The following is a 126,101-nucleotide window of genomic DNA, read 5'->3' as shown; positions in this document are numbered from 1 at the left end:
CCATCTTCTTCAACATTTTTTCATCAATTTGTAAAGTATGTTATACTAATGGCTTTTGTTAAGATACAAATTATGGATTTAGATGATTCTATTGCACAGTATCAGAGTTGGATTTGTAGAGGTACGCTCAAGTTTGCTCTTGCTTCTAGTCTATGGGTTGTGTACCTTCCATTTGACAATCAAAATCGTGAATAAACCTTTGTGCTTGCTATTGCAGGCAGGTGAAGTGTGGAGAGATTTTGCTCTTAGATTGCACTTTGTTGCTAAAGGTATAGGGTAACTCCACATTTCCACTTGATCCATGTCATTTGTTAATTAAATGTGATTACAATTGTACTTGATCTACTTGAATTGTGTGCTCGAATGAACAAGTGTGTGAATGATTATTTCACTTTGAAAATTATATTGCAATTATGCAATTTATTGGTTTGATAGTTAAGTGACTGAGATGTTGTGTGTGAATAGAAATTGCTATTTGAATAGATAAGTGGCTATATTTACATGCTCTATTATTTTTGTACTGAATTTCATATACTTAATAATTGTTTGATGCAAGTTAGTGTTGTAATGAGGAAAATTAATTTCCTCTCTAATTATTTGTAGATGCATGTATTAATCAAAATAGTGGTATTTAGTTGTAGTAGTTAAGCAAACAAATGGTGTATATAAATTTTATATGTTCAAGTTTAAGGCCTGTAGGTTGAAATTTAGGATGGATCAAACAAACAATATCGATAATTTTAATGCGAAGAAGCAACTTTGATATCAAAAGGCAAGACAAAGATATACATTGTTATCAATAGAAGAAAAAATAAAGTATGACAAAAACAATGGGAAATAAGCATAAAGCACAGAAAATACATGTTCGTTCTATTGAAACTACTGAACAAAACAATGGTGAGTGTTTCTGATTGAACAATCCTACTTTATTTGAAAGGAACAACCCAACTTTATTTGAAAGATTAAATATATGGGAAAATGATACATATGATAACATCATGAGTTTCTGTTTGTAGTAGACATTGAAAGGAAAGTAAGGGATCATACCAACAACCTTTAGTCATTACTCAAGAAAAAGGTTCCAGCCAAGCACCAGAAAAATGTAATGCAAATTATGGCAATAGAAAACTTAAGGAACATATAAGTGTGTTCCACTTGATATCAAACTCTCCAACACTTCCAAGTTATTTAACTACATCATAGGTATCGATCCCCACGTTTTGCATGGGACTTCCCTAGTAATAAAGATAAAAACGTATTAGGAGATGAAAATTATGAAAGGCTCTTTCAATTTGTTTGGCACATTATACCTCATTATTAGCTTGTCGGAATTGGATGGCAGTAATAGATATCAATCTTTCAACTTCTTCTCCCAAAGTCATGATATTTAGATTACCAGTTATATCAGTTATCTTCATAGCAATACATGCTCTGGAAGTTGAACTTAATGAATCAATTTTTATGATGGAAAATATTCTAAAGCAGTAAAATCTAATATTTAAGCTATATCTGGTACTTTTTTTATCCTATTGAAAGTTTCATATTCTTTATTTTGGGATGTCCCAAAATGTTTGTCATCTTACTAAAGCCAAAATTATTGTTATCTCTTTCCCAATCTTATCCCCACCTTTATCTATATTCCCTACTAAATTCAAATTTAAAATTTAAATGTTTTAGAGTAATTTTGGAAATAAATCCACTAACATAACTATCAATCCACTATTTTTAAAAAGTGGGAATCTCAAAAAGCAATAAGCATTTCAAGATAGAGGTAGTATTTTATTACATGCATGTTTAATTACTTTGGTATGAGATTATTTAGATTTGGCATGATTGGCATGTTATTCCCAAATTCTTATAAAGTCATTAGTTTCATAGCAATTAGGACAAGTTGAATACCAAATTTATATCTATGGATAGTTAATTTGAACTATTTCTTTAATCCAAGTTGTTTTCTTCTGTTAATATGAGGATAATGAGTATAAAATTATTATTTAAAGAATCATAGTCAAGAGTTTATTATAATTTTAAATTATGAAATTCTTACAAATCCTACAAGTTCAATAGCTCTTCGAATTTGGGTTATTGCATTGCCATTGACTACTGGAAGGAGAGCTCATGGATTGACAATGTAACCAACTCTGTTATATTATTGTGAAACTTGCAAATATTTAATTGTATAGGTTATTAATTATAAGTGTTGTATTTTTTATGATTTTAATGTCAAAGATGAGTAGTTTTGCATATATACTAGTGATTAAATTCTATTACCTTACTAATACGGGGATTAACCATAATAATAGAAAATATTTATGTTGCCAAAGAGAGATCTAAGCAAGAAACAATAGTTAAAATTGAATCTTTTTTTATCGAATTTATATTTTACAGTTAAGAACAGATATTAAAATTCTCACAATTTTAGTGCTAGCTTTTAACCTAACAACTAAGGCGATTGCTGGCTCTTCATTTGTTGTAATGAGTGCCTCCTCACTCATCTAAATTCGTTGTATAGTATGAGAAGAACTGATTTTTTCCTAATAAAGTAAAAAATATTATAGTTAATAGTGGATAAACACGTGCTTGAGTGAAGTGCTAAGTTTTCTAATCTAATTTTAGTTATTTTTTGTTGATGATGTCATACTCTTCACTAGGATTCTCTATTGTTGAACTTGTATATCTCTTACCAGCAAAGAGAAAATGATTATCCCTAGTATGACTATGATAAAAGGATGTTAGGCTGAGTTGATAGTTAAGGTAATATTGTGTTTAATAAATAAATTATAGTTAGAATACTTATATATCTTTCGGTATCAAATTTGCATATGAGAAAAGCTATCGTCCAAAGGAAAATGAGGTGGAATGGTTGAATCCGTAAACTCATTGATTTCTTGATTGTGAGTTGTGTTGGTGAGAATCTAGTCGTAAGGTTAGTATTATGCTATAGATACTTGATGGTTCACACGACATATTGCATTTGTGATATAGTACTTCTTAAATGGTAGCAAGAGACCATCCACACGTGGAATATCATTTCCAAAGACGAGTGGTTGCATTTTAACTTCCTGTATAAGCTTATTTGTTCAAGTCTAATTTCATGAATATAAGCATATCACATATAGAAGATACGAAAGAACATAGTTGTTTCTATTTGAAATTTTACCTCTAAATTATTTAGTATGAACCTACAATATCTTCTTCCATTTGGTTCTCTAATTTGTGTTAGGATATGTCACTTCTATTACTCGACAAATTGTAACAACAATTGATATTAGTTAAGTCAAAATTTCTGGTTGTCATTGGTATTTGTTAAGATATTAATAAAAAAATATAAAGCTAATAAAGAAACCAAGATTCAAGATATTACTGTGAAGAATAGATTGAGAGAAACCCTTTTTTTTTTAATAAACTTAGGAGGAAGAGTTGTGGAGACTGAGGAAGAGTCATACAAAATGAGACAAATATCTTATAAATATATATATAGGCAGAAGAAAGATCCTACATGGTAAGAGGGAGTGGCCAAAAAATGATAGTGTTATTGCCTTGTGATATAAATTTAAAGATATAGCAATTAGAATAATATATGTGTCAAAAAATCTAATGCTATCATTATGCATAAGATTTCTCTATGAAACTATGATCGGTTGTTATTGAAAGCATTAATGTCAAGGAACTTTGAGATTGAACTTGTATGACTTTTGGCTAATTTTTGACTGCCATGTTTATTGAAGAGAAATGATATTTCAATTCATAATGACAATATATGTTAGATTTTTTTGTCAAATCATATCAAAATAGCATGTTTGATTTTTTATATGACCTTGTGCTAATAGTGTATGAATATTTCATAATAAAAATTTTAGTTATTAAAGTTGATGAGAATGTTGAAATAGAAACTAAATAAGTGTTTTGTAATTCGATTTCAGCATATAGAGACCTGAAAGTCTTGTTTATATTTAGTAAATATGGTCATTTAGTTGACTTATAAAAATTAAAAGAATACGCATACTATATTGATAGTAATGAAATAAGTATATCAATGGATAGGGTTTGGATTGGATACCTTTGATTCAGATCCAAATCTATTAAATTTAATTAAATTCAAATCCAGACCCACACCTTTATGGCTATGAAAAAGTAGGTCCAAACTCAGACTTTCATAGATCTAGGTATCTAATAAGTATCCATTATATTTTTCCGAGCATACTAAAGTAAAAATATATTAAAAATATATAGATTTAAAAAATAATTTAAACACCATCCAATTTTTATTTTCAAATATAAAATCCGTATTCAAGAATTTGAATTAATATTATGAACTCAAAAGAAGACTACTATTTATTTCAAAATTTCAACTATATTCACACTCAATCTTTCATTTGTTTGCCCTTACTTTTTATCCTTTTCCTAAAAAAGTTTGTACCACTTATAATGATAACTAGAGTTAGTTTGAAAAAAAAACAATTATGAAGTCTTACTGTATTCCATACAATGGCCATAGAATATTAGATTATCTTATAAATTTACTAATATATATACATACATATACATATATATTATTATATATACATGGGCCTAGATAGGGTTTAGTATGGATCTAAATTTGTATATAAATCATAACCTCTAAATCCATGACTCTCTTACAGGGTCTGGATTTAGGTAGAATCAGGGTTTGAAAAATTAAATCCAAACCTACTCAAATATATTTGGTCTAAATTGGATATAGGTAAGATCTAACCCATTGACAAGCCTAGATGTAATAAATGCATCTAATTTGATGCTAACAAAATTTATTATCTAAAATAATGGAACTACTAGTTTTTTATGCATTTTTCTTACAATTTTCTGTTATATATATATATATATATATATATATATATATATATATATATATATATATATGTATGTGTGTATTTTGTTAATTATGGTATGAAAGTTTATTTTTTCTAGTATGAATAATAGAATACCTAGTAGCGTTCTTAGCTATTTGCTTTTTTTTTGTTGACTATTTTGCATAGGTTTGCTCATGTGAAACTTCTTATTGAAGAAAGGCATGTCTTTGAAGTTGGAAGTTAACGTGACAATATAGAACGACATTTTATTGACATAAAAGAAGAAAAAAAATAGTAGGTAAGAGAAGATACGTGTTATTGTTCTTAACTTTTTTCTTCTAAGAAGTTCCTTTAATGGTTGACTTGTCCAAAAAATAGAGAAAAGATTTTTTTGTAGAAAATTTATGTCTTTGCTGCAGAGATTTGGTAAGATCTAGTGGTTAAAGATGGATTCAATTTCATCAAATAGTGATAAAGTGTACAACAAAAAAGTATCATCTTGATTTTGTTGAGAAAGATATAATGAGATATATGTACTTGTTCTCAAATTTAGTTGTTCAAATCTTATTTGACTGATATAATAGATATGTACATGAGATATTGGAGTAATATTTTCTTTATTTTTAGTTTAGTTGCAGGCTATGAAAAGGAATAGCATAAGATACAGTTTTAACTATTCTTATAAGAGCTATATAGACAACTGATTGTAATAATTATGAGAAGAAGTATAAGGTAATAAAAATACTCCATAAATCATAGATAATTAGAATAGAATTATATAGATCTTATAGTGCATATTGCTGAAATGGATAGTAGAAATTTAAAGACTATATTTCATGCATTTTTAATAGCAAACATACTTCATAGCTTGAGTGCTCAAATGATTCATGGAATATATTCTGCTAAACAAAGGTAGCAATATGCATTTTAGCATTCTAGTATATGGATGCACATAGAAAAAGTGCTAGAATTTTATTCTCTCCAAAACTGTTACTCCCTCCGTGCCATTGAAACTGTTTTGTTTTCTATTTTGGTTTCTTCCAAAATGAATGTCACTTACCATAATTAGTAATGTAATTTTTCACTTGTTTCCAACTTATACTCTTCCTGTAAAATGGACCCAAGAATAATCATTGTAAGCATATTACACGCAAGTATTGGAGCATGGGAAACACAGCATGTATCATATCCAACAATAACAAAGCTAAAACCCTAAATTGTTAGTGCGGGCCCAAATATTTTTGTTAATATCATTTTGGCAACATAATAGAAATATGCTTTTAAAGTGGGCCAATTAGGTAGGGATATTTTTGGAAATAAAGGTCATATCTCCTAAATATCAATAAAAAGTTGCATTTTCGAAAAGCAATAAACTTTTTGGGACGAAGGGAAATTTTTTTTGTAGACTCCATAATATTATTGATATGCCGCAAAACTTTGCATCTCACTTGTTCATTGATAATCCCACAATTCTTTGAAAATCTTTAGACATAGAAGATTTAAATTTTTACCATAATTATTTTGCATTGAATGGTGAAAAAAAACACTAGTAGTATAATAAATAGTTTAAGCAAGCCATGTGAGATACCATAAATAGATGCTTATTCAAGACATTTTTCTTGTAGATTATTAGTCTCAAATAATCATCTGAGCATTACTATTTTACAAAATGTCCTAGCATAAATAATATTAACTGTTTTGAGATTATCAAAAGACTTGAGAACTCTTACATTCTGAAGTAATAATTGCAAAAAGGATTTTTTGCCTTCACTCAAATTTGTTGAGACTATTCTGCCTATACCATCTTTTTGGACTCTTTTTCCATATTCGATGTTTTGCAATCCAAACATAATGTTCTAGAAGTTCTTTGTAAAGATAATTTATATCCTTAACTTTATTATCAATGGCATTCATTTGCAAGAATTCTAAAAGCATCATGCCCTTTTTAGCCCCATTTTGAAAGATATTTTTCAAATTAGCATTCTTATTAAAAATTGGAAGTTTTTAAGATGAAGCAGTAGTTGGATGATAGATAGGTTCATTTTATATAGTGAGAATCTGTATATTCTCCATATTACTTTAACTGTTGATATCCATCTCACTGATTCAAACTATTTTATTTTGTCTACACCTATGGAAGTGTCATCTAAACTCAATTAAAATTGATTCTATAATATCCTTTATACATGTACTTAAACAAATATTTGACAACCTTTATGGTCGACCATATTTTCACATTTATATGGCAATTGAGTTTAGTTAACAAATAGGCATCACTGAAACAACCTCTCTATTATCTAATTTACTACCACGAATGACCACATACTTGCCATCATTTCTTCTCCTATATCTTAGATAACCATTTATTATATGAGTTGCTTCTTACGTAAATTTCTTTGGGTACTTATTCTTACATTTTTCATTCGCATGCATTTATCAGACTTCTTATCGCCACAAGGGCCATGCATCATGTGCATTCGAATCACTGTGAACAAATGAGAGTATTTGCCTTTTTCTAGTAACTCAGCAGATACAATCTGATCTTTCTAGATAGGCTGATATTTCTAATGTCAAAGGGAAAGGAGGACTTGGGTTCCGGGACGTTCAATGCTTTAACACCGCCTTACTAGCCAAACAAGTTTGGAGAATGCTTACTGATCCAAACTTGTTGGTTAGTAAGGTGGTAAAAGGAAGGTATTTCCCTAAATCCTCTATTCTTGATGCACAGGTCAAAAATGGAGCTTCATGGATCTGGCAAAGTTTGCATAGTTCAATTGGGATGTTGAATAGTGGACTAAGGAAGCAGGTTGGGGATGGCACCACTATTGCAATCTGGAAGGATGGTTGGCTCAAAACTAGCTTAGGTAAAATCTCCACACCAAAGCCACACAACTGTCCAGTTGACAAAGTCTCGGAATTGATTTATGACCACAAGTGGAATTTGGGCTTCATAAACTACCTTTTCTCTCTTGAAGAGACCAAACTAATCACACAACCCCACTGAGCTTATTTGGAGGGAAGGACAAGTACACTTGGTGTAGCAGTGCCAATGGTGAATACACTACCAAATCTGGGTATGTAAAAGCCAAGGAAAGGATTGAAAGGAACAACAACAGGTCCCTGCAACAAGATAGCACCAGCAGAAATAAGCAGAATTCCAAAATTTGGCATCAAGTTTGGGACCTCAACATTAAGCACAAGATTAAACACTGCCTGTGGAAATGCCTACATGACATCCTTCTCACCCAAGAAAGCATATTCCGACGAACAGGGAAAGGAGAACCTTGGTACAGAGGCTCTGGAGAAAATGCAGAAACATTAGAACACCTCTTTTTCTTTTGCAGGACAACTGAGCAAATTTGGAAAACCTTCCCTATCAAATGGGATGGTTTAGAGCATTTGAAAGGGAGCTTTTGGTCATGGTGGGAGAGCCTGTTGCAAGCTAGAGAAAGGGCAGATGGAAAAGCTCACATTGAAATGACAGCCAATCTACTCTGGCATATCTAGAAGGCGAGAAATAATTTGAACTTTAACCTGTGCAACTAGGAAGGGTATCGGATCTCCCAATATGCCATCGCGGATTGGCTTGAGTTTAAAGAGGCAAACCTCCTAAACACATGTGACAAGCAAGAAAACAGTGCTAAGCTTGATAGCAATGACAATATTGTTGTTGTACTCCAACAACAGCACTCGACTATCATGTACGTTGATGCAGCAGTGGACCAGCGAAGAGATAAGTTTGGCATTGGTATAGCAGCTAAGGATAATGAGGGAAATCTAATCTCTACATGATCAATCCCAACCGTAGCTAAAGGAGAGGCTGCAATCATGGAAGCTCATGCTATCAGAACTGCCCTGCTCAAAGCATTGAAGGAAAATTGGACGTCCATCTTGGTACTTTTTGATTGCAAAGTGTGTTGACAAATTGAATCTTAGGAATGAGGACCTATCTAACATAAACATTATCCTGAGAGATATCAGGACATTGAGTTGGTCTTTTTGGCATTGTACTTTCTCTTTTGTTAAGCGAGAATGCAACACTTGTAGTCATGGTATGGCGAAATTCGCCACTAACCTTTTAAACGAAACTAGGTGGAAGAGTATCTTCCCTGTGTGGACCTCTATGGCTGCACAAAGTGATCATCTGGCAGTTGCCAGCTAAAATGTACATGTACTTGTAGGTGTCAAACGTCTAATGATATAAACGAATGACTTTTGACCACAAAAAAAAAAAAGCGGATACAATCTGATCATATGAATCTATAGAGTACAATATTAAATTTGGCTTTAATATGATCTGACAATATGTGTGTGGGAGGCTTGATTTCTGAAATCAACGACATATGAGTAGATAGCTATTTCTCCAAAAAGTTTTTTTTTTTTAACAATTCATCTTTCAAAGCATTCAGTTTTGCATGAAAGAATCAAGCATGTAAATCATATCTATTAACTATCAAATCATTTGGAAAAAAATTCTCTTTTATTTCTTTACATGAGCTATTACATGTCATTGTTAAAGAATGATTTGGTTTTCCAAATCTTTATACCAAGGCCATAACATCCATGTATCTTCTTTTCATGTTACAAAGCCCTTCAATGAATATTATAGGAAGCACGACTCTTTGGCCAACCTATGAATCTCTATATTTACCTTGAACAACACAGTCCATTATATCCCATAAATATTCGACCCCAATCATTTTTCAATTACTTCCAAAAAATTATAATCTCTATCTCTCAATTTTTACATACATGTCAATCGCATATTATAAAAATTCTCGACTAGTATTAAGCATGTGTAGCATATTATCAAGGTACACTTAGTATTCCCATATAAAAATGAATTTTTTCGAATGCTTTGATTAGTGTATAACTGCAAGGGAAAAATAGTAGATTAATAAATAAAATAAAATGCCATAATAACTAACCTATTATACATAATGGAGTATCAACTAAATACATCTTCAAAGTAGGTGGCCCAAAAAAATACCTTGTTGAACATTGTCAATAATCTACTGAGATGATTTTAGTTTTCTGAGATTTACACTAATGCAATTGTTTACTGAATTTCTTTTTTTCTTTTTGGATTTCCTTTTTTAGATTTTCTAGGTCTAGTATGCTAGTCAATTTTGCTGAATGCACACAATAATGGATACTAGAATGAATTATAATAGCTATAATAATACTAAAAGCGCTTGCTATGACCCTGCTTAGGATAAACTTTGAGTAGCCTTGCTAAATATTATCCCTTTTGATCCACAGAGTTACAATTTGTGAGTTGATTTAATGAATAATCTTTGATCACTCGAACAATTAGTTCTCAAATCTCAACACAATCAAGTGGAAGTTTAAATTAAGGGTTAATAATAAAAAAGCCCCCTGTGGCATACCTAATACACAGAAAAGTCTCTCGTGGTTTCAAAACATACAAAATGACACCTCATGTTTTGAACTAAATTGTAAGCTAATAGAATTCGTTAAACTTAACGGAATTCGGTAAATTTAACGGAAAACTTAACGGAATTCGGTAAATTTAACGGTAAATATAACGGAATCCAGTTAATTTAACGGCCAAAACCATCATTTTCGTTAAGGTTAACGAATTTTGTTACTTTACAATTTAGTTCAAAATATAAGGTGTTGTTTTGTATGTTTTGAAATTACGGGGAGCTTTTCTGTGTATTAGGTAAACCATGGGGGATTTTTTGGTTTTTAACCCTAAAATTAAAAAAAATCCTCAAGCTTTTGTGAAAAAAAAAAAGATGTATGAATTATCTTGCATCACTTTTATCAACTTCAAAACAATTGACTCAGCCAATTTGTTTGAGAAAAACCATTCTATTATATAGTTCATGTTCAGTATCTTGGAAATATAGTTGTAGATATAATCTATTGTGTTTATAGAAGATTAATTCATTAATAAAATGATATGTCTGACCCTGAACTTTGAAAGTATATATTCCTTTGTTTCTCTTGCATAGATTCTTATCATATGCAAAATCAAAAAAGGTAAAAGCAAATATGCTATTGTACATCCTTACATACATTTCAAAAGAGATAGATTTCTTAGTATTCCCAATAAATAACTGAACTAATATATCAAGTAATTAATTTACTTTTGGCAAAACCTCTCCATCAGACTAGCAAAAGTTGGATACTCAATGGAATTCTTAGAGTGACAAAAACGACAGCTTGGTACTTTTGGCAGTTCATCTTTGTAAACAAAGAAATTTTATTTAATTTATTTAGTCAAGATTTAATAAATTGAGTTGATCTTGATTAAATTAAATTAAATTAAATTATGGAAGTCCATTATGTTTTAGGCTAGCGAATTGGGTCAGTATTATATGGGTTGTTAAATCAAATCAAATTCATAATGTCCATTTAAACTGAAGTAGGTTAATTGATTTATTAATTCACAACGGACTATTTGGACTGACCTACTATAAAATTTCAAATTAAATGGGTTTCTTGAGTTACAAGTCATCCAAATGCAAGAAGATTATGGAGGATTTTCTTGAACATCTAACATACATATTTTGGATATAAATAGAGGTATTTCTTCAAAGCAAAGATACATTGAAATTCCTAAATTTCGAAGAAACTCTGTCAAATACTCTCAAGATATTTTTTTTTTCAAAACCAAATCAAGTCAAACAAATCCTCCTTCCCTTCGTGTTGACAGATTGAAGGTTCAAGTATTCAACGTCACCATCAAGTCAATCGTTTTCCCCATGCAAATTGTAGAAAGCATCCCTTTGATAAGAGAACAAGTCTTTTTGACCCTTCGATTGAAGTCATTTGAAAAGAAGAATTAGGCAATTAATTTCTTTGATTCAAAAATTTTCAAAGATTGTAACCCTTTTGTTTTCTAATTTAATGTATTTGATATTCATACAAGTTTTCTTGTCTTTTGTTTCAGACAACAAAACTTATGCTGCAATCTTCTTGTTCACTTATACATGAAAATAAATTCAGGCATTTTGTTTATACACGCACCTAACAAGAATGTTGCATAACGAAAGAGATAATTACCCTACTTGTTATTCTATATATTTTGAACTGTGTAGAAGAAAATATTAAAAGATCATCTTGTTTCTTTAAATGTTCTCAATTGGGTCTTTTGTTATACCATCGGTGTGAAGAACTTTTAGTTGACACATGTGGTTGATAATTAATAGTGAGCATATTCTACTTTTTTGTAATTTCTTTTAAAACGAAAATGGGTTCATGTAAATTAAATTTGTGTACCCTCTTCTTGTTTTAGATGCCTAAGAAAGAGAGCACGATTCAGGTTATTTGAAAATTCATAATAATAATCTAGTTGAAAAAGTATAACGTGGTCACCTTGTTTGTTCTAAAAATTGAATAATAATATGGTATCAAATTAATTAAAATTTGTGTTTTAACTTAAGCTTGCCACATCTTCCAAACTCTTGATAAGAAATTTTTAACACTAAACATAGATTGGAAGTTGATTTATATGAAAAAGGTAATTAGTGAATCATAAAGACATGGCTGTGAAAATAAGTATAGCCTAAAACATCTTAATATATTTATTTCACTAAAACCTCAATTCAAAGGCTTATCTTACTGGTTATAATGGTTAACATAGTTGGTCTTCAAAGAATAACCTACAGAAAAACATAACCATTCTAATAAGTAGACAAATAGAAAAATCATATCCGAAAAAAGAGTAGAAAAGGAAAACTTGCAAATCCTTAAACCTTTTTCATAAATAGAGAGTTTAGAAATTATTTTTTCGAGTTTTGCTTCATTGACTATAGGCTGATAAATCATTGATAAAATTAGAATACCTTTGTTAATAGCCACATTACATTCAAAAAAAATTATCAATGGTGGTTGTGATCAACCTTGATTTTTTTTTCTTATGATAAGCTTTTGTTCTTCTTACTAACATCAGTTTTTTTTTCTCAGTAAACATGCTTGCATATCTCTCCCTATCTCTTTGATATGACTAATTCTTATTGGATCCTCGTTGTCAACATTTTCAATAGTTGACAAAGTATATGTTTAAAAGCACGCAAATAATCTAAACTACATCTATACATAGTTTAACAAGCGTACAATAAAAATTATTTGCATTACATATGAAAAGATTAAACTAATGATAAAAAACATAGCGAACATGTGAGAACCCGTATTTTTCCCTTAATGTTTTTCCTAGGGTTTTCCCCCTTTAATTGCATGTTTGCTGCATTTTCTGGCGTAGGAAAATTTTCTTGGTGGATTTTATGAGTAAGTATAGTTTTTAGATGATTTTTCTAGCATTGGGTAGTTTTTAAAAAATTACGGATATATATTGGACGTGGGACCCACTAGTGCGAAAAGTTCGAAAAAATTTGGCCGATAAGGTTAAGTTTTGGATACTGGTTGAAATTTATCGGGTGTTAAGAGATAAGTAGAGGATGTGAAGTGATTGATGTGAGAGGAAAAAGAAAAGATAGGATTGCATTAATGGAGGTGACAAGTGTCACCATTGTATTGGAAATAGCTTATGACTTACTATTCATTTTCTTGACTTTTTGACCAATTACTTAAATATCTCAAAAATCACACAAAATTCATTCTTGTCTTCAACCTCTTGGCCGATTCTCTCTCTAGCAAAGAAGGAAGAAAAATCCCTTCAAAGTTTGGCAATTATCTAGCTCAAATCCTCCAAAACACTTGCTTGATCTAGTTTCTACTCCATAAAATCCCTCCATTTGGTGCTAGTGAGTGATTTGGTGAAGTTTTTTGGAAAAGCTAAGGTGTCCTACAACTCTCCCTCTCTTGTTTACTAGGTGAGTGGTATATGAACTTTCCCCTACACTTAATGAAGCTTGAGTTGTGCTTAGTGGAAGCTAAAGTGTTGAATTTTGTGATTTAATTCTTGTTTTTGGATGAAATGGTGAAGTTTACAATTTATTGGTGATTTTTCTGGTTTAATATGATCATGATGTTGTGGCCTTGTATGATGATTGGCAATGGCCTATAATGACTCTAGTAGGTGTGAATTATTGATAATTGCAACCAATTTTGGGTTTGGATTGAAATGTGAAAAGTTATGGTTTCATAACCCCTTTTCTGTCCGGTTTTGTATCAGATGGTTAGAGGTCGAATTTGCCTTTGTTTAAAACATGAAAGTTGTAGGTATTGATGTGTTTGAGGAGCCTATAAAATTTCAGGTCATTTGGAGTAGCGTAGAGTGAGAAATGTCGATTTTACTGTTGCTGTTCTGGGTTGATCAGAATGTGCGATCTGAGTCCGAAATGGGTTGTTTTGGCTGGGATTGTTTTAGATTTTGTTGTTAGTGTCTTCTGATGAAATGTAGCTTGATGTCCTATCTATCGTATGCCTTTCGAATTTCTGCATTTGGACCTGTATAGACTCAGTTGTGCTGATTACAGCATAGTGTGATTTGTAAACCTGTAATTACGGTTCTGGTTTGGTATTCTGCATATTTGACCTAGTTGTGCTAGGATTTGGACTGAGTGGCCTTCTACATTGTTGTAGCCCTGTCTTTTAGCTTCGAGATGGTGGGTCTTACACCCTCATCCGATAAGCGTAGTGCAATTTGTGCCATTACCGCATAAGGAGGCCAAACTGTTTTGTTGTTAGGGCTAATATAGTTACATTTCCTGATTTTCTGGTTTGCTATCATGCTTATATATGCATATGAAACCCTATTGGGGTTGTGATTGGCATTGCTTTATGACTCGTTATCGAGTCTCATTGTACTTGTTTACGTGTTCTAGCGCGTGACGGTGGTTCACGACATTCTCTTGACGGAAGTGCATGAAACAGCACTTAATTGATAAGTGAGTATACTACTCACTTAAATGTTACAATGTGGTTTTGTTATTTGTGAATTTGATGCCTTGAAGGCTTATTTGGCTAATGGAAGTGATTGAGTTGAGGGTGTACTTGACCGCCCTCACCCCTTTGTGATTCCATTCATGACTGTTTACCGTTTTACTGAGATACTGCACTTGCTATATGAGATATTGAATTGCAATCATGGAAAACTGATTTGGTGTCATTTGGACGAATATCCAACGACCTTACTGTATTGCTGAGCTCAACCCCGTAGGTAGTCAATTGAATCGAGCCGGCGAGGGCTTGGTCGTGAAAATTGACATACCACGGGGATTGTACTGGGAATTTTGTAGTAATGAGACTCTTGGTTCCGGTATACTCGAGTATTACCAAAAGCTACTGATTGGAGTGCGGGCCCGGTTGGGGTATGTTTGGTGGAAGGGATGGGAGTGAAGTGGGTTCTACGGTTGGTACTCATAAACGTTGACGGAGAGTCAATGAAATTGGATCAAGAATGTAAGCGTGGAAATGGGCTCTTGAGAGCCGTCCGTATCCTTTTACCGACTTGTTTTATTCTTTAATTGTGTACTTGAAATGAAAGGTTATGCTATATGCTCTTTGTTGCTTATGTGGTAGTAACTCACTGGGCTTAAACTCATTCCGTTCCATTTGTTTTCCTTACAGGAAAATGATCACTTTTGGAAAGGTTGTACTAGCAAGTTGAGCTCATGTAAATGTATCTTTTGAATAGCTCTTTGAATGAAACCCTAATGTGTATTGGGTTCACTTTCTTTTGATTGGCAAACCGAACATGTATATTCGTAGTGAATGATTTTTGATATGCCGCTTTGGCTTGAAAATATTACATTTCAATGTATGTATGTTTGGTTGATACTTGGTTGAATTTCGGAGCAATTCGTATTTCAAACGGCAAAAGAAAAATTTTGGCTACTCTCGGCCTAGTATCTGGATTCTGACGTGGCCGGTACTGTTCATCATCGGATTTGATTTTCGTATATTTTTTTTTATTTTGTGATTTTGACTTGTTTACGCTCGTGGGTATGTTCCGGAACGTGTTAGATCGACGTGAACTGATCCGTAGTCCTGGCGAGAGCTGGGCAGGCAGTCCGCTAACCCCTTTGGTTCGCCTTAGGGGAAAGTGGGGCTGTTACAAGTGGTATCAGAGCCACTTCGCATGGTCTCTGCGCGGAGTGAGATTGGGCCAAGTGGTGTTGTGGTCCTAATTTCATGAATATGTCTAAGTGCTCGTTTGAGCTTAAGTTATGAACCGGGCATGTGATAAGTGTACTAATCATTATCATGGGACTCGAGGAAGTTAGGTATGTATGTCGGGTAGGAATTTTTAATAAGGATAGTTTACTCTTGAGACCGGCCGGTTCGAGATGTGAATTATCTTAGACGAGATTCTTGCGCCCGGATACGAAAGATATGAGGGCCTAGGTTAGAAAGGATTTGGTGAACTAGAAAGGCGATTCTATGGAACTTCGTGTGGTTTGTTCGGGTGTGGTTAAGCGTGATCGACCTTGATTAAGATATAAATATTTGGACGAAACCCTAGAAGGGCAAAAGCTTTTCGTGAGTTCTTTGCACTTGTGACCTAGGTGTCTATAGTACTTTTGGAGGACCCTTTGTTTCATGGAATGACTTCATATGTACTTGACTGACTGTTCCGTATAATTGCTTAACCTGGTTATGTGATCTATGTATACGTGTTATGTGTTTAAATGCTCTTCGTGGTAATTGTTTGAGTTACTTATTCTTGTTTCATTGTTCCTGTCTGGTGCTACGGAAAGGAGGGTTAGGTGCCCTTTAACAGTATATTTATTTGGTGACGTAGATTGAATTAGATTGATGGAAGGCACTCGGAATGGTCGAGGCCGTGGACGCAGAACTAGACAACCCACACCGGTTAGGGATACGGGGGAAACCTCTACTGGACCCAATCTGGAACCGCAAGTAAACCCTAATGTGCAAATAGCTGCTGCTATGCAGCAAATGACAGACTTGCTAGCACAAGTGGTGCAGCAACAGGGCCAAAACCCAAACCCTAACCCTGGAAACCCTGGTAACCATATCGAGAGCGAAGACAGAGCTCTCGAACGATTCCAAAAGTTCGCTCCGCCAAAGTTTGTTGGGGGACCTTCTACATTGTTGTAACCCTGTCTTTTAGCTTCGAGATGGTGGGTCCTACACCCTCATCCGATAAGCGTAGTGCAATTTGTGCCATTACCGCATAAGGAGGCCAAAACTGTTTTGTTGTTAGGGCTAATATAGTTACATTTCCTGATTTTCTGGTTTGCTATCATGCTTATATATGCATATGAAACCCTATTGGGGTTGTGATTGGCATTGCTTTATGACTCGTTATCGAGTCTCATTGTACTTGTTTACGTGTTCTAGCGCGTGACGGTGGTTCACGACATTCTCTTGACGGAAGTGCATGAAACAGCACTTAATTGATAAGTGAGTATACTACTCACTTAAATGTTACAATGTGGTTTTGTTATTTGTGAATTTGATGCCTTGAAGGCTTATTTGGCTAATGGAAGTGATTGAGTTGAGGGTGTACTTGACCGCCCTCACCCCTTTGTGATTCCATTCATGACTGTTTACCGTTTTACTGAGATACTGCACTTGCTATATGAGATATTGAATTGCAATCATGGAAAACTGATTTGGTGTCATTTGGACGAATATCCAACGACCTTACTGTATTGCTGAGCTCAACCCCGTAGGTAGTCAATTGAATCGAGCCGGCGAGGGCTTGGTCGTGAAAATTGACATACCACGGGGATTGTACTGGGAATTTTGTAGTAATGAGACTCTTGGTTCCGGTATACTCGAGTATTACCAAAAGCTACTGATTGGAGTGCGGGCCCGGTTGGGGTATGTTTGGTGGAAGGGATGGGAGTGAAGTGGGTTCTACGGTTGGTACTCATAAACGTTGACGGAGAGTCAATGAAATTGGATCAAGAATGTAAGCGTGGAAATGGGCTCTTGAGAGCCGTCCGTATCCTTTTACCGACTTGTTTTATTCTTTAATTGTGTACTTGAAATGAAAGGTTATGCTATATGCTCTTTGTTGCTTATGTGGTAGTAACTCACTGGGCTTAAACTCATTCCGTTCCATTTGTTTTCCTTACAGGAAAATGATCACTTTTGGAAAGGTTGTACTAGCAAGTTGAGCTCATGTAAATGTATCTTTTGAATAGCTCTTTGAATGAAACCCTAATGTGTATTGGGTTCACTTTCTTTTGATTGGCAAACCGAACATGTATATTCGTAGTGAATGATTTTTGATATGCCGCTTTGGCTTGAAAATATTACATTTCAATGTATGTATGTTTGGTTGATACTTGGTTGAATTTCGGAGCAATTCGTATTTCAAACGGCAAAAGAAAAATTTTGGCTACTCTCGGCCTAGTATCTGGATTCTGACGTGGCCGGTACTGTTCATCATCGGATTTGATTTTCGTATATTTTTTTTTATTTTGTGATTTTGACTTGTTTACGCTCGTGGGTATGTTCCGGAACGTGTTAGATCGACGTGAACTGATCCGTAGTCCTGGCGAGAGCTGGGCAGGCAGTCCGCTAACCCCTTTGGTTCGCCTTAGGGGAAAGTGGGGCTGTTACAAGTGGTATCAGAGCCACTTCGCATGGTCTCTGCGCGGAGTGAGATTGGGCCAAGTGGTGTTGTGGTCCTAATTTCATGAATATGTCTAAGTGCTCGTTTGAGCTTAAGTTATGAACCGGGCATGTGATAAGTGTACTAATCATTATCATGGGACTCGAGGAAGTTAGGTATGTATGTCGGGTAGGAATTTTTAATAAGGATAGTTTACTCTTGAGACCGGCCGGTTCGAGATGTGAATTATCTTAGACGAGATTCTTGCGCCCGGATACGAAAGATATGAGGGCCTAGGTTAGAAAGGATTTGGTGAACTAGAAAGGCGATTCTATGGAACTTCGTGTGGTTTGTTCGGGTGTGGTTAAGCGTGATCGACCTTGATTAAGATATAAATATTTGGACGAAACCCTAGAAGGGCAAAAGCTTTTCGTGAGTTCTTTGCACTTGTGACCTAGGTGTCTATAGTACTTTTGGAGGACCCTTTTGTTTCATGGAATGACTTCATATGTACTTGACTGACTGTTCCGTATAATTGCTTAACCTGGTTATGTGATCTATGTATACGTGTTATGTGTTTAAATGCTCTTCGTGGTAATTGTTTGAGTTACTTATTCTTGTTTCATTGTTCCTGCCTGGTGCTACGGAAAGGAGGGTTAGGTGCCCTTTAACAGTATATTTATTTGGTGACCTAAATTGAATTAGATTGATGGAAGGCACTCGGAATGGTCGAGGCCGTGGACGCAGAACTAGACAACCCACACCGGTTAGGGATACGGGGGAAACCTCTACTGGACCCAATCTGGAACCGCAAGTAAACCCTAATGTGCAAATAGCTGCTGCTATGCAGCAAATGACAGACTTGCTAGCACAAGTGGTGCAGCAACAGGGCCAAAACCCAAACCCTAACCCTGGAAACCCTGGTAACCATATCGAGAGCGAAGACAGAGCTCTCGAACGATTCCAAAAGTTCGCTCCGCCAAAGTTTGTTGGGGGACCTTCTACATTGTTGTAACCCTGTCTTTTAGCTTCGAGATGGTGGGTCCTACACCCTCATCCGATAAGCGTAGTGCAATTTGTGCCATTACCGCATAAGGAGGCCAAAACTGTTTTGTTGTTAGGGCTAATATAGTTACATTTCCTGATTTTCTGGTTTGCTATCATGCTTATATATGCATATGAAACCCTATTGGGGTTGTGATTGGCATTACTTTATGACTCGTTATCGAGTCTCATTGTACTTGTTTACGTATTTTAAACTAATGATAAAAAACATAGCGAACATGTGAGAACCCGTATTTTTCCCTTAAAGTTTTTCCTAGGGTTTTCCCCCTTTAATTGCATGTTTGCTGCATTTTCTGGCGTAGGAAAATTTTCTTGGTGGATTTTATGAGTAAGTATAGTTTTTAGATGATTTTTCTAGCATTGGGTAGTTTTTGAAAAATTACGGATATATATTGGACGTGGGACCCACTAGTGCGAAAAGTTCGGAAAAATTTGGCCGATAAGGTTAAGTTTTGGATACTGGTTGAAATTTATCGGGTGTTAAGAGATAAGTAGAGGATGTGAAGTGATTGATGTGAGAGGAAAAAGAAAAGATAGGATTGCATTAATGGAGGTGACAAGTGTCACCATTGTATTGGAAATAGCTTATGACTTACTATTCATTTTCTTGACTTTTTGACCAATTGCTTAAATATCTCAAAAATCACACAAAATTCATTCTTGTCTTCTAACTCTTGGCCGATTCTCTCTCTAGCAAAGAAGGAAGAAAAATTCCTTCAAAGTTTGGCAATTATCTAGCTCAAATCCTCCAAAACACTTGCTTGATCTAGTTTCTACTCCATAAAATCCCTCCATTTGGTGCTAGTGAGTGATTTGGTGAAGTTTTTTGGAAAAGCTAAGGTGTCCTACAACTCTCCCTCTCTTGTTTACTAGGTGAGTGGTATATGAACTTTCCCCTACACTTAATGAAGCTTGAGTTGTGCTTAGTGGAAGCTAAAGTGTTGAATTTTGTGATTTAATTCTTGTTTTTGGATGAAATGGTGAAGTTTACAATTTATTGGTGATTTTTCTGGTTTAATATGATCATGATGTTGTGGCCTTGTATGATGATTGGCAATGGCCTATAATGACTCTAGTAGGTGTGAATTATTGATAATTGCAACCAATTTTGGGTTTGGATTGAAATGTGAAAAGTTAGGGTTTCATAACCCCTTTTCTGTCCGGTTTTGTATCAGATGGTTAGATGTCGAATTGGCCTTTGCTTAAAACATGAAAGTTGTAGGTATTGATGTGTTTGAGGTGCCTGTAAAATTTCAGGTCATTTAGAGTAGTGTAGAGTGAGAAATGTCGATTTTACTGTTGCTGTTCTGGGTTGATCAGAATGTGCGATCTGCGTCTGAAATGGGTTGTTTTGGCTGGGATTGTTTTAGATTTTGTTGTTAGTGTCTTCTGATGAAATGTAGCTTGATGTCCTAGCTATCGTATGCCTTTCGAATTTCTGCATTTGGACCTGTATAGACTCAGTTGTGCTGATTACAGCATAGTGTGATTTGTAAACCTGCAATTACGGTTCTGGTTTGGTATTCTGCATATTTGACCTAGTTGTGCTAGGATTTGGACTGAGTGGCCTTCTACATTGTTGTAGCCCTGTCTTTTAGCTTCGAGATGGTGGGTCTTACACCCTCATCCGATAAGCGTAGTGCAATTTGTGCCATTACCGCATAAGGAGGCCAAACTGTTTTGTTGTTAGGACTAATATAGTTATATTTCCTGATTTTCTGGTTTGCTATCATGCTTATATATGCATATGAAACCCTATTGGGGTTGTGATTGGCATTGCTTTATGACTCGTTATCGAGTCTCATTGTACTTGTTTACGTGTTCTAGGGCGTGACGGTGGTTCACGACATTCTCTTGACGGAAGTGCATGAAACAACACTTAATTGATAAGTGAGTATACTTCTCACTTAAATGTTACAATGTGGCTTTGTTATTTGTGAATTTGATGCCTTGAAAGCTTATTTGGCTAATGGAAGTGATTGAGTTGAGGGTGTACTTGACCGCCCTCACCCCCTTGTGATTCCATTCATGACTGTTTACCGTTTTACTGAGATACTGCACTTGCTATATGAGATATTGAATTGCAATCATGGAAAACTGATTTGGTGTCGTTTGGACGAATATCCAACGGCCTTACTGTATTGCTGAGCTCAACCCCGTAGGTAGTCAATTGAATCGAGCCGGCGAGAGATTGGTCGTGAAAATTGTCATACCACGGGGACTGTACTGGGGAATCTTGTAGTAATGAGACTTTTGGTTCCGGTATACTCGAGTATTACCAAAAGCTACTGATTGGAATGCGGGCCCGGTTGGGGTATGTTTGGTGGAAGGGATGTGAGTGAAGTGGGTTCTACGGTTGGTACTCATAAACGTTGACGGAGAGTCAATGAGATTGGATCAAGAATGTAAGCGTGGAAATGGGCTCTTGAGAGCCGTCCGTATCCTTTTACCGACTTGTTTTATTCTTTAATTGTGTACTTGAAATGAAAGGTTATGCTATATGCTCTTTGTTGCTTATGTGGTAGTAACTCACTGGGTTTAAGCTCATTCCGTTCCATTTGTTTTCCTTACAGGAAAATGATCACTTTTGGAAAGGTTGTACTAGCAAGTTGAGCTCATGTAAATGTATCTTTTGAATAGCTCTTTGAATGAAACCCTAATGTGTATTGGGTTCACTTTTTTTTTATTGGCAAACCGAACATGTATATTCGTAGTGAATGATTTTTGATATGCCGCTTTGGCTTGAAAATGTTACATTTCAATGTATGTATGTTTGGTTGATATTTGGTTGAATTTCGGAGCAACTCGTATTTCAAACGGCAAAAGAAAAATTTTGGCTACTCTCGGCCTAGTATCTGGATTCTGACGTGGCCGGTACTGTTCATCATCGGCTTTGATTTTCGTATATTTTTTTTATTTTGTGATTTTGACATGTTTACGCGCGTGGGTATGTTCCGGAACGTGTTAGATCGACGTGAACTGATCCGTAGTCCTGGCGAGAGTTGGGCAGGCAGTCCGCTAACCCCTTTGGTTCGCCTTAGGGGAAAGTGGGGCTGTTACAAGAACACCACGTACAACTAAAAATTCTCCAAATTGAAACCATAGATTCTCCATTATATATAATGTAAATAAAGCATGTAGATGATAAAAAGTTATAGATTAGATAGAAGGAAACTAACCTAGAAAAAGAGAGCCAATTGCAACAAATAACTATCAAAACAACCAACAATAATCTAAATGGCAAAGGCAAAACCACAAGTTAAAACTTCATACAATTTAAATAAGAAGTAATTATATATATATATATATATATATATATATATATATATATATATATATATATATATTGATAATGTGTACACTATCACGGTTGGATGCATGACACGTATATAAAATTTGAATTTCAAATTCAAATTTAGATTATGTATTATACATTCAATAGTGAAAATTTTTACATTATTAGTGTATAGAATATTGATCCTTTAAATTCAAATAAGGTTATAAAGTAGCATTAAAAAAACAGAGAAAAAGAGAAAAGTTGTCTTCTTACTAGCAATAAGAGTAACAGACAATAGAGAGATTAGAATGAAAAGAGCAAAAATGATACTAATAAAAAGAAAAAGGAACAAAAACATAAAGCATATAAATGAATCATAGAATAATAGACAGCATCATGAACGAAAGTAAAAATGTAGAAAAAACAAGCAAAAAATCAAGCTTGTAATTTCTTCGTTCAATGGCTACAAATTTTCATTGAAAACAATTTAGACAGTTCTATCCCTACTATTTGAAATGAAAATAATATTTGTACACTTTCTTATAGAAAATAAATAAGAAGTAAGTAATATCAATCTACTCGATGCTTAAAAAAGGAGTCAATATCCTTTTTAAATAGATAGAAACACATATTTAACCTGTGATAAAAAAATAGTACACCTTTTGTGGATGTTTTAAAAAAGGAGTCAATATTTACTATATATAGGTAAAATAAGCAACCATCAAATCATCTATACCTCTAAGCCAACACGTTAATTGAGAATGAAATTGATTTAATCACAGCACAGTCAAATGAGTGCTACGACTTATGAATGGACCAAACCATCATAGCTCAAACCAAATTCCCAATAATCCAGATAGGCCCTATCACTTGGAAAGGCAAAAAGGTAAAACAATGCAAGACATGCCTGAATCTGATGAGCATGTCTTATGAAGATGAAAACGCCCATCGTTTGTGCCCTCTATTGTGCACATGGAGATGTTTTTGTTTGACATAATGACTTATATTGATGAAAAGTTAGAATTATATGTTTTAATTATTTGGATGGTTAAAACTTATCAGTTATTAATTGAAGAGCCAAAAGTTGAATTTGTAATAGTTTGGGAGCCATTGGAGAATCACGAATCCTATAGCTCAAGTTGACATAATGACTCAAGTTGACAAAAGGACTAGAATTATACATTTGAACTAATTGGAGGGTTAAAACTTATCAGTTGAAAATTTGAACTTCATTATAGTTTAAGGGTCACTAGTGAAATTGTCCTTAAATTTAAGTACTGAATTAGGTTATCAAATCGTCCTAAATTCGATGTCGGATGGAGTATTAGATTCACCCCGTTATAACTTTTGTCTCATCGTAAAGCCTAGTAATAATCTGGACAGTGGCCACTTTTACATTACATCATAATCCAGACACTAGCCCAAATTCTCATCATAAAGCTTGATAAAAATTAGGACACTAGCCTAAATTTATGGTACCTCATAATCTAGACACTGGCCCAAATTCATTGTGGTACCATAATGTCACGTTTTGATCCCATAAGCCAACAACCAAGTCAAATTATTTAGTCTCTGTTGTCCCTACCCAATAATAGATATCCGTAAAATAGATATTTCAAGTTCTACTTGAGTGTTAAAATTATTATTTAAATCGTAATCCTACAACTCTTAACTTTTCGATGTGAGGTTGGGGTGTAATATACTTCCATAGGATAAAATTCAAGGTCATCCATTTAGAATTTTTGTATGGTGGATTAGGATTTAGATAAGTTTAAAAAATATGATGGTGCGTAAAACCTACTATAATGTCTACAATTATTATCTTAATCGATATTGTTTTTCATAATCGTTACCGGCAAATTTTGGGATCTAAATTTTTTAAGTTAAAACATAAACGCACATAAGATGATTCATAAACCAAAAAATTGCTGGTGAACCTTACATAAGTAGACCAAAAAATTGCTAGTAACGTTATGCAAGACAATGAAAGTTCTGGCAATGATGAAGACACACCTTTGTGGGGATCCGTAGAGATGGCAGTTGGGACCGATGCCTGCAAGGGACTAATAGAGCTAAGGTTAGGGTTGGGTGGGGAGCGAGGGAGCATACCTTTGCTCATTCCTTGCCCTGACACTCGTTAAAAAATTATATATATAATGTTTAATTTAATTCGTTACAAACTTATATAATAATATAATTAGTTACAAACTTATAATAATGATATTATAAGTATTATATAATGTATAATAGTACATATAATATAATTAATATTATTAATTATACTGATAATTATACATGTTTATTAATAGAAATTATTAATTAGCTATGCTAAATTTATTAATACATTTATACTAAATTTCTAATTACGCTTAACACAATAATGCTTTTTTTCTAAAAAAAAAAAGAACAATAATGACTTGATGAATATATTTGTCTTAAAATTGAAAACTTGACTACTTTAATTGTATTTGTCTCGTCATATTGGATTATATTCACATAACTTTTGTTTAATTATTTTTATGGATTTCAAATGTGAAATTATAATAAATAATGATTTAATGATGTGTTGATATTTAAAATTACTTGATTCTTGGCTAAAATTTAGTTATAATATAATTATAGGACAAATTTTTATTATCCCGGAGAAAGCAGGCCAGGCAGGGCTCCCTGCCCCACCCCGCCCCCCTTTTGCCATTCCTAAGGATCTGGTCTGGGCTCATTGCCCAACTATTGGGGAGGTAATCCCAATATCAGCAAACGTTAGTGGAGGCCATTGTCATTTGCCTGAACAAAAAAATATCCGTATAGCCTAGGCAACAGAGTACAGACTCTGTATAATGGCCAAAGAAAACCCTCTAGAGGGTTTTAGCTTTAGTCTTTCCGCTGTCTCACCTCACACACTCACCTAAGAAAACCCCCACCACCGCAGCCTCCGCCGTGATGGGCGGCGCTTCGAGGTTGATAATGCTTCTTACCACTCCATTCCCTCCTTTCCTCCACCAACCCTCCCTTATTTTCCTCCGCCCCATCACCCGCTGCCTCTCCACCTCCACCACCAGTCGCCGCCTCACTCTTTCTACTCCCTACAGCCACACACAGCGCCGCCTTCTCCTCCCCACAACAAAATCCTGCAGCCGGCAGCTCCACGCCCAACGCCTCAATGCCCCCTCCATTTCGCCTTATAAAGCTGCCTCTGCCGCCTCCAACCACCCGTGGCCGGAGTGGTCCAATTTAATTAATAAACTCTTTTTCTCCCAGGAGAAGCTATCCCCTGGAGCTGATGACCAGAAAGTACACCCTGAAGACGCCTTCGTGGTTTATGAACTGAAGGAATTATCCGAATAATTTATTCGTTGTGCTTCTCTTTGCTTAGCTTTCTCCCGGGCACACCCCAATCTTCTAGGGTTTGTTATTATTTCATTTTCCATTTTTGGTAAATTTTAATTGTTCGTTTTCCTCGTATTATCAGTTTTAGTGATAAGAACAAGATTTGCAGGTTGTTGTCCAGGAAGGATATTGAAGTGATTGTATCAAATGGGACACCATTTCTATTTAAATCTGCTCTCGATACTGCCAGGAAAATGAGGGTATATTTGGGTATCGAAGGAAGCAATGTGAGTTGATTCTGTTGTCATTGATTCTAAAATTTGTGCAATATGATAAACTTGGTGTTGATGTTTAAGTTCCTCTTGTTCCTTATGAAAATGTGTAATATATGAGCCGGTTAAATGTTCTCGTAAGTGGTCCAAGTATATACACCACCATGAACATGCATTGCCCCGGTTATGGAACTGCGTTTGAACTGGAATTGCCCCGTATGGGGACTTTCCAGTTTTGGAACTTCCTCTTACGGTGTGGTAGGGATTAATATAGAAGTCGTAGGGATTAATCTCTGTTGGCTTTTTTGAACAATAGGGCTCTGCTGGATTGTATTTTTTGGGAGAGTTTTTGGATAAATTTTACTATAAGGGGATTAGAGAACGTGTTAAAAGAATCTCTTCAAAATTTGTTTCCAAAAACTCAATCCAATCTGAGAATAAACTTCCAGGCAACTGAGTATTTGGTTTTCGGGAGTTAAATAGTATACTGTACAATGAATAGTTATTCTTACTTGCAGGAATAAATGGTTAGCGTAGCTATCATTTGGCATTTGGTGGTTAGATTAATATTGCTCCTTATTCTGTTGCTCTTTTCCCCCTGTTAGAGTTATTTGTTGAATCCTCAGTGCATATGATTTTTCAGGTGTTGGAGTCTGATAAGCCAAACATGGTTGACATTATGAAATATATATTGAGTTATGCAAGCAATCCCTCTGTTTCGTCAGAAGAGAACAATCTCTACAGCAGAGAACTAACTGAATCATCTGTTAGGAATCTGCTTTCCCAGATGACTGAATTGAGTTTTGCGGACCCCGCAATTGAAGTTCCTGCTTCAGAACAATACCAATTGCATGGTGGAAATGAACAAACTGCAAGGCCTCTGAGACAAAATGTTGAAATGAAGAGGGGTGACTGGATATGCCCAAAGTAAAATAAGTTAATTTTGCTCTTATTTCTTTACTTCTATCTGCATAGTCGATTGCTCTGTTCCTTTGACCCATTAATTGTGATTTATCCATGTGGAGAACTGAATAATGTGATTGGATATTCTGCTTTAACCCTAGTTTTTGTTGACTAGTTTGTGGATCTAGCGTTGTTAAAAGTAATGGAAGTGAAATGAGTTTCCTTGTATTTTCTTTCTAACAAAGACAGAACACTGCCTTGAGATATCTCATTTTAGTGTAACTGAGTAAATGTTAGGAGAAAATATTCCGTAACTTCTAGATTTTCTCTTCACTCTATGTGTTCGTTTCTTTCTTCAGTAGTTCTTTTTTTTTTCCTCCAGCTAATTTCCTGATCGATGTGTGTATGGGTATTTTGTCTTTTCAAGACCCTTTCTCTATGAAATTTTGAATGCATGTCTAAACTAATCGTACTTACCTAGTATTCATCATAAGATTCCTTCATGAGGTAATATTATCCTGGTACTGTATGCTTTGCAGGTGCAGTTTCATGAACTTTGCAAGAAACTTTGAATGCCTTGAATGCGAGGAACCTAGGCCAAAGAAGCAATTGACTGGCAAGGAATGGCAATGTCCTCAGTGAGCATTCATTCCTATAACTTGAATGTATGGATGTTATTGCACTGTGCTCATTGAGAACATCACTATGTATTTTTCTATTTCAGGTGCAATTTCTTTAATTACGGAAGGAATTTGGTTTGCTTGAGATGCGACTGCAGAAGACCTAGGATAGCTGCAGCTAATAACGTACATTCCATGTCTGAGTTGGGATACACGGACATCAGATTAGAAGAGAGTGAAGAGAAGGCAAAACTCTGGTTTAATAAGGTTTCTGAGCTGGAAAATGCCTCTGATTTGAGCAATTCGGCTGTTGATGAAGATTTTCCAGAAATCATGCCCCCTAGAAAAGGAGAAAATAGATTTGTTGTAAGCACAAGGAAGACTCCTTTAGAGAGAAGACAGGCCAACTCTCAACGTCAAAACCTTTTGGGTAATCATGGGATTGCAGAAGGTAATGCTTCTCAATCTCCTGGCAGTAACATGGCCCTGGACTCATCAATCAGGAAGAGTTTGGACCAGATTCTTGGTCACTCATCCCCTGTTTCTAGAATGGCTGACCAGAGTATTGCGACTGAAGAGAATCTTGAAACTAATTCTTCTGCCTCCCGTCCTTTGTCTAGTCCTATGGAATACCGTCAGCAGAACAATTCCGGTTATGTTCCTTCTACGTCATTATCACGAGACACGTTTTCTGAACAAGATCAGAAGTTGAAGTCACAAGTTGGCCAACATGTAGACATTTCTGATATTGTCTCAGCAGGGGATAGTCCTCAAAGTGATGCAGTTGCTGGGAAGTCAGGTGACGATAAAATCTTTAGCAAACCAGAAATCCCAAATGATAGCCAAAACAAAGAGCAAGCTGAAAAGTCAGAAAAATGGTTTCAGAGAGTGGCGGAGCTGCATAATGTTAGAGACTTGCCAAGTGCAATTTCAGATGAAGACTTCCCAGAGCTAATGCCAATGCGTAAAGGAGAAAATCGTTTTGTGGTTAGCAAGAAGAAAGATCGTTCTTTAACTTCTCCAGCATACAAGAGACAGGTGGCTGCAGAGCAGGCAGGCAATCCACAGTTTGTTCCATTTGTTCCATTCCCTCCTGGATACTTTGCAAGAAAGGATACGCCAACATCAGATGAGATAAACTCATCGACAAAACCGTTGACTGAAACTTCATCAAGTTCCAGAATAGCGAAGAATTCTCCTCAGAAATTGGAAGAAGTAGGACCTAAGTTTTCTGAGGAGAATGCTGTACAAGAAACAGGGAGTCAAGTAAGAACTTCTGGAGGCTGGAGTCCAAAAGTCTCAGGGGACCAGGGGGCTGTTCTGGTTGGGAACTCAAGTCAAAACCCCAATGCCCGCAGTTCTGAGATAACAACAAATGAAAATCAGGGCAGTGGATATTCTAGAGAAGAAAATACATTGCACAGAACAAATTTGGCTCGAGGTTCATCACAGTTGTCTAATCAGAATGCTAGAGCTGGCTGGACTGGGAAAAGCTTGGAGGGATCAGCTGTGAAGGAACCAGATCCTTTAGATATGTCGGAAGAGGCCAAAACAGAAAGATGGTTTCGGCGTGTCGCTCAGATAAAGGACATTTCTGAGCTGAGCCAGATACCTGATGAAGACTTCCCATCAATAATGCCCATGAGGAAAGGGGTAAACAGGTTTGTAGTGAGCAAGAGGAAGACACCATTAGAGAGGAGGCTGACATCTCCTCAATATAGAAGAAACCTTCCAACTGTGAGCTCGGACCCTGTAAAAAAGGATAATGACACTAAATGAACGAAATTAAGCACACTGTTCGTCCTTAGTTGAAGCATTTACCCTGTTCATTATGGCATGCTTGCTTGCTTGATCCTTGCAAAAAGAGGAAATTGCAAGTTCTACCGATAGTTACCCAATTTTGCCTTTTGGGATTGGCTAGTTTTCCTTTCTGCCCATATGAGCTTGTTGCGGCTCTCAGGAAACACCAATATATATGTGGAATTTAGAAATTAGAAATCTTGAATTAGCATGTACTTCCAGTTGTAACGTTGATCTAAGAATTAGAATATATGTGAAAGTTATGACGAACATTTTTCTTTTATTAAAGAGGAAATTAATACAAGATAAGATAGTATACACTATTTTCTGTCTTTTTTAACTATACATGAGAGATATATTTCCAGAGAATTGGCTCTTCGCTAGTCCAATGACCTTTTTCATAAGATGTCTGCCTGGTTATAGAGGGTGCGGACTTTAATCTTGGACTTTAAGTGATGTTTTTCAAAGACTTTATTTTGCTTGAATTCTACAGACTTAAATTAAGAGACGAGCAGATATTCATTATTTATATTATCGAATATGGGTATTTTTTGAGATGTCTGTTTCCATCTAAAATCTGATTTTAAGGATATTCCATTATTGAGAAAATTTAAAACCTGAAATGCATGAAAATTCAAATATAAATAACATTGCCCAAACTACATACACCTGATAAAGACCCGGTTGAGAGGAAATTCATTTATCTCTTCATTAATGAATATAGCTAAACAAGATGGGATCCATATTCTGAATTCACTCGTATGTTCCAGTGCTGAGAACCGTTGCATCGATATTTGTCGCTATTTCCTAAAATTTAGCATCTGATTCAACTAATTATTATGGTAGGAAAAGACAACTATCTACTTTGTCATGCATGATAGTGTGTTTATGGAGTATAAGACTATACCCCATAAAGTTGGATGAGAGAAACAGTTATACAATGACCAGTACGATGCAGTATTTTCTTGAAATTTCACCTTTACTTCAAAAGGCAGCACAAATTTATGCTTATTTTTTTTCCCTTGAAAGATGATTTCTTGATTGTCAAGATTAGAAAAGGACATTTGGAACACTCTTTCCTTATGTTGGCAAAAACATTTAATCTCACCTGTATAACATTTAAACAGATACACAAAGGAAAAGAAAAAGGAAAAAGGACAAACATAACGGCTCTTTTATCTTTTTTTTCGAATTTATGTTGTAAATTTTGACACCAACGAAAAATTCGCAGTATTAAGCATTGCAACGTGGTCTACCATGAATCTGCTTTCCTGATTCCAGGAGTTCAACTCCTACTTTTCCTCTGACCGAACGCCAACTCTCCCTCCTCCTCCCAAAAAGCCAAAAACCTCAACCCCTTCCCTCCCTTTTATCACACACACTCACACGCAGTGAGAGGAGGAGAATGGCCACCCTAGTTCAATCTGGAAAATGGATTCAAAAGGGTCTAGAAATCATTATAGCAGCAATAAGTTGGATGGTATTTTTGTTCCTGGATTTTCTTGAAGTTTTCATGTGCATTTTCTATAGATTGTTGGATGAATTCCTGGAAGGAAAAGCCTATTCTTCATGTTACTGCATGGAATTAATGGAGGAAAAGGAGAAGACAGGTGATTGTCATCAAGTTGCTCAAGTGGAAGTTGATGGAGAGAGTGAGCTGTCTGAAACGCTTCATCGAAGGAGAAATTTCTTTAGGGGCTTATTGGGGTCACTTGGGATTTCTTTGGTTCCAAAAGGATGGAGAAATGGTGAATCATTCTTGCAGATGAGGCATGGCACCAGGTGGTCTGATTGTGGGTGTGATTCTTGTGTTGAGTGGATGAAAAATGCTGATGATCCAAAGCTTCACGTTGTGGTCCAAGAACCACAGACAGAAAGAGGTAAAACTGTATGTGTTGCATTTGTGATATTATAGATTTAGTCCCTCATGTTTTAACCTTTATACTACAACAATTTCACATTAATTTCTAAGGATTAACTTTTTGTGCATTACCAGTATAGTGATTTTTTTACTCTAATAGCTATGGATATACGCCACATGTCCTTAATTTGAATTCATAGTACGTGGTATAATCTAAATTTGTTAGCATAAATATAATTATATATTGAGAGTAAATAAAAGTTATCCAATTTCTAATGCAAAATTGTAAACCATGGGATTTTGCTGAATTTGCAATCCATGTCATTTTTGGAGTTTTAGTATCGAATGTGAGCTCCCTCGTCTCGTTCTAGTTTATCTGCTTTAGAACTAGAAGTGGTAAATGAAATTGCTAATTTTGTGTCATTTCAGTCCCGAGGATGGTAGATATTTGGTCCCTGTAGTCCTTTTGGATGGAATTTTATGGATCAGCTGTCACGGTTTTGCATGTAAAATTTGCAGCAAGAGAGATTAATATGTAATCGCATTAATGTACGTAGAGATTAAATTTGCCAATATTATAAAAATTTTTCTTCTAGAATAGTATAATCTTGAACTTAACCAAACAGTTTCATTCAAAAACTTCTTTCTCTTTAGAGTTCAATTGGCTTTGCAAAATGCAGTAAATGATGCTAATAGGTTATAAAATGACAAACTGCAGGCAGACTCTTGGAATAGTGTGAGGCTGTGAGCTAATGTAATGTGGAATCTGTTCTTGTCCTTTGTGTTTTGTGGCTAGATAAGGAGCTGCAGCCGGATAAGATAAAAATGCCCATAACACTTTTAGAAAGAGTATGCCCAGCAGAACAATTTTAGGATAGTTTTGGGACCATTATGATGAGTGGCTATTTCTGCCTTTGTTAGGTGTGGCTGAGTATCCAGTTCCAATGATTCTCCAGTTTCTGGAACCTTAGCGACTACTCCATCTCTGAAGGTAATGCAGCAACTAGCTCCCCTGGTTAACCTGCCCTTTGTATTTTGTCAGCTAGATAAGGAGCCCTTGCTGGATTAAATTAGAAGTGGCATAATACTTTTAGGAAGAGTATATCCAACAGAAGAATTGGGATTTAGCAAGGATTGTTCTTGCCTTTTTGGACCATTATAACTAGTGGAATTTTTTGGCTTTGTTAGGTGTGCCTCAACATCTAGTAACACTACTGATAATTCAGTTTCTTGAACCTTATTGACAAGTCAATCTCTCGAAGTATTGCAGCAACTAGTTTCCCTGCTCACCCTGTTCTTTGTATTTCAAGCAATTCTATTACGTAGATTGGGCCCCCTAAAGATGATTTCAACAGTGTATGCCTGCACAGACAAAGCTGCTTTCTTTATACTTTAACAAACAACAATTTCAGCAGCATAACTTGTGGATGATATAAACAATTTAAAGATGTTCAATCATTAAACTGGCATTGTATTAGGGTATTTTCTAAGAAAACTCTGACAATAACAAGGGCACTCAAAGAAGCTACTGAAATTATTGGACTGAGGCCTAAGCAGAAAAGACATTATCTCAAATGCTTAAAGCAGTAAAATTCAAAATTGATGATTAATTTTTCTGTTTTGAAAACTTTCCAGTCACATTTTTTAATCAAAAGTCCAAATTTGATGGTTGTTCTGGCCATTTCAATTAATAATACTCAAAGAAACATGCATATCAGTTGGCAAAATAGACATAATCCATGTAGATTTCTATGATAAATCGACAGAAATGTTTCTTCTATCTGTATTTCTTATTTCCACTAGCATTATTCTCTCACTACCTTGCCTGGAAGAATCAAAAGCTATGCTTTTTGGGAGCAAACCATTAAAGAAGAATTTTCACATGTTAGATAAGGAACTTGCATTTGAATATTTTCGGTACAAGATTTGCTGCATCACTAAAAACATGTTGCATCAGCATTCCAAAAGCTCATCTGACTTTTTTGTGCAAGAGTTGGTAATGACAGACATTGTGTGTTTGGCAGCTAGCTGGGTGGGCAGCAAAGAAAGGGAAGCCGAAAATGTGATATTTTTGCATGGTTTTCTCTCATCCTCCTCATTCTGGACAGAAACTGTATTTCCTAATTTATCTGAATCTGCAAAGCAAAATTGCAGATTGTTTGCTGTAGATCTATTGGGATTTGGGAGAAGTCCAAAACCAAGGGACTGTTTTTACACCCTCAAGGATCACCTAGAAATGATTGAGTACTCAGTGATCGGTCCATATCAGCTGAATTCATTTCATCTAGTTGCACACTCCATGGGGTGTATCATTGCTTTGGCATTAGCTGCAAAACATTCTAAATCTGTGAAATCAATAACCCTCATAGCACCGGTGAGTGCACGATATGTTAAACAGTAAAATGCTGTTTGAAGCTATAAAGTGAGAAGCGTCATGGGATGATCAAATTTTGTCCCAGAATCCTTTTACGATACAATTCTGTTATTTTTCCTTCTTGTTTTTCATTTCTGTTGTGTCTATATGACAATGTGATCTCATGCTATTTCAGCCTTACTTCTCTTCTTTGAGAGAGGATGCTAGTATGGTAGCACTTGAAAGACTTGCAGCGAAAAGACTGTGGCCACCTCTTTTATTTGGTTCATCATTTATGTCTTGGTATGAACACTTAGGCAGATGTGTGTGCTTCATTATTTGCCGAAATCATAAAATGTGGGAATCACTCTTGAAATTCATCACCAGGAGAAGGTAAATTATACAATAAGCATCAATCTTGATTTTATTTTATTTATTTATTTTTTTGTGTGGATGCATTTCAACAATCCTTGAAAATTTTCAAAGTAGAACTGAATTGTACCTCTTTCTGCTTCAGGAATCTACATTTTACGTTTATAGACTTGACTCGGCATACTCATCATTCTGCTTGGCACACAATGCATAATGTCATATGTGGAGGGGCTAAATTAGCTGATAAGTACTTGGAGACTTTGAGATTGGCCAAAGTGAAAATCAATGTTATCCAAGGCACTAGAGATCAAGTAGTCCCAATTGAATGCAGCATCAACATTCAAAAGCAAGTTCAAGAAGCAGAGATTGACAAGATTGCCAATGCCAACCACGGCAGTGTAGTTTTAGGTAGAGAAAAAGATTTTACAAGGGACTTGGAACGTATATGGTCTTCTGTTGCTGATCTGCATTAGACGAAAACGTGGAATTAATCCACCACTAACCCCCATTTGTGAACTACTTTCTCCAGCAGATGATTTGATTTTTAAGGATTTACTTTCATCAGTGTAGGGAAATTTGTTTCAAATAGATAAACAAGGCAGGGTTATTGGATTTAGTGCAGATTCAAATTGGTTTTCATGGCTTCATGTGCCTTATCTTCACTTGAAAAACATGCAGGGATCTTGTTGGCAATGTGCAAGCAAAGTCAATTTATCTTAATTTAGGATTTATATAATTTTTATCATAGTGGTAACATCCTTTTTCATTTGTGAAACCTCCCTCTGACTAGGAAGAAAGAGAACCAATCAAGAGGCCTTCAGCATCTTTCTAAGTGATACTGCTTCACAAGTTTGTTGTCCTAGGTTGAGCAGAGCTGCAGAAAGTTCGATTCAGATTTTTGCCAATTAGTCAAATATCAGCTTCTTACATATCTTAAGAAAAGCAAAATGTAAAATGAATCAATAATAGATACAATCAATCTCCATGATAATGATTCCAGGAGCTTAAGCTTGACGATTGATCAATTAATAGTAACATCAGTAAATGCACAAAGTAATGGTCTTACAGATTTACAGTGATTTTCTTACCACATTTGATACATATATTCATATATTTCTCCAAGTTCAGAGTTTCCAAGTACACTTTGATCTCTTCCACGGAGTGAGACCTGAAAGCTCTTCACAATTTTGAGCACTCCCTCATGCCTAGGAGCTATGATTTTTCACTCCTCTTGAGAACACTTCATTCAATGAGTACGATCAATAATAAATAGACAAATAAGAAGATAGAGCTTAACGCAACGAATCTTTTATCTCATTTCCTATACCACTCCGTATACCACTTTTTATTATATTATTATTTTCCATTCATAAATATCATATTTTAGTCTCATCTGATTAGTAATAGCATTATATTACTATTTCTCATTCATAAACATCATATTTTAGTCTCATCTAATTAGTAATAGCAAAACGGCAACATTAGCATCTCAATATGGAAAATAAATGATCCGCCAGATGCAGCAAGCATCTTTAACTAGTTTCAACTTGTATCCATTTTGGAAGGGGTCGAGAGTCGCTCCGCCTTGGGTACCATCCTATCACACTCAGCGATTACTTCAACACAAGCATCAAGCCAAGGTTGGTGATGTTAAGTGATCATACCAAACTACAGCAGACATTTTTTGCCCAGTATAGCCCATAAATGCACAATTTTTCGCTTCATAATCAGTTTCTAAACAATAAAATAGAAACCTTTAGGCAACAATACAATTATATTTAAAAAGCAAAAAGAACTAAAATTCTATCGTACCCCATCTAGGATTAAAATGGAACAAAATTGGTAGGGATCTTTACTCAGGCTTCTTAAATGATTTTACATTTTCAAATCTTCCCCCTTCATGATCTCTTCCTAAGCTTTTTCATATTTCCGATTGCTAATATCTGAAAACCCTGTAAGCTACTGCTGCATTCATTCTATCATCATCGATTTTTAAACTTTTTTGCTTTCCCATTCTTCAAACCTAAATATCTATCAACATCTTCGTCGACGTCATCTCCTCCCCTTCGTTTCTTCTTCCCACCAGTTTCTTTGAGTTTCTGTCAAAGATAAATCATAGAAATAGTCAACTAGCGCACGTTTCTAAGGGCAGAATGCTAATTTGTGAGAGGGAGGAAAGGGGCGCCAAGGACCAAAGCAAATGCCATCATGATGGAGAGGGAGAGGAAGGGAGAGGGAGAGAGAGAGAGTAGCAGCTAGGTGCAAGGCAACCCAAATCAGTTATTGCAAAGATGTTTAAAACCAAAAATACAACTTTGTACCATTTGAGAGATTCTTTTAGCCTCCGTGACCCGCTCCAACAGAAGCAAGACTTCTTCTTCTTGAGCTGGGAATTCGGGTAACTTCTTCCCTGAGACATAAAAATGTAAATCCGAAGAACAGAGATTACATCACATCTACAAAACGCCCATAGAGTACAGGATGTGTTCATACCAATGAGCTTCTCTATTTGTATATACCACTCCAACTCATACTGATTGACTAATGAAATGGCAACACCTGATCGTCCTGCGCGAGCAGTTCTTCCAACCCGATGTATATAGTCCTGGAGAGCATTCATTCAATAAGGTATAGCACATTATATAAGTTAGCAAAACTTTTTACACATAATAAATCACAAAGATGTCTGTTTCATAGATACAACAAAACACAATCCAGTAACCGCAAGGAATCAGACACAAACCCACATCCTGACACCCTCTCCTAACTTCCTCATGCCCTTAGGTCAAGCTGCCCATTCTTGACAAAGCACAACTTAGTCGTCCATGAATTACGACAAATGCCATTAGAACAGGAAAAAACAGCACCATCAAAGATGATAGGAAGGCAGAGCCCAATAAGGTGTAAAGGCCTAGTCTAAATAATAGTAAATAAGAGGGAAAAGAGCACAGAACATTTCTTCCATAACTTAACATGATACTGAAACATAAAATGCAATTTAGAAGCAAAGGCACGTGGCAAGCAGTCAGCATCCAGAACAGCACAAGATAGAGAAAAGGCAAAGATAATTCCTTGAGAAGAGACAACAATGCTGCAACAGCAGACAAAACAGAGGTAGTCAAAGTTAAATCTTGACTGAAGCAGTTATCAAGAACTTAAAAAATTTTAGAGTATGGGAAACATGAATTTAGAATGCCAACTTGAAAAACAAGGAAAGAAACTGACCTTTGAGTTTGTGGGGATATCATAATTAATAACCATATCAACAGATGGAATATCTAGCCCTCTACTAGCAACATCAGTACAAATGAGGATATTACATTCTCCACCCTTAAACTTGTTCAAGGCTCCGAGTCTTTTTGCCTGTCCAGAGAAATCAAAACGTGAGAGCACGCTAAATAGAGAAGCAATAAACGATTAACCAGAAACATATGCAGTTGAAAACGAACTTCACTATGACAAATTCTCAACACACTTAGTGGCCATACCTGGGTCATATGGCCACTAATAGGGATGGCCCTTAAGCCCAGGTTCCTCAGCATCAAAGCCAAAAGACCAGTTGCATCACATGTACGTGTAAACACCATCGATGTGCTTCCAGACATCTCAGTTAGAATATAAACAAGATAGCATTCCTGCACGGCAAGTAATTTGATTTCAGAAGAAAGAAAGAAAAGAACAATGAGTGATTTAGCATATTTGCCCAAACGAATTTCAGTAACAGAGTGGAAACACATATTATGGCATGCAGAAACAATGCAAGCACACAAGCATATGCCCAATCAACTAAGAGAAATGTGACACTGCAGAAAAGGCATACCTTATACTTTGCAGGAACAAAGCGATACTGTTGCTTAAGCGTATCCACTGTAGAATACTTAGATGCAGCTTCTATCTGAAAGAAAATGCAAACAAAGTCAGATCATCCACTCCCAAAGAACATCCAGAATAGTGGGGTAACAACCATACTACCTTCACAGGATTCCTCAGACATGCCCTCTGGAGCTTCTTGACCTGTAAAACAAGAATCACAGTTTTTTCAGTACCATGGTACTTTTTACAGAACAACATAACACTTGCACTTGTTTGCCAGTGATTTCTCTTAATATTGAGCTCAGCTCACAGCTACACGACACAGAAAAGATCAGCTAATATAGTTCTGCACAAGCAAAACAAAATAATTAATTGACCATGTACCTTCTTTGTCATGGTAGCAGAAAACAAATATGTCTTCCTTTCACGAGGAATAACATTCAATATCTCATCGAGTGATTTCTCAAAATCCTCATTCAGCAACCTGTCTGCTTCATCCAATACCTGCCATTAAAACACAGGATTAATGTCCTTTAAAGAAAGATGAGGAACCATCATATCCAGAGCAACAAGTATTTCACATCATACAGAGCCTGATCTTTTGCATTTTTGGCAGAAATTGGGATCAAATCAGGAGAAAGAGAGAGAGTCACTCATGTTCAAAGTATGCAAACTTGTATACACAGCTATCTTGGAAGCAAATGACCCATCAGTCCAAAATAACAACAAACTTTTTTCGAGTCCTAAGGCATGCACGCAGGGGTATTACAAGCATATACCTAACATAGAGAAAAAAATTATCAAAACACAACTCCAAACGTTTTCCACATATGAAGGAAACTTACCAAGTACTTCAACATACGCAGGGTAAAACCTTTAGTATTTGAAAGATGATCAACAAGGCGACCAGGGGTTGCCACCTAAAATTGAGGAAAGATGGAAAAGATAAGTATAAGCAGCAAAGAAAATGGATGTGGCTTTGGAAATGAAGCAGTAAAGAGAAACTCCTAAAATGAAGAAGAAAATAGAAAAGCTGAAAAAGGAGGGAAAAAAAGGAGGAAGAATGAAACTGACAACAATATGGGGGCGCTTAGCAAGGGCAATGCTCTGGTCAGTTTGGGCAACTCCTCCAACAAGCTGGAAAATAATTGTACACCACAAGTTAATCTACTACATAAGCAACAGTAATCTCTTCAGTTACAGAAACAAAATTTTGAAGTGTACAAAATAATTTTAAAAAAATAAAAGGCAGTGGGGAATCATAAGCATTAACATTTCTATTTTGGTTTGAAGAAATTGATCTATAAGGTTAAAGTTTCCCAAAGGCAAAAAAATAGAAAAGAGAAAAAGAAGGCAGACCACAGCACACTTTACACCAATCCCTGATCCCAAAGCTTCAAACTGTTCAGAAATTTGAATAGCCAGCTCTCTGTAAGCAAAAACAATATAAATTTTAGAAAAAAATCGTACCGTGCAGAAGAATTACATAAGTGAATAGATAAATAAGATAAAGGAAAAGGGAAGAAATAGAAACCGTGTGGGAGAAAGGACACAGGCAAAGAAAGGTTGGGGAGCTTGAAGAAGAGCTTGGAGAATTGGCAGAGCAAAAGCAGCGGTTTTACCCGAACCAGTTTGGGCAAGTCCAATGATGTCGTTCCCTTGAATGGCGTGGGGAATTGCCTCCATCTGAATCCTTGTGGGTGCTTTCCATCCCAAATTGTCGCACGCCTCCACCAGCTCTGAGCACACTCCCAATTCTTTGAAGCTCTGAATTCTTTCCTCCTCCTCCTCCTCCACCACCTTTACCTCCTCTTCTTCTACTTCTCGTTTCTCCTCCACCATCATTTCTTTCTAGAAAACAAATTACTAAATTCCGATAGACAGTAGTTGTAAACAATGTTTTTAAACTTGGAACAAGGCTTAAAAATCTTCATCATCAAATTTCCAATTCGGGTATAAGGCCAAGAATCCTAACATCCAACTTTCTTCATTATCAACACAAAGTACCAGTATACAATTATCATCAACTTCATCACTATCTTTACGACCTGATCGTTCAAACCTTAACAATGCCAAAGTTCACTATGAAATATGTCCAATTACAGCCACTCCAAAACCCAAAAAAAAAAAAGCAATTTAATAGAAAATTACAAGCAATTTTAAAGTAAAAAAAGAACAACCAAACACCTAAAAATTCAAACCAAGGCTGAAAAATCAATTACAAGATTAGAACTATCAGCAGGGTGGCTCTACGGATGAGAAAGAAAGAAGAAGAAGGCTGCTAGACATTTGAAAAGAAAAATACTATGTATCGAGGCAATTGATGGATTCTTAGGAAGAACATCATCTACAGTAGCTATGTATCAATTTATTTTTCTTCACTTTCTATTCAAGAGTGTTGATAGAGCTTCAAGAGAGACTGTTTATGATGCAGTGTGTGAAATCCTGTCAAGTATTGCTGTTATTTGTTCAGAAGATCTCTTAGTAACTAATTCCGAAGATCCTCAATTTTTTTATTGCGAATGGCTTTCTGAGATTTCTGGATTTCTATCTCTGCATGAAAGCTCAGGTCATGGTGATCACCTGGTCTGCTATCACACAACTTCATCTTTCCGAGGACTAGTTACATTCAAGCAAGTTATGCTCAACATTTTGGAGAACTTACAAGAAGGAATTAAAGTCAACTTCTTTGACTTTGAATGTATGATAATAGGACATGCAAATGTACAATGGGAAAGTATGGCAATTGCTCAACGTGCCAAGTTATTGGGTTAGAAGATAAGGCCACCCAACTGTGGTATAACAAGCTTAGAATGTAAAGGCAACGGAAGGAATCACAAACTGAAATTTCATTTTTCAAGAAAAATATGTTGTGTCTGGAAAAGGACAATCAATGTATGCAACTTCTTACACTGCTTACTTGCTACCCGCAGTTAAATATCAATCAGAAGACCTTGTTTCCTTCATTCCTCTCCCCTTCTCTCCTTATTCCATTTCCTCTGTTTCTATAATAGTTTTGCAGAATTATTAATACAATTAAACCCCATTTCCTGACCTTGGAATTTGCATTTTACTGTTTCATCAATTTCTTTTTCTTAAACCCTGGGTAATCTGATCAAACTCCATGACAAAAAAAAAACAATGTAATAGAAAATTACAAGCAATTTTAAAGTAAAAAAAGAACAACCAAACACCTAAGTTCAAACCAAGGCTTAAAAATCAATTAAAAGATTAGAACTACCAGTAGGGTAGTTCTGCGGATGAGAAAGAAAGAAGAAGAAGGCTGCTACAGATTTGAAAAGAAAAACACTCACCATACCTGCTGTCTTTTCGCTTAATAAGTACCGGCTGTTGATTCTCTTTCAATGGCAGAGGAGGAGATTTTGTAACGATGGCATCTAATCTAAGAGGAAGAGGAAGAGTGGCTTTGTTTTAGTTAATAAGAGAAGAAGAGCCGAAGAGGTGCTCTGTTTGGCTGCACCTGAATGAGGGATCAGGAATGTAGGGTTTGACAATGAAAATTATGTATTTTGACTTTATTATCTTTTTCAACAAGTAACTTGATTTCTTGACAATTTTGTACTTTTTTAATATAATTTCAGCCCCTCGTACTTGAGAAATTTACCTTTCTAACCCATCTTATGGATCTTTTCAACCTAATTGCACATTTAATTGAACCTTTTTATTAAAATACACTTTATACCAATGTTACATAGACTCATCATTTGTTCCCCAACGCAAATAATGAGGGAGGATACAAAATTTTTGTACAGTTACATGCTGGTGATTACTACTAGGGATGTAATCGAGTCGAGTCGAGCTCGAGTATCGCTATACTCGAGCTCGACTCGACTCATACACACAGAGGCTCGAGCTCGACTCGAGCTCGATCGAGCCCGAAAATCGATACTCGAAGATCGACTCGAAGAATTTCCTTAGGCTCGAGACTCGACTCAATAAGGCTCGATCTTTAATCGAGCCTTATCAAGTCGAGTCTTATCAAGCTTTTTTACTCGATTTGACCAAAAAACCAGATCAAAGGTGACTGTAAACAGCTTTATACTTCTATACGCGGGTAAACAAGGGAAGAAAAGGAACTCTTCTACCACGACAAATGCCTCATAGCATAGGACCATAATAAGTTGTTAAGTCCTGCCCAACAATGGAACCCTGGGATTAATGTCGGTAAAACCATATTTCCTTAAAAGAATCATAATAGGAGATGACAGCAATAGTGTAGAGATGCAACCAGTCAACTCAGTATCCAGGAGTTGAATCTAAAGAGAGAGAAAGGCATGCGCATGTGCTCAACTGAGGAGGTCATAAGGGCATGTATGAAGACCGATAAACTTTGGCACAGCTACATGCATAAACACAAGTATAATCATCTACGTACAAAGCAGATCTAAATCCATTTGTAATAAAAGTAAAATTAAAAATAGCAATCAACAGCACTCAAGATCTTATTTTCAACATGCAAAAATGAATGCTCAAATACAGCTACACCTCTCTCTCTGATGGAATATAACTTGAATAACAAGAAAATGAAAAGAACAAGTTCCAAACTAGAATCACAAGAAAACGACACAGATCTAACAATTAATATTTCTGAGCAAAAAAATTAATGCAGGCACGAACTAATGCAACAAAACTAGACAATAGTCATTAAGTTTATACAAACGGCAGGCAAAAAAGGAAAATGCAGCAGATACTAGAGCAAAATCCTCAAACAACACTAACAACTATCTGATGGAATGTAGCTTCTACTACAAAAACTTCAAATAAAGGTTTTAACTACCCAGGAACACATAAAATAAGCAAATTTATTCCTTTCAGCCATGAAATTATAAAAATTGACTAAATAGCACAGAAATCACATTGTACTTAAAGCTAATACATGTGTGGTCCCAGAAATGTAAATCTTTCAGAAGTCGCAAGTGTGCAAACTCTAGCATCAAACAAGCAAGTTAAGACCTTCAAGACTCCGTAAACAGAACACCCGAAGTGGAACACCAACACATAGCCTCAACCCCACTTTCTACAAGATTACAAATGTCTATACATAGCCTCAACCCCAAGGCCTTAACTTTTAAAGGCTGCACAACTGGAGAGAGCTTCTTGTGTATAAAATACAAAGCTTATGTTATATCACACCTAATCTAAACTACTACAACAGTTAGAGTTTGCAATTGGAAGCTCAGATTTCGTCCCCTTATCAATTCAGGATAACAAGTTTCCTAGTCGATCTTGGCCCATTTTAATGCCAGAGACACAGAGCCAAAAACAGAGGAGCACTTACCTAAGTGAGCCAGAGATGAGCAGTGATGAACCAGCGATGAACTAGTGAGATCTTGGTGCTTCGTCTTCGACACTCGGCAGCGATGAACCAGCACGGCAGGACACAGCCGACAGGAGACGTAGAGCGCGGCGGACTGGCGGAGGCCGGAGAGGCAGAGAGCAGCTTCGATTTGGGACTTGGGACTTGGGACTTGTTAAGGCGATGGCGATGGCGATGGAGTCTCACAGATGCGGCGAGCAACGGCGTCGGCGACGAACGGAGTGAGGGTGTAGATCTAAATCAGTCAGAGTCAGTGGCTGCCGGCTGGTAAAGTGAATTTTTTTGCTAGGCTTTCTTCGAACAGAGAAGAAAGTCGCACAGAGAAGGAAGAAAGTCTTTTCTTCCTTTTTTTTTAGACATTTTTTCTTTTTAGTGTTTTTTACAATTATGTTATTACTTTTTTGCCATATGTTACAGTGCTGTTTTTGAAAAACAACCCCAAAAATAGCTAATCCAAACGGAGCCATATTTTTTAGCCATTGAATGTGCTAGTAATTAGGGATGTTCGTGAGCCTCGGTCAACAACTCGACTCGAACTCGGGTTGACCGAGTTCGAGTCGAGTTTCGAGTAGCTCGACTCCAAATCGAGTCGAGTTTCGAGTCGCATTTTCCGGGCTCGTGGCTCGTCGAGTAGCTCGACGAGCCGGAGTTAATTAAATAAAATATTTATAATTTAAATAATATATATTTATTATAATTATAAAATGACCATTATGGGTATAAGTTATATGGAATTTATAATATACCCTTCTTTATAATAAAATCCTGTTGGGTTTGTTTGGATTCATTGTTTTTGGGTCTGTTTTTGAAAAACTGTTTTTCACGTTCCAAATGCTACAGTGATGTGTATTTCAAAAACAACTCCAAAAACACTATATCCAAACAATATATCAAAAACAACTCCAAATACATATTTAATATGTTTATTTCAATTTGTATATTTCAATTATGTATAGGATATATATATTATATTAATTTATATTTTATTTTATATAAAATATATTTTTATATTTCTATAATATATTTATACAAATATTATGTATTATATAAATTACATATAATATAAATATGTAATTATACAAATTTATGAATATTAAATATTAAAAATTATATATTTAATATATACATAATATATATGTTTATGTATATTTATAATATACATTTATATTATGTATTATATATAATATTATACATTTATACATTTATATTAATTTACATAATATTAATTATACATTTATACATGATATTAATACCTTTATACATTTATATTTATTATATTAATACACCTATACATAATATTAATATATATTTATAATATATTAATTTATACATTTATAATTTATACACATTTATAATAACATAAATTTATACATTTATAAATACATTTATATTATGTATTATATATAATATAAATGCATTTATAAATACATAAATGCATTTATTTATAAATATATATAAATGTATTATAAATACATAAATGTATATAAATATATAAATATAAAAATTATAATTTATACATTTATACATTTATATAATATTCACTTATAATTTATATATTTATAATAATATACATTTATATATTTATTTATAAATATATATAAATATTTATTTATAAATATATGTAAATATTTATTTATAAATATATGTAAATATTCATTTATAAATATATATAAATATTTATTTATAAATATATATAAATATTCATTTATAAATATTTATAAAGGTATTTACAAAAATATATAAATATATTTATAAATAAATATAAAAATTTAAAATTTAAAATTTATACATTTATATAATATTCATTTACACATTTATAAAAATATTTATATTATGTATTATATATAATATAATACATTTATAATACATTTACTTATATTTATATAAATATATAAATATATTTATTTATAAATGTATTATAAATGCATAAATGTATATAAATATAAAAATATAAAAATTATAATTTATAATTTATACATTTATATGATATTCATTTATAATTTATATATTTATAAATGTATTTATATTATGTATTATACATAATATAATACATTTTTATTTATTTATAAATATGTAAATTTATTTATTTATAAATATTTATAAATGTATTATAAATGCATAAATGTATATAAATATAATAATATAAAAATTGGAAATTATAATTTATACATTTATACATTTATATGATATTCATTTATAATTTATACATTTATAATTTATATATTTTTATATAAATATATTTATTTATAAATATTTATAAATGTATTATAAATGCATAAATATATGGATGTGTTTGGATCCCTTGTTTTTGGGGCTGTTTTTGAAAAACTGTTTTTCACATTCCAAATGCTACAGTAAATATGTATTTCCAAAACAATTCAAAAAACACCATATCCAAATATTATATCAAAAACAACTACATATGTATATTTCAATTATGTATATTATATATATAAATATATATTATATTATATTATTATAAATTGAAATATACAAATTGAAAATTATATATATTATATATTATATAAATATTTATATAAATTAATATTATACATAATATAATATAATATAGATAATATAATATAATATACATAATATGTAATATTGTATACATAAATGTGTAAATATTTATACATAATATATTATGTACATTATATTATAATATATACATTATTAATGTATAATATTATTATGTACATTATTGTGTATAATAATGTATAATAATGTTATGTATAATATATAATATACATAATGTGTAATAATGTATATTATGTATAATATATTATATTATGTATATTATATTATATATATACAATATTATGTATATTATACAAATTGAAAACTATATATTATATATTTATATAATGAAATATGCAATAAATATTACAAATTGAAATATTATATAAACACCATATTTATAATATTATAATATTTACAATTAATATTAATGTATATTATATATTTTAAATATTTATATATTTATTTATACATATTATAAATATTTTTATATATTTATATGAAAATTAATATATTATATAAATTATATATAATATAACATATATTATATATTATATATATTATACATTTATATAAATGTACATTTATACATAATATATATATTAATGTATATTTATAATATTCATTTATATTTTGTATTATATATAACATAATACATTTATACATTTATATTAATATACATAATATTAATTTTATATTTATACATAATATTAATAAATTTGTACATTTATATTAATTATATTAATACATTTATACTTAATACTAATATATATTAACAAAATTATAATTTATACATTTATATAATATTCATTTGTAATTTATGCATTTATAATAATATAGACTTATACATTTATAAATATATTTATATTATATATTATATATAATATAATACATTTATATATTTTTATATAAATACATAATTATCTTTATTTATAAATATTTATAAATGTATTATAAATGCATAAATGTATATTTATATAAAAATATAAAAATTATAAATTATAATTTATACATTTATATAATATTCATTTATAATTTATACATTTACAATAATATACACTTATACATTTATAAATATATTTATATTATGTATTATATATAATATAATAAATTTATAATAAATTTATATATTTTTATATAAATATATAAATATATTTATTTATAAATATTTATAAATGTATTATAAATGCATAAATGTATATTTATATTAAAATATAAAAATTATAAATTATAAATTGTAATTTATACATTTATATAATATTCATTTATAATTTATACATTTATAATAATATACACTTATATATTTATAAATATATTTATATTATGTATTATATATAATATAATACATTTATATATTTTTTAGCGAATATATAAATATATTTATTTATAAATATTTATAAATGTATTATAAATGCATAAATGTATATAAAACTTATAAATTATAAAAATACCCAAAAATATGTTTTAAAAATACCTCTAAAAACAATCCAAAAAACATCTACAGTAAAAGTTTTTCATATAGTTTTTGAAAAATAACTCCAAAAACAACTAATCCAAACGGACTTGTATTTCAAAAACGAAATGTTACAGTGCTGTTTTTGAAAAATAACCCCAAAAATAGCTAATCCAAACGGAGCCCTTAATTGTCATCATGTTGAGAAACCATGTCCATGTGCAAACTATTATGGCAGTAGGGTAATTAAAACAATGTTCATGTCCATGTGCAAAACCAGAGAAACTAATATAACAAGGAAGCTGCAAAATAATTGAAGACTGAGGTATGTTAAAAGTCTTTATCCCCCCAAGTTAGGATCCGTCCATTGAACAATCCCCTTTCAATAAACCAAGGTATGGAACTCAGAAGTGCTTATCTGTGCCAGGAATTAATCAGTGTATGACCAGTTACTAAAACCAAAATTGAGCAGAAACCAAATTATATCAAACAAATCATGATTTGTGTGCAGATTCTACTTGTTGAGCCCCAAAACATGTGGAAAATTAGAACCAAGACAGTAGAAGCTGGGGAAATACTCTTTAACTGGTCTTTGGTCCTAACTATGATAGTCACTAACATGACAATGCAGTAAAAGTCAAAAACAATCGATGAAATTAATGTTTCTAGGTCAACCAAAGTATTGTTTCCAATGGAATTTAAAGATAGTTCGAGCCATTGCAAGACATTAAAGGATCATTCAGCATACAAACACAAAGGCAAAAGTAAAATCATTTTTTATTAGGACCAAACAGTAAGCTAAAGAACATCTCTCAAATCATCTAATACTCCATAACAATGGGACACGTAAATTTTCAAAAAACTAAACCAGTTTAGTGGTAAAGCTACCTTTAGAAGCAAATCATCAAACACAAAGCATGTTACTATTGTAAGAGATGATCACACACCTTAAACACTGGATGTTTACTTTACTGTGCTTCTTCTTGATTCTTTCAAACTTACAAAACAATCAATAATAACAAAAGCAAACATTTCTGCTAGGAGGTCAATTTTGGAAAAAAAAAGGCTAGAAAAACTTAACAATAAATTCATCAAATGGCCGAAAATTGATGCGAAAGTGTGAGTTTTTCTTCGTGTTTTTGGCTAAGAAGGCAAATAGGGGTGGGGAGGGGAGATGTATAGTGCTTTCCCCTCTTTGATTCTTGCCTTTTTATGGGAAAAAAAAAAGAATTGCATGGTTGGGATATGAGATAGTGTACATAGAAGGTAAATCGGAAGGGCAAGCATAAATTGGGGGGAAAATCACTAATTTTTTGGCCAATAAGAATGTTTTTTAAAATATACTTTATTAATATTTCGATGCCTTAAAATACCACATAAAACCAGTAAAGCGCGGCTATATCTTCTTAAGAAGCATAAGCAAAAACTTATCATAAGAGTAAATAGCCAAACATATAGGCACATCACACTAATATTAAAATATTTAAAATATCAGCCCATATAATATTAACAAAAATTTCAGCAAATTAATGATACAAATAAAAGGTAAACTAACCTGGAATGAACAGAAATTTTACTGCAAAACCTTTTCTATTTTCGGACCAAAGCTGAAATTTACAAAAAAAAAAATACTGATCAGGATATATGTTCGTGGTGCAAAAAAATAAAGAGAAAAAGAATGGCAAGAAATGTATTTACCAAAATGCAAGGGAACAAAAGGCACCAAACCACTTGCCTGGATTTTCCACTTTCCAAACAAAGCTGAAAATACCAAAAAAAAAAAAACAAACACTAATTGTGTAGCATTCATGTGTCTGCTATGCGAAGAGGAAAAAAGCAAACAAGTTTTAAATTTTTCTTTACCATAGAAGAATACACCAAAAGGCAAGAAGCCTCTCTATTTTTATTTTCACCAATGAGAAAATGAAATAAGATGTATATCCTATAAAGCCTCTAACCTCAAGCGCCCTTTTTTATTCCTCCGGTTTTTAATACTGATTCTACTTCCCTCTTACTAACCAGCCATCAAATCGAAGCCGAGAGAGTAAAATTTAGAGTCAGAAATTGTTGACAAAGATCTGAAGGTTGAGAAATAAGGATTCGTACGGGCTTAGTGAATCAGACGAGGGACCATTTTTTGGGCAAAAAATCCTTGAATTTTAGGGTAAAAGTGTACACCTAATCTATGGAAAAATTTGTGGGTTTCATGTCTGCAAGTACAAATAACTAATAAAAGGAAGAAATCTACAGTGAAAATAAGAAAGAAATTGCGTTGATTGTCAGGCATAAAAAAGGAAGAGAAAGGGGGAGAAGAAACAGAGAAGCCAGAGAGTGAAGAGACGGGAGACTTACCCAAAAAGGAGAAGAGACGGGAGAAGGAAGATAACAATCATCAGTTCGTGCAAGCTCTCCAGGTAAGGAAAATAATCAATCCTTTAATCATCATTAGGAATGATCCAACGGTTCTCAGGCATCAATCTTAGACTAAGACGTGATCCTACGGTAGAAAGTTGCCAGAAAAATCTTTATTACCCTAACAAATGCAGCTGAGGAGGAGATATGGTTCGAAATTACAATAGTACCCCCAACAGTTAAAAACTATTCTGGCCTCCTTTTAACCCTGAAGGGCTTAGTGGACATTTAACACTTGGGCAGACAAAAATGCCCATGAATAGTAGAGCACTATTTGCCAAAGCAATCAAAACTCAAGGGCTTAGTTGACATTCGCCACAATTTCAGTGATAGCGAAGGGCTTTACTCTGAGGCGCCTGTTTCTGAAGATGGATAATTTCATTTTCCTCCCCTGATGCATATATAATATCAATTGTATCCCTAATATCTTTTATTTATTATAATTTTTTTTAAGGAACACATAAAAAGTGATTAATTTAAACTAGAATAAACCTTAGACTGTACAATGATTAGTGATAATTTATAAATTTATAATTTACAATGATTAATAATAAGTAATATTAGTTAGTAGTTACAATGAATTTATAATTTACAATGATTAATAATAAGTAATATTAGTTACAAACTTACAAATTACAATGATTAGTGATAAGTTATATTAGTTACAAATTTATATTTTATTTCAAATCAAAATAAAACTTATTTACTTACATATATTATTGTGAAAGTCAATACACTAATACATTGATTTGCAATTCACATGCATTCACTTATACTGCTTAGTTGTCTCGTCTCTACTTAAAGCCTTAAGATTAGTAAATAGATAATATGAATTTTAACTTACTTGATCACTTATACCTAGAATCCTTAGTCTATGATTTAAGGAACACATAAAAAGTGATTAATTTAAACTAAAATAAACCTTAGACTGTACAATGATTAGTGATAATTTATGAACTTATAATTTACAATGATTAATAATAAGTAATATTAGTTACAAACTTACAAATTACAATGATTAGTGATAAGTTATATTAGTTACAAACTTATAATTTATTTCAAATCAAAATAAAAATTATTTACTTACATATATTATTGTGAAAGTCAATTCACTAATACATAGATTTGCAATTCATATGCATTCACTTACACTATTTAGTTGTCTTATCTATACTTAAAGCCTTAAGATTAGTGAATAGATAATATGAATTTTTGTGTTAAATATGTAATGTAAATTTAGAGCACACTAATACTTGCAAGTTACAGATTACGCATTCAAATATTTAATAATTCAAACATGGATGATGTATCAAATTACCAATATCTAAATTCTAATTACTAATTATGTTTATTGTTTAATATTTAGTATTATACATATATGTATTAATTATTATCTGATTCTAGTCATGTTACTCATGTATAAAATAATAAGTATTATAATTATCTTATATTGTTATGTATTACTATATATTTGTATTATTATAGTCATATAACAATTAACAAATACTAAATAATATATTGTACATTATTATATATTATTATTATTATTATAAGTACATGATATGATGATAATACCATATACTAATTATTATTAATAGCATTTACCTATATAATATAATAATATATTAGTAGTATATACTAATAGTAAATAGCATTTATCTATATATTATATAATTTTATATACCAATTTGGTATTCGAATGCGGTAATGCGGTATCCTATTTCAATTATCGAATTTGAATGCGAAATCGATTATTACCAAATTCATAATTTCATTACCTATTTCATACCATATTAGAATTCGGTGAATTCGGTATGTACTGAATTTGTACCAAATTACCAAATATCCGATTTCAAATTACCGAATTAAATTTGAATTCGGTTATGAATTCGGTATGAACCGAATTTGCTCACCCCTATTATATATATATGTAAGATAACACTTCACCATGCTCTCTTCCACTTGTATAATAAATTACACCTTCTAACTAATGCCAATTTCCCAGACCAGCCATTGCTTTAATTGTGCTTAAGCATAATGCCAGTATCCATTATGCACTATTAATTCAGACTTAAGTTCTGTTTGATAAAACTGAATCTAAATTCTGAAGTCTGAATTCTGAAATCTGAATATTGAAACAATTAATTTGTTGAATTTTAACCGTTAAAAAGAAATATATGAATGTCTGAATTTTAATGCTAAACATATTTATACCGTTTGATAAATTTTTATAACTAAATGTTTAATAAGTTTAATTTGACAATGTTGCCCTTATATCTTTTCATTCAAAAAAGAAATAGAACATATGATTTAATTAGTTTAAAATAGTTAGGTATGAAAATGACAATATTTATTTTTAAATCAAATTAATATAAAAGATGACATATATTATATGAGGAGTACGGAGAAGATGTGAAAGTCATTAAAAAGAGAGAAAAGAGAAACTGAAAATCATTAGATAGAGAATATCGGGTTGTTTAATTAGATAAGAATTTTGAACATAATTAACAAATAAGGGTATATTTGGTAGATAAGATAAGGTAGTTGAAATAATTCTATTGATTCTTATCAGAATTAAGCATTCAGTTAGGATTCTTGTACTGAAAAAAATACACACAAGTTCAACACTGCTTAACAAGTTTAGCAGATAGATTTTCATTTATCAAACACTCAAAACATCTAAATGTCTGAAAATGTTCAATTTCAGCACTTTTTTATGTTATCAAACAAACCCTTAACAAGGCTTTGATTGTGCTCAGCCATGAAATAATATGATAATTAATATGTGCTTCTATTTTATTATTTGTTTGTTATATTAAATCCAACAATTAGATGTTAAATAGATTTGAAAATATTTTTATATAAAAATGTTTATATTTAATGAAACCAACCACATGACCATGTACTTTCTCTTTGATCTCACTGATACCAATTGCTAGCTTTTCTGGATGCTACCGCATGAGTTAATGATATCGTTAAAATGTTAACCGAGTTTTTAAAAAACAATTTAGTGTATGCTGAATTTAAACAAATAACTCAAAAAATAAAAGAAGAAAACACAATTGTAATATCTTAAAGAAATTTTTTTGTTTAATTATTTGGCTACTCACTATAATGGATTTTTATGTTTCATAATAAAATGTTGACTAAAGTTAATTAATTTCAATTAAAGATGATGGTCGAACTTTTTAAAAAACAAAAAGTGGTCATTGGACTTTTCACAAAGAAAATCACAAAAATAACTAGAATATAAACAAGGGATAATTTCAAAAACCACCCCTAAGGTTTCTAACTGTCTCACTAGCATCCCCTGAAGTTTGCAAAATGTCAGCTACCTCCCCTATCAAATTATTGGGTGTGAGGACCCAAAAATTTTCACATTTTCTCAGCATTATTTTATTTCTTTGACTATATTTTATACTTTCCTTGAAAATATTAAATTTTCTATGCATTTTTACAAGTAAGTACAATTTTAAAATCATCTTCCTAATATGAGTTAGTGTATGTTAATTTGAAATGTGTTATTGACGTGGGACCCGCTAGTGCGGTAAATGCGTTATATTTTGACAACTTGTTGGAGTTTTGTATTAAGTGATATTATTTTACAAGGTGCTAGGAGACAATTGAAAGTTAGCTAGATAAATTAGCATTGGTAGACAAAAGGATAAGCTTAAAACCCTAAAAGGAGCCAAGTGTCACTAGGCTACTAGAAGTTGGACTTTTGACCAAGATTGGTAACTTTACTAAAATCAGATTTTTGACCAAAATTCATTCATTTTCTTGTCTCCTTTGGCTGAAATTAGTGAGAGAGAAACCAAGAGAGCTCTTCAAGTTTTAGCTTCCAAATTTGCTCAAATCTTGAGTTTCAACCAACCAAATCACAAACTACACCATACAAGTGATCATTAGGGAAGGTTAAAGGTGTTGGTGGAGTTGTTTTGGAGGAGGAAAGATTAAGCTCCTACCTTTCTTGTGATTTTAAGGTATTTTGCCAAGAACATCCTCTTTACTTCAATTAATTGCTTATTAGTGGTTTTTAGTTGTTTTAGATGTTGTTTTGTGGAAGATTAGCACTTGAATGCATGAATTCCAATTTGGATGATAACCTGCCCTGCTTCTGCCTGGTTCTATTTCACCTTGTTAGAGGCTGAACTAGCCTTAGCACAAAACATAAAATTGTAGAGAATGATTTTTTATAGTTGTCTGCAAAATTTCAGCTCAATCGGAGCAACGTAGCCTGTGAAAAGACCGAAATACCCCTACTGCCCTGTTTCTATCCGAAAATGAAAATCAGCCTCTGTAAGTGGTCAGTTTGACCAGGAATATTACCGAATTGGTTGATGATGTCTTCTTAAGAATTATATCCTTGTATCTTAGCTTTCAAATGGTTTTGGAATTACCTAAATTGGAGTTGTGTGTGCTGAGATATGAGTGAATAAAGCAGGACTGCTAGTTGATTTCTGCAGTGAATTTAGAACTGGAAAATTTGGAGTTGTTTTGGTAAATTTGACCTAGTTAGGGTGAGAACTGGACTGAGTGGTCTCCATGAAAGTTGTAGGTCTTTGTCTTATCTTTTCAACGCCTCTAAGAACGCCTTAAACGGACTTTGGTAGCCTGCAATATGGTCATTTAAAGGTAATACAGTTAATTAGCCGATTAGTTGGAACTTGGTTCTGGGAATTGAGAATTTGACTAGGTTACACTGGAATTTGGACTAAGTGATCTTCATCAAAATTGTAGCCCTCTGTCTTAGTTTCGAAACGGTATATATTACATCCCAATCCGATAAGCTTAGTTTCGGATGTGTCCGTTACGCAAAACCCGTCAAATCTGTCTTTTGTTAAACTTCATTTCCGCACATGTTGTTAGCTTGATTTTTGTACTTATATGACTTTGAGCCTATGGAATGGCTATTGAAATGAGATGATATTGTGTGTGACTTTGGGATTGATTGAGGAAAACAATGAATTCATAAATTGCTGGAAAAATAGGTAAATACAAAGGGCATGCTGCCCAAATTTTCACTCGAGGGCTAAGTTTCTATTTGAATTTGTATATTTTCGTTTGGCAAATACTATGACCGTTTTCCATCTTAAAACATGATCCTTCTTCAATTGGAAGCTCCAAATGTTTACTTACACTTACCAAATAAAAGGAGTGATTTAGGGTTTTCTTGGGTATTTTGTCATCTCTTTTACATGAATTTCGTTAAGACATTTAGTCTATAATATCTACTTGAATATGAGATGATTTTGAACCATATAAATGATCCTGAAAACAGTATTTCTTAGCCCATCTAGTTGGATTCCGACTTGTTTTTGGTTCAAGTGTTTCCATTGGAAAATTTTATAACCCTTTTGAGTTGGGTTTTACGTTTGGACTATGAAACCCTAGTTATTTTTATTCATGGGTCCAAATGTCCTCGTTTCACTTTAAAGTCTTTTATACGTTTTACTCATCAATTGTCGAGTTCTTTGATTTCACCTAATTGTTTGTGTTAGATGAGCTGTAAAATTCTTTCTTGTTTAATCTTAGGTTTTCTTGGTGACTAAAGATAATATCCGGAAGGACATTTTGCACGTTGTTTTGCGTATATAGGTGAGTGTTCCTTGTTTGTTGTATTTCCTTGACTTATTGGCTTGTTATTATTGATTGATAATGTGTTAAGTACTTTCAATGATTGTTAAAACGAGATTTCTAGGCGAGTGTGTACTTTATCGCACTCGACCTAAATAAATGTGAAATTTTTAATGATTAAATGATTAAATGCTAGTTGCGCATGAATGTAAGCCGTTTGGCTGAATTGGGCCCTGCCCTTCGTTACCGATCGACTCGAGTTAGAAGCAGGCTCGGTCGGGCGATATAGTGACCCTGGGTGTGAACGTTGGTATACTCGAGTATTACCTTGTAGGTTGGTGGAGCCTGGCCAACGTCCAGGAGGGGGTGAATGAAATGAAACGAACGAACGAACGAGGGTTTTACTTACAAAAATGCATTTTCAAACGATTGGAGGAATAAGGAAAATGTCTGGAGAACGAATGAATGAACGAAAGCATGGCTCCCTGTGAGCCCATATCCTTTTAATGAATGTGTTATTACCGCTTTCCATTGTAAATGTTTCTTGAATTATTGATACTCTATGTTTAATGTATTGGATTGATTGTTTGGTTATGTGTTCGGAACCTCACTGAACTTTTAGCTCATCTCTTTCGTTTTGTTTTCCTTAACAGGGAAGGCGAGCCAGGACGGGAGTTTTGGATAGACTAGCCTAGACTAGTTTTTTGATTTTCTTTTGTAATGGTTCTCGCTCTAGTGCTTGGCACGGGTTGGATGTATGAAGAATTGAGAACCTTTGTATATTCGATGTTTGTACTCTAATGTACATAAGTTTGGCGTTAAGTTTTGGATTGTCATTATATTTATTCCTGTATTTTATTTCAATTTTAATTGAGAACTGAAGTGAACGACTGAGTCCCGGCGAGAGTTGGGCAGGCGGTCCGTCGAACCCTCTGGTTCGCCTTAGGGGGAGGTGGGGCTGTCACATTAGGCCCTAATTGTAACACCATGGATGATGAATTGACAGAAATACCCTCATAACTTATCATATATTCTGAAATTATTTTGACATAATTACTGAAACGAGTAATACATAGGATTAACTAACTTAACTAGAACAGATGCAAAATTAATTCCTAATTTCGGTTTAGAGAAAAGGCACAAAAAATGGGCGCCTTTATTTACCAAAATAGTAGCAAACACGAAATTTATTGATCATGACAACAAATAAATTCAAAAAAAAATCCCTCGGGGTTGGCTCACTGGTTTTGGGGTAGCCTATTTGGTCCCAAGGTCACGGGTTTGACCTATGACGCCCCCACCTCTCCATAGGTTGAACCCTAAGGTATTAGTGGGATGCCTGTCCAACTCTCGTCAGGATTCATGCATTCGTTCAAGCTTAATATAGAGTCACGAAACATTCAACGACTAAATAAGAAGTATTTCGAATATACAAGTCACAACTTCTATGGTAAAAGTTATTATTACAATCCATCAACTAGAAGTAACAAAATTACACTTTAAGCGTCACCAAAAGTTCATACAAAAATACTAGTTTCCACCAAATCGCTAGTCTAGATCCTCTAATCCACTTCCAAAACCTGTTAAGGAAAACAAACTTAATGGGGTGAGCAAACGTTCAGTAAGGCAAAGAAAATAAACAGGCAAGCAAGTACCACCATAAATCAAATAACATGCTTTAAACAACTTTTAAACATGACATTTCATTTGAGTGCACAAGTAGAAATTAACACGCAATAAGAATATAGGAACTCTCAGGAGTTATTTCTATATCGCGATCAAGTTGAGCCATCGGGGTTTGACCTCCGTTAACCCAATTAGTAACACGACCGTAGTGCTCCACTTACTTTCTCCATCCAACTTACAACCACTCGGATCTGGAATCAAACACGTATAACGTGGCAATACTATTCGAGTATGCCTAGCGAGATCTCAAAAGATCAAGTAATAATATTTCCCAAGGTTCACCAAGTTTCTCGACCAAACCCTTGCTGGCTCGAGTTACAAGATTAGCCAATGGGTTGGGATACCTCCCAAAAGTATAAGTGGTCGATGAGACATCGCTCCAATCGACTTAAACTTATTTATGGTTCTAAGTCGGTATGAGAGGCACCTCCCACCCGAATTGGTGTGGTACATGCTTTCGCTCAAAAAATCGATTATAGCACTGAGTCGGTATAAGAGGCACCTCCCCCCAAATAGGGTGTGGTACATGCTTTCGCTCAGAGCTTACGAGTTAAATAGGTTCATATACAAGTACAAGTCATATATATTGATGTAACAAGTATCATGTAATTAGAAGAGAGAGAAGACGAGAGCGATAAAATACACCCTTGTCTCAGCAAGTTCACGAATCATGTATAGCACTTGTACAAATAACATTTTAATCATATAAGCATTTAACATGCACTTGACACTCACCACCAGTCAAGGGCACAACAAGAGTGAAGCGAGTAGTCAGACGAGCTCTTCGGCGTCTTTTTGATCACCTGAGACATGTACAATCATAATTACCTTGGTGCACGACCAAGGTTTAAAAGAAAGACATTTCCTCGCTACCCATTCTCCAAGTCACAAGTTCGAATCAAGTTAAAGAAGTTTTTCTAGCTAAAACATTGGAATAATGCTCAAGAGAGCTCAAAGGTCGTTTTTGATTCAAATCGTGATAAGGAATCTCAATTCCAAAAGAAAGTGCTATTTTCACTTTCGGCACAAAAATCGAGGAACAAGGGTAGATGGTTTTCATCTCCCAAAAATTCAAATCTCATGTCTAAATTTAGAATATAAAGAGTATTCACATTATTCGAACTAATGGAGTTAAGACTCATCCAAAACTCCACTCATTTCATAGAAAAATATCAAAACTAAGGTTCCAAGATTCAAGTATAAAACTAGTGCAATTCACCAAGAACTACTTTAGCCAAAACGCTCTCTTTTTGGAGTTTAAACTCATGGGAATCGAGGCACAAAACTAGGGTTTGAAATTCATTTCTCAAGTATAAAATAAGGTGTCATTAACCAATAAAGTGGAACAACCAAGAAAATGCATTAAGAGAGGTTTAACATTCGAAAACCAAGATTTGAAATGAAAAGTTTAGAGTTCCAAAGGAACCGTATATTCAACCATGAAATTACACCTAAAACAGTCCAACAATCGCAAAGGACGATGGAAAGTTCTTGAAAAGGAGTATTTGTTTGAAAACAGAAAATTTTCCATTTTGGTGTGACCCTATTCGGAAAAATCGTATCTCAAGTTTCATAAGTTCAAAAATTGAAAACTTTATACCGGTCAAAACTAGACTCAAAGTACTAAAACTTTCTAGAAGACACTTTTCTCAGACTCCAATTCAAAGTCATTCAAATTTTAGCTCAAATTCACTGTTCTAGATAGGACAGAGCAAAACAGGCTTGCAAATTCAGTGAAGTTTGGAAATTCGGAAAAATTCGTAGAAATGGAATCAGCCTTTGAAATTCATACAAAAATTAAAATTCCAAACCTAGTTTCAAATGCAATAAACGGAACTCGATTCGAACCTTTCTACACCAAGATACAACAGTTCTAAGAAAACTGAAATTTGGAACCTGTTTTACGAAAATTCCAATTCTAACGAACTAGACAGAGTTTCAAAATCAGATCATAACTAGAGCTACACAACTCAAACTTTAGTGTGATTTGTGGCGTTGAAAACAAATTCAAAATGCTACAATTCATTAGAAGGAACTGTCTTAAAATTTATTTTGAAAGATAGACAAAATTGAGCTACAAACTGCAGCTTTGACTGTTTCCAGCAAGCAGGAAGGGATTTCAGTCATTTTTTCCAGTTCACTACGGCTCATAGGAATCGAATCAGAGGGTGAATTTTATACCAACGGAAAGCTCTCGGAGTCTAGTTTCGGATGCCATAAATGGCACTCAATTTCAACTCCCAGACAGAAAGTTATGACCTAAAACATGAACACTGGTTGGGGTCTCCTGATCAGAAAAATTCCAGATTTCTTCCTCACTTTCACTCCACTTGAACACAATCAAATGGAAAGTTTTTTGGGAGATATTTCATACACATAACCATCATCATATATCAAGTATTATTGCACCAAAATAATATCAAAAATTCGAAATTAACAAGAGCAAAATAACCAGCAGAAATTTTCGGACAGCAATCTCCTTTCTCTCTTCAACTTTTGTTTTCACTCTCACTACCAAAACCAATATTTCATTTACAAAATCAGCAACCAAACAAGCAATTCCTCAAGGCCTCTACCTATGGAGCCACCTCAAGTCCTTTACCTAGTGTCAAGGTTCTTAGAACCCATCAACAACCCAATGTTTAACTAGTTAAAACTAACCAAAAGCTAGTTAAGAGGTGAAAGAAAATGAGGGCTTTGAGGAGTTTTTACCTTCTCCAAGAGTAGAGAGTAAGACCACAAGGAAACCAGCTCCAACCACTAAGAATCTTCCTCCTCCAAGTCCCTTTCTAAGCTGGAGTGAAGAACCAAGAAGATGAGTAAGATTGAAGTGAATTGTGGGAGCAAAAAGGAAGATGAGGAAGCTGAAATTGTTTTGGCTAAAATGGCAAGGGAAGGGCTGGCTAAGAAGAGAAGGAAATTTGGGACTTCCTTGGCTAATTTGGAGGATGATATGCACAGCTAAGGAGGAAAGGAAGAAAGGAAATGGAATTGTTTGGTCAACTTTTTTTACTTAAGGCCTAAGGGTAGACCAAGTCAAGGTTAAGGTTCCATAAATATGTGATAGTTGTCTTACCAAAATTAATCCTCATCTTATTATCTTCTAATCACTAAAATATCTAACCAATATCTAATTATCTCTTAACACCTTATAAAATAATATTCCTTTGTACAAAACTCCCTTTTAATCTTCAAAAATTTATTGAACTTATCGCATTAGCGGGTCCTCACTTCCAAAATGCACTTCAAACTTAACATGCACTAGTTTATACATGGAAAATGATTTAAAATGTGATTCACTTGTAAAATATCGAGGAGATTAAGACAGTAAAGTAAAGTATAGAAAAAGTATTCGAAGAAGTAAAATAAAATAATATAAAATAAGAAAAATTTTCGGGTCCTCACACGACCCCTCTTAACGCTTGTGCATTCTTGGAGGGCGGGGTACATAAGTGTAGAGAGATTAGTTCGACAAAGTTACTCTTTGTGTTGGCAAAAAAAATGACAACAAATAAATTGATCTGTGAAATCCTAATAAATGCAAGTTGAAGACGAGCACAATGAGCAAAAGCCGGAAACTATTCCAAGCCTCAAACTTTCATTTTAAAAGTTTCAAAAGCCTCAAATAAAAGGATAAATTGGTCAAAACAATCCACCTTTTGGGTTGCTTCAGCTGTAGCAAACTCAATATAGCCATAGCCCTTAAATCAACCATCCAGATTAAGGGATTTGACGAAAGATTCGAAATTCACTCAATTCTCCTTAGTTGTTTACGTCGTTTTAGAAGTATTTGAATTTGTACATTACCAATTGTTCTAGTATTTAAAATATATTTTAATAATTGGTGTATTATAAATCTAAATGTCTATTGAGCAATCCAAACGATTAGAACAATTTGAATAGATTTCAAATTCTTTATCAAGTTTCTCAATCCAAACGAAGCCTAATATCAAGAAAAGAACTTCAAGCAGGGTAACAAAGTTTTTAAATGCTATGGATGAGGGAGTAAGAACCTTTTTGAGATCTTCCTCTTCAGACAAAGTGGATTCATCATCAGAAGAAACCACATTCTTCTTCTTAGTCTTGACCTCAATCTTCTTCTTTTCGATAGCCTACTCTATCCTAGCTCCTTTCTTTTGTTTCTTCACAATGACTTCCTTTTCAATCAACTCCTTAGCTTCTCTCTTACCTACATTATAGCATAAAACATTTCAAGGAAAATACACAAGAAATCCCTTTTCCCCCGGGAAGACAAAGGAAAGACCAATCCACATAATGGCAATTTACAACTTAGTATGCATGCCCAAAAAATTCAAAAAACATTAAACACAGAAAGTGCAAAAAAAAAAAAAACACAAACTACCCACGAAATTGAAAGACTAAAAATTGTGAAACGAAGTAAACGTTCTCATGGGTATTGGCAGCTTATAAGCACACCACAGACACACAACACAATTAAACACCAAAACATAAATCGAGAAGGACCATCAAAATGATAAACATTGAAACGAACAAAAATGAATGCACACCCGATTACATAGTAAAACATCAACAGACAATTAACGCATCCCAAAATGAAACAAAGAAAGAAAGCACAAAAAAAAATATTGAACCTTTGTTCAATCATTTCCCTGGGCTTGTTGCAACATCCGAGTACATACAGAAAAATAAGCCATCCTACAATAAAACTACCAAAAAAAGGAATAAAAATTAGAACCTTTCTTCAATTGTTTGCCAGGGGATGTTGCGTCTGCAGCAGGAGCAGCATCAACCTACAACATTCAAGATATATTGTTCGGAAACATACTTCAATAAGTATTTATCATATTGGATAATGTATAATTTGAAAATTTTTAAAAGTATTTATCTCTTTATTTGGTTTATAATATATGATTAAATGTTTAAATTTGATATTTTATTTTTTAAATCACAAAACCTACCATAAAAGCACCAAGTTTGAACTATTGCTCAATAGTGTTTTTAACACCAAAATTTCTATTCCTAATGTTATGGGATGATGTTCACCAAACATTTTTACAGTACTGTTAACACTAAAAGTGTTTTTTTATCAAATGTACCGCAACCTCGAACAGAATCTTATTATGTTCAGATGTGTTTAATAATAAAAAAAATTGAACATATGAATCAATTAATTAAATATCACTGAATATTTTTAGACAAGGGAAAATTGCATCAATACTCCCTCACATATGACTGATGTGAAATTTTAGTCCCTCAAAATCAAAATGATTGATTTTAGTTCCTAACAATTGAAAAATGATCACTTTTGGTCCCTCGTCACCTTTCCGGCCAAATTTTTATCGGAATGTGTCATAGACCCATCACATGATTAATTTTTTTAAGGGCAAATTTGGCAACTCATTTAATATTGAACTAATTTTTCATTTAATCTAGCATTTTTTCAAATTATTCTCCTTCTAAACCCTAATTTCACAAGTCTAAAACCACATCACTTATTTACCTATTCTACCATCATCTTCTCATATCACTCCCACTTCCACCATCACCACCACTGCCAAAATCTCTTTCTTACTTCTCAACCTCCACCTCTTCCCTTTTCCCTCTTTTCTCCTCTTCTTCCCCTAATTTTATGGGTCTTATAAGTATATTTCTTTCTCCCTCTATTTTTAAAAAATCATGGAAATGTGTTCTGTCAAATTTCAAGATTTATTGTAACTAAATAACAAAACTCAATAGGGCTTGACATAAATATGTATGGCAGAGGTTAGGCGGTGTCACAAACAGCACATCTAGTAGTCCAACCTCTCTCTTTCTTGCTAGGGACCTGGAAAAGCCAAGGTGAAGGTGGTTTCCCTACCATCACCCGTTTTCAATAATACTTTGAAGAAATGATTTTTTCTCACCCCCACACCAAATCCTGATAGCTTATTCCCAAAGGACTTGAAAATTAAAAGATTTCGAAGAGCCTTAGCAAACCCATGATAGCATATGTGGTTGATATAGCTATTGAAGTTACTAGTCTACAATCACATCTGAAGCCTCACTCAAGAAGCTCTTATGTAATCATCTCCAAATTATTGAACCTAATGGCTATGCATTACTTGTAAAAAAAGATTTGTTTTAACTTTGTTGATTCTTGAGGCTTACATGGCTGATTTTGGAGTTATTGATGCTGTGTATTTCATCTGGGTCACTTTGCAAAAAAAAAAAAAAATCAGTGAGTTTTGGTGTTGTTTTGACAAAAGAAATGAAAAGGATTCACAACTATTTTTTGCCATTTTGACCACTTTTTGTACAATATTTGCAAAAAATAATGTTAGAATCGAAATTTATGCAAAAAACCAAGTGGGGAGCAAAATTTGAGACAAATTGTGAACAGAAGATGGTGGTCTGTGGTGGTGCCGCTGCTAAAATGCACTATGGCAACTCATGTGAGCTTTTGTAAGAAAATGGAAGGAAGAAGATGATAGAAAAAGGAAAAAGAAAGAAAGTATAGAGAAATGGAGTTTTATCAAAACCACGTCATTTTAACTAGTTTGGCATTTGGTGAATATTGGAGAGAAATGGTGGATTAGGAAAGAAATGGGCAATATTAATTGAGTTGTCAAATTTGTCCTTAAAAAACTAATCACGTGACTGGCTTATGATATATTCTGACAAAAATTTGGTTGGAAAGGTAACAAGGGACCAAAAGGGAATATTTTTTAATTGTTAGGAACTAAAATCAATCATTTTGATTTTAAAGGATCAAAATTTTACATCATCATATGTAAGGGACTATTGGTCTTGGTAACCCTTTAGACAAAGCTTGATCCCAACAATAAGTGATAAGTTACTCATTTATCACTGAATGTGATATACATTCAAATGTATTTGATTTAATACTTAGCAATTCAAGAAGTGCTTGATTCAAGCCCAGGAATCGGAATTGTAATTGGGATCACGTCCAAAAATTTAGTATGGATTTTGATCAAGAGTATCATTACAATGACTAATGTTTGGTATATATTTATAAGGTTTTGAAATCAAATTATTTTCATTTTCTTTTCTTTATTTATTTCTTCTTTCCCTTTTCTTGCTTTTTTCTTCCCAGTCCTTAAGTACTCATTCTTCAACATATTCTCTTAAACCAATACTTAACCATCACCAATCAACCTTGCAATTTGTGGAGTATGGGAAAGTGACTAACAATAGATGAGAGAAAGGCTTGCACAAAAAGGAAAAAAAGAAGAGAGAAGAGAAAGAACCAAATAGAGAGGAGCAGCTGCCATGAAGTATTAGAGGAGAGAGGAAGAGAGCAAAGAGAGATGAAAAGAGAAAGTGAGAGAGATTGACAAGAAAGCAGAAACAACTAGATGAGGTGAGGCTGCTACTATGGAAGATTGGAGGAGAGAGTGAATAGAGAAAAAAGAAAGAAAAGGATGACGATTGAAGCCTGGTGTGGAAGATGGAATGAGAGAGAAAAAATGAAAAAGAAAATCTAATGGTAAGATACTGCTATGAAGGTTGGGCCGACGTGATAGAGTGATGAAAACAATATGTTTTCTTTCTTTTCTTTTTTGAAGTTTTCTAGTCAAATTGAGTCAAATTTGGGAATCCACCAAAACCCCTCTAATTTGTTGGGAATTGAGAACTCCCAAATTTTAATGGTTCACTCTAAGATTCTGAATCCAATACATGTAACCCAAACAACAAGAATTGAAATTATTTCAATTCCTGATTTCGATCTCCTTTTACCAAACAACACCTCAATAACTCAACAATGTTTTAAAAACCGGACCGTTAATTGAACCGGTGAAGTGAAAGGATCGAGATTCAACCGGTCAGACTGGTTCAACCTCGGTTCAATAAAATTTTTAAAAAATAATTTATATAAATATATATATGCACAAAATAAGACATGTAATGGACTAATTTAATACTTTATATGATGAAAAGTTTACTATTTTTTAATAACTTGGATTTTTAAAAATAAAAATTTTAAATTATAAGTTAAAACAAATAAATTTCATTTCAATTTCAATTATATCTAAATCCAACCCAAAAATATCACAATATTTTGAAATTATGCAAAATTCACGTCTATGAGAATTTAGACATTGTGAACTTAAATTTTAATTTACGCTTTGGGATTTAGAGATTGCAATTTTAAAAAGAAAGTTTGGAGTTCGAAGGAAGTCAAGAGAATCGAAAATAGAAATGTAAACTTAATAAGAAACAAAAAATGAGATAAAAGTGAGTGGTTGTGACATTAAATAATTTGGGTTAAAGAAAAATAATTTTTTTTAAACTTTTTTCAATTTAATGGACAAAAACAAAATTAAAAGATGGAAGAAAATATCAATAAATTTAAAATAAAGAGGTTTGATTAAAAAGGGAGTGACAAAAGAAAAGAGGATAGCGAGAGAGAGAGAGAGTTGAAAATTAAAAAGAAGGAGCTATGAGAGGATGAGATTTTGTAAGAAAAATGAAAAAAAAAATGAGTATTTGAAATATGAAGAAATTTTTTTTTAAAAAAAATCAAGATGCGAACTGGAGAAGCCGAGAGTGAAAAACGGAGGAAGTGAAATTGAAATGAAATGTGCCGTCTGCACTTTCTTAATGCTAGGGTTTTTTTTATTTAATCTGATTTTATTTTTTAGTTAAGTATAATTCTACACAACAATGCCTCGTCCTTGGGTTGTGGTGTTGTGGCAACGTACCTTATTGTTGGCTCAGAGACTCGAGTTTGAATCTAGCAGTTTCCATTCTTGCTATTATTTTGAATTTGAGGTTAAATTGTTTGAAAATTTGAGAATCGCAGGTTCGCGGTTCATACTAGTTTTAGCGGTTCGTCCGGTTCGTAGCGGGTTTTCATTACCATCTAGGTTTGATATTGGATCGAACTGGTAGCATGGCCGGTTTGACCGCGAACCGGCCGATCCGATCCGATTTTGAAAACATTGTAACTCAATGAATTCATATTTTAGATTTTAGATTTCATTTTTCAAATTTCAATTTTATCAAACGAACCCTTAACTCAACACTTAAATTTAAAAGACTCAAATCTTAACATGTTTAGACGTGATTGATAGCCAAAAGTAGAACATCTAAATTAATTAATGAAGTAGCACTGTATTTTTTAGACAAAATTTATTTCAAAAATAAATGATAAGTATTCACTTATCATCTAAAAGTGATATACATTTAAACGTATCAAATTTAGTAATTAAAAATTCAATAAGTTAATTGATTCAGATTTCAGATTTTAGTTTTCAAAATTTAATTTTATCTAACGCAACATAAATTCGCTAAAAACATTAAACATAAAAATTCAGGGGCTAAATGTGTTTTACTAAAAAAGTTGAAGGACTAGATAACAGATTTGTTCCTTTTCTTTTCGTTTTCCCCAAAAAAAAAAGACGCAGAAATTCAAGGCAGCACAGGAATTTCCAGGAGACTGCTGCGACTGATAAGAAAAGCATGGCCACAGAGACGATGGCGATTTTCACGTTGACGTCACCTTTGCTGAAGCTTCTCAAGCGCTCTGACGTAAGCAACACAGTTTTCTTTATCAGTAGTTCTGCAAATTTGTAAATGCATAGCGATTATTCATGAACAGAATTCTACTTCAAAAAGCTAAAGGTTTTTTTTCCCCTGTTTTTGTTCTTTGAATTTTGAGTGCTGTTAATTGAAATGCAGAAGATTATTGTCGTCATTGACTAAAAAAATTAAGAAAAAGGCTAATTCTAATTGATTAACGTCGCAAATTGAGCTACTAATGAGAATAATTCTGAGCCAATTCAAGATGGAAAAATAAGTACCTTGTTTGGATATTGTAATTAATTTGCTTGCCTAAATGTTTTGGGTACAAAATTTCTTAATGAATGTATTATCTCGCTAATTTTGGTAATTGTATGTTATAATTGTGGAGTAAAATGTTGTGAAAAAGGCTACTTGTAATTGAATGACTTAAGAAATGAAAAATAAAAACCTTTGCAGATGCTAATAAAAGTAATTTTGAGTCAATTCAAGGTGGAAAAATTAGAACCTTGTTTGGATATTTAATTAGTGCTTTGCTTTAGATGTTTCATGATTGCAAAGAAATACTTTAGGTACGACATTTGCTAATGAATGTAGTATCTTACTAATTGTGGTAATTTAGGGCTCATTTTACTTATAAATGATAAAATTTTCACTAAATAGATTTCATGATTCCTTGCTTTATTTTGTTATAGTTATTTGAGGAATGAAATCAAGTCTACTCTGTTTTATGCAAAATGAAAGACGTTACGAGATTAAGAAAGTCTAGAAAGTAAAGATAAACAAAATGTTAGCAATAGTGGTAGAAGTATTTAATAGGATATGCTTTTGAATTCGAAGCTTTTTCAGAGATGTTCTCTTTTTTAGTTAGTTATTCAGGATTGCGGTCAAGATTTTTTTTTGTTTTTTTTTTTTCTTTTTAATGCTCATTGTTGAATATCTAGTGAAAAAAAATGAAAGCATGTTTTTGTTTAGAAGTTTTGAAAATCTGAGAAGCTGTTTCAAAAAGCATCTCACTGTTGCCACTTTGGATTTGCCTTTTCTGGGTAAACAGAAGCTAAAGCCTGTTGAGAACATGTTGAAACTGCTTACAGCTTGGAGAAAAAGGTATAATTATATTAAGTAGTTCAAAACAAGCTGTGCCTAGATGTGAAAGGTGTAAAAAAAATCTTGTTAAAAGTTTTTGATGGTATGCTTTCTGAGAATTTGTGTTCTTAGTTGAAAAATAACCAAATGTCTGTGCAAAAGTACCAAAGAAGCCTTAGAAATTATCAGGATTATATTTATATCGAAATATTGTTAGAGGTTACAAGGTCAACTTGCAGATTGAATGAAAGAAAACTTGAACTCTAAACACCATTAAAATGCTGCAGCTGAGAGCTCCGCAATTTTATTATTTATTATTTTTACAAAGACCTGATAACTCTTCACAATTTTTAAGGGCATCATATGTGCTAGAATACTTGAAGCTTTCTGCAAAATGTTAATAATACTTCTTCAGTTTTATGTTAAGGCAGCTTGGCTATTCATGGAGTGTACATACACAAATAAATTAGTGCTTACTAGTTTCAGCAGTTTTTCTTGCTGTATCATAGTTGTAATGTTTTTCTATCATCAGTTTGTAGAATTTCAGAGTCTCCATCATTGTGTACAGATATACCATCATGCATCGTTAACCAAGTTTGGAAACTCAACAACCATTAATAGATGCCACAGGTAAATAAACCTTGACCAGAAGGTTTGTATAAATTTAGGCTCTAACAATTTTCCTGTTATTGGATGCATATTTGCTTAATTAACATGTCGTTCTTAGTAGTGCTTGTTTTATTGACAATACTTTGTTGTTGCTTGGGCTTTTGGGGTCAATAAGGTGTGCTCCCTGTCTCCTTTGATATACAGGCATTTCCTTTTGGGATCACAAAATGAACCCTTAAATGAAGGATGATCTTTTAGTTTTTCATGACCTGAACAGTTAAATGGATATCTTGTCCAATTACTAATCTGACACATCTCGTCTGGAGTTTAACCAAGTTCCTATTCCATGGCTATTTTGAAATATTGAACAAAAAAGGACTTTGGTTGGCTATAATTTACAATGGATTTGTTGCATAAATATAGAACATTATTACTGTAAAACAGGTCCCAAGAGTGAGGTGCTGGGATTACATAGCTAGGATTATAAGGAGCTACTGAATCAATTTGGTGAATACTTATGAAGAGATGATGAACTATTTTTGTGATGGCATAGTTTTGTATTAGCCAAGTTTGACAAATGGATGCATATTCTGATTTTAGAGGGCATTTATGCTAGCAACCGAGATTCAATTGTGTATCCCATACTAGTGGATTAGGTTTGACATCACCTGCCTGCCAACTTGGCAAGGACCAAGACATTATAGGTTTTTTTGGCTGCTTATTCTTTCAATAAATTAAGTATCCTGTATGTAGTGACAGGAGGATGTAATCATGCACCTAGTTTTCTTGGCAAATTTTGAAAGCAAAAGTATGGCAGACATTTCCATTTTCATTCATTTCTTGAACAAGGAGCAATGATAATATTAGCTGTATCCTCTGAATTTTAGATTTATTTTAAATTGTTCAAATTTTAGTTACTGTGTCAAAGTTCAACTAAGAATTACCTATCTAATTGGACAGAAAATACTCTTGTCTGTTGCAGAAATTAACAGGCTCTTGCATTCCTGCATTTATTCTCTTGACATTTATTAATGTAATAGCAGGACAAAATAGTATGCTTCTTGCCTATCACTCGAGGAGGTTGAGGTACTTTTGCCACCATAGAACCGTTCTTTTGTTTTTTGAAGCCTGAATACTGAGTATCGACCAGTTTAAGAAGTTAAGACCCTTTAGAAGCAATAATTTTTTTTTCCTTTTTCTCTTCTTTATGAATGGATGGCTTGTGGAAGAATATCTCAGGATATCTAACCAAATTATACTATAATATCTTTAGATAGCACATTGTATTCATCGCTAGTAAGAAACCTGCAGGTTGATACATCTTGGTTAAACCTGAAGGCTGTTGTGAAACTACATCGAACTAGAGCTGCTGAAATGCTTGATAAACATCGAATCTGAAATATATGGGTTGTGGAAGAATATTTCTGGTTGTCTAACTAAATTATACTCTATTATCTGTAGCTAGCACGTTGTATTCATTGCTAGGAAGAGACCTGTGGGTTGATATGTCTTGGTTAAGCCTGAAGGCTGTTGGGAAACTACATAGAAGATAGAACTAAAGCTGGTGAAATGCCTGATAAACATAGTCTTGAGTTGATAAACATAGTCCTGGAAACTCTTGCTTGCTTGTCCTTTCACACCAAAGTCAATGTGTACTGATGAGTTGGAGTTTGCTGGTTGACACTTAAAAGCTTCGGAAAGATCCCGCTAAGTTGAAATTGCCCCGAGCACTAAAAAACTAGAGAATTCAGACTTTTTGTAACTAGTTAACTGCTGATCGACTCTTTTTTTTCCTTTTGTGTTATTCCTAGGGATGATGTTGATTGAAGAAGGGTACTTCTCTGTTTATGCTCATCAGCTAAAGAAATATATTCACCTAGCTCTCATGTTTATGCATAATATACATGTTATTGATGTTTTAATTCTGCTTTAAGTCATAGAATGAAGCTTAAACTCTTGAGTCATTTCAATTGGCACATTGCACTTGTTTGGTGTCATAGGATTTCTTGCTTCTTGGACGGCCTGAGCAGTAGTATTATTAAACAGGTATTTTGATGGTTCTAGGGAATCAAGTATCCATAGCTTCTCTAAGCAATATCTGCAACATTTAGCCAAATCAGTATCTGCTGTTCGTTCAGGTGCTAATTGCTTTACTGAAAAGACTTATCTGAAAGTTATGACTTGCTTTTGCAGACTTAGTCTTTGATCTCTCCTTGATATGTTGTAGTTACTATATCAGGTTTGGAGGCATCAATAGCAGATCCAGAGGAAAATGCAGTACATGTTAAAAATGCGAAGATTGTTGTTGAGTCTCGAGATGATACTAAGCTACAAGTAAGCTTGCAAGAATATCAGCTCTTGTACATTGCCTATGTGGTATAGACTTTGGTAATTCACGTGTTATTTGTTCTCTTTATCCATGGATTGATAATCACAATTCTACCTTGACAGTTGCATGTTTAAGCGCACAGTCATCTGTCCCACTTTCAAAATATTCTTTTTCCTTTGAGTATTGTGCTTTTATCTCTTCCATGCTCATAGAGTAAAGATTTCAAGTTCAAATTTTGGGGTGGTAATTGTTATTCTGCGATCAGTTCAATTCACTAGATATTGTATAACTGAGCCATGCTCATATGAGGTCCTAAATAGTGCTAACTGCTGAGCTGCCAAGATAATAACTACCACCATACATGTTTAAGAATTTGAGTAGCATGACTTGAGAGAGGTAGCATAGAGCAAGCACAGGAGATCTAAGAGTGGCTTTGTATGGTTGAAGCAAAAGGGGGGGGGGTTGAAGCGACTGCCGCATGCTTATTTAGGTTGCTACTCTTCCTTGGGGTGCCATTCAATTTTCTAATTCAGTGTTTGAGACTTCAGCAATGTTTGCATGTTTTTGTCTGGCAATAGCAATTTTATTTACCACTGTGTCTTCTTAGTTAGGTTAGGACTGGACTAGTCATGCGGCTTCAATTTTACCATAACCTAGTATTTTAGCTGAATTAGTCCCTCAATGTCTTTCTTCCAGGTAAGAGTCGATTTGGAAGGAGAGGATACCAGATTAGTGTTTGAGAAGGTTTTAACTAATTTGGCCCGTGCAGCTCCACCTGTTCCTGGATTTCGCAGACAGAAGGGAGGTGATCATGTCATTGCATTTGAAAGAAAGTTATTCATTATAGTTGATCGAGAAATTGAACCATAAGAGTTCTGATATTCTATATTTTCTGTCCGATTTTAGTCCAATACCACATGAATTAAAAGCTTGCACATTCTAGGAAGGATCTAAAATTTAATCCACAGTCATTACAGTGACCACAGAACTGGTTATATCCATGCATAATTACCTAGTAATCAATCAGTTTGTTGTTTCTCCTTTTTCTTTTTTGTTCTGCTGTTTAGAGCAATAGGGTCACGTGGTAGCAAAGAATAAGTGCAATACCCTCTTTAGAAATACACAATTTCATAGCTCTTGCTTTTCTCATTTTAAATTTGCATTATCTAAAAGGCCATGGTACACATCGAGATTTCAGCTTGCGTCATAATCGGTTTCCGGCCTTAGTACCTAGGCAGTAAATTTGAAAGCATGGTTTTCATGGGTCTATTGAGGCCGCATGACTGGTGATGGCCAAGTTTCTGTTACACCATTTGACCTCAGTGCTATTATTTCTAGTTGTAGTGGCGTATCTCAATTGAAAGTGGAGGTATCTCAAATCCATTATGGGCCTGTTCTCAGTTCTTAAATAGGGCTAGCAAAATGAATCCATGCCCATGTGCTGCCCACCGAAGCCTGCCTTCATTAGACATGGGTAGTTTGGGCATGGTTTCTTAAGGATTTGGCTAATTCTTTGTTTGACTCAAACATTGAGCTGGTATGAGCTTCCCGAGGAACCCATCAGGACCATAACTTTTTTCCTCATTTTATTTTTGTATTAAATAATTATTCGTATTCCTTTTTCTTCTTATATTTGTTTCTAAACTACTGCACCACCACTTGCTGCTGGCAGACCACTGCAATTGATTAATTGTTGTGGAATCTGGCCAGTTGTTGGCAGTGATTCTACACGTGCTATCTTTCTTGAGGAGTAGAAAAAAATAAATAAAAAAAATAAAAGAATAAGAAGAGATATTGAAAAAAAATTAAAGAACAATAAAATGAGGAAAAGAACATGATATATTCAAGTTTGCACCCATGGACCACCATAAATTCCAGTTCCATTTGAATTCTACCTATTTTATGTCATCAAAAAGAAGGGTTTGGACAGTTTTATGCCTATGCCCATTTATTTGCAAACCCATTCAAACCTGATTGACCCGACCATATGCCAGCCCTAGTTTTGTGCAGCTGGTTTTAGCTTTGGATTCAGAAAGTGTTGACTCCTTCTAGCTTTTTCGGGTAAAGAATGGCTGGAAAGTGGAGAGGTCTTTTTGGCTTCGGATTCTGTTTCCAAATTTCACAAGCAATAGAGAAGAGGCACTGGTGCCTTGAGCTGCAGACTGATATCCATATGTGTCCAACTTTGACATTGTTGTGCTTCTGGCTTCTATTGTCGATTTCATGTTCCTACTGAGGCAAATGCTGGAACATTATCCAGAAACTGCACTAGCAAAATCATGGATAATATGGAAAAGCAATTTAAATCTAAAGGAAGACCACTGTTCTGGCAAAAGGATTTAACTAGGGAACTGTGATACTAGATTCAGATTATAACTCTCTACTATATCACCAAAATGATTAAGCTTATGCTCAAAAATAAACTATTAGCTCTGCATGTTCAACCTATGACTCTTTTATTCACATTGTTCTAACTTTCTATTTTGCATGTGCATGGTGGTCCTTTCAGGGAAAACATCAAAGGTAAATATCCCTATGACTTCATTATACTCTATGAAGAAGTTTCTCAGGTGCAATGTTTTCTCTTCTGTCTTGCTTTTCGATGATGAAGTTACATACTGTAGGACCTCCTCTTAAATCTGTTGCTCCAGCAGAATGTGGAGATTGTCAGAATGTATTTTCCTTTCAAAATCTATAATTCATATGCAAGTATTTATACTGTTTGAAGAGCTACGATGTGGTTGAATGGCATAAACAGTGTCTTGATGTCATAAGCTACAAAGAAACTACCCTTTTTGCTGCTAGGTTCTATTTCATTCACACAATTGTACATGTCCTTTTCCTGTGTTCTCGTTCTTACTTATTACATCATAGCCTGCTATCAGGATTCATGCATCTTGAAAAGTCATGAATCATTAATTATAATTTGAGCTACATGGGATTAATTCATTCACTAGGTTTCCATTTCATGTGAGAAATACACATTAATAGATGCCTCGCTCCTCGTCTCAGTCGCTAAATTGTGATATGGGAAGCTGTAGGCTTCATAATGTGAAACTTTAGGATATGATTAAGAATGTTTTATATCACTAGATCTCCATATAATTTCAGAAACAATCTATAATGGTTGTCTAACTCCTGTTTCCCGGACCTTCGGGTGCTAAATTGTAATTTGAGAGACCTGTTACTAAAGCCAATGCCAGTTTCTTGGAGTTGGAGATATGCTATGACCTGAGTTAGGCAGCAAGCCATCAACAATTTGTGTTTGCTGATTCTATTCATGGGTGTAAAGTTCTTATTGAATCAATTTGTTAGTAACCTCAGTTAACAGTGAAATAGAAGGGTTATTCAGGGATATACCATTATCAAAAATAAAAGCTTTTTCAAATAACAGAGAGCTTTTCAGTTGTTTAGAGAAAATAAAAAAAACGAAAATACTATCTTTACTATATTTGAGGACATAGTGAAGAGAGGAATTTATGAGTCTAAACTCGAAAGTACTTCCTATGCAGATTAATATATGTTGGAACTAAATGCTTTTCATATGGTTGTATGAGAATCCCATGATCTAGCAAACATTACTCAGGATCAGGGTGCTCGATGCATTTTGGATGTCTATTAGTTTTAGTTCATATAAATCTTGTTAAATTGTTCGGTGTATAGTGAGTCTTTGTAATTCCTTGGTGCTCTATTGTTGCTTCCAGTTACAAACTTAATAATGTTGAAATCCAAAATGATGCAAATGTGTGTGCCCAATTTTATGGTATAAGTGGATTACAAGGAGTCTTTTTTCTTTTCCCATACATATGTGAACTTTTTTTCTCAAACACTATGCCATTTGATGGAAAATCACTTATATAATTTAAGCGAGCCTCATTATTAGCAGCTAATGATTTTTGTCGGTCCTCATACCTGACCATCCATTGTCTCTTTGCTCTTCTATGTTGAACTAACCGTGTAGCTTAGACAAATTTAAAATAGATTATAATCTCCATCACATTTTACTTGTCTACTTTTCTTCTTTGTTTTATGGGGAATACTTGCAGGTCCCAAAAGATTTTCTACTTCAAATGCTCGGTGAAGAACGTGTTACCAACTTTGTCATACAGGAAATTGTTAGCTCAACCTTGGCTGACTACACAAAGAAGGCAAGTAAATTCTGGAAATTCATTCAGTTACAGATGAAAATTTTCCCCTGAACTTCTTACTCCTGTTAATCCTGCAGGAAAATCTAACAGTGAAGGGCAACAAGATTAACACTATACAGACAGCTGAAGAACTCAGATCATCGTTTGTTCCTGGAAAAGAATTTGGATTTAGTGCTACACTAGAGCTTGAAATATTGACAACCGAAACATCTAGCCAATAGCCTTGGAGAGAAACTCCGATGTGGTCAAATTCTTTCATTGAAGTAACCACTTTCTTCTCTATCCATTGTGTTGTCTATTTGTTCTTCTTTTTTCGGTTACATGACAAGAAGTAGGCTGCTCCACGCCTTCTCACAAGAAACATTGCATCGCATTTTCTTGTATTCTTTAAGGCCGCCCTTGCATCTATGTCCAGTTTAAGCTTGATGGTCCGTCAAGATTAGAGTCTTACCATCATATGAGTTGATTGATCAATATTTTTCTGTGAGATTTGATTTTATTTTGAAACAATAATATAAAATGGAATGGGTTTATTAGTACATGCTTGATTTTTGAATGTCTAGTTGCTCACTAAATACACATAAACGAAATTTTAAAGAAATTTTAGCCACCTTAAAACACTGGGGACAGAACAGTATTATATGGTCAAGGTACATCACATGGTGTATAATTATCAATCACATCCTGCTTAAGTAAGGAAGGTTGGTCCTCCATGTCTAGTACTGAGAAGACAACGAGGATTCACCCTACTTGAAAGGCATTCTAATTTTGAGCATATGAGGGGAAATGCTAACTTTGTAATGGTAAAGGTGCCCTTTTTTGTCACCAGGGCTTTATCCGCACTATTTTCATCAATTGTTCCACTTTGGCAGGAATAAAGGACAGTAAACACACCCTTTTTCTGCTTTTGCTTGAAATTCTCGAAGGAAGGAAATTGTGTATGCTGGTGTAATCAAACCAAGTTAAAACTTGAATAATAACATCTTCAAGCTCTAGCTCTAGCTCGACTTAAATGTATCCACTCGAGTTCAAGCTTGTGCTTGTCGAACTCTTGAGCAAAAGGTTCGAGCTTGAATCATTTTGTAATGTCAAAAGAGCAGCTATCCCAATTGCCATTGGTCCAAGAAGAGTCACCAAATTTCTTACGTTGAGATTGATCATATTCTAACAGGAAACAAGCTGTTACCCTTTGTCCCAATTTGATCCTCTTCTGAAGAAAGTATTGTCTACTCAGTGTCATTTATGCTGTTGCGTTGCTAAAGAATTGCCATAAAGTTGTTTAAATTTCGGCACTTCTGATAACCTCTGTTTTTTGTTGTTGTTTGACTAACAGTTTTTTAGTCGTAAAGTTTGTCAAGTGAGTGGTTGGAAGACGAAAACAGGGAAATCTTATGCGCGTTGGAATGTACAATTCTCTCGTCATGGTTGTGGCATATTTACAATAATCTTGTTCTTCTACTACTTATCTCATTACAGGACCCTTTTAAGTTCTCGCACGCTTTATGAAACTGCCATAACAATTAATGGAAAATTTTCTCACCTTGGCATTGTGTACAAATGGCTGAAGCACAATTATGGCTGGAGTACAGATATCAGAAATATGTCTCACCCTCTTGAAACTTTGGAATGACAAACTGTAATTGGGCAACCCGGTGGGATAATGTACAATTAGAAGTTGAATCAAATATGAACTATATCTCCCACAATCATACTTCCAAATAGAACTGGGAAGCAAAAAATTTTAACATCATGCTTTACAAAACACTATGCCATAACTAAGCTAAGCTAAGTTCTAAACAACAATAAAATACCAAAAAGCTTATTTGTAAAACTTCAATCTTGACACTGAAGGATGGCCTCAAATTTGAACTGATCACCAGGTTCAAATGTTGCTTCAAGATCTTCAAAACTTTGTTGCACTCGCAAATCTTTACCAACTGACAAACCTTCCTGCAGTATGTATATGCATTGACGAATAACACAATTTTAGCTCATATTCTAGTCACTTAAAGATGAACAGATGAAGAGGATGAACAGAAAAGATGAAAAGGTTATGATGCCTCGCCATAAATATAGCTATATCCATTTTCAAAGAAAAGGTTATGATGATCGTAAGATTGTAACTATTGAGAGTAAGAAAATGGCAGAAGGTTCCACCTAATACATGTTTAGGGTAAATCTGAATTATATGGAAAAGCACATACAAAATATCTTTGTCATGCAACCGCTTTTTGGATGTAAGCCAGCTTGCTAGACGAAGACAAATTCTTGGTCTTCAAGTGTACAAGAGACCACTTGGATATGCTTCTAGAAGGATATAAGTAGCTAACATCGTGGCATCTTATAGATTCAAGAATAATCCTAATGAAAGAGGGATTAACAAGAGGTAGTGACTCCCTTAGCATAAGAGGCAAGTAGAAAATTGAATTTGGTTAAAATAGAGATTTGTGGAAAGGATGATAAACACTTAATACCTCAAAGACTGACAAGTTGCCCTCTGATTTCAGAATGTTAAAATGCAGTAAAACTGTAACCATCAACTCAATAGCTTAGCTCATGAGAGTCGTGAAACCTTTCCAGATCGATAGGTGTAATACAACGATAAAACTGAAAGAGACTACATGAAGCAGCATTTTATAGTTCTGAAAAGCAAGTCTTATATTCTTCGGATGCATTAATTGATGCTAATTGCTCATTCTTGTCCAATATCCCTTACACGGTAATTGGGGTTCCAAATGCCAGATAATCACCCTATTATACTAAAACAGTAATAGTTGGAAGTCAGTTTTTCACCATAGCTGGTATCAAATGTCTCAATCAAAGTTATCTATGTTTTTGATAACCCCAAGGCATGATGGGAAGAGTAAGAAAAAGGTTAATCCCATTTAAGCTTCCCTAAATCTAAACCAAAATTGAATGTAGAACAATTGTTATACTCTGAAAGCTTATGCTAGTGCAATATGTAAATTGTACAGCCTCTCAAAGCAAACTAAGAGCAATATGGAACTAAACAAGAGAAGAATACCAAGCACAAGCTAGCACAAGAGCATAAAAAAAGGAAAAAAAAAACAAACAAGCATTCTCCAGCACCAAGCAAAACATGTCAGGAATGGATTGGAAGGAAAGGAACCTATTGGATCTACCTTCTGCACATAATCAGAGATGGTAGAGCTTATTATTCTTTTAATGACTTGGTTGTAAACTTTTGCTGGCCCAAGAATTTCCAAAAGAATGTTTTTGGGTATCTGCAAGAAAATTGGAAACATTAATCTGAAAACTACTCCTGAAATTATGACATAACTGAAAATAGAATATAATTACATATTTTTACTCATGCAATGAAGATATAGCCTGAAAGAGCGATTTATCTATCTTTCAAAAAATTTAGCATTTACATTCTTTCTCGAGAACCAAGAGAGAGAGAGAGAGAGAGTTTTCCTCTCAAATGAGCTGTCCTTGTGCTTTTCATGATAGAACTAAAACCACTTTTATTCTCAGGAATGGTAAGCTTAGTCCCGAAAAATGGAGATAAAACCTATATCCAAATGGGTAGAAAAGAATATGCGATTCACAAGCCTAGGTATTTTCATCAGAAACAGATGTATCTACTGGCTCAAACAAAATCTAAATGCCCATGCAGGAATCTGACTTTATTTGCAAAATTTATTTAGACAAGAATACTGTTTTCACATCAATCTGTTACATGTCTGTACAGTGGAAATGGGAATGGTGAGATCTTGATTTCTGCATCTATGTCATTGTTGGCTAATAACTACGTACCTGGACCTCTAGGGCCATGAACCAAAACTAAATTGATTTTAACAATGAAGTTGAATGTTTGGACATGTAAATCCAAATTTACAGAGTTATGTTATCCGATGGTACCATAGACAGTCATGCATGTATGATGCTTCTACCATGTATTAATGTTGTGAAGTTTAATTGAAGCACAACTTACATTTGGTGTCTTTCCTGATAGACCCCAGTTGTCAGCAACAGACGACCAAATAAAGAGGAAAATCACAAATCAAGAGCCATGTCAGCAATAAAATATGGGGAAAAAAATATCCTAGAGGACGTTGAGTCATGAAATACACCAGAAGGAAAAACATGGAGCTCAGAAGTAATAGAAAAAGCATTTGATTGACTTCAACAGCTTAAAAGTACATTTCTGTAAAATATACAGCTGAGATAACTTCAGGAATAGCCCACCTCCTTTGACTCTTCGAAACCCTGGAATTGGCTGAGCATCAGCAACCATCGAAGAAAACACATCATCAAAAATTGCTTGAGTTCTTTTGCCTTCAACAACCATGCTTATCTGCAACCAATGTCTTGCTAAGTTGATAACTCTCCTCAAAATTAAGGTCATTGTCTTGGAAAAAGGGTATACAAATTTTTACAGTATCAATTCCTCCTACAAAAAGAAAACACATCTCTGCATGCAACAGATTTTTCAAAGCCTGTACTTCTTGGCAATTTTGAACTTCAAACTTGTTGGAATTCCATATTTATCCTCTGCAAACAGTTGGCATACAAGACCATTCTTTTGGTGCAACAACATCTATACTAAACCATAGTATAACATGCATACTTTGAAATCACAGTCTCACCTTCAATTCATTAGCTTTGTTAGTTTTACACGGCGTTACAGAAAATTCCTCAAACTGGGAAGAAGAAGCTTGAGAATCTTCCAAACCTACAGGGAGAAAAGAATCGGAAACATATGTCCAAGAATGCAACCTTTGAATTTTCAAGCCGAAATTATAAGAAAAAAGAAGAGCTAGATTTTGTACCTGAAGATATAACTCTAAGAGCATGAAGTTGTTTAATTTTTGTCCTGGAACAAGAAATATTTAGACCTAGCATTGCAATTACTATCTGCATCATCTAAATTCTCAGGCTACTGAAGTAACGGATGTTGATTAGGAAAGAAGAATCTTAAACCACCAAAAGAGGTTGGCAAGCTCAGGCGTGCAACGAGAAAATATAAGTCCAGAAAGAAACTAAATTCAGCTTGGAAATCAATAATAAACTAATACTCGAACTCCAGAAATACAAAAATGCCTCGGGTTTATGCACATCCTATTATCCCAACATGCCATCACACCATCACACGAATCCCACCAACCCCAACTTCCAGAGCTTCAATTAAATTTGACAGCTTCAGGACAACAAGCAGTCCAATGAGAGGGTTGGAATGCAAAACAAATTAATCATGTACTAATATAAATATTTGAACAAAATCCCACTAAATTGCACTCAACGGTCTGCTCTAAAACAGCAATAGCTATGGTAAATCTTCAAATACAAAACTGATAATTAAGTGCAATTGATACCTTTCATGAACAGGTTGCCCTTTCCACCTCATGTTAGAAGAGAAGCATTCTTCTTTAGAAAATTGAGATAGAAGAACCAAGTCATTCGCACTACATTGCCTCTGCCTCCGAGGCGGAATAATCTACACAAATCATCCAAAAATTCATTGAAAAATAAAAAGAGTGATCAACTAGAAAAACTAAAAAGAGCTTTAAAGAAGTTAAACACAACCATTTTCCCAACTCCGCTCGGACATATACAAGTTCAGGAACAAGAAAAGGGGGTAATAGGGAAAAAGATATCAGAGATTTTACCTTAGAAATTGGAAAATGAAAATAGGTTTGATTGTTAAATGCAAGTAGGTCCATGGCTTTCTTTCCTCTTCTTTGCTCTCTACTCTTCACTGACTTTGGTTTCCGCTTCGTCATCTTACCCAAGAAAAGGAAGCAGAAGCAACATGTAAAGTTAATTCGGCAATTTGCACAATTACCCGCTGAACTTTTAGTTTTGCAAACTTTTGACGACCAAACTAAATATATGATTGTAAAAACAATTTTCATAGTAATAAATGAAAAGAGATCTGAGCAGGAAACAAAAAACATAATTTATGAAGAGCGCAGTACTAAAAATGTATAAGAAGTGAACATAATAGAAAAAAATTATAAGTGAAGTGGATTAAAAAAAATTGTTATGCATAACTTTAAAAGTATGAGCGATTTTAAACTGTGAAAAAAGTGGGTAAAGTTGTTAGATAATCGTATTAAATTTTAGGATTTGTTAACCTAATTGAGGGTATAAAAAAAAAAACCTAAAAAGTGAACATTGTGCATTAACACCACACAACATGTTTTTTACTTTACATATTATATAGATATCTATTGATCTACCAAACCATCGGAATGTGTGAACTTTTGGAGGTCATACCCACAAGGTGATAATTTACTTTAATACATATCCATATATATATTTTTTGTGTCTGGGTGTGTCCCAAACAAAATATATATGATCACTCTTTAGTTACTAATCCAATTACTATATAAATCAATCCTCCTTAATGATTTTAATTCACAAGTACAAAATTAAAATCCAAGGCCATGGCATTATTAGTTACATACTAATGCGCTTGAATCCATCATCTCGACAAATATAACCAATGTAGGACTCTTAATGAAAATTGGAGAAACATAACGGTCATAAGGGAAAATCACCAAAGTAGTCCTCATACCTTGTAAACAATCATTTTTTGTTTTTACATTTAAAATGGGGCAATGTGCTTCATTACCATTTTGGTCTCTCATCCCAGTTTTGCCTAATGTTAAAGAATGATGATTGGTTTGTTCAACTATTACAAATCGATTGGCTTTTAATTACTCACTAAATATATAAAAGATGTTATTTCTAATTTACAAGCAATATCTGAGTGTTGTGATTGTGCACAATTGACAAATGACTTAATGATAAATGTGTTATATGTAATGCATATCGGTCCACACAGATAGTTGGGAGTATTTGTTGAATGAATTGTTTTGCGCACCCTACATTACTAATTATTTTTGTAGTAGATAAGTACGAACTAAGGATATCCCAAGTGAAGATTGAGGTGATTATTGGATTCAAGGACCTCAAGAGCAATTATGTTTCTTTTCTTAGTGATTTATCTTAATAATCGAGTTTTCTTTATAACGTAAAAGGTTGGGCCCCGAGTGGGTTTGCCACTAGAACAAGTAGTTTAAATGCTTCTCTTAAGTTTACTTTGGATGTTATATCATTAGTTTCAAGGTTTAAAATTTGCTTCATTTTTCTAAAGGTTTAGAGTTAAAGCAATATACCTTGTATGTTTAGGGAATCTTGAAAATGAGACGTGTTACGTCCTTTTTTATAGCGGATTTGGAGCAAGACATTTTGCGGTATCACAGTTTTAAGTTTAATCTTGACCATTAAGTTTCCTTGCATTAGTGACTATGAAGTACAAGTACTAATTAAGCATGAATTGGTTGGGCTAAATATGGCATTAAGGCGACTAGTCGTACAGAGCTATTTGAAGATGTGAAGGCATTAAACAACATCAATGAGAGGCCGTTCAAAGAGGATATTAAGAATAAGCTAGCTACTCATACTCGAGGGAGAACCATCCTCGAAAAATGTTGAAGAATAGAGTACCTGCCCACTAGAGAAAGACCAAATAGCCAGGGAAAATATTACTGCATAGAAAAGATCTAGGATGGTGAGCTTAGGGATGTTACTACCATCCAAAACATGTGCTTGACTAAGATTAGAGCTGTTAATCGAACCGGGCAGCTCGCGAGCCGAGCTCGACCCGGCTCGATAAGGGCTCGGCTCGGCTCGTTAACAGAGAGAAACGAGCCGAGCTCGAGCTCTAATGAGTACTCGTTTATTTAACGAGCCGATCCTGCTCGGCTCGTATAGGCTCGGTAGGCTCGAACGATAGGGGCATTTTTGTCATTTCAGCGTGTATGTGGTACACCGTACACTAAGTCATCTCCCGTCTGCTGTAGCCTGTAGCCCTAATTCCTCATTTCCTCTATTTCATTTTCCCATCCCACAGGCCAGAGCCGTCGCCCCGCACCCGCAGCCGCACCCCATTCCTCGCAGCCTCCCTTCTCACCGCCAAGCGCCATCCTCCATTCTCACCGCACTGACCGCAGCCTCCATTCTCACCCCACCCCGCAGCCTCCATTCTCACGGCTAGCCTCCATTCTCCTAATTTTTACTTTTCCCCTTTCTGCATTCTCACCGCCAGCCTCCATTCTCACCCCTCTTCCCCGCAGCCTCCCTTCTCAGTTCTCACCGCCAAGTGCCATCCTCCATTCTCACCGCACTGACCGCAGCCTCCATTCTCACCCCACCCCGCAGCCTCCATCCTCCATTCTATAGCCGCACCCCATTTCCTCTATTTCGTTTTCCCGTTCCACACCTGCAGCCGCAGCCGCACCCTCCTGACAAAAGCAGCCCACTGAATCAAGCGACTGAATTCCTTCCTTGGCCAGTAGCTCACCTGATTCTTGCCACCGTCACTGACTCACCATACGGAGCAACCACACGGAGCCACCTCGGTAGAGCCAGGGGCCTCTACCATACCCTGATTCCATCCATTCTGGTAAGTAGTGACCCGATTCTTTCTTTATTTTTCACTGCATACTTACACTTAATGTTGATATCTTAGGGGGTAAAATGCCTGTTTGAGGTGGAATGTTTTGTGTTCCATTGCTGACTTTTGCTGAATGATGTAACTCATGTTTCTCTGTACATCACCAATGCTCTGTTTTCTGAAAAAAAAATTCATCTGTATTAGAAATTTAAAGAAGTGTTAGTCTCTTTATCGAACATTGCTGAGTTCTCTTGGCGGTTCCTTTTTGGTTCAACTTTGTTGTCCACCATATCTCCTTCCACAAAAGTGTTCAATATTACACTTCTTCACTTATTGGATTTTGTTATTCTGCTTGCCCAGAGTACAGGTGAGAATATTGATTTGGAGTTGTGTGGCTTCCTGAGTCAAATTTTGGTGTAGTGAAGTTGAAATATAGATGTAAGGGACTCAGTGGTGTGATGGGGTCAGATTAAGTCTTCAGTTAAACATTTAAAGCTTTGGAGTCTATAATTAGGCATGATCATTTGTGCCACTTGGATTTAAACATAAATTTAAGCAGTGTCACTGCATATAGCCTGTAAGAAAACAAAGATTAAGCAGTTGCAGCCAGATAACAACAGGTATTGTCAGATAATTCATAGTGAGATGTTGTATTCTGCATACACGTATACATGACATGGCATGAAACTCATCCATTGAGGTCCAAAGGGTGTTTGTTAGACTAATTCCAAAACCCTCCACATGTTGCACAATGGAAAGACAAAACCTATTATTATGTAATTGGCATGTACTGTAGTTTGGCATACATTGGGAAATAAGTTTCTTTTTTTTTTTTTTGAAATAAGTTTCTTGTTCTCCCCTATATTTGGATCAGTTGCACTTTAGGCAGAGAATTTGAAAATTTTCAGGTTCACCCTTAGAAGAAGTTGTGTTACAATACCTTTGTTTTTGGATGGTGATGCATTTAAGCTTTTGGTCTACCCTTTTGTCTTAGATGTTAATGATTATAAAGTTCATCAAAACACTAAACTATTCTCTCGTGATAAATTCTATTAAACACTTTCATTTTGAACAATTTGCTCCAATTAATGCACTTGTTTTGCTACCTCTTTGTCCAATAACCAATTTCTATGGTTTGACCAAAAAAGGCACACCAAGATTGCGTAAAACATTTTTGTCCAAGTAATTAGTGGTAACTAGTTGTTTCAATACAAACAGGTTTCTGTAGTTTGAAATGTATCTAATTGCTGCAATGTAATATTCAAAAGATCATTTGACAAGTGGACTTTGAAATTTGGATATAGAGCCTAATAAGGTGCAATTTTACTCACTATGCTTTCCAATCAAAAGAAGTAGACTGACTTCCCATTTCAATTTGAAAAATGAATTATGGCAAATATTTGTCTCTCTGAAAATAAATCAGGCAGATTATCTTTCATTGCCCATGCTCAGCTTTTGTTTTTCCTGTTTCCTTAGTTTAGTAAAAAACTGCTTTGCTTTTCTATTTCTGATGATCTGGTTGAGTTTCATTCGAGATGGTTGGCTATAGACTATAGTCAGACCACTGGAGTGCATGTGAATTGTGTACCATCTTCAGATGACACTATTTGTATTTAATTTATTGGAAAAGCCACTATACTGTCCTTTCTTTCATCACTGTCCCCATGCACAAACTAATTGGAACTATGGATTCAGTATTTCCCTGGAATTCATCACTGTCCCTTGTTTGGATTGCCATTTTAAGAGTTTTTAAGATTTTTTTCTCTGTTATTTCATTAATCTGAATGTAAGTGGGCATTATTTCTTGGAATCTGTTTTATTACTTTTGTACCTTATTTCTTAGAAATGTTATTCTAAATTTCTGTTTTGGCTAATCAAAATCTGTATTGGTTATTAAATGTTTTTGATTAAGGAATGTACAGCTCTCCATTCAACTCATTTCAAGGTTCATCATCAAGTCCTACGATGGAGCAAAATAATGAAGACGTGGAACAATTAAATTACAACGAAGAAAGAGCTGATGAGATGAGTGAAGAAGAAATAGAAATAATAGAAGATGATGGCAATGAAGGAGGAGATGGAGATGGAGGAGCTGGTCCTTTTGAGAAAAAGCAAAGGAAGAAGAAATCCAGCATATGGGATGAAATGACTGAAGTAGTGCTAGATAATGGGACGGTCAAAGTGAAGTGCAACCATTGCAAGGAGCTTTTCACCAAGAGTACAACCGGAGCCACATCTCAGCACAAGAGACACCTGACTTCTTGCCTCCAAAGAAAGATGGCCATTGGGGAGCAAAGCAAACAAAAGCAACAAGTGCTTTCATTCACCGAAGGTGGAAGTGATGGTATCACTTCCATCACAAATTTCTCGTATGATCATGCCAAGGTAAGAGAGCTTGCGTCACACATGATTCTTGCACATGAGTACCCCTTTTCTATGATGGAGCATGTAGTTTTCAACAAATTCATGAAAGCAGTTTCTCCGTTTTATAAAAAGATTAATCGGCAGACTGTTAAGGAAGATTGTATGAGTACTTATACAATTGAAAAAAGGAAGCTGAAATCATTGTTGAAAGGTCCTGGTAGGATTAGTATTACAACTGATTTGTGGAAATCTGGTCAAAAAATTCAATATATGGTTGTGACTGGTCATTTTATTGATTCTGATTGGGTGCTTCAAAAGCGTGTATTGAATTTTTGCAATGTTCCTCCTCCTCATACTGGAGTTATTATAGCTGATGCTCTAAGTAAGTGCTTCATTGATTGGGGGATTGAGAATAAGGTTTCTAGCATGACTGTTGATAATGCTTCATACAATGATGTGTGCATTAGGAGACTTAGAGAGGATTTTTCTCTAAGAAAGAGATTAAGTATTGGAGGAAAAATTTTTCATGTTAGATGTTGTGCACATATACTTAATCTCTTAGTGCAAGATGGTCTTGGTCAACTTGGTGGTGTGATTGATGTTGTTAGAGAAGGGATAAAATACTTGAACAATTCAGAATCTAGGCTTATTGAATTTGCCAAAATTAAAAAACAGCTTCAGTTGCCCTCTAGAAAACTAATTTTGGACTGTCCAACAAGGTGGAACAGCACTTATTTGATGTTAGCTTCAGGTTTAGAGTTCAAGGATGTCTTTCCAAGATATGCAGACATAGACCCTGGATTTCACTATGTTCCTACTGATTTTGAGTGGATGAAAGTGGAAGAAGTGTGCAAATTTCTAGGAATATTTCATGAAATCACTGATATGATTTCCGGGTCTGAGTATCCAACATCTAACATTTTTCTTGTGGAGCTCTATAGGATTAAAGAGCTTTTAAATGAAAAAGCTCTTGATCCTTTTGAGCATATTCGGGCTATGGCTGGAAGTATGTCTGCTAAATTTGATAAGTATTGGGGGGAAAGTAATGTGCTGCTATCTTTGGGTGCAATTTTGGATCCGAGATACAAAATGTTCCTTATTAATCATGTTTTTCCGGTGATTTATGGTGAGGATGCAGCTCCTAGATTCATGGCTGAGATTAGAGACATTCTTTATGAGCTTTTCAATGAATATGTTGATTGTCATGTTGTTTCCCATTCTGAACAACAAAGGCAGGTTGTAAAAAAGAGACAAAATGAAGGTTCTACTTCTTCTAGTAAGAAACAGAAAATGACTGCACCCACCGTTTTAACTGGCAAAGAAAAGTTTCACATGCATGTGAGTGAAATTGATAGGGCTCCACCAGAAAAATCAGATTTAGATGTTTATTTAGAGGAAAGTAGGTATGCTTGTGATGCAAAGGCAAATCTGGATGTTTTGGGTTGGTGGAAAGGAGAAAGATTGAGATTTCCCATCTTGTCGAGGATGGCTGCCGATATACTCTCCGTTCCTGTTACCACTGTGGCTTCAGAATCTACCTTCAGTGCTGGAGGGAGAGTAATTGATGATTGAAGAGCTTCTATGTCGGTTGAGACGGTGCAAATGTTGCTTTGCGGCAATGATTGGATCCGCAGTCTCCATGGCCTAAAGAATAAGTCTCGTGTAAGTAATTGATTGGATGTTTTTGTTGTTGTTACAGTTGCCTTATTTCTAATTTTGATGACTTTTTTAACTTTCATACTTTTATTCTGTAGGAATCACTTGATGTGGCCGAATCAATCACATTTGAAGAAGTTGAACTTCCTGAATCATTCAATGACTAATTTGGTGGCTGTTGTCCGTTGATGTTGCTTGGGGACAGTTTATGTAATTTTTTATTTTGTAATCTGATCTGGTTTGGACAGTTGATGTTGCTTGGTGGCTGTTTATGTAATTTTTCATGTTATAATTTGATTTGGTTTGGACATTTTGGGTTGGACATGTTGTAATCTGATCTGATTTGGATATTTTGGTGTGGACATGTGGTAATCTGATCTGGTTTGGATTACTGGTGGCTGTTGATATCGTAATGTGGCTGTTTATATAATTTTTCATGTTGTAATGTGGACATTTTGGTGTGGACGTGGTAATCTGACCTGGTTTGCTGAAGTTTTAACTTCTTGTATTGTCATTTGGTGTAGTTTTAACTTCTTGCTGCAGTTTAAACTTCTTGTAATTTGATGTGGTTTGGACATTGTAATCCCCCTGTGGACATTTTGTTTCTCCATTTGATGGTTTGTTGAATTGAATCAGGGAAATACGAGTATTGTCATTTGGCATGGCTTGTATTGTCATTTTGGCTTCAAATAATAAATCAGAGAAAGTGTATCTTCTTGTGATCTGGGCTCTCCCGTAAACGAGCTCGAGTTCGAGCTTCGAGCTCGAAAAGCTCGACTCGAGTTTTTTCGCGAGCTCGAGCTCGAGCTTCGAGCTCGAAAAGCTCGACTCGAGTTTTTCACGAGCTCGAGCTCGAGCTTCGAGCTCGGCGGCTCGATTTCAAAACTCGATCTCGAGCCCGAGCTCGAGTTCTCTATAAACACGTCGAGTCGAGTTCGAGCGCCTTGTAGAGCTCGAATGACTAATCGAGCGAGCTCGAGCTAGCTCGATTAGGGGTTCGAGTCGAGCTCGATTGTCCTATGCTCGAGCTCGACTCGGCTCGTTTAACAGCTCTAACTAAGATGGAAGGCAAAAAATAAGAGAGCATATTGATATTTTGGAGAACACAATAATAGGACTTTTAGATTGTATTCTACCTCATATCCCATATGCTAACCATAATTATGACAATGAACTTGGTGGAGGGTCGCCTATAAATTTGAATAGTGGTGATTTTGAGGAAGACCTTGAGGAGGACCCTACAAAAGATTGAAGAATAACCAACAGGAGTAGAGTATAAAAAAATAAAAACTGAGGGAAGAGTTCTGAAGAACGTGAGGAAGAGGGTCATTCGAGTTTCTACTAGCAACTGTAGACCAAGACTTCCACAGTTATTTCTTATAAAAAAAAAAATAAGTCCCTTAAGGACAAGACTTGATTGCCACTTTTATTGAGATAACTTTCTTGATAGTTCAACATTATTCTTTAATTGTGATTTATTGAGATAATTTTCAGTTTTATAAATTGATAAATTTGCTTGGTAGTATGCAAATTTCATAGTCCAAGATAAGGGTGTAAACGATTCAAGTATCGAGCGCGATTACCCTTCACGATTACAAGTTTTGATTGATTCTTCCTACTTTGATAATTTTAATACTCTATTATTTATTAGAGTTTATGTTCTATTAAAAACTTCTGGTTACTTTCTTATATTAATTTTTATTTTTCTTGCTAGTTTTTAACTAATTTTCTTGTCTTTTGTTAAAATTTGTTTCCTAAATTACCCTTTGAATAAAGTTCCTCGCCTACGACCTTGTTTAGATTATTAATGTATTGCGATCCAACAAAAAGTAGGGGCAATTCCTACCCTAATAAAGATTTTCTCAGTCACTACCCTTGTTAATACTATTATACCTAAATTATTTCTTAATTCTTTATCGGCATATTCAAATCTTAAAAGTCTCTTTTCCCCAATTTATCTCAGGCATGGGTACTTTTGGACATAAGATTGACTCAGAGGTCTTTAAGAATTAATTTATAATTTTAGTATAAAAGTATTTAAACACAATTAGAAGAAACTTTAGATAAATTTTTGATATTAGATTATAACAAATTAATACAATCATTGATATCAAGGTAAGGCTAAATATTTTATTGATGAAGAAAATTTACATCAACTAGAATACTTACTTGGTTGATGGACTTTGTACAATGGTTGGATTGATTAAATTTGTACAACAGTTGAAGACTTTGAATATGTTAATTGATGGTTCTAATATGAAACAAAAAGAAGGAACAAGAAAATAATTTTCTAGTTAATAATCTAATAGTGGTTTGGATTATTGTTGAATTTGTTCTTGCAATTGCCATCTTTAAAGTAGATGCTTGAATTTGGAGATAGATGAGAGTTTTTCTTTCTCTTCAGGCCTCTTTTATCTTTTTATAGATTCCTCCTTTTATAGTTGTTAGAACTTCTATTCCTTTGTTAAATTATTGCTACTATAGTGTTTTCTTGATGGATATCAAAACTGCTAATTGTTCTGACTTATCTTGATAGGTATTTGATACTTTTAGTTGTGGGTTGAGTCATCCTAAATTTCTGATAGGACTTGGCGGTTGGCATGGTATCTGATGAAAGTGCTTTAAAGATATGGGTGCAACGGTTTGATATGATATCTTATCTCGGCCGTTCCATTTTGCATGTTTGATTGTGACCTGTTTTGCATTTGTTTTGCCCGACAAAGTGACTGACCATCTAATATTCTAATTGATTGGTGAATTATTTTAATCTCCTCTCTCTCTCTCTCTCTCTCTCTCTCTCTCTCTCTCTCTCTCTCTCTCTGCTTCTAATATTCTAACACATTTTATACATTATGCATTCCTTCATCACCCATGATGTTTTCTAATCCATCTTCTTCATTCATGTATGGATCTTGGATTTCTAAGAAATTTCCCTTGTGTATAATTCCACCTCTAGAAGTTTCCATCCGTAATAAATTTTCCGGTAATCATCTTCTAAAATAAGTGGTGGCCAATTTAATCGGGTTTCATTTTCTTCAAATCTATCATATGTGATTTGCTTTGCTATCCAATGATTGGTTTGCTCCCTCATTGTAAGATTTTTGCATTCCCATGAATAATTCTCAAAAGATATCATTGGTCTAACTCGATGTTTATCCAGTATGATATGATGCTGTGTTGGTTGACAAATGCCCTGAATAAATTCTGATCCTTTACTAAACACTGTATATATTTGTTTCTTGAATGCAATTTATTAATTGGTCTTTCTCTGGTATTTTGTACTGATTTTCATAAGTATTATCATTAAATATTTTATAATTTATTACCATTCTAGCTTTTTCTCTTTTAATTTCAGCATGATTTCTTACCATGAATGTTGTGCTATGATGTGTGCTGTTGCTGGGTCTTATTACTCCTAAATTTAATGATTCTTTTATTTGTATGCAAAATTTTTTATATTAGATGGTCAATTGCTTTGTCGGCCAAAGCAAATGGAAAATAGGTCACAATCAAACATACCAAAAGGGACGGTCAAGATAAGATGTCATGTCAAGCCACCGCACCAATAGCATTAAAGCACTTTCATCATATACCCTGCCAACTGCCAAGTCCTATCACGAATTTAGGATAACTCAACCCACTACTAAAAGCAATGGATACCTATCAAGATGAGTTAGAGAATAATTAGTAGATTTGATGTCCATCAAAAAAAACCCTGTAGTAGCAATAATTTAACAAAGGAACAAAAGTCCTAACAACTATAAAATGAGGTATCTGCAGCAGAAATTTAAAAAAAGGCCTGGAGAGAAAGAAAAACTCGCGTCTATCTCCAAAGTCAAGCATCTACTCTGAAGATGGCAATTGCAAGAATAAATTTCAGGTAATAATCCAAACTACTTTTGGATTATTAACTAGAAAATTACTTTCATATTAGAACCATCAATTAGCATATTCAAGGTCTTCAACCATTGTACAAAGTTCATCAATCCAAAGATAGTACAAAGCTCATCAACCAAGTAAGTATTCTAGTTGATGTAAATTTTGTTCATCAATAAAATATTTTTCCTCATCTTGATATCTATGATTTTATGTTGCATTAATTTGTTATAATCTAACATCAAAAACTTGTCTAAAGTTTCTTCTACTTGTGTTTAAATACTTTTATACTGAAATTACACATAAATTTTTAAATGCCTCCAAGTCAATTTTATGTCCAAAAGTATCCATACCTGAGACAAATAGAGGAAAAAGAGACTTTAAATATTTGAACATGCTGATAAAGAATTAAGAAATAATTCATGTATAATAGTATTAATAAAGATAATGACTGAGAAAATCTTTACTTGGGTAGGAATTGCTCCTACTTTTTGTTAGATCGTAATACATTAATTAGCTAAACAAGGTCGTAGGTAAGGAACTTTATTCAAAGGGTAATTTAGGAAACAAATTTTAAGAAAAGAGAAGAAAATTAGTTAAAAACTAACAAGAAAAACAAAAATAATATAAGAAACTAATAAGAAGTGACAAGAATCTACCATGCACCAAATTTTAATAAAATCTAAATACTCCATTTTCTGCAAATATACAGATCATTTATCGAATATAGGGATATTAGGTGTCGATCCCACAGGAAAGATTATCAATTATCAATGGTTTTCGAATTCCTTTATTATTTAAACTATTGCTATTGATCTTGGTTCCTAACTTTTGATTTTTACAAAACAATGGATAATACTAATATTTCTTCAAGATATACTTTCAGTTATGAAATTATTTGATTCCATGAACAAGTGCAATTGAAAAAAGACAAAGGTTACTGAAAGCTATCGGACGTTTGTGATGACAGTACCGGACGTTCGATAATCATTGCACAACTTCGGACGCATCCTTCAGACGTCCGATAGGATCCTTCGAAGTCAACGAAACCATCGGACGCTGAATATGTCTCCACCGGACGTCCGATAGAAACAAGATGATTTCTCAAATTTCTTTGTTTGCTGTCGGACGCACAAAGAGCTTGCACCGGACGTCCGATAGAATTGAAGAAAATTTCTCAAACTTACTGCCTGCTGTCGGACGCAAAAAACAGGAGTACCGGACGTCTAATACTCCAACGGCTAATTGACTCTTCAGCTACTCCAACGGCTAATTGACTCTTCAGCTACTTTCTATCCGTTGGAAGCATTAATGAGGCACTTTCTTGGTCCTATATAAATAGTGGTTGGTCAGATATATCAAACAATTTTTGCACACTGAAGATAAAAAAGATCTAGAGTAGTTTTAGTGAGAAAATACTTTTCAAAGAAGATTTATAGTCTTAGTGGTGTGAGGTTCATTGTAAGCTTTTCATTTGTGAGTGAATGCTTCATGAGTGTAGCTCTGTGAGGGTTGTCCTGAGGGATAGTAAAACTTCTTAACTTGATCGAGTGAAGTTCGGGGTAAAGAGGAGGTGAACCTTCCTTTGTACACAAGAGTGATTGTAATTCATCAACTTGAAGAAACTTGTTTGAATTAATCTACAAGCTCAAGAGGAGTTGGGTAGTTAATTGATTTGTAATTCTTTCTTTTTTATTTACTTACTGTTACATTTGTGATCTTTATATTGCTTATCTCTTCCACTTGGTTGTTTTCGATCCTTACAATTGGTATCAGAGTTTAGTCTCCTTGAGATTAAGCTTAATTGGGTTAGGAGTAAATATGACAACCAATAATGTCATGTTTTTTGAAGGACATTCTGTCATTAGACCACCTATGTTTAATGGGTCCTATTATGTGAGTTGGAAAGAAAGAATGATTATCTTTTTACAATCAATTGATATTGAATTGTGGTTTATTATTAGTGAAGGTCCATATGATGCCTCTGTTATAGATGAAAATACTCATAGATCTAAACCTAAAATAAGAAGTGAACTGACTGCTGTGGATAGAGTTCATCTCACCTTAAATGCAAAAGCCATGAATGTGTTATATTGTGCTTTAGATTCAAATGAATCTATTAGAGTCAAGGGTTGCAAGTCAGCTAAAGAAATTTAGAACAAACTGAAAGAAATTCATGAAGGTAGTGAGAATGTTAGAGAACAGAAAAAATCTATCCTAATTACTAAATATGAGTCGTTTAAAATGGAACCTCATGCAAATATTGATTAAATGTATTGTAGATTCAATTATGTTATTAAAGATTTAGAAGTTCTGGAAAAAGAATATACCTTAGGAGAGAAAAACAGAAAAATCTTGAATGCTCTGTCTAAAGATTGAAAAAATAAAGTGACTGCTATTGAGGAGACTAAAGATTTGAATACTATGCCTATTGAATCTCTTATTAATTCTCTAATCTCTTATGAGATGAAACTTAAGTCCAAAGTACAAGAGGAAGAGGATGCGAAAGTAAGAAGGAGCATTGCTCTAAAGGTATCTCAAGATGAAGATGATTCTGCCTCTCTAGATAAAGAAGATGTGGAAGCTGATGATAGTGGTCTATCTCTCATCACAAAAAATTTCAAGAGAATCCTCAACAAACGAAGGTTCAGAAAAGGAGAAAATAGCAATTTACTCCCAAATCAGTTCAGCAATACAAGAAACAAAGGAAAACTAGAGTTCAACAAAAAATAAACTGATAAGTGTTTTGAATGCGGCCAATCTGGACACTATGCAAGTGAGTGTCCAATGAAAAAGAAAAAGATAAAAGAAAATTCAGATTCAACAACTTCCAGTTCACATGAAATGAGTGCAACTCCGATGGTGAAATTGAAGAGGAAGAAGAATCTGCTCAATTGGCTTCATGGCCATTGGAGATGATGAGGTAACATCTTCTAACTCTCAATTTGAAAGAGATGATAAAACTGATGATGATCTTGAATCTTTCATTATAAAATTGCATGATAGTTTGAAAAATTTTATGCTAGAAATAAGGAATTAAAATATAAAATTGGCTTTCTTCTTCAGGACAATGCTCGTCTTTTTCAATAAAATAAAAAAATTGAAAACTGAAAATGATTCTTTGAAAAAGAATGAGATTGATTTACAAAATAAACTTGATAAAAAAATAAGTCTTTGTGAGACACTCAAAAAGGAACAAGGTGATTTGAAAAAAAGAATGGATGATTTAAATGAGTTACTACAATATAAGAAACAAAACTGCTTTCAAGAAAATGGAACAAAACCTTATTTTGGCACTTATGAGAAGAAGATAAATTTTGGTATTCATTAAATAAGGCTGAATCAGAATGCAAATGAATTTACTATTTATAAGAGAAGGCAAGTAAGGTTTATTAAACCTGTTCATGTAAATAACTCTTTAGTTATGTGTAATTTTTGCTATCAAAAAGGTCACATGAAAAATAATTATTATGTGAGAAAGAACATGAGAAGGGACATGAAATGCATGTAGATAGTTAGACATGATACTAACTCTAACAAGTAGGAGATATTGGTAAGATTGATGAGATTTTTGTTCATAATGTTTATTTTTTGTAATTCTCTTTTGATGTATTTGATGCTTTGAACTGAGTTTTTCCTTGATGTTCTTGAATATTATTGATTTTGTATGATATCAAAAAGGGAGAGAAAAGAACAATTCTGATCTAATGATGATTTGTTTTACTCTTTGTGATATGTTGGTGATTGCTGAATTTTGGAATCATTTCTCTGTTTTTGTTTGGAATATTGAATTCTCTGTTATTGTTGCTGGATTACGGTATGAGATTTTTACTCTCATCTTATGATGACAAAAAGGGGGAGAAATGGATGCTATGTGTAAGGGGGAGTTATTCTGAGATTATAAATTTGGATGTAATGAGTGAGGGGGAGCTTATGCTCAATCTTTTTCCTTTTTCCATTTATTATTTTGTCATCATTAAAAAAAGGGAGAATGTTGACATTGGTTCCTAACTTTTGATTTTTACAAAACAATGGATAATACTGAGTGTGTTTGGATTGTAAGTTATTTGAAATATTTTTACTGTAGCACTTTTTGTGATGTGATGTATGTGAGATAAAAAGGTAATTGGGAAGATAAAAAGGTGTATTAAAAATTGTAATGGTGATGTCAGCAAATATATTTGGCCAAATAATTGGCTGTCCAAACACACTCACTAATATTTCTTCAAGATATACTTTCAGTTATGAAGTTATTTGATTCCATGAACAAGTGCAATTGAAAGAAGACAAAGGTTGCTGAAAGCTGTCAGACGCTTGTGATGACAGTACCGAACGTCCGATAATCATTGCACAACTTCGGACGCATGCTTCGGACGTCCGATAGGATCCTTCGAAGTCGACGAAACCATCGAACGCTGAATATGTCTCCACCGGACGTCCGATAGAAACAAGATGATTTCTCAAATCTCTTTGTTTGCTGTCGGACGCACAAAGAGCTTGCACCGGACGTCCGATAGAATTGAAGAAAATTTCTCAAACTCACTGCCTGCTGTCGGACGCAAAAAACAGGAGTACCGGACGTCCGATACTCCAACGGCTAGTTGACCCTTCAGCTACTTTCTATCCGTTGGAAGTATTAATGAGGCACTTTCTTTGTCCTATATAAATAGTGGTTGGTCAGATACATCAAAAAACTTTTGCACACTAAAGATACAAAAAATCTAGAGTAGTTTTAGTGAGAAAACACTCTCCAAAGAAGATTTGTAGTTTTAGTGGTGTGAGGTTCATTGTAAGCTTTTCATTTGTGAGTGAATACTTCATGAGTGTAGCTCTGTGAGGGTTGTCCTGAGGGATAGTTAAACTTTCTAACTTGACCGAGTGGAGTTCGGGGCAAGGAGGAGGTGAACCTTCCTTTGTACACAAGAGTAATTGTAATTCATCAACTTGAAGAAACTTGTTTGAATTAATCTACAAGCTCAAGAGGAGTTGGGTAGTTAATTGGTTTGCAATTCTTTCCTTTTTATTTACTTACTGTTACATTTGTGATCTTTATATTGTTTATCTCTTCCACTTCATTGTCTTCGATCCTTACAATTGCAAATGTAAGAGATTAAATCTACACTATAAACATGAAATAAAAGGAATAAAAATGATAATAGAAAGCTCTTAGAGTTATGGAATTTCACAATACTTTTGCAAGTGAAATTACTAGTTAATTGAATGTGATTATCTTGGTTCATTATGACATAATTTCATCATATATGTGGAACCTACTCACATAGTGAATCAAATATACTCATAATTAAGTCATATCTACTCTCGTGGTTATGAAATTAACTACAAGATCATTTCTTCTATAAAATTACATGGAACAAGCCACTAAAGCCATAAAGGTGCACCTCTACTCTCGTGAGTGTATTCCTTAGGTTTAGTACTTCTTTGAACTAGTGTCAAATTCTAATTCTTATTGTATATTTAACACCTTAAAATTATCACAATTAATGGATATTTAATCATGATTAGATATGCAAAAGTGCTAAATAAGGTGCTCAAATAATATCATCAAATAACCAAGTAAATATTACAAATAAAATGTAGAAAGTTTATCCAAAACTCTAGGCATAAATTTTAGCTAAACATGAAGAGAATGAAAGAAAAGACCATATTTGTATTATAAATAAACATGAACTCAAATCCAAAAGAGAAGGTGATAGGAGAGAAGTCACCCTTGTCAGATGAGTTCTAACTCTCCATCTTGCTTCTCAATTCTTCACCCAAATCTAACTATAACTACAAGATGGATAAACTACACTAACTATACTATACTAATGAACTAAGAAAAACTAATGAAAACTACATTTTTTGTAGTCCCTCTAGCTTTCCAAAGTTTTTCAAACAAGCTCAACCAAGGCCATATTTATAGAGAATTAAATCTCCAAGCAATCATGTTTCAAGTTGTGCAAATTGTGTCTTGATATTCCCAAAAGTTGTTTTTCCAAATTTCCAAGATACTTCTTGCACTTTCCAGCTGAAATTCATTCAGAAAATTGGTCCAAAAGTAGTGGGAAAGAACTGTAGGTTGAAGTACAACCGGTTTCAGCTATAAAGCAGCCAAAATATCAATATGGATCCTCAAAATGTGGGTTAAGGTTGCGTACTGGGTCATGTATTGTCCTCCATGCAAGTTTGCACTTTTTTGTTCAGTTTTCTACATTACTCAAATTTTGCACTAATTTCAACTGAAATTTTCTCAATGATGGAGGTTGAACTAGCTCTTGTACTAAAAATAAAAGTTGCAACCCTTTGAGTTTAACTTTAAATGCTTCAAAATCACCTAATTTGAAGATCTATATACTGAAAAATGACCAAAATACGCTTAACTGGTCAATCCCCTATTTCTGCTTTTGCCAGCAAAAATAGCTGACTGTATTTTGACTTTTTGACTAGGAAAAATCATGAATTGATTTTTATGTCTTCATAATAAATGTAGAGATATTTCTTAGCTTCAAAATAGCTCAAAAATCACCTCAATCTGATGATTTTAGCCCAAGATATAGGCGAAATATCAAAAGGTGTCAAAACTGTCAAACATTTTTTCTTTTATACTTGATTGCATTTTATCTTTTGAACATTTTGCACTTCTCTTTAAATCACTTCAAATCATAAATAATCATCCAAATATCTTCTTAAGTCACTCCATTTTATGATTGAATCATTAAAACCTACAAAAACATGAAGTTTTCACCACTTTAAACACATAGAAATGCAATTTTTCACACTTAAATGAATAAAAGACACCAAAACTAAATAATAAAACACATTTAAAAACTCAAAATGCACACTTATCAAGAAGTCTTTTGTAGAACACAAACTCTAATAAATAATAGAATATTAAAATTATCAAAACTTGTAATCATGAAAGGCAATTGTACCGATACTCGGATCGTTCCACCCATAGTACAAGGTGTAACTCAATCCGAGTGACCAACAAAATGAGATTAACTTCTAAAACTAATACTTGACAATGTCTTTGCGCAAAGGTCTATAAGTAAATTAGTGCCTTCATCTGCTAAAGGATCATTTTCCTACACTTTCTATTATTTTACTTGATAGAGTGTAAATTAAACTCTATTATAACCCAACTTGTCTCTAACTTGAGTGTTGGAGTTATCTCCCAACCAATCCTACATTGTAACTTTGAATGTTCTTTTCTTACTAGATATAATTTGAAGATTTACCATTGCTCATCCAAAACCTTATTCGATTAGAAGTTCTCGTATTCTTGGTGTCCTAGTCTACACTATTTGTAAATCATTTTTATTATTTTGTACTGTTTGTGATTGTGGGATAACTTGTGGTTGTGGGTTCAATACTCACAGACAAACCATATAACGAAATAAATCTTTAGATGGTACTGACTAGGATCCCAATAATATTAGAACTTCTAAATATGGGAATATTTTTGGATGATTAATGATAAATCTCTGAGTTTTAACTGAAAAAACAAGAACATGTGAAATTATGTCTTCGGGTTTTGCCTTGGTGAATAAATCCGACACTGAAATTAAAAACAAATTGAATTATAGAAAAAGTGTAATTTTAAAACTATCGAGTAAAATAATAGAGAATATGGTAAAAAATCATTTATCAAATGAATATCCTGAGTATTTGTAGTCCTGTAGGTAAAGACATTGTCTAATGTTATTATAGCAATTGGTTTGACTTGATTGGCCATTACCCTGCAAGTAATAGTTGTCTTCCACTAGGATAGGTAGTAAAATGAATCGAGATTGTACATAGGAGTGGTCTCGAAATGTCATGTAAAGTAGCGTCAATAAATTCAGTGTAATTTGGAGGAACTCATGGTAATGACTAGGATGATTTAGTGGAATTGCTATCATCATTAAGATATGGAGTAAATTCTCTATTAAGTTTGAGTTTGTAATTGGATTAGCCTATACTAAAATGTAAAGAACATCATTAAGATATTTTAGGGAAAAAAAACTTTCAAGTCTTGAGAGAGAAAGATAGAGAGGAGTGAAAGAACCATTTTTAATTTGGTATTAACAAAAAAGTAAATAAAGAGAAAATAGTTATTGTGAGGTTAAATAGTTATATTGCCACAACCACCTATCTAGGGGGAAGAGCCCTAAATTCCCCAACCAAGTATCAAACTTTACTCACCACCAATCTCATTTGGAACTTTAAGATATATGATCCTCTTTGTCAATTATTCTGTTCATACATTTTTGGCATTTATTTGTAAAGTATCCATCAAAATATCTACATGCTGAACAAAAATTAGCTATACAATGAACAAATGCTTAGTGCTACTAATACAAAAAAAATAATAATAATGATGGAGTGAATTACCACTTCACTATCTTGAACAATACTTAGTTCTTTTCATCCTTTATCTTTATGTTAAATAATTTAAAATCAATTCTATATCTATCTTACTATAATCTAAATTAGATTGCAAAAATTGACTAAGAAAAATACACAAAAAATATTTTCCATCCTATTTGATCTCACATGCTTCAAAAATTTGTGTCACACTTCCAATCTATGTAAATCATAGTGTTGAAAAGCTTGTAGTATCTACATTGAAAACTCATATGCCATATAAAACCACTAAAATCTTTGATGCTGTTTTACATTTACATGTCTTGTCCTGACTTATCTATATTTATCCATATTTATCCATATAAAGTATTATCTATAATATGTTTTTAGCCAAATTTTGACTCACTGAACAATTTATTCTAGATTGTGACCTTTTGCATATGCTTTGCATAAAGACATACAGTGATATCTTTATTGGTCTTGCTTTTGCCGCTAGTTCCGTCAAACTCTTCCACTATCTTAACTCATCAATAATTAAAGTCATGCATTATGAGAGCTATAAGTCTGTTTGGATTATCTCAAACAATATTTTACTTGCATCATAAACACATTTTGTAACTCTGCTTTATATATTCTTAATCATCCTTTTGTCTCATATACATCACATTATAAAAAGTGTTATAGTAATTATTTCCAGTAATACTTTATCCAAACACACTCTATATTACTAACCTATTTATTTTTGTCGATGGAATGATGTCTAATTTTGGTTTGTTCTCTATCTTGTCTATTGTTTATAATCCGTAAAGAGGAATATATATATATATGTATATTTATGCTATATTTGAGAATTACCAATTTATGATTGAATTAACTATAACCTAGAGATTGAATATGATGAGCACATAGTATGCACAAAAAACTTTATGTAGATTAGTCCGTTTTGAAAGAAAGGAAGTGGAGAAAAAAGAATAAAAGGGAAAAGAAATTATTCCTAACTGGAGCTACTAATGATAAAAAAAATTAAGAAAAGACTCTCTTCAAAAGTAGAAAGAAATGAATGCTAATATGCTACTTAAAACCTATGGATTGTTAGCTTTGCGCATTAAAAAAAAAGCAACAAAGACTATATCTTTTCTATTTTTTTTTACTTAAATTAAATACTATATCATAATAAAATTGTATTAGGCCCCATTTAGGGTTGCAGTGTGTTTACAAAAAAAAAAGCGCTTTTAAACACTAAAAGTAGTTTTAGAATGTTTGTAATTAATTTTCCAGCACTTGTGTTAGAAGTGATTCTTTATAAGTCACCACAACCCAAAACAGAGCCTTAATCTACAACTATTTGTCTTAATTGGGTAATTGGACTATAACATTCTCAATCCCTTTTTCTTTTTTTTTCGCAAGTTAATCATTTTAATACTTACTAAATTGATCTATGTGCATACCTAGTCTAAATTAGTAACATATTTGAGAAGCGTACAATTTTCTAGAAATGGTCAAAATTAATTTTATTGATACTTGAAATTTTATTGTCTTGATCATACTTGTTAGAATTGTTCATTATTTTTTCTCAATATCCTTTTGGTTCCAAGTATTTTATTTTACCTATTGAATACTTCAACCTTTTTTTTGTTTAAGGGAAAATCCAAGCTTTGCATGCAAAATAGGAAAGCAAAAAGGAGAAGCAAAAGGGGAGTGTTTGATGGTCAAATTAGGGACTTTAAAGTTTCCAAATAGAAAAAGTTTTATAAAGAGTAGTTGTAGAAAAGTCCAATGCCATTTTTCAATATTCTCATCTTCATTTTTATATAGATTTTTTGATGCAAAAAAAATTGAAACTTAAGGCAACAAATTGATTTTAGCAAACTTCAATGCAGTGTGCAATGACAAATTAAGAAATTGAAATAGCCAATAAATGCAATTAAAAGTTCAAAGTCAAAAGTCTCACATAGAAAAGAGTTTAAGTTGCACTTAATACCCTTTCTTATTATTACTTTCAATAAAGTTTTAGAAAGCAATTAATGCCTAGCCATAATATATATGACTTTATGAGGCGATTAACAATCCATATCAAGTTGCATTCATATGGCCTAATTTGGATCACCAAATTCAAATTACAAAATAATTTGTTTATTTAGTTTCAAGTATGCAATATAGAAATAAAACACATTGACTCGGCCAAATTTAGGCCATCAATTGCCTTTAACAATTGCAGAGGCATCAAATGCTTTTAAGCAGATAGAAGAATGTGAATAGAAAGGAAATTTTACAAGAGTTATGGGAGTGACAACTGTGAGGAATCGGAAAATTTTCTTATTTTAGATTAATTATTTTATTTCCTTGCATACATTTTCTATAATTTACCTTATTACCTTAATTTTTTTAGAGATTTTTATAAATGAGTATAGGTTTTAATTATTTTTCTAGTATAAGTTAGTTCATGTTAAGTTAGTAGTATATTATGGACGTGGGACCTGCTATACGGTAAGTGCGATAAAATTTTGACGATTGAGTGAAGTTTTGCATAAAGAGATATTTTTTTACAAGGTGTTCGGGGATAATCAGAAGTTAGCTAGATAAATTAGCTTTGGAAGACAGGAAGATGAGAACAAAACCCCAAGGTGCCATTTGTCACGAGATTATTGAGAGTTGGACTTTGACCAAAGCTGTTTTAACTTTTCTAAAACCAAAAATTGACCAAAATTACCTCATTTTGCACCTTAGCTTGGCCGAAAATTGGGAGAGGAAAAACAAGAGAGGACCACCATCTTGCACTTCAATTTCTTGCTTCAATCTTGAGTTTTAGCCAATAACTTTGTAAACTACTTCATACAAGTGCTAACTAAGGAAGTTTAAAGGTGTTGGTGGAGTGATTTTGGAGGAAGAAGTATTAAGTTGCCATTTTTTTTGAGGTTACAAGGTAACTTTGCCAATAAATCCCTCTTTACTTATAATACTACCATACTAGTGGTTTAGGGCTACTAAATTGGTAGTTTTATGAGAAAATTTCTTGGTTAAAGGAGTGTTGTAGTAATTTTCAGCTTTTATGGTAAAAAATTTCTGCCCTCATATGATGCTTGAGCTTGTCCATGATTTGGTAGTTTTGCCATGTGAATTAGCTAGCTTTATAGGCTAGTTTAACTTGTCTAACGAAAATTCCATCTTGTGTGTATAAATTTCAGGTTAGGGTTTCCAAATTTGACTTGATTGTGGTTGGGTTTTGGAGCTATTGATTAGCTATAATTGAAGGGTGTTTTGGCCCTGATTAAGTGTGTGTAATAGCTTATGAATTGTATGTGCAATTGAGGCTGTTTGAGATGAGATTGGTGATTAATTTTAGGATGGAAAAGTAAGGAAATTAAGTGGAGGTGCTGTCCAATATTTGGGGCTGCTTGTTTCCTTCAAGTTTGGGTTGATTGTGAGTGGAAATGAAGGACTTTTGGTTGTTCATGTCCCTAGGTCCAACCGTTTCCTTTTCACTCCAAAGTTACATTTTGTATTTTTGCACTAGTAGTTAATTGGATAGGCATACGACTCATAGTCGAGTCTCAATTGTGCATTCCGATCACTAGATTTTGGACGTGGGAGCCATAATTATTTTGTCTTGGTTATTCTTAGGACGTGCCAGTGACCAAGGGCATACTTCGGGAGGAAACTTTTGAAGTTGTTTTTGCTTGAACTGGTGAGTGTACCACTTGCATGATTTGTTGCTTAACTGATTCACTTGTACTTGAAATTTGTAACTTAAATGATTGTGACTTCTGTTTATTCTGGATGAGACGAGGGTGTATTTTATCACACTCGTTTCTCTTGCCTGCTTGACTGGTTACTGTATAAATTTGAATCTGTTAACTTGTGCATGATTCGATGTCATTTGGAAGCTTGTATCCAACGACCTTACTGTGAAATCTGAACTCAAATCTCATTGGTAGTTAATCGAATTGAGCTAGCAAGGGTTTGGTCGAGGTAGATTGACGAACCATGAGGCACTGTTATTGATTCACTGAACACTAAACCCCTTTGATTTTTGGTATACTCGAGTATTACCATCACTGTTTCTACTTGGTGCTCGGCCCCGGTAAGGGATATATTTAGTGGACGGAAATTGGTGTAAAGTAGGGTCTACAGTCATGATCGTTTCTTTAAACGTTGACGAAGGGTCAACGAGTTTGGATCAAGTAATACAAAAGAGAAAATTGGCATTTGAGAGCCATTAGTATCCTTTTACTTCCGGTTTAACTGTGGTGTTCCTTCCTCTTTATTTGATGTCTATATTTGATTGATTACAAGTGTACCTTCGTGATTCTTGACTGATTGACTTGTTGGTACCTCATTGGGCGAAAGTTCATTCCCGTTACCTTTGTTTTGCTTACATTGAAAAAATATTGGAACTATGATTTTGGAGAAAAGAGTTGAGTTAGATATAGTTATTTTTTATCAAACTCCTCTGTAATAGTAAACCCTAATTGTATTTTAATCACGTATAAGGTTTTGGCTTGTAAAGACTCCAATGTATATATTTATGCAGGCGTATGGTTACGTATTTAGTTGAGAATGCATGTTTCTATGGTCATATGAACTTTTCTTGCATCCGTTGGAAAACCGGTGAGTGCGGAACTTGAACAAGGAAAGAAAAGAAATCTGGCGGGAAACTACTGCAAGGAATCCGGCCGTATATTTAGCCAGATCTTGGCCAGATCGTCAGGGTAAGATGAAAAAAAATTTCGATTTGTTCATTGCCTTGAATCTGACCAGGAATCAATCCGACAATCCAGCCAAATCTTGGTCGGATTCTGACGTGGCATCAGTTCTATTTTAAATGATTCATACTTTGTGACCAAGATAGACTTTTTCTGTTCTCTCACGTTGTCACTGCTCTCATGAATTTCTCTTAGCTTATCCCACATTTTTTTGGCAGATTTACATCCTTTTACTCTAATGGATTCATTTGAGTCTAAGGCACTATAAAGAACATTCATGACTTTGGCATTCAATGTGAGATTGGTTTTATCTTGAACATTCAACTCAACTCTTGTTTTTGGCCGAAACAAACCTGTATCTGCATAAAAAATGTTAGCATCATGCGGTCCTTCATTCACAATAAACCATAGCTCAATATCAATGGATTGCAAAAAGATAATAATTTTTTCTTTCCAACTAACATAATTGGAACCAGTAAACATGGGAGGTCTAGTGACAGATTGCCCCTCAACAAACATGGCATAATTGGTTGTCATCTTTACTCCAAGCCGTTTGAGCTTAATCTCTAGGAGACCAAACTCTGATACCAATTGTAAGGCCCAAAGATAACCTAAGAGGGGGGTAAATTAGGTTGATTAAAAACTTAATTCAGTTTATGCACTTTTTCCTTAATAAAAAATTTACCTTCTTTTCTAGCAGTGATCAATCAAGTAAATTTAAAGAAGAGAACAGTGTTGATCAGAATTAAAAATATATATAGGTAATGAGAATTTTATTGAACAAAAAGAATAAGATAGAGTATCAAACCGATTGTCTACCAGGCTTTCCTCAAACTTGAAGACCAATCACAAGGATGAGCACCTTCTCTTTGATAAACAATAATCAACTCAATGTACAATGAAGGGATCATTTCCTCCTTGCCCCAAGTTTTACTTAGTCAAGTTAGGAAGTTTTACTATCACTCAGATAACCCTCAATAAAGCTGCACTATTGAAAATTTCAAACACAAGAGAAGTGCTTACAAGAAATTCACACCACTTGGAGAACAAATCTAGCTTGGGAGACTATTTTCTAACTAAAATATCTCTTGAGATCTTGTAAACAAAGTGTACAAAAGTCCCTCACTGGTTCAGAATCGTTTGTATTTAAAGGGGACCAAAAATGGGTTTCAATAATGCTTCCAACGGATAGTAGGCAGATGAAGAGTTAGCCAGCCGTTGGGGCCGTCGGACGTCCGACAGATGAATCACCGTCCGATCCCATCGTCCGAAAATCAGTCAAGTTGTCGTTCGGACGTCCGATGGTATATTATCGTCCGACAGCATCTACGTCCGAACGTCATCAGAGAGTCATCAAAACTTTACAGAATTTCTCGGACGTCCGATGCAATCGATGTGCGTCCGAAGCAAGCGTCCGATCCTCCCGGACGTCTGATACTTCCTTACGAGCGTCTGACAGAGTTTCCTTCTTGATGTTCTTCAATCTTTCGGACGTCCGACAGCTTCCTTTAGGACGTCCGACATGAGTGCCCTGTTTTTGCTTTTTCTTTTGGTTGATTTTCTTTCCTTGACACCTTTGTACCTAATTCTCTTAAAAGCAAAACACTTATATTTGAAGAGAATTAGATAAACATTTCAAAGTGCTTTGTGATCATCAAAATCAAGAATAACATTCTCCCCCTTTTTAATGATGACAAAACAGTGGTTTGAAATGAAATTTGATGATTACAAATAGGCTCCTCCTTTCTTAGTCAATTATAGAACAAAAGCTTAAAAACTTCCTCTCACATGGCTATTTATTATCCATATTCACTTGGCTACTCCACAGATTTAGAACAAAAACTTAAAATCTACACCATCTTGGCTACTCCACAAAAACTCTCTCTCACTTGGCTACTTATTATCCATATTATCCGTATTCATATCTATACCATCTCTCCCCCTTTTTGTCATCACAAAATTCAAAATGTAAAGATACATTTAGAGATCAAGTAACAAAGATTCGACCATATATTCAAAGCAAAATGATCTTACGAGCATTACATCCATATTTTCAACCATTCAACCAAGCAAAATGTAAAGATTCAACCATTCACAAATATTACAAACATATGTCCAGAATTCAATAGATAAAACATTACAAGAGTTCAAGGCAACTATCTAACATTCAGCAAATAAAAACAGTCAAACATAATGCAAGTGATCCTAATAGGACTAGTGATCCTAAATGATAAGTTAAGAGGATCCAGGCATCCTTCGAGTAAGTTGATACTGAGAGAGATCCTCCTCCTCAGTGTCTTCATCATCTTCAGCAACTTCACCAGCTGGTTTCTTGCCTTTATCAGATGTGGAAGGATCATGTGGTGCCACGGGAGTAGAGGTGAGGTCGATAGGAGCAGAACTCATAGAGCGAACAGGGGCTGATGAACTTGGATCATTGGAGCGTGGCTCCTTGTCAGAAGGGACTTCCTCAACCACAGGTGGGGAAAAAAGAAGACTCTTTTTATCTAGGAAGTCAGCTTGTTGCTGGGATGACATGGTGAGCATGAGACCATGTTCAAGAAGCAGAACATGTTGCTTAAGGTCTCAAAGGAGCTCAACCACCTCAGAATTTGAAGAAGAAGATGCCTTAGTGGCAGTCTTCCTAGGATGAATAGAGGTCAGTGCAATAGAGAATGGAGTGTGAAGTGGATCATATGCAGCCTTAGATCTAGGTTCATTAGAAGTGTCCCCCTTATACGCCCACAAATTATCCCTAAAGACAAGATTTTTGCGCTCAAAATAAGCCTTAGTGAAGGCAGAGGAAAATGTTTCTTTGGGACAAACACCAAGGATAGGTACTTTGTAAAATTCAAAAACCTTTTGAAGGAATTTTCATAGGACAGTTTTCTACGAGAATCAGTGGTATAGCGAAGTAAAAACTTGCACATGACAAAACCAAAGTCAATGCGAATTTTTTCTTGAAAACAATAAAACAGATACAGCTCCATTTTATTTGCATCTGTTCTATGACCATCAGTAGGCACAAGCAGATTTGAAATGATTAAGAAAGCAATAAGATTCACAGCAGCAAGGTCATTTAGTTTTGTATCAGCAGGGGCAGAAAATTTCTTTCGAAAATAGGTTAGCATTTTAGCATTATCAAAGTGATTATCAGCAGTCGGATGCTCTTCATAAGAAAAGAAATTGGCAATTTTACTTTTGCATCCTGGTTCAATAACAGTATTTAAAATGGCATTCACAGTTTCATGATCAAATACTAAGTTAACCCCATTTACCCTGGACATAATTTCAGTGTGATCAGTGCCTTTCTTAAGATTGACAAAGAATTGATACAGCATTTCAGGGTAATAAACGTTAGGCATGGAAATGATATGTGACCATTTCTGGAATTCAAAAAGATTAAGAATTGACTCTAAACCAATCTTGCGAAATTCAAAAAGATTTATGGTTCGTTGAGGAATGAAACCTTTCTGGGTTATCAAGGAATGTTTTTCTTTGGCAGCAGCATCAAAGAATGGGGAGACGGTGGTTGATTGGGAAGGCTGTTGAGATGAAGTTCCTTGTCCGGATTCAGGCTGAGCGGAAGGCCGGGAAGTTTGAGTCTTTACTGCTCCCCTTTTGAAGCGTTTGGATGATCTTATGACCCTAGGAGAATCCACATCTTCATCCCTGAGTGTGTGCTTGCGTCCGACAGGGACTTTTTCTCCTCTTAGATTCACCATTGTGTGAAATGTGTGAGAAGTATGATACGAATGATGCGCACAGTGGTATGGGAGTGACTCACACAAGAATTTTGGGTTAAAGAAGTTTTGAAGATGATTGAGCAGAGCGGTTATGAGAAAGTAGGGTTTTGAGGGAAATTTGGGATCTTTCGAAATGTGATGAGATTTGGTGAAATGATCCGAAAATTGAACTCGCAATGATCAGGAAAAGTTTTTGGTTGAGTCAATTTTGGAATGAGTGCTTCAGAAAAGCACGAATTGAGTGTGAGAAGGATAGAGGTTTCCGTCCGAGTGAGAAGAGAAGAGGAGAGTTCTGAAGCAAATGAGGAGGGAAGTCACTTTAAAAAGAGGACCGTTGCACTGTCGGACGGCCGAACGTAGTCGTGCGTCCGACGGTTTTGTCCGAACAGATGTTTTCTGGGAAAATAGCTAAAGAACATCATCGGACGTCCGTTTATCTGCTTTAGGACGTCCGAAAGCTTTGAACAGAAAAAATTTTAAGATGATTTTTCGATTATCTCTAATTTTGATCTTAAATGAATGAATTGATCCAATGGCAAAGCTTTTGTAAAAATATCAGCAATTTGATCTTTAGAGCAAACATAATTCACACAAACTTCACCTTTTTGAACAAGATCGCGAATAAAGTGGTGCTTTATGTCTATATGTTTTGTCCTAGAATGTTGAATTGGATTTTTGATCAAATTTATAGCACTGGTATTATCACATAATATAGGCATGCAATCATATAACAATCCAAAATCATTCAAGATATGCTTCATCCATAAAAGTTGAGCACAACATGCACTAGCGGAAATATATTCCTCTTCGATTGTGGACAAAGAGATTGCATTTTATTTTTTGCTAAACCAAGAAACTAAGCAATTACCAAGAAAGTGACAAGTTCCACTAGTACTTTTTCTATCCATACGACAACCACCAAAATTCGTATCCGAATATCCATATAGAACAAATTCACAAGATCTAGCATACCAAAGACCATAGTTTAATATATCTTTCAAATACCTAAAAATCCTTTTAACTGCGTTCAGATGTGATTCTTTTGGACAAGATTGAAATCTAGCACACAAGCAAACAGCAAACATAATATCGGGTCTACTTGCGGTTAAATAGAGTAGGCTTCCAATCATACCTCTATAGTACTTTTCATCCACATGATTACCTTCTTCATCTTTGTCAAGTTTTGTAGAAGTGGACATTGGAGTTCCAACTTGCTTTGAGTCCTCCATGCCAAACCTTTTCAGCAATTCCATGGTGTATTTTGCTTGATTTATAAAAATTCCCTCTAGGGCTTGATGTATTTGAAGTCCAAGAAAGAATTTTAACTCTCCCATCATACTCATTTCAAATTCACTTTGCATAATGGTGGAAAAATCCTTGCATAGATACTCATTAGTAGCATCAAAAATAATATCATCTACATATATTTGTACAATAAGAAGATCATTCAACACTTGCTTAGTAAAAAGTGTGGTGTCCACAATACCTCTTTTGAAACCATTTTCAATCAAGAAACCACTCAATCTTTCATACCAACCTCTTGGAGCCTGTTTTAAACCATATAATGCTTTTGATAGTTTAAACACATGACTTGAAAATTTTGTATTTTCAAAATCGGGGGGTTGATCCACATATACTTCTTGATCAATAAAATCATTTAAGAAGGTACTTTTAACATCCATTTGAAACAATTTGAAACCTTTGAAGCAAGCAAAAGCAAGAAGCATTCTAATCGATTCTAATCTAGCTACGGGAGCAAATGTTTCATCAAAATCAATTCCTTCTTCTTGTACATATCCTTTAGCAACTAATCTGGCTTTATTTCTTACAACTACACCTTTATCATCCAACTTATTTCTAAATATCCACTTCGTTCCAATGATAGGTTGATTTTGAGGTCTATCAACAAGTGTCCAAACCTTATTTCTCTCAAATTGATTAAGTTTCTCTTGCATTGCCAAAATCAAGTTTTCATCCTTTAAAGCATCATTGATATTCTTGGGTTCAAAAAGAGAGACTAAAGCAAAATTGTCTATCAATTTCTTAGATGAGGAACGAGCCTTTACCTTCTCGGATGGATTACCAATTATAAATTCTCTTGGATGATTTTAGCTAAATTTCCAAGCATTGGGAAGGTCTTTGAATGAATCATCATTCTTGTCTTCATCTTCCTTTTCTTGATCATCATGAGCTTCATTCTCCATTTTTTTTGCTGCTGGTTTAGAGTTTCTTTCATCTCCAATTGTTAGCTTTTCCATTTCTTTACGAACACCTACATCATCATTCTCACACGAACTTTTGGAATTATCATCATTAGTTTCATCAAATGTTATGTGTATAGCTTCTTCTATCACAAGAGTTCTTCTATTAAAGACTCGATATCCTCTTTTGTTCCACAATACCCCAAAAATATTTTTTCATCAGATTTTTTTTATCAAACTTACCAAGATGTTCCTTTAAATTCAAAATAAAACATTTACAACCAAAAACTTTGAAATATCCAACCGTAGATTTCTTATCAAAAATCAGTTCATAAGATGTTTTATTCAAAATAGGTCTCAAGAGGATTCTATTCATCACATAACATGCGGTGTTTACCGCTTCAACCAAAAGATATTTTGGCAAACTACATTCATTCAACATAGTTGTAGCAGCCTCTTGGAGTGTCCTATTTTTCCTTTCTACAACACCGTTTTGCTGTGGAGTTCTTGCAATAGAGAACTCATGAGTTATGCCATTATGATCACAAAATTTTGAAAAATCACAAAACTTGAATTCCGTCCCATTATCACTTCTAATCTTAACAATTTTTAAACTAAGTAGATTTTGCACTTTAGCAAACAGTGAAGTAAAATTCTTGAAGGCATCATCTTTATGAGCAAGAAATATCACCCAAGTATATCTAAAATAATCATCAACAATTAGAAAATAATATCTCTTACCTCCCAAGCTAGTAAATTGAGTAGGCCCAAATAAATCAAGATGCAAGAGTTCCAAAGGTTTAGAAGTTGATACACACTTCTTTGGTTTAAAGAAAATTTTTTTTTGCTTCCCAAATTGACATGCATCACAAATTTTGTCCTTTTTAAAACTGATTTTTGGCAAGCCTCTAACCAACTTCTTTTTCGAAATTTTCTTTAGTAAATCCATGTTAAAATGACAAAGTCTCCTATGCCACAACCAAGGATCTTCATTTGAAGTTTTAAAACATTTGAAACTAGATGAATCAAGTTTATCAAGAACAACAATATAAATATCGTTAAACCTCTTATCTTTGAACACAACATTATATTTAGAGTCAAGTACAATGCATTCATGTTTTTTGAACAACACATTCAAGTCTTTATCACATAATTGACTAACACTAAACAAGATATAACCTAAGTTATCAATTAAGAGCACATTATGAACAAAAGTTTCACCATCCTTACCAACATCACCTATTCCAATTGTCTTAACTTTCACGTCATCACCAAATGTCACCTTTCCACTTGATTTTGATTTTAGCTTTATGAACAACGAAGGATCACCGGTCATATGCCTTGAACAGCCACTGTCAATGAACCATTTTGGCTTGTTTGAGCATTTTCCCTGAAAAGAGAGAGTGTTTGGTACCTTTTAACTTTTGGGTCCTCAATAGTTAGCATTGTATCTAACTACCCACATGCATTTCCTTCCTTTGTTCAGATTTCTTTTCACATAACAATCTCCTTTCAAATGCCTTTTTGACAACAAAAACAACACACAATGGAAGAGTTTTTAGTATGTAATGGTTTGATAAATCTCAATCCACTCCTTTTATATGTTGTGAAACTATGTGTATTTTTGTTGAGTGCTAATGTTCTTTTATGAGCAATAAGAGAGGTGGTTGACATGTTCTTTTGAGATAATCTTGTTTTCTAGCTTGTAAGGTCTCATCCAAATAGTCCATCCTTTTCTTCAAATCACCATGTCTTTCCTTTAACTTTTCACAAACACTTGTCTTTCTATCAAGTTCATTTTGAACATCACATCCGGCACTTACAAGACACTCATTGTCAATCTTTAGTTGTTTATTTTGGTGAAAAAGTCTTGCATTTTCTTGAATAGGAAAAGCAATTTTCTATTTTAGCTGCTTGTTTTTATCATAAGATTCCTTCAAGGCATTATACAATTTTTTAACAAAGGATTCAAGATCATCATCATCTTCATCATCACTATCAGATTGAGAGTGTATGGAAGTTACCTCATTATTTCCAATAGCCATGAAGGCCATTTGAGTTGATTCTTTTTCTTCTTCAATTTCGCCTTCGGAGTTGCATTCATTCCATGTAATTTGGAAGTTGTTGAACCTTGGCCTTCGATCAGCTTTTCCATCTTTCCTTTTCTTTAGAGAGCATTCGTTTGCGTAGTGTCCAGGCTATCCACACTCGTAGCACTTGTCCAATTGTTTCTTGTTGAATTCTTGTTTTCCCTTGTTCCTTGCGTTTGAAGACTGATTTTGGAATTGATTGCTAGGTCCTCCCCTTCTAAACTTCCTTTTACTCAAGATTCTTTTGAAACTTTTTGTGATGAGAGCAAGATCGTTGTCATCACCATCCGAGTTTTCATCATCCAACAGAGCTAGATCATCATCACCTTGGGTTGCCTTTAGAGCTATGTTTTTCTTTGCTCTCACGTCCTCTTCCTCCTGCACTTTAGTTTTCAACTTCAATTCATAGGAGGTTAGTGAGTTAATGAGAGATTCAATAGGCACAGAAATCAAATCCTTAGCCTCCTCTATTACAGTCACTTTACTTTCCCATTCTTTGCCCAACGCATTGAGAATTTTTCTATTTTTCTCTCCCAAGGTGTACTCTTTGTCCAACACCCCGAGATCTTTGATCAAGTCATTGAACCTGCAATACATTTTGTCAATATTCTCAAGGGGTTCTATTTTAAATGATTCATACTTTGTGACCAAGATAGACTTTTCTGTTCTCTCACGTTGTCACTGCCCTCATGAATTTCTCTTAGTTTATCCCACATTTCTTTGGCAGATTTACATCCTTTTACTCTAATGGATTCATTTGAGTTTAAGGCACTATAAAGAACATTCATGGTTTTGGCATTCAATGTGAGATTGGTTTTATCTTGAACATTTAACTCAACTCTTATTTTTGGCTGAAACAAACCTGTATCTGCATCAAGGATGTTAGCATCATGCGGTCCTTCATTCACAATAAACCATAACTCAATATCAATGGATTGCAAAAAGATAATAATTCTTTCTTTCCAACTAACATAATTGAAACCAGTAAACATAGGAGGCCTAGTGACAGATTGCCCCTTAATAAACATGGCATGATTGGTTGTCATCTTTACTCCAAGCCGTTTGAGCTTAATCTCTAGGAGACCAAGTTCTAATACCAATTGTAAGGCCCAAAGACAACCTAAGAGGGGGGTGAATTAGGTTGATTAAAAATTTAATTCAGTTTATGCACTTTTTTCTTAATAAAAAATTTACCTTCTTTTCTAGCAGTGATCAATCAAGTAAATTTAAAGAAGAGAACAGTGTTGATCAAAATTAAAAATATACATAAGTAATGAGAATTTTATTGAACAAAAAGAATAAGATAGAGTATCAAACCGATTGTCTACCAGGCTTTCCTCAAACTTGAAGATCAATCACAAGGATGAGCACCTTCTCTTTGATGAATAATAATCAACTTAATGTATAATGAAGGGATCACTTCCTCCTTGCCCCAAGCCTCACTTAGTCAAGTTAGAAAGTTTTATTATCACTCAGATAACCCTCAACAAAGTTACACTATTGAAAATTTCAAACACAAGAGAAGTGCTTACAAGAAATTCACATCACTTGGAGAACAAATCTAGCTTGAGAGACTATTTTCTAACTAAAATATCTCTTGAGATCTTGTAAACAAAGTGTGCAAAAGTCCCTCACTGGTTCAGAATCATTTGTATTTAAAAGGGACCAAAAATGGGTTTCAATAATTCTTCCAACGGATAGTAGGCAGATGAAGAGTCAGCTAGCCATTGGGGTCGTCGGACGTCCGACAGATGAATAACCGTCCGATCCCATCGTCCGAAAATCAGTCGAGTTGTCGTTCGGACGTCCGATGGTATATTATCGTCCGATAGCATCTGCGTCCGAACGTCGTCAGAGGGTCATCAAAACTTTACAGAATTTCTCGGACGTCCGATGCAATCGATGTGTGTCCGAAGCCAGCGTCCGATCGTCCCGGACGTCCGATGCTTCCTTACGAGCGTCCGACAGAGTTTCCTTCTTGATGTTCTTCAATCTTTCGGACGTCCGACAGCTTCCTTTAGGACGTCCGACATGAGTGCCCTGTTTTTGCTTTTTCTTTTGGTTGATTTTCTTTCCTTGACACCTTTATACCTGATTCTCTTAAAAGCAAAACACTTATATTTGAAGAGAATCAAATAAACATTTTAAAGTGCTTTGTGATCATCAAAATCAAGAATAAAAGACCTAAACGTAGCCAAGAGGTGGTTAGAGAAGATGATCAACATTTTTGCTGATTTGTATTATACGAAAGAGAGACAGGTGACTTTCGCTGTCTTCTAGTTGGAGGGAACAGCCCGCTCTTGGTGGAATGTGATTAAAATAAAGTGAAAAAGAGAGCAAACACCGAAAACATGGTTAAACTTCATGAGAGAGTTTAATGCTAAGTATTTTTCGCCTCTAGTTCAAGAGAAGCAGGAGGATGAGTTCATTAGATTTCGCCAGGGAGTTCAAACTGTAGCTGAATATGAGAGCCAATTCACTAGATTATCTAAGTTTGCTTTCTAACTAATAGTGACCGAGCAAAGGAGGATACGGCGATTTGTTCAAGGTTAAACATTGAAATTCAAAAGAATCTAGCGGTAGTCTAGATTCATACATTTAGTGACGGTGTGGAGAAAGCCTTGCGAGTTGAAAATGCGAGACTACAATTTAGAACTTTTCAAGCGAAGAAACGGAGATTTCCTGAAAGTAGTTCAGAGCAATGAGATAAGAGTACCCCTCCCAACTTTGGAAAGGGAGCTGGAGGAATAAGACTTTCAGAGATATCAAGAGGAGCTCCGTCAAGAGGTAGTCAGGCTGGGCGAGGACAAAGAGGTGCCTCACAGGAAGGCTCGGCCTCTGCTTCCCATGGTCCCTACGGGTATTGTGGGAAGTCGAATCAAACTGAGAATATTTGCTGGAAGAAAGAGAGAAAATACTTGCGTTGTGAAAATGCAGATCATCAGATCGCTAATTGCCCAATTCTATCTCGAGAAGGAGTGGGAACCAGCCGTTAACAAAGACAAACCTTGGACAATCGAAAGTGGAAGGGACTAGACTGAAAGTGCTAGTTCGGGTGTATTCACTAGAGCAACATCAGGTTCCTGATTCGCCTGAAATCGTAGAAAGTACGATCCCTGTATTCCACCGTTTAGCTAAGGTTTTAATAGATTTTGGTGCAACCTATACTTTTGTCAACCCCAATTTTATGTGTGAAATTGATATGAACCCTGTTAAATTGCCATATGACTTAGAAGTTAGTACTCCTACGGGTGACCAACGTTTGATCACTAGTATGGTTTATGAAAATTACAAAGTTTGGGTTGGAGAGAGAAAACTATTGGGGAATCTAATAAACTTAACTATTAAGGTGTACGATGTTATATTGGGTGTGGATTGGTTAGCTAAGTATGATACTCAACTTGACTGGAAGAAGAAAGTGATAGAATTTCTTATATCTGAGGAGGCGACTTTCAAGTTAGATGTACGAGGTAGATTAGTTTCATCCGCACTTATATCGGGGATTCGGACTAGGAAATTACTGAGTAAAGGGGCGCAAGGTTTCCTAACTTTTCTTATAAATACTCCCACCGATAAGTTGAAAGTAGAAGATGTACCAGTAGTGAAGGAATATCTGGATGTGCTCCGTGATGAGTTAGTGACTTTACTGCCGGAAAGGAAGATAGAATTTAAGATTGACTTGTTACCAGGGACATCCCCTATCTCTAAAACTTCCTGTCGGATGGCACCTGCTGAGTTTAAAGAATTGAAGTTGCAGTTGTAGGACTTATTGGAGCGAGAATTTATTCGAGAGAGCGGATTTCCATGGGGAGTTCCGGTACTTTTTGTTAAAAAGAAAGACAGGACTTTAAGGTTGTGTATAGACTATCGGGGGTTGAACAATGTGACAATTAAGAATAAATACCCACTGCCCCCTATTGATGAATTGTTTGACTAGTTGCAAGGAGCAATGATATTTTCGAAATTAGACCTCCGAGGGGATACTACCAATTGCGAATTAGGAAGAAAGATGTACCAAAGACTGCATTTAATTCTAGATACGGACACTTTGAGTTTGCAGTGATACCCTTTGGATTGACCAATGCCCTTTCCACCTTTATGGATTTGATGCATCGAATTTTCAAATCCTACTTGAATCGATTTGTAGTTGTGTTTATCGACGACATTTTGGTCTATTCAAAAATCCAAGAGGAGCATGAGCAGCATTTGAAAATCATCTTGCAAACCCTAAGAGAACACCGATTATACGCCAAATTTAGTAAATGTGAATTTTGACAAGAGAAAATCTCTTTCTTGGGGCACGTGATTTCAAAAGAGGGTATCACTGTAGATCCGGCGAAGGTGATTTTTTGAAAATATTAGGGTGACATCCCCTTTACTAGATCGAATCAAAGAGGCCCAGAAAGAGAATCTGATGATACAAAAGTGAATGGAAAAGAGCAATTGCCTGATTTCAATTTGAGTTTCGAGGGAATTTTGAAGTATCGAAACCGAGTGGTGGTGCCTAAGGATGAAATATTGAAAAATGAGATTTTGGAGAAAGCTCATCAGTCGAAATATACGATCCATCCGGGTAATAATAAGATGTATCAGGATTTAAGAGGGTTATATTGGTGGGACAATATGAAGAAAGAAATTGCCCAATATGTGCAAACTTGTCTCGTCTGCCAACAAGTGAAAGTTGAATATAAAAAATCTTCTGGTTTATTGCAACCTCTTGAGATACCCGAATGGAAGTGTGAAAACATCACGATGGACTTTGTCTCCAACTTGCCACGGACGCAAAGAGGTCATGACGCCGCTTGGGTGATCGTCGATCAATTAACCAAATTGACTCATTTCTTGCCTGTGAACATGAAGCATTCCATGAAAAAGTTGGCTCAGTTGTATATGGATGATATTGTAAGATTGTATGGAGTCCCTGTGAGTATAGTTTCAGATAGGGATCCCCGATTCGTATCTCGATTTTGGCAGAAATTGCAAGAAACCTTAGGGATCAAACTAAACCTTAGTACCACATATCACTCCTAAACAAATGGACAATCAGAAATAACCATTCAAAGCCTCGAGAATATGTTAAGGACATGCATATTAGATTTTGGAGGTAGTTGGGTCAGCACATGATGTTAGTAGAGTTTGCCTACAACAACAGCTACCGTTCATCTATTCAAATGGCGCCATACGAAACTCTCTTCGGAAGGAAGTACTGATCACCAATTTATTGGGATGAAATGGGAAAAAAGAAGCTTTTAGATCCAACAACCATACCTTGGATGGAGGATGTACATGAAAAGGTCAAATTGATACGTCAAAAACTCCAAACAGCTCAAAATCGGCAAAAAAGTTACGCGGACAACCGAAAGAAGGATTTGGAGTTCGAAATTAGAGATATTATATTTCTTAAGATCACACCATTGCGAAGTGTCACGGCGAGTAAAGGAAAGAAACTTCAACCAAGATTGTAAGACCCTTCAAAATTCTCCAACGAGTTGGAAAGATGGCGTACCGACTCGAGCTACCATCGAGTTTGTCCAGGATTCACGATGTCTTCCATGTCTCGATACTTAAAAAGTATTATCCCAATCCGACTCACATCTTACAACCAGAAAAAATTGAGATAGATGAGTCACTCGCCTACGAAGAGAAACCTGTGCAGTTGCTTGACCGAAAGGTTAAGAAATTGAGAAACAAGTAAATTTCATTGGTGAAGATCTTGTAGAGAAATCATGGAGTCGAAGAGACAACCTGAAAAGTGGAAGAAAACATATAAAAGAAATATCCTGAGCTGTTTACCAATCAAGGTGATAAATTTCAAGAATGAAATTCTTTTAAGAGGGAGAAAGTGTGAGAACCCGAAAAATTTTCTTATTTTAGATTAATTATTTTATTTCCTTGCATACATTTTCTATAATTTACCTTATTACCATAATTTTCTAGATATTTTAATAAGTGAGTATAGGTTTTAAATCATTTTTGTGATATAAGTTAGTTCATGTTAAACTAGTAGTGTATTATGGACGTGAGACCCGCTAGTGCGGTAAGTGCGATAAAATTTTGACAACTGAGTGAAGTTTTGCATAAAGAGATATTATTTTACAAGATGTTAGGGGATAATTAGAGGTTAGTTAGATAAATTAGCTTTGAAAGACTAAAACATGAGAACAAAACCCTAAAGCGCCATTTGTCGCGGGATTATTGAGAGTTGGACTTTGACCAAAGTTGTCTTAACTTTCCTAAAACCAAAAATTGACCAAAATTACCTCATTTTGCACCTTAGCTTGGCCGAAAATTGGGAGAGGAAAAACAAGAGAGAACCACTATCTTGAACTTCAATTTCTTGCTTCAATCTTGAGTTTTAGCCAGCAACTTTGTAAAGTACTGCATACAAGTGCTAACTAAGGAAGTTTAAAGGTGTTGGTGGAGTGATTTTGGAGGAAAAAGCATTAAGTTGCTATCTTTCTTGAGATTACAAGGTAACTTTGCCGATAAATCCCTCTTTACTTTTAATACTACCATACTAGTAGTTTAGGGCTACTAAATTGGTAGTTTTATGAGAAAATTTCATGGTTAAAGGAGTGTTGTGGTAATTTTCAGCTTTTATGGTAAAAACTTTCTGCCCTCATATGATGCTTGAGCTTGTCCATGATTTGGTAGTTTTGCCATGTAAATTAGCTAGCTTTATAGGCTAGTTTAACTTGTCTAACGAAAATTCTATCTTGTGTGTATAAATTTCAGGTTAGGGTTTCCAAATTTGACTTAATTGTGGTTGGATTTTGGAGCTATTGATTGGCTATAATTGAAGGGTGTTGTGGCCCTAATTGTGAGAACCCTAACTTCCCTCAATTTTCTTGGCCTTTTGCTTATTTTCTTTTCTCCATTTTTAGTGAAAATTTGTTAACCCTTTCGGTTAAACAATGGAAGGTTCATTGTTATGTGCATTTGTGTGTGAGATATGTGTATATGTGTATGTGTTAGAAGTGCGGTTGAGCGCGGCAATCGAATTCGGAAAAGAGGAAAAAATTTTGTGAAAAGGGGAAGGGCCGAATCCGGCCGGAAATCCGGCCAGATCTTGGCCGGATTGCTGGCCGGATTGTTGAGGGAATTTGAAAAAAATTTGAGTTAGCCTCTGCCTCATATCCGGCCAAGAATCCGGCCGAAAATCCGGCCAGATTCTGGCCGGATTGTGACGTGTCACAGCCGGTCAGAGGCTTTGACCGGCTGTTTCCTTCATTCTTATCTCATTTTTTTGGCCCAAAATATCTCATTTCATCATTGTTCACCCGGCTAACTTGAGAGGAAAAGAGAGAAAACTCTTCATTCTTCATCTTTGATTTTCTTCAATCTTGAAACTTCACCAATAGATTTTAAATTCCCTCCATACAAGTGAGCTTCTTGGAAGGTTAAAGCTTTTGGGTGGAGTGATTTTAAAGGGGAGCTTGGAATTGCTAGTCTTCTTGAGATTGTGAGGTAAGATGATTAAGAAAGTTCTTTCTTGCTTTGATTATAGTATAGTAGTGATTTGTGGCGGTTATACATGTTATATTGTGAATGATTTCATGGGTTTAATGGATTATGGTGAAGTTTTATATTTATTTATGATTTTTCTATTTGCATTTGAAGTTGTCTTTGTGGCCATGTAAGATGAAGGGGAATGATATAGAATGAGGCTAGTTGGTATGAATGATGGTTAATTGCAAGAAAATGTTGTTTGGAAGGAAATTTGGAAAACTTAGGGCTTCATTATCTTCAATTCTGTCCGGCACTGTTCACCCTAGTTAGAGGCCGAATTGGCCTTTGCTTAAAACATGAAAGTTGTAGGTATTGATGTGTTTGAGGTGCCTGTAAAATTTCAGGTCAATCGGAGTAGTGTAGAGTGAGAAAAGTCGAATTTACCCCTGCTGCTCTGGTTTCAACCGAACTTGGGATTTGTTGCTGTAATTAGCTATTTTGGCTAGGAAAACTTCTGAACTGGTTGTTGAGGTCTTCTAATGAAATGTAGCCTGATGTCCTAGCTATTAGTTGGCTTTGGAATCAATGGATTTGGACTTAAGTAGACCAAATTGTAGTTCGTTAACCAGAACGTGGTTTGTCCACCTGTTTTTACGGTTCTGAACTAGTGTCTTGTATTTTTGACCTAGTTACACTACAAACTGGACTGAGTGACCTTCTACATTGTTGTAGCCCTGTCTCTTAGCTTCGAAACGGTGGGTCTTGCACCCTAATCCAATAATCGTAGTGCCTTTAGTGCCATTTCCGCAAAATAATGTCAAGCACCGCTTTATCTGAAAATGTTTCTAACTTGCTTTTCGTAGTTCTTGTTGTATTTATATGATTGTAAGCCTAGTGAACGGCTTTTGGACATGAGATTATATTATATGACATGTTGGGACTGATTTGAGGAAAATAATGAAGCCATTAATGGCTGGAAAAATAGGTAAACACAAGGGACATGCCGTCCGTTTATTTTCTTGTAAATTGAATAAGTTAAAGTGGTTTTTTTTTGGAAATGTATTTTGTATCAAATTGAACGTATTGCCTTGGAAGTGTCTTCGGGTTTTTGAATAAGGGTTCGAAGACTACATTTCTATTCGAACTCGTATATTGTCTTTTGGCAAATAATGTGACCGTTTTATCTTTTGAAAACATGATACCTCTTTCGTTTCAAACTTCAAATGGTCCTTAAGCCTTTCCAACCGATAGAGGTATGAGTTCGGGTTTTAACGGCCACAAGTGAATTGCTTTTAAACAAGGTTTTAAGTGTGGAGGTTAAAGTATTGTATCCTCCTTTTTACATGATTTTTATCAAGGCATTGGTTATTTTATTGGCCACTTGAATAAATATGTTTTCGAGTCACATAAGCAATTCCGAAAGAATGTTTTCTTAGCCCCTCTTCTAGAACTTTGAATTGTTTTGAGTCAAGTGTTTCCTTTTAGAGACTTTATAACCCTCTTGGTTTGGGTTGCATTAGGATTATTCTTGTTTACGGATCCAAATGCCTCTTTACACTTTGAAAGTCTTTTATACGTTTACTCGCGAGTAGTCGGGTTTTGGTTGATTTCCTCTAAATCATGTTAGATGGATTGTAATGTGATCTTTGTGGAATTTTAGGTTTCATTGGTGATTGAGAATTGGGCGTTGTTTTGCGGTTATAGGTGAGTGTTCCTTGTTTGTTATGTTTCCTGATTTTATGGCTTGTTTGAATGATTGATAACGTGTTAAACGCTTTCAATGATTGCTAAAATGATTTTCGAGGCGAGTGTGTACTTTACCGCACTTAGCCTAAATGATTGTGAAATTTTAATGATTGAGCGATTGAAATGTTAATTGTGCATGAATGTAGGCCTTCGGGCTGAACTGGCCATTGCCCCTTGTTACCGGTCGTCTCGAGCCAGTCGGACTCGGTCGAGCGATTAGGAACTTGGGTGAACGATCCGGTATACTCGAGTATTACCCTGTAGGTTGGTGGAGCCTGGCCAAAAGCCAGGGACGAGGTGAATGAAATGAATGAATGAATGAACGAGGGGTTTTACTTATACAAAATGCATTTTCAAATGATTGAAGGAAGGAGAATGGAAGGAAAATGAATGAATGAATGAATGAACGATTGGCTCCTTGTGAGTCCGTATCCTTTTAATGAATGTGTTTATCGCTTTATTGTACTTGTATCTTGAATTGTTGTTAGATGGATTGAGTGCATTGATTCTTTTGTTACCTATGTGTATGGAACCTCACTGAGCTTCCAGCTCATTCCTTTAGTTTTTGTTTTCCTTAGCAGGGGAAGACGTGCGAGGACGGAAGCTATGTATAGACTAGTCGATCTAGTACTTTTGTCTCTTTTGTTATGGTTCTCGCCCAATGTTTGGTGGGGTGGTTGTATGGAGAATGGAGAACCTTTGTACATAGTTGTATTGCTTTTGGAATGGGCATGTATATAAGTTTACGTTTAAGTTTGAAATTATTGTTATTTCGATTGTTTTGTGGATTTTCTTGCCTTCTCTTATAGCAACTGACTGAGTCCCGGCGAGAGTTGGGCAGACGGTCCGCCGATACCCTGGGGTACGCCCTAGGGAGAAGTGGGGCCGTTACACTAATTAAGTGTGTGTAATAGCTTATGAATTGTATGTGCAATTGAGGCTGTTTGAGATGAGATTGGTGATTGATTTTAGGATGGAAAAGTAAGGAAATTAAGGGGAGGTGCTGTCCAATATTTGGGGCCGTTTGTTTCTTTCGAGTTTGGGTTGATTGTGGGTGGAAATGAAGGACTTTGGGTTGTTCATGTCCCTAGGTCCAACCTTTTCCTTTTCACTCCAAATTAACATTTTGTATCTTTGCACTAATAGTTAATTTGGATAGGCATAAACTCGTAGTCGAATCTCAATTGTGCATTCCGATCACTAGATTTTGGATATGGGAGCTATAATTATTTTGTCTTGGTTATTCTTAGGACGTGCTGGTGACCAAGGGCGTACTTTGGGAGGAAACTTTTGAAATTGTTTTTGCTTGAACTGGTGAGTGTACCACTTGCATGATTTGTTGCTTAACTGATTTACTTGTACTTGAAATTTGTGACTTGAATGACTGTGACTTTTGTTTATTTTGGGCGAGACGAGGGTGTACTTTATCACACTTGTTTCTCTTGCCTGCTTGACTGTTTACTGTATAAATTTGACTCTATTACTTGTGCATGATTTGATATCATTTGGAGGCTTGTATCCAACGAGTTTACTATGAAATCTGAACTCAAACCTCATTGATAGTTAATCGAATCGAGGCAGCAAGGGTTTGGTTGAGATATATTAACGAACCATGAGGCACTGTTACTGATTCACTAAACACTGAAACCTCTATGATATTTTGTATACTCGAGTATTACCATCACTATTTCTGTTTGGCGTTTGGCCCCGGTAAGGGGTATGTTTGGTGGACAAAAATTGGTGTAAAATTGGGTCTAGGGTCATGGTCGTTCTTTAAGCATTGACAGAGGGTCAACGGGTTTGGATCAAGTAATACAAAAGAAGAAATTAGCACTTGAGACCCTTCCGTATCCTTTTACTGTCGGTTTAACTGTGTTGTTCCTTCCTCTTTATTTGATGTCTATATTTGATTTATTACAAGTGTACCTTCGTGATTCTTGACTGCTTGACTTGTTGGTATCTCATTGGGTGAAAACTCATTCCCGTTACCTTTGTTTTTCTTATATGGGACAAATATTGGAACCATGATCTTGGAGGAAAAAGTTGAGCTAGATATAGTTATTTTTTATTAAGCTCCTCTGCAATAGTAAACCCTAATTGTATTTTGATCAAGTATAATATTTTGGCTTGTAAAGACTCCAATGTATATTAGTTGAAAGCATATGGTTACGTATATTAGTTGAAAATGCATGTTTCTATGGTTATGTGAACTTTTCTTGTATCCGTTGAAAAATCGGGCGAGTGCAGAACTTGAACAAGGAAAAAAAAAATCTGGCAGGAAACTACTGCAAGGAATCCCGTCATATATCCGGCTAGATCTTGTCTGGATACTTGGCCGGATTTCAGGGTAAGATGAAAAAAAATTTCGGTTTGTTCACTACCTTGAATCCGGCCAGGAATCCAGCCAAATCTTGGCCAGATTCTAACATGGCATCAGTTCTTTTTGCTATTCGTTGGAGCATTTAATCGAAATTCTATTGCACCGTATAGTTTGGTAATCGTGTTTTTGGCTTAGGAGTCCTGACAAGAGTTGGACAAGCAGTTCAGTAACCTTTAGGGTTCGCCCTAGGGGAAGGTGGAACTGTCACGACAACCATTTTCACTCAATAGTATGAATTTGCTTTGAAATATTAAAATGACATATTTTAGAATATAAAAGTCACACAAGGTACAAAATAAATGAGAAAATGAAGAATTTTGATAAGAAAGAAAGAAGCAATGGAAAGCCCTTCTTTGTAAGGGAGGCAACCAAGTTTTTCTTCTTATGACACAAAGGTTCAAATTTATAAAATTATAACACTCTATCTATCTATATCCATTTCTATATTTATTTATCTATCCATACATAATGTGTATATATATATATATATATATATCATACATATAAATGTGTATGTGTGTGTGTGTATATATAGGATTTTTCTAACGGGTGCTTGTTTGACATTTGTTAACACAATTAAATTTACATAACCTATCATGTATATACACAAACTAACAATTATTACACTCCCTTCCATTTATATATATAGCCCTATTTAATCTTACATATCGTCTCTTATATATTTTTGCTATCCCTAGTTATTCTTATATTTTTAAAAATATGACACTTAAAATATATTAGAGAGACCCAATTAGTATATTCATGCATAGATTTTTTTTTCAATAATACTCTTAATATGGCATTCAAATTTTCTCCTAGTATTATCCCTAAATGAATCAGTATAGCAACAATAAAGTTTCCTTAACTAGAGTTCATTTATTATAATTCTATTTTGTTTATAAATTACAATTATTGTCGAACAATAGATATAACACATTGTGAGACATTACACATGAATCAAAAATGATTAGTATATGATGTAGAAATAAAACAACTAGAAATCATATTTATTTAAGGGAAAAAGGTAAGGGAAAAAAAGGTAAATAATCATCAAATAACAACAATAAAAGAGTATATCTTGAAAGTAATTATTTTAGGCTCATACTAAATGAAAAAAAAACTATTATTCTATACATTGAAGAAAAAAGAATACATGTTGTAGAAATCAAGGTTATGATGTGCAATTTGAACTTAAGATATCGAATAAGTCCAATACATACTCATTAACGATGCAAAATTTCTACTCTTTTCTCTATTTTTATTATTTAACTGTACAGTTAGTTTTCGATTTTATGTGACCATATGACGGTTATATCTGTACTAAACATGAGAAGAGTACTCCTTTAAATAATTGTAATATGAATTTCTACAAGAGCATATTGTGGTAGTATAACCTATCCTAGATCTAGAGGAATATAATAGGGGAACCTATAATCATGTTGAAGTTTATAAAGGATGAATTTTTTATACTATGTGTAACAATATACTTCTTCAATGTAGATAATGAAATTACTAATTTGGAGATCTACTCAACAAAAAAAAAATTCAATTATTCTGAAAAACATAACTAGGACAGAAATTGAACTCTTCAAAAATCTTCTCCGATCTATATTTCAACATGATAATTTTTTTTACTCAATTAGTAAGTTTGCTTCATTCAATTCATTACTGGCAATCTCTTGTGTGATGACCCTATTTTTCCCCTCGGGCGTACCCCAAGATTTAGGAGACCATCTGTCCAACTCTCGTCAGGACTCGCTCACTTACTTCAATAAAATGGGTTACAACTTCAAAAGTAAATAAAACAGCAGTTCCTAAACTTAGGATGTACATTTATACCCAATTCTATCTCAAACATTCATACATTTTCCAATATAACAAAATATTCAAATTCTAGATAACTTTCAACCCTAATTGAGCACTAACGCAAGTACAATCACAAAAATAAAAAATTAGATGACACCAGCCTGTACCAGCCTCATGCCTATGCTCGTATCACCTGTAAGGAAAACAAAGCTAATAGGATAAATCAAAACTCAGTGAGGTTCCAAAACATCATGCAAACCCAAGTAGCGAGTTGACCATTGTATAAAATTTGGAATATCAAAGTAGCGAGTATAAAAGTTCATAAAAAATGAGCAATAACATTTCAAATAGCAAATTATTAGATATCCAATATTTCCAGGTAAAAGGATAAGTTTGCTCTCGGGAGCAGGTTCCGTGGCCACTTGTTCAAAATCTGTTGACACTCCGTCAACCATGGAATTATTACAAGTTCAGTATAGTATTACTTAACTCCAATCTCCGTCCATCATTCAAACCTCCTATCAGACCCGAACATCAAGATAAACAGTGGTGATAATACTTGAGCATACCAATTAGTCAAGAAGATAACATTCCACTCGACAAAACTAGAGACTCATAATTCGTTATCTAATCGACCAGACCCTTGCCGACTCAACTCAATTAACTAGCCAGTGGGGTTTGGATTCCCAAGTAG

At 34.4% G+C, this 126,101-nt stretch overlaps 5 protein-coding genes, 2 long non-coding RNA genes and 1 pseudogene across 28 annotated transcripts; 6 read left to right on the top strand and 2 right to left on the bottom strand.

Moving 5' to 3' along the window:
- The first annotated feature begins 25,427 nt into the window (after positions 1–25,427).
- On the top strand, positions 25,428–29,656 carry LOC113691320 (zinc finger protein VAR3, chloroplastic-like; annotated as a pseudogene).
- A 1,117-nt stretch (positions 29,657–30,773) lies between these two features.
- On the top strand, positions 30,774–34,849 carry LOC113692104 (probable lysophospholipase BODYGUARD 4). Of its 2 annotated transcripts, none has more exons than XM_027210461.2 (4): positions 30,774–31,438; positions 33,444–33,793; positions 33,969–34,075; positions 34,290–34,849. In XM_027210461.2, the coding sequence occupies exons 1-4, from the start codon at positions 30,964–30,966 to the stop codon at positions 34,615–34,617; spliced, it is 1,260 nt and encodes a 419-aa protein (XP_027066262.1). In that variant the 5' UTR covers positions 30,774–30,963; the 3' UTR covers positions 34,618–34,849. The 2 variants fall into 2 exon arrangements, with proteins under 2 accessions (XP_027066262.1, XP_027066261.1); XM_027210460.2 differs by having other exon boundaries at positions 30,785–31,438; positions 33,969–34,165.
- Positions 34,850–35,838: 989 nt separating this feature from the next.
- LOC113692593 (DEAD-box ATP-dependent RNA helicase 10) lies at positions 35,839–49,699 on the bottom strand. Of its 9 annotated transcripts, XM_072053863.1 has the most exons (16): positions 49,618–49,699; positions 48,964–49,026; positions 48,821–48,872; positions 41,272–43,530; positions 39,492–39,808; positions 39,317–39,386; positions 39,032–39,094; positions 38,803–38,877; positions 38,342–38,461; positions 38,117–38,158; positions 37,965–38,039; positions 37,594–37,779; positions 37,370–37,507; positions 36,638–36,749; positions 36,466–36,554; positions 35,839–36,243 (listed from the first exon to the last, which is right to left on the bottom strand). In XM_072053863.1, the coding sequence occupies exons 4-16, from the start codon at positions 41,272–41,274 to the stop codon at positions 36,127–36,129; spliced, it is 1,407 nt and encodes a 468-aa protein (XP_071909964.1). In that variant the 5' UTR covers positions 41,275–43,530; positions 48,821–48,872; positions 48,964–49,026; positions 49,618–49,699; the 3' UTR covers positions 35,839–36,126. The 9 variants fall into 9 exon arrangements, with proteins under 9 accessions (XP_071909964.1, XP_071909965.1, XP_071909972.1 ...); XM_072053864.1 differs by lacking the exon at positions 48,964–49,026 and having other exon boundaries at positions 49,618–49,688; XM_072053871.1 differs by lacking the exons at positions 48,821–48,872; positions 48,964–49,026; positions 49,618–49,699 and having other exon boundaries at positions 39,580–39,808; positions 41,272–43,693.
- Positions 49,058–56,076, top strand: LOC140008906 (uncharacterized). The gene is made up of 3 exons (XR_011816187.1): positions 49,058–49,679; positions 55,213–55,275; positions 55,908–56,076. It is a non-coding gene; the product is annotated as an uncharacterized lncRNA (long non-coding RNA).
- Positions 56,077–66,309: 10,233 nt separating this feature from the next.
- Positions 66,310–75,155, top strand: LOC113692871 (uncharacterized). 13 transcript variants are annotated; one of them, XM_072053860.1, is made up of 10 exons: positions 66,316–66,453; positions 67,499–67,551; positions 68,099–68,160; positions 69,183–69,225; positions 70,204–70,277; positions 70,367–70,473; positions 71,165–71,273; positions 72,978–72,991; positions 74,515–74,616; positions 74,694–75,155. In XM_072053860.1, exons 4-10 carry the CDS (start codon positions 69,194–69,196, stop codon positions 74,835–74,837), a joined length of 582 nt encoding a protein of 193 aa, XP_071909961.1. In that variant the 5' UTR covers positions 66,316–66,453; positions 67,499–67,551; positions 68,099–68,160; positions 69,183–69,193; the 3' UTR covers positions 74,838–75,155. The 13 variants fall into 13 exon arrangements, with proteins under 13 accessions (XP_071909959.1, XP_071909962.1, XP_071909957.1 ...); XM_072053859.1 differs by having other exon boundaries at positions 68,063–68,160; XM_072053858.1 differs by lacking the exon at positions 67,499–67,551 and having other exon boundaries at positions 66,310–66,453.
- A 1,078-nt stretch (positions 75,156–76,233) lies between these two features.
- On the bottom strand, positions 76,234–80,463 carry LOC113691951 (uncharacterized). The gene is made up of 8 exons (XM_027210281.2): positions 80,250–80,463; positions 79,956–80,077; positions 79,413–79,456; positions 79,230–79,315; positions 78,829–78,937; positions 78,575–78,588; positions 77,760–77,861; positions 76,234–76,566 (listed from the first exon to the last, which is right to left on the bottom strand). Exons 1-8 carry the CDS (start codon positions 80,361–80,363, stop codon positions 76,450–76,452), a joined length of 708 nt encoding a protein of 235 aa, XP_027066082.2. The 5' UTR covers positions 80,364–80,463; the 3' UTR covers positions 76,234–76,449.
- Positions 80,464–85,009: 4,546 nt separating this feature from the next.
- LOC113693277 (zinc finger BED domain-containing protein RICESLEEPER 2-like) lies at positions 85,010–86,980 on the top strand. Its single transcript, XM_027211837.2, has one exon. The coding sequence runs from the start codon at positions 85,010–85,012 to the stop codon at positions 86,978–86,980; it is 1,971 nt and encodes a 656-aa protein (XP_027067638.2).
- Positions 86,981–90,767: 3,787 nt separating this feature from the next.
- On the top strand, positions 90,768–92,610 carry LOC140008106 (uncharacterized). The gene is made up of 2 exons (XR_011815512.1): positions 90,768–91,080; positions 91,911–92,610. It is a non-coding gene; the product is annotated as an uncharacterized lncRNA (long non-coding RNA).
- Positions 92,611–126,101: the final 33,491 nt, after the last annotated feature.

The sequence above is a fragment of the Coffea arabica genome, chromosome 6c, assembly GCF_036785885.1.
Source record: "Coffea arabica cultivar ET-39 chromosome 6c, Coffea Arabica ET-39 HiFi, whole genome shotgun sequence".
Lineage (NCBI taxonomy): Eukaryota > Viridiplantae > Streptophyta > Magnoliopsida > Gentianales > Rubiaceae > Coffea > Coffea arabica.
This window is presented reverse-complemented; position numbering and strand designations above follow the sequence as displayed.

Coding starts and splice junctions, on each gene's coding strand:
- LOC113692104 (XM_027210460.2), top strand. CDS start 30,964: ATGGCCACCCTAGTTCAATCTGGAAAATGGATTCAAAAGGGTCTAGAA. Junction 33,794..33,968: donor CAATAACCCTCATAGCACCG/GTGAGTGCACGA, acceptor ATGCTATTTCAG/CCTTACTTCTCTTCTTTGAG. Junction 34,166..34,289: donor AAATTCATCACCAGGAGAAG/GTAAATTATACA, acceptor TTTCTGCTTCAG/GAATCTACATTTTACGTTTA.
- LOC113692593 (XM_072053863.1), bottom strand. Junction 39,387..39,491: donor TGTGTCCTTTCTCCCACACG/GTTTCTATTTCT, acceptor TTTTGCTTACAG/AGAGCTGGCTATTCAAATTT. Junction 37,780..37,964: donor TTGTTCCTGCAAAGTATAAG/GTATGCCTTTTC, acceptor CTTGCCGTGCAG/GAATGCTATCTTGTTTATAT.
- LOC113692871 (XM_027211473.2), top strand. CDS start 66,385: ATGGCCACAGAGACGATGGCGATTTTCACGTTGACGTCACCTTTGCTG. Junction 70,278..70,366: donor AGTATCTGCTGTTCGTTCAG/GTGCTAATTGCT, acceptor GATATGTTGTAG/TTACTATATCAGGTTTGGAG. Junction 70,474..71,164: donor GAGATGATACTAAGCTACAA/GTAAGCTTGCAA, acceptor TCTTTCTTCCAG/GTAAGAGTCGATTTGGAAGG.
- LOC113691951 (XM_027210281.2), bottom strand. CDS start 80,363: ATGACGAAGCGGAAACCAAAGTCAGTGAAGAGTAGAGAGCAAAGAAGA. Junction 79,457..79,955: donor GGGCAACCTGTTCATGAAAG/GTATCAATTGCA, acceptor TTCTTGTTCCAG/GACAAAAATTAAACAACTTC. Junction 78,938..79,229: donor ACAAAGCTAATGAATTGAAG/GTGAGACTGTGA, acceptor CATTGGTTGCAG/ATAAGCATGGTTGTTGAAGG.
- LOC113693277 (XM_027211837.2), top strand. CDS start 85,010: ATGGAGCAAAATAATGAAGACGTGGAACAATTAAATTACAACGAAGAA.